This window comes from Hemiscyllium ocellatum, chromosome 15, assembly GCF_020745735.1.
Source record: "Hemiscyllium ocellatum isolate sHemOce1 chromosome 15, sHemOce1.pat.X.cur, whole genome shotgun sequence".
NCBI classification, from domain to species: domain Eukaryota; kingdom Metazoa; phylum Chordata; class Chondrichthyes; order Orectolobiformes; family Hemiscylliidae; genus Hemiscyllium; species Hemiscyllium ocellatum.
The window spans coordinates 16,196,005-16,340,183 of NC_083415.1; the positions used below are offsets into that span (position 1 = coordinate 16,196,005).

Here is a 144,179-nt window from a genome sequence, read left to right on the forward strand (position 1 = left end):
CTACCTAGTTCAACATTATCTCAGCCTTTTTTGAGTTAAGTCCAGCTTGCCTGCCTCAGTCTAGTTTGATGGCATTATCCAGTGTGGCTTCCTCATTTGGACGGACTTGTTCTCTCAGTCAAACTACACCCCTAACAATGTAATTTGGATGAAGAAACAATTTGGGTATGAAGGAGCTATGTTCCTGAAGAAATTTGTATTCACTGGAACTTGGAGGAAGAATGTCTCCCCCACCAAGGACACACCTCATGTATACTGCTAGTCAATTTCTATTTATGGTCAAAGGTAAACCAGCAGGGTGTTAATACTAGGGGATTCAGTGATGGTGATATCATTGATTGTCAAGCGACAATGGTTAGATTGTTGCTTTGCTGAGATTGTCATGACCTTGCATTTGTGTGGTTTGAATATTATTTTCAATTTCTCTAGATATTGTCCAGATCCTGTAGCACTTAGGCATGGACTGCTTTAAATTGTTTAATTACACATCCATTCATTCCCTCCTCCAGAGGATTGTCTTTTAGTTCTTTTTATGGTTAAACTAAACTTGAAGATACAATGATCACTTTTCCCTGAACGTTCTCCCAACTGACACTTGACCTATTTGGCCACCTCATTCTCTAAACCAGTTCTGGAAATGCCCACTTCAAATGAGGTCAGATACATATTAATAAATAAAATTCTCTCAGACACACTCTTACCCTCCATGTCCTTGATAATATCTGTTCTAATTCATTAGGATAATGGAAAGTCCCTCTATTATAACTGCTGAATGGATTGTGTATCTCTGTTTATAACTTGATGTAAACCTGCTCCTTGATCACTTTCCCTTCAGCTGTTCCCATTGTGTATTTTCTGGTCGCTTGTTAAAGTGACACTTGTTCAAATGTGAGTCTAAACAGTCTAGCATACCATTTGTCTTCAGTGAATGCATCACATCTGAGCTTAATTCTGATTCCACATGACATTCAAGATTATTGACTTTCAATATTATTGGGTTCGATCAGAAACAGGAGCTAATTTTCACTTCCCTACCTTAAAGGTAATGATACCAACTGTAAAGTTTTAATTACCACCCAATCTGCAGATTGAATCTAGTCCCTTTGTGGTTTGCATACCACATCTAGGCATTGCGTAATCTGTTGAACCATTGGGGAAGTTTAGATTAATAGCCCCATCCCATGGTGCAAAGATCCATGATTGACCATAGTTTCAGAGTAATAGAAGCAGGAGTAGGCTATTTAGCCCATTATGTCTGCTCTGCCATTCATTAAAACCATGGCTGATCTACCCATTGTCTCAGCTCCTCCTACATGCATTATCCCCATTACCCTTAATTCCCCTGACATGCAAAAACCCATCTAACTGTGCCTTGAATATATTTAATGAAGCTATCTCTACTGCTTCCCTGGGCAGAGAGTTTCATAGAATCACTACTCTCTGAGGAAAGCAGTTCTTTCTCATCTTTGTCCTAAATCTACTCCCTCTAATCATGAGGCCATGTCCCCTAGTCCTGGTCTCGCCCACCAGTGGAAATAACTTGCCTGCCTCTATCTTATCTATCCCTTTCATCATGTTTTATGTTTCTATAAGATCCCCTCTCATTGTTCTAAATTCTGTCGAGTACAGTCCCAGGTGGGTCAACCTCTCTCCATACAGTAACTCCCTCATCTCCGGAATCAACTTGGCGAAGCTCCTCTGCATCACCTCCAAAACCAGATTACTGTTCCTCCAGTAAGGAGACCAGAACTGAGCACAATAGTCCAGGTGTGGCCTCACCTACACCTTGTACAATTGCAGCAGAAACTCCCTGCTCTTAAGTTCAATCCCTCTGGCAATGAAAGCCAATATTCTGTTTGCCTTCCTGATTACCTGCAAATCAACAAGGGAAAACACAATGTTGCTGGATCTCTACTATAATTATTTTATAGCAACACATCACATCAAGTACAGTGCTGCCTCCCAAGCTGCCCAGCTGCAGTTATACCCAAAGAAGGGGGCAGATGTAAGTGATAGTGTCCTTAAACAGGTGAAGATATCTTTGAAACTACTTTTCAGTCATTCCTCCGTAGCTGCTCCACCTTCATTACACCCTCTCTCAGTGCACTGCTTGATGGCACTGAAGACTCTAGATCCCCTTTTCAGGCATAGTTACTACCCTCTGAACCTCATCTCTCTGGAACTGGTGGTGCTTGGCATCCCTTCCTCTCTTTCTCCTCCTCCTTCCTAATGGCAGCAATACTATTACCACTGCTGGATTAAGTTGATTGCAGAATGTACTGAGCAGTGAAGATGTTTCAGGAATGTGATGCTGTTTTCTATTTGAGATCTGACCCAGTGTAGCCACCCTTTAGGCCATTGTCAAGCTGGCTGTATTGGGGAAAGCCTGCCCTCCAGCCACCTCTGAATGGCGAGACGCACCTTCTGTGAGATGATTTCCTCTCCCGTATTCTGCCAGATCTCTTAATCTTTGCATTGCTTTCCAAGCCTTTATAAATTGATCAATCTGACTCAAAGTGTTCTTCATTATTGTCTGCCCTATGACCTTTCAAGCCACAGACTGCGTAATGATTCCAACCCTCATGGCCTTAACGTTTAGATCTACGGGTCAATGAAAGCTCCTGTATGGCTGCAAGAGGATTAAACCTTGGGTAACCATCAGCATTATTATCTTGCACAGTTCTCAGAAAGGCAACATATCTTTAATATAGCTAGATGATGTCATAATATGTGACACTCTTGTTTAAAGGATCCTCTGTCCATTCAGTCAGTGAACTGACATGCACACAGTTAAACTGAGTCAGTCAACTCTGCATATAATGTAATACCAACATAACTGGGTGACGTGCCCACACTATAGACATCAATAAGAATGAAAGTCCCTGTGTTGTAGTTTGTTGATGCTAATCTAGAAGAAACCACATCACATCAATCACTGCTGGTGATTGTTAGGTCCTATTCTTCTCAGAGTTTAATGAATCACAAAACAGAGTTGGGATGTCAGTATTAGGAGCTAACAGAGCTTATTCTGCTGTGAGTATTTCCCTTCCGTGCTAAGGCTTCGACTGAGGTCTTGCACAATATCAGTTTCTGTTTTAATTCCCGAAGTTAGGTATAAACAAGTATAAACATATCTCAGCTCACACCTGCTGCTGATTTTTAAAATTCATTTGCAGGATGAGTGCGTCACTGGCTAAGCCAGTGACATTTAAATGTCAGCCACATTGCTGTGGGTCTTGTGGTCATGTGTAGGCCAGACCAGGTAAGGATGGGAGTTTCCTTCAATTCAAGATATTAGTGAACCAGGTGGGCTTTTCCTGAAACTCAACAATGAATTCATGGTCATTATTAAACTCTTAAATCCAGATACTTTTCGAAGTTGTATTGAAATGTTTTAAACTAATCCAGCATGGAGAATGGGAACCAAAATTGTAGTTCAAGTATGGAAAAGGTTGAGTGTAGGGAGGTCCAAAATCACATTTCACGGATGCAAGATGGCACCGGCAAGGAAGAAGTTGGTTTGAAGTGTGTCTACTTCAACGCCAGGAGCATCCAGAATTAGGTGGGTGGACTTGCAGCATGGGTTGGTACCTGGGACTTCGATGTTATGACCATTTCAGAAACATAGATAGAGCAGGGACAGGAATGGTTTTTGAAAGCTCCAGGATTTAGATGTTTCAGTAAGAACAGAGAAGATGGTAAAAGAGGGGGAAGTGTGGCATTGTTGGTCAAGGACAGTATTACGGTTGCAGAAAGGATGTTTGAGGACTCGTGAACTAAGGTTGTATGGGTTGAGGTTAGAAACAGGAAAGGAGAGGTCACCCTGTTGGGAGTTTTCTATAAGCCTCTGAATAGTTCCAGAGATGTAGAGGAAAGGATAGCAAAGATGATTCTTGATAGGAGTGAGAGAGACAGGGTAGTTGTCATGGGGGACTTCAACATTCCAGATATTGACTGGGAACACTATAGTACGAGTACTATAGATGGGCCAGTTTTCGTCCAGTGTGTGTAGGAGGGCTTCCTGACACAGTATGTAGACAGGCCAACAAGGGGCAAAGCCACAATAGACTTGGTACTAGGTAATGAGCCTGGTCAGGTGTTAGAATTGGAAGTAGGTGAGCACTTTGGTGATAGTGATCACAATTCTGTTATGTTTACTTTAGTGATAGAAAGGGATAGGTGTATACCACTGAGCAAGAGTTACAGCCCGGGGAAAGGCAATTATGATGCGATTAGGCAAGATTTAGGAAGCATAGGGTGGGGAAGAAAACTGCAGGGGATGGGCACATTAGAAATATGGAGCTTATTCAAGGAAAAGGTCCTTAGTGTCCTAGATAAGTATGTACCTGTCAGGCGGGGAGGAAACTGTAGAGCGTGGGACACGTGGTTTACGCAGGAAGTGGAACCTCTGGTCCAGAGGAAGAAGAAGGCTTATGTTAGGATGAGGTGTGAAGGCTCAGTTAGGGAGCTTGAGAGTTACGAGGTAGCCAGGAAAGACCTAAAGAGAGAGCTCAGAAGAGCCAGGAGAAGACATGAGAAGTTGTTGGCAGATGGGCTCAGTGTAAACCCTAAGGCTTTCTATAGGTATTTAAGGAATAAAAGAATAACAACTAAGAGTAAGATTAGTGCCAATCAAGGATAGTATTGGGAAGTTGTGTGTGGACTCAGAGGAGATGGGGAAGCACTTAATGAATATTTTTCGACAGTATTCACTCGAGAAAACGACAATGTTGTTGAGGAGAATACTGAGATACAGGCTACTAGACTAAGTGGGATTGAGGTTCACAAGGAAGTGGTATTAGAAATCCTGCAGAGTGTGAAAATAGATAAGTCCCCTGGGCTGGATGGGATTTATCCTAGGATCCTCTGGGAAGCCAGGGAGGAGATTGCCGAGCTTTTGACATTGAACTTTAAATGATCATTGTCTACAGGAATAGGGCCAGAAGACTGAAGGATAGCAAATGTGATTCCCCTGTTCAAGAAAGGGAGTAGAGACAACCCTGGTAATTATAGACCAGTGAGCCTTACTTTAGTTGTTGTTAAAGTGTTGGAAAAGGTGATTAGAGATAGGATTTAGAATCATCTCGAAACGAATAATTTGATTAGGGATAGTCAGCAAGGTTTTGTGAAGGGTAGGTCGTGCCTCACAAACCTTATTGAGTTCTTTGAGAAGGTGACCAAGCAGGTAGATGAGAGTAAATCAGTTGATGTGGTGTATATGGATTTCAGCAAAGAGTTCGATAAGGTTAACCCAGTGTAGGCTATTGTACAAAATGCGGAGGAATAGGATTGTGGGAGATATAGCAGTTTGGATCAGTAATTGGCTTGCTGAAAGAAGACAGAGGGTGGTGGTTGTTGGGAAATGTTCATCCTGGAATCCAGTTACTAGTGGTGTACTGCAAGGGTTGGTGTTGAGTTCACTGCTATTGGTCATTTTTATAAGTGACCTGGATGAGGGCATAGAAGGGAGGGTTAGTAAATTTGCAGATGACACTAAGGTCGGTGGAGTTGTGGATAGTGACGAAGGATGTTGTAGGTTACAGAGAGACATAGGTAAGCTCCAGTGCTATGCTGAGAGGTGGCAAATGGAGTTTAATGCGGACAAGTGTGAGGTGATTCAGTTTGGTTGGAGTAACCGGAATGCAAAGTAATAAGATTTTTGGTAGTGTAGATGAGCAGAGAGATCTCAGTGTCCAGGTACACAGATCCTTGAAAGTTGCCACCCAGGTTGACAGGGTTGTTAAGAAGGCATACACTGTTTTAGCTTTTATTAGTAGAGGGATCGAGTTCCGGAACCATGAGGTTATGCTACAGCTGTACAAAACTCTGGTGTGGCCACACTTGGAGTATTGTGTACAGTTCTGGTCACCACGTTGTAAGAAGGTATGGAAGCTTTGGAAAGGGTGCAGACGAGATTTACTAGGAAGTTGCCTGGTATAGAGGGAAGGTCTTCCAATAAAAGGCTGAGGGACTTGATGGTGGTTTCGTTGGAGAGAAGAAGGTTGAGAAGTGACATAATAGAGACATATAAGATAATCAGAGGGTTAGATAGGGTTGACAGGGAGAGCCTTTTTCCAGGTATGGTGACGGTGAGCACGAGGGCTTTAAATTGAGGGGTGATAGATATAGGACAGATGTCAGAGGTAGTTTCTTTAACCAGAGAATAGCAAGGGTATAGAATGCTTTGCCTGCAACGGTAGCAGATTTGCCAACTCTAAGTGTATTTAAATTGTCATTGGACGAGCATATGGATGTATATGGAATAGTGTAGGTTAGATGGGCTTCGGTTTGGTATGACTGGTCGGTGCAACATCGAGGGCTGAAGGGCATTACTGGGCTGTAATGTTCTGTGTTCTATGAAATACCACCATTTGCCGTAGCAGGATTCAAGCCCAGGTCCCCAGAACATTATTTGGGTCCCTGGATGGACAGTTCAATGATAAAACCATGAGGCCATTGCTTCCCACTCATGCAAATTTGTAGTGCACATTATGGGACAGCACAGTGGCTCAGTGATTAGCAATGTTGCCTCACAGCACCAGGAACCACAGTTCAATTCCAGTCTTCAGTGACTGTGTGGAATTTGCACATTCAACAAACTTCAGAAATCTGGAGAAGTAAACAAGACAAAATTCCAAAAAATGAAACCAGACAGATCCAAAACACCAGGCATCTATGGATTATGCAAAATTCACAAACCAGGAGGCCCTCTCAGACCCATAGTCTCACTACCTGGAACACCAACATACAGATTAGCAAAGGAACTACTCCAAAGACTGAAACACTCAGTAGAAGACTCACGCCACTCCATTCACTCCAACCAAGAATTCTTGAACAGTAAACACACCAAGATAGAAGAGAATGAAATAATGGTTTCCTTTGACATAACAGCCATGTTTATATCCATCAACATCAACCGGGCCAAGGAAACACTGACTGCACTATTCGAAGAAACAAAGACAAAGACACCAAAAATGACCAACTTCATCAGCAAGGACAACATCATTAATCTAGTGGATCTATGCCTTACCTTCAATAACAAACCTACAGTCAAACCCACAGAACACACATGGCTTCTCCGATATCAGGGAATTTAGCAGATGCAGAAATGTGAACAAACAGCTCTGCCAACCATTCAACCCAAACTTTGGGTCCGCTATGTAGATGACCCCTTTTTCATCCCTAAGCAAAACAAATTGAACAAAACCTTCAAGACCATCAATAATACCCTTTCTGCCATAAATTCACAAAAGAGGAGGAAAACAATACCATACTGCCATTCCTAGATGTCACAGAAGAGCAAACAGTCAATGGTGTCCACAGGAAAACAACACATACAGACCAAATACAGAACAACAGAAGCAATCATCCACATCCAGCATCCACAAACGAAGCAGCATTAGAACATTATTTCAACAAGCCTCCACACACACTGCAGCACAGAGGAACTACGAAGAGCAGAGGAAAATCACCGATACAGCATATTCAAAAACAACAAGTACCCAATGAATACAGCCTGCCGATTTCTCAGCAACAAACCCAAACAAGCAGACAAAACACAACCAGAAACCCAGTCACTTTCCCCTCTAATAAGCACTACATTGGACAAACAAGCAGAAAACTAGCCACCAGGATACATGAACATTAACTCACCACAAAAAGGCAGGACCATTATCACTCGTATCCTTACTTACAGATAAGGAAGGACACCACTTTGAGACAACACATCTGTCTTTGGACTAGCCAAACAGCGACAAACATGAGAATTCCCATAAGCACGGCATTTCAATGTGAACTCTATGAACAAACACATCAATTTGGACTCCATTTACCATGCTCTGAGAAAAAGAACAGGAAATTACATCACCAACACAGGTCATTACATCACCAACCCAAGGAAACCTAAACACATAAATAGAAAGTGGGACATAACACCTGCGCTTCACCAGAGGCTTAATGATGATGTTACCTAGCATGGTGATGAAACGTCTGAAAACAAACCTTCCAGCTCAGCGAGCAAACTTAAATCCAGACTACTTCAACCAGAGCTACAAATTTTGTCCAAACTCATTTGCACATTTTCCCCATGCCTGTGTGGGGATTCCTCCGGGTGATTCAGTTTCCTGCCATTTCCAATGAAATGCAGGATAGGTGGATTGGTCATGTTAAATAGGCCATTGTGTCCAGGGATGTCCATGATGACTATAAAGATAGCGTGGGTCTATGTGGGATGTTCTTTGGAGGGTGGGTGTGGACTTGAAGTGCCAAACGGCATGTTTCTACACTGTAGGGATTCTCTGTGAGGCCTTCTTTTGAGACATGATTCAGGAGTTGGTGGTTGTAAATTTTCCATCTGATTTTGTTACCCACTCCCCTCCCCTCCCCTCTACAGTACACTTCTCCAGTGCACCAATGTAATGGCCTTCTTCTTTCTACTGGCATCCACTCTGTCTTTCTTCAATCCGCCCCCCACCCCGGTTCATTAGCCATCTCTCTTGATATTTCTCCTTTTCTCCCTGATCTCATTCTCATCCAGATCCCATGCCCAACCTGATTCAATTCTCTGTCGCGACCCAGCACACCAATGCCCCTTTGTGTTCCCCAACCTGAATATGGAGTCTCCCTTGTCCTTCTTGTCCCTTGTGTTGTGATACTCCTATTTCTTCCTTCCATTCCCCAGGATCCTTCCAGTGTCCTGACAACCATGCCTTTTAAATTCTACTCCCTAGTGTTCTTTTCTACCTAGTTCAACATTATCTCAGCCTTTTTTGAGTTAAGTCCAGCTTGCCTGCCTCAGTCTAGTTTGATGGCATTATCCAGTGTGGCTTCCTCATTTGGACGGATTTGTTCTCTCAGTCAAACTACACCCCTAACAATGTAATTTGGATGAAGAAACAATTTGGGTACGAAGGAGCTATGTTCCTGAAGAAATTTGTATTCACTGGAACTTGGAGGAAGAATGTCTCCCCCACCAAGGACACACCTCATGTATACTGCTAGTCAATTTCTATTTATGGTCAAAGGTAAACCAGCAGGGTGTTAATACTAGGGGATTCAGTGATGGTGATATCATTGATTGTCAAGTGACAATGGTTAGATTGTTGCTTTGCTGAGATTGTCATGACCTTGCATTTGTGTGGTTTGAATATTATTTTCAATTTCTCTAGATATTGTCCAGATCCTGTAGCATTTAGGCATGGACTGCTTTAAATTGTTTAATTACACATCCATTCATTCCCTCCTCCAGAGGATTGTCTTTTAGTTCTTTTTATGGTTAAACTAAACTTGAAGATACAATGATCACTTTTCCCTGAACATTCTCCCAACTGACACTTGACCTATTTGGCCACCTCATTCTCTAAACCAGTTCTGGAAATGCCCACTTCGAATGAGGTCAGATACATATTACTAAATAAAATACTCTCAAACACACTCTTACTCTCCATGTCCTTTACAATATCTCTATTCTAATTCATTAGGATAATGGAAAGTCCCTCTATTATATGGATTGTGTATCTCTGTTTATAACTTGCTGTAAACCTGCTCCTTGATCACTTTCCCTTCAGCTGTTCCCAATGTGTATTTTCTGTTCGCTTGTTAAAGTGGCACTTGTTCAAATGTGAGTCTAAACAGTCTAGCATACCATTTGTTTTCAGTGAATGCATCACACCTGAGCTTGATTCTGATTCCACATGTCATTCAAGATTATTGACTTTCAATATTATTGGGTTCGATCAGAAACAGGAGCTAATTTTCACTTCCCTACCTTAAAGGTAATGATGCCAACTGTAAAGTTTTAATTACCACCCAATCTGCAGATTGAATCTAGTCCCTTTGTGGTTTGCATACCACATCTAGGCATTGCGTAATCTGTTGAATGATTGGGGAAGTTTAGATTAATAGCCCTAACCCATGGTGCAAAGATCCATGATTGACCAACACGAGGAATTCGGATTAAGGAATGGGCATCATGCCAGATCACTGACAAGCTGTTGTGATGAAACCCATTGTTGAATGGCAGGCTTTCTTCACAGTGAGAATAGTCTTTGCTCAACAGGTTCTACACAGGTTGCAGTGCAGCCAACCTCCACTGGTGTGGCCTTAGCACAAAATGCTTTATGCACTTTGAGGAGAAATACCAATTATGAGATGATATGGAATTTCTTCTCTCAGACGGTTGAGGGTCTTTGGAACTCCTTGCCGCAGAGACCTGTGGAGTCAGAATCCTTCTGCATATTTAAGGCTGAGATAGATAAATTCTTAATAAGTCTGGGAATCAGGGGTGAATGGAAAATGCAAGAAAAGTGGATATGAGGAATGTCAGATTCTCCACGGTCCTATTCAATGGTAGAATTAGCTTAAGGGGCTGAATAACCTATTCCTGTTCCTTATAGGCTTAATGCTCCGTATTAACAAGTAGTGACTTCAGGAATTTGCAATTGCTAAATAATAATAAAGGGTATTAATTGAAAGAAGCACATTACTCATTCTAATTTGCAATGATGCAAAGTTTTTTTAATTTGTGTTAACATCAGGGGAATCATGTCAGAGTACAAGAAGATATAGGTGGGTATTGACTGTTAACCATAGATGACTTTAACAGCTCTTTGCATGTTGCATTTTGAAGTATTCTGCTTTCAGTTTCTGTACTTAATATCAGTGGTGATCACGAGTAAACCCTGAAAAACAGACAGAAAAATATTTACGTTACAGTTAAGTAAACATTGGCACAATCTGTAGAAGGACATGCTGAATGCATATTGTAGACATGAAGGGTTCAGTTATAGTTTCATAGTATTAGAAGCAGGAGTAGGCCATTTGGCCCATTGAGTCTGCTTTGCCATTCATTAAAATCATGGCTGATCTACCCATTGTCTCAGCTCCTCCTACATGCATTATCCCCATTAACCTTAATTCCCCTAACATGCAAAAACCCATCTAACTGTGTCTTGAATATATTTAATGAAGCTATCTCTACTGCTTCCCTGGGCAGAGAGTTCCATAGAATCACTACTCTCTGAGGAAAGCAGTTCCTTCTCATCTTTGTCCTAAATCTACTCCCCCTAATCATGAGGCCATGTCCCCTAGTCCTGGTCTCACCCACCAGTGGAAATTACTTGCCTGCCTCTATCTTATCTATCCCTTTCATCATTTTTCATGTTTCTATAAGATCCCCTCTCATTGTTCTAAATTCTGGCGAGTACAGTCCCAGGTGGATCAACCTCTCTCCTACAGTAACTCCCTCATCTCCGGAATCAAGTTGGCGAAACTCCTCTGCATCACCTCCAAAGCCAGATTATTGTTCTCAAGTAAGGAGACCAGAACTGTGCACAATACTCCAGGTGTGGCCTCACCAACACCTTGTACAATTGCAACAGAAACTCCCTGCTCTTAAGTTCAATCCCTCTGGCAATGAAAGCCAATATTCTGTTTGCCTTCCTGATTACCTGCAAATCAACTTATAGCGATTCATGTACAGGCTCTGAGGTGACAGATGATCTATTTTACCCCTCATTCTCCTCCACCAACTTTTAAATCCAGGCAGAGAAAGGAAAACACAATGTTGCTGGATCTCTACTATAATTATTTTATAGCAACACATCACATCAAGTACAGTGCTGCCTCCCAAGCTGCCCAGCTGCAGGTCTACCCGAAGAAGGGGGCAGATGTAGGTGATAGTGTCCTTGGACGGGTGAAGATATCTCTGACACTACTTTTCAATCATTCCCCCTTAGCTGCTCCACCTTCATTACACCCTCTCTCAGTGCACTGCTTGATAGCTCTGAAGACCCTAGATCTCCTCTTCAGGCAAAGTTACTACCCTCTGAACATCATCTCTCTGGAACTGGTGGTACTGGGCATCCCTTCCTCTCTTTCTCCTCCTCCTCCCTAATAACAGCAATACTATTACTACTGCTGGATTAAGTTGATTGCCTAATGTACTGAGCACTGAATTGTTGGTCGGTTAGCTCAGCTGGTTAGAGCGTGGTGCTAGTAATGCCAAGGTTGTGGGTTCAATCCCTACATTGGGCCAGCCTGTGAAATTTGCTGGGGGCACCATGATGGCTCAGTGGTTAGCCTCACAGAACCAGGGTCCCAGGTTCGATTCCAGCCTTGGACGACTGTCTGTGTGGAGTTTGCTCATTCTCCCCGTGTCTGAGTGGGTTTACTCCGGGTGCCCCAGTTTCCTCCCACAGTGTAAAGATGAGCAGGCCAGGTTAATTGGACATGTTAAATTGCCCATCGTGTTAGGTGAGTGAGAGGGAAATGGGTCTGGGTGGGTTACTCTTCAGAGGGTTGGTGTGGACTGTTTGGGGCGGAGGGCCTGTGTCCACACTTAGGAAATCTAATCTAAAAAAAAGACATTTCAGGAATGTGATGTTGTTTTCTATTTGAGATCTGACCCAGCCTAGCCACCCTTTAGGCCATTGTCAAGCTGGCTGGATTGGGGAATGCCTGCCCTCCAGCCACCTCTGAATGGTGAGATGCATCTTCTGTGAGATGATTTCCTCTCCCCTATTCTGGCAGATCCCTGTATTCTTAATCTTCGCATTGCATTCCAAGCATTTACAAATTGACCAATCTGACACAAGGTGTCCTTCATTATCCTCTACCTTATGACCTTTCAAGCCACACACTGCGTAATGGTTCCAACCCTCATGGCCTTCATTTTTGGATCTATGGGTCTTTGAAAGCTCCTGTATGGCTGCAAGAGGATTAAACCTCAGGTAACCATCAGCACTATTATCTTGCACAGTTCTCAGAAAGGCAACATATCTTTAATATAGCTAGATGATGTCACAATATGTGACACTCTTGTTTAAAGGATTCTCTGTCCATTCAGTCAGTGAACCAACATGCACACAGTTAAACTGAGTCAGTCAACTCTGCATATAATGTAATACCAACATAACTGGGTGAAGTGCCAACACTATAGACTTCAATAAGAACGGAAGTTCCTCTGTAGTAGTTTGCTGATGCTAATGTAGAAGAAACCACATCACATCAAGGTGATTGTTAGGTCCTATTCTTCTCAGAGTTTAATGAATCACAAAACAGAGTTGGGATGTCAGTTTTAGGAGCTAACAGAGCTTATTCTGCTGTGAGTATTTCCCTTCCGTGCTAAGGCTTCGACTGAGGTCTTGCACAATATCAGTTTCTGTTTTAATTCCCGAAGTTAGGTATAAACAAGTATAAACATATCTCAGCTCACACCTGCTGCTGATTTTAAAAATTCATTCACAGGATTTGGAGATGCCGGTGTTGGACAGGGGTGTACAAAGCTAAATATCACACCACACCAGGTTATAGTCCAACAGGTTCAATTGGAAGCACATGAGCTTTCGTAGCGCCGCTCCTTCATCAGGTGATTGTGATGAGAGCGTCACTGGCTAGGCCAGCATTTAGTGCCTGTCCCTAATTGCCCAGAGGGCTTTTAAGTGTTAGCCAGATTGCTGTGGGTCTAGGGTCATGTGTATTCCAGACCAGGTAAGGATGGCAGTTTCCTTCAATTAACGATATTAGTGAACCAGACGGGCTTTTCCCGAAAATCAACAATTAATTCATGGTCATTATTAGACTCTTAAATCCAGATACTTTTAAAAATTGTAATGAAATACCACCATCTGCCGTGGTAGGATTCAAGCCCGGGTCCCCAGAACATTATTTGGGTCCCTGGATGGACAGTCCAATGATAATATCACGAGGCCATTGCTTCCCACTCGTGCAAATTTATAGTGCACATTATGGGGCAGCACAGTGGCTCAGTGATTAGCAGTACTGCCCCACAGCACCAGGAACCTGAGTTCAATTCCAGCCTTCGGTGACTGTGTGGAGTTTGCACATTCAAAAAATGTCAGGAATCTGGAGAATTAAACAAGACAAATGTCTAAAAAATCAGACAGATCGAAAACACCACACATCTACTGATTACGCGAAATTCACAAAGCAGGAGGCCCCCTCAGACCCATAGTCTCACTACCTGGAACACCAACATACAGATTAGCGAAGGAACTACACCAAAGACTGAAACACTTAGTAGAATACTCACGCCACTCCATTCACTCAACCAAGAATTCTTGAACACTAAAGACACCAAGGTAGAGGAGGATGAAATAATGGATGGATGAATTAAAAAAAGACACATACACCAAACACCACCAACTTCATCAGAAAGGGCAACATCATCAAGCTCGTGGATCTATGCCTTATTTTAAATAACAAAACCTATAGACAAACCAACGGAACACCCATGGGATCTCCAATATCAGGGATCTTAGCAGATGCAGAAACCTGAACAAACAGCTCTTCCAAACATTCAACCCAAACTTTGGGTCCGCTATATGGAAACCCTAGTCACTCTCTGCGACATCAAAGACATCTTGGAAATGACTGCCAGGCTATTCAAACCTCTTAGTATCATGGTAGCCCACAAACAGGCAGAAAACTAGCCACCAGGACACATGAACATTAACTTGCCACAAAAAGGCATGATCCATTATCATTCGTATCCTTACGTACAGATAAGGAAGGACTCCACTTTGGGACAACACATCCATCCTAGTACAAGCCAAACAGAGACACACATGAGAATTCCCAGAAGCATGGCATTTCAATGCAAACTCCATGAACAATCACATCAATTTGGACCCCATCTATCACCATCTGAGAAAAAGAACAGGAAATTATATCACCAACAGAGGTCATTACATCACCAATCCAAGGAAACCTAAGCAAATAAATTGAAAGTGGGACATAACACCATCGCTTCACCGAAGGCTCACTGAGGAAATGTTCAAGATCATTAATAATATCCTTACTGGAATAAAATTCACAAAAGAGGAGGAAAACAATACCATACTGCCAAACCTAGATGTCACAGAGAACAAACAGTCAATAGCGTCTGCAGGAAAACAACACATACAGACCAAATACTGAACTACAGAAACAATCATCCACATCCAGCATCCACAAACGAAGCTGCATTAGAACATTATTTCAACAAGCCTCCAATCACTGCAGCACAGAGGAACAATGCTGAGCAGAGGAAAATCATCTATACAGCATATTCAAAAAGAACAGGTACCCAATGAATTCAGCCTGCCGATTTCTCAGCAACAAACCCAAACAAGCAGACAAAACACATCCAGAAACCCTCGTCAAAGACCTCTTGGAAATGACTGCCAGACTACTCAGACCTATTGGTATCATGGTAGCCCACAAACTCACCAACACACTAAAACAGCTGCTAATGAACTTAAAAGACCCAATACTGACAACAAGTAAAACAAACGTCATTTACAAAATACCTTGCAAGAACTCTAACAAGCACTACATTGGACAAACAGGCAGAAAACTAGCCATCAGGATACATGAACATTAACTCGCCACAAAAAGACATGACCCATTATCATTTGTATCCTTACATACAGATAAGGAAGGACTTCACTTTGGGACAACACATCCATTCTAGGACAATGCGAACTCTTAACAAACACATCAATTTGAACACCATCTACCATGCTCTGAGAAAAAGAACAGGAAATTATATCACCAACACAGATCATTACATCACCAACCCAAGGAAACCTAAACACATAGATAGAAAGTGGGACATAACACCTGCGCTTCACCAGAGGCTCACTGATGATGTTACCTAGCATGGTGATGAAATGTCTGAAAACAAACCTTCCAGCTCAGTGAGCAAACTTAAATCCAGACTTCAACATGAGCTACAAATCTTCTCCAAACTCATTTGCACATTTTCCCCATGTCTATGTGGGGTTTCCTCCGGGTGCTTCAGTTTCCTGACATTTCCAAAGTAATTCAGGTTAGGTGGTCTGGCCATGCTAAATTGCCCATAGTGTCCATGGATGTCCATGGTAACTATAGAGATAGGATGGATCTGTGTGGGATGTTCTTTGGAGGGTGGGTGTGGACTTGATGGGCCAAATGGCCTGTTTCCACACTGTAGGGATTCTCTGTGAGGCCTTCTTTTGCAAGATGATTCAGGAGTTGGTGGTTGTAAATTTTCCATCTGATTTTGTTACCCACTCCCCTCCCCTCCCCTCTACAGTACACTTCTCCAGTGCACCAATGTAATGGCCGTCTTCTTTCTACTGGCATCCACTCTGTCTTTCTTCAATCCGCCCCCCACCCCGGTTCATTAGCCATCTCTCTTGATATTTTTCCTTTTCTCTCTGATCCCATTCTCATCCAGATCCCATGCCCAACCTTTTTCAATTCTCTGTCGCACCCCAACACACCTATACCCCATTGTGTTCCCCAACCTGAATATGTAGCCTCCCTTGTCCTCCTTGTCCCTTGTTTTGTGATACTTCTATTTCTTTCTCTGTTCCTCAGGATCCTTCCAGTGTCCTGACAACCATGCCTTTTAAATTCTACTCCCTAGTGTTCTTTTCTACCTAGTTCAACATTATCTCAGCCTTTTGAACCAAAGCCTTTTTTGAGTTAAGTCCTGCTTGCTTGCCTCAGTCTAGTTTGATGGCATAATCCCGTGTGGCTTCCTCATTTGGATGGATTTGTTTACCCAGTCAAACCTTACCCTAACAATATAATTTGCACAAAGAAACAATTTGGTTATGAAGGAGCTATGTTCCTGAAAAAAATTGTATTCACTGGAGCTTGGAGGATAACTGTCTACCCCACCAAGGACACACCTCATATATGCTGCTAAATTTGTGCACATCTATTTCCTATTTTTGCCATTTTAACAAGATTGTACCCATGAACCGAATTCCAGCATGCTGAGGTGTTAATGACTGTACATGACTAACAAATGCAATAGAGATTCCCACCAAGGATGCGAAAGCCAACCTTCCTAAATGTTTCTGGGAACTTTAATTCTAAAACTTTGACTTGTCATCAAGAAACTAAATTTTTGATTTCCACCAGATTACATGCTCCACCACCCATCCAACTTCTAAAGATTCTGGTATGTCCTGAAGGATTTTGGTCTATGATTCTAAAACTACAATGGAAATGTTTACAAGTATGAGGAACTATTACATTTCACTAATTTTCTCATCCCATCTGCGGCTGTTGATGTAGCAGACAGCACCATCCTCCTCCAGTAAGTCTTCAATTAGATCGGTGGAACTGCACTGAGTTGGTCCAATTCAATCCAGAGAGTTGCTTGCACTTTTACACTTCCAGTTTTCAGGGAACTATCATTAACTTACTTCTATTTCTCACCTATTTCCTGCCTCTTTGCTGCATTATCTAAAAACACATCAGCTTCAACATCTATGCCAATGATGCTCAGTTCTACCTTATCACCATTTTGGACTTTTCAACTATCTCTGATATGTCAAACTCTTCTTTAACATCCAAGATTGGAACTGCAAGAATTTTCTTTCCTCTTTAAAGATGTTGCCTTGATATCTTTGATCAAACCTTTGGTCATCTTTCCCAATTTCTACTTCTCTGGGTTAGTGTAAAACCTCTGCTTTTCTTTGCTAGTATCACTTTTATTAAGTGCCTTGGAAGTTTGTATTCCATTAAATACGCTGTTTTGGTTGTTACAAAATCTCAAGTGATGACGAAATGATATCACTCGCTGTTGATTTTGAAAAAAGCACCCACAAAAATTTCTTGACCTCTGGATTTTATCTATCCCAGCAAAAATTGATTCTGGGGGCAATTAGGCTATGTTCAGCACCAAGCAACAGTGATGTCAGCAATTTGGCTAATCAACCAATGATACTGAAAAGTTCTCACAGACAGCAAGTCAGGAAGTAAAAGGTAATGACAGTTTTTTACTTCTTATTTGTAGAAGATGCTGAGTAATGACAATCAGAAAATGCAACTGAATTTAAGATAAATGTCAAGCAACATTTTATAAATATTTTTATATTAAAATCCATGACATTTTTATCACAGCGGAAATATTCAAACTTCCATAAATCCAAAACTAATTTTTCAGTGACAAAGAGTACATTTCTAAGTAATTTTGTTTTAATACAGTTAAAAATGAGGTTACACCTTATTTAACAGGATGTAATGTAGGAGGACTTTACAACTGGACCAATAGTGTAAAATGGAAGTTAATTTTACTTGTGTCAACTTGAATAAATGAGAACTAAGAACAATCAGCAGCTTCTCTTCCTTCAGAGTACCATAAATAGAAATCTATTACCTGCTCAGTTTTAAGAACTGGATTCTTCAGCGATACTTTGCCCATGGTTGGTATGGTGAATCCCTTTTTCAGTAGTGCTTGAAAACATTTAGAATAAGAAACAAGTGGAAGAAATATATTTTATATGTTTAGATAACATTTTAATGATAAAATTAGTTATGCTTTTCAAACTGATCATATTTTTTATTTAAGTAGTTCATTGTCTCTGCAGTCTTTTGGGCACAGGAGCCATAGTCATCATTAATTATGTAGTTTAGGAAAATTTCAAGATGGTGATGGTACAATGTATTTTAAACTACTGTTGAATTTCCTCCTGTGTTGCTCACTGGAACCTGAGATTAGACCATAGTTAAATTTGTGGTAATTGGTGATGAAACCAACTTGAGAGGATACTCCCCTTTAAGTGGAAGTGTGGGGGAGGCAAATAATCTTCCATCAAGAGTGAAGGACAGAACCTATGAATGAAGGGAGATGGGCTTTGAATGGGTAAACAGTTTGATTCTGGGTAGGGACTCCTGCTTTTCCACGCCTTGGTTAGCCCAGAAATGATTTGATTTGATTTATTATTGTCACACGTCCTGAGATACAGCAAAAGATAGAGTCATAGAGGTATACAGCACAGAATCAGACCCTTCAGTCCAACTTGTCCATGCTGACCAGATATCCCAAATTATTTTCAGCACATGGCGCATATTCCTCCAAACCCTTCCTATTCATACGCCCAGCCAGATGCCTTGTAAATGTTGTAATTGTACCAGCCTCCATCACTTCATCTTGCAGCCTCCAATCAATATGACCAGTTCCTTTCATAAAAGCAAAGGACTGCGGATGCTGGAGGTCAGAAATAAAAACAGAACATGCTGGAGAAACTCAGCAGGCCTAGCAGCATCTGTGGAGAGAGAAACGGAGTCAACATTTTGAGTCCAAATGATTCTTGCTTGGTTTCAAAAACTCATTTTCGATTTGAAATGCTAAATTTGTTTCCATCTCTCCAGATACTGCCAGGCCTGCTGAAATTCTCCAGCACCCTGAGAATCTATTTCAACCATTTTCTCTCCTTGGATTAAAATGAACCAGATAAGAGTTATCAGATAGTGTGCCAGTAGGTTCCAAAATTATTATTTTATCTGCTATCAGGCAAATCATATCTTACATCAGTACATCAGGGTAATAGGACAGGATGCAGAATATTGTGTTACAGCTTCAGTGAAGTGCAGAGGAAGATCAACTCTAATATATGAGAGGTCCATTCATAAATCTGGTGGGGAAGAAGCTATTCTTCAATCTATTGATACATGCTTTCAAACTTTTATATCTTCTGCCTGATGGAAGAGGATGGAAAAGAGTATAAGATCATTCTGGGACTTCAATGCCTTGGCATTTGTGTTACTGTGGGTTTGAGTGCCTGTTCTATGTTGTGATGTTGCAGCAATTAAACTGGACTTTTGGAGAAACAGAAACATATACCATGTAGAGTATAACTTAGGGAAGGAGGGGTACTTGAATGTGTTGGCTGCTTTCTCAAGGCAGCAGGAAGTGAGGAGGTAGGGGATGGGTTTAAGGCTCTTTAAAACAATTTACATTTCAGCCACCATAACCCATTCCATTTGATCTCATTGTGAGGACAAACAATATTACTACAGCAAAGAACTGACACTTTTTATCCAAAAGTTTGAATATATGCATTATATACAATTTTAAATGTATTAGATCAACATTATAATCAAAATAGGATTAGTAGTCACTTATTAACTGATTATACTGTGAAAGTCACAATAAAATATACATCATAGGATCTTGGGGAATGAAACAATCCTATGTCAATACTTTAGATGCAATCCAAAACAGCTAAAGCAGTTTGCAAATTGTTGAAGGATGCCTGAAGGTTTGAATGAGAACACTAACATAATCTACCCAGTTCCTTAAGATGCTGTACAACATGACATGATGGTGCTTTAGTGGCTCTGTATTTATCAAGTCTCTAATATCAGCCAGGTTCCATTTTCTGAGAATGGGGTGTATTGAGACAAGAAAGGAGGAGATGCTAACCTTGACTTTTGCAATTGAATTAACTGATCTTGGAGGCATTAGTTTTGAAAACTAATCACTCCATATATCCACCCTTGCTTCACACATTGGATGTATACAGGGGGGAAGGTGGGGGAGGGGGTGGGGGGGGGGGGGTGGGCGGGTTGTGGAAGGAAGCAGCCAAATAACAGCAGAGACACTGAACTACTTGAGTAACTAATATGATCAGTAATGTGACATTGTGACTGGGCCAACGCAGTTTAAATGAGATAGTGTAATTATCTTTAGCAAGACCTACCATTTATCTTCGGAATCACCATCTTCTGTAATCCCAAATTCAGCATCATTTCCATTGCCGTTGTCTTTGATATGATAAAAGTGCTTTTTAGTGAAAATCAATTTAACTTAACATATTGTCTAAATTTCTTAAGCTCAAGAGCATATTAACACAGCTCTAAAGTGTACAATGAAAACTTTACTTTGCACCAATTACATTATAATATGAAAAGGTAACAAGTGATAATTAATACTGCAATTTAAAATATCTAAGGATATGACAAAAGACTTACTGGGATGGGTCCCACTTTAGATTCTTCCTCAGCTAGGTCCACCCTGATTAAACAATAGAAAGCTGTATTCATTTATTCAGTTTTACACGGAGAAGTTACACAAGTCATAAACATGGATGAATTGCAATGACATTATTAAATTCATAATAGATCATTCTGGGACTTCAATGCCTTGGTGTTTGTGTTACTGTGTGTTTGAGTGCCTGTTCTATCTTGTGATATTCCAGTAATTAAACTGGACTTTTGGAGAAAAAGAAACATATACCATGTAGAACTCATTCATTCCTTCAAGAAGGCCTTTTCTATAACTACTGTGACAGCATCCTAGAGCTGGGTTACAGTTTCCTTCAGGGATTGCTAAGCAAATTAAGGAAAGGTTGGAGAGTACAGGCAGTAAGTGTGGTGTCTGACAATCATGATATTGAAGCCTCAGTGTTAGGATCTGTGTGGTCACAATTCTATCTCCATAACACGCACAAGCTGTATCACACATTCCCAGCTAACATGAGTATAGTAGCATAGAGGCTTAGCTACTGGACAAGCACTCTAGAAGGACTGGATTTATGGTAGGTGATCACATCAACTACTTCAGAGAATACCCAGTTTGATATCTTCCATTGCTACAAGTGATTAATTAGCAGCAGTTGTAGAAAAGAAGCCCATTTTTGGAATCATGCTGCCTTCCATTGTGTTGTGTCCTACCATCTTTATGAAAAGTGAGTAACATTAGAAACATTTCTAACAACTCAAACTTGAGGCAACAACAAAAGAAATATAAACCACTCCTACCTATAACGCCAAGATTTGGTAAGTCCCTTATTCTTGCATCTTGCAAAGTGACCAACCATCCTACCTTCGTAGAATGTCTACAGTATGGAAACAGGCCACTTGGCTCATTGAGTCCACACTGACCCCTCCTCCCCCAAAGAGCAGTTCACCCAAACCCACCTATCCTATAACTCTCCATTTCCCATGTCTACTCCACCTAGCCTGCACACAATGGGCAACTTAGCATGGCCAATCCACCTAACCTGCACATTGTTGGACTGTAGGAAGAAACTGAAGCACCCAGAGGAAACCCGTGCAGACTCAGGAAGAATGTGCAAACTCCTCTCAGACTGTCACCTAAGGTTGGAATCGAACCTGGGACCCTGGTGCTGTGAGGCAGCAGTGCTAACCACTGTGTCACCACAACTTGGCCCTATAAGATTCTTCTTCATATTCTTGGTAAAAATCTTGGAATGCTCTACCTTTAATGCTGTGGCAATACCTTCACTTTATGGAAGGTGGCATTTCAATGTAATAGCTCCCCACCATCTTTTCAAGAACAATCAGGAATATCGAATAATTGCTAGCATTGCCCAAATTCCAAGAATGAATTAAAAGGTAATAAATGTTCCAGTTTATTTCTTTAAACAATTTATAGTCAACAAATAAGTTTTGTGGAGAATTTCTCTTATGATTCAAAGTAACAACATAAGAGTTTAATTAACATCAGCTCTGATTCACCATTCTCTCAGTAAAAACCACACATATATAGGATGTGAGAATTTTGTTCATATTCGTAAGTAGAAATGCGGCTTATTTTGAAAACACACTTGTCTATAAAGTTTTATACACAGTAAATATGTTGTACCACTCAGAGATAGTGAAGCCATGTATTACTTGAAGCATTGCTGCTTGTCAATTGTCATTAGTATTTTCTGCATGGTATTAATGTTTGTGGCTCCGATAGTAAAGGTTGAGTCTACTTATAGAGAAAGAAAATATTTCATCGGTTTAATTCTTACCTGTTCAAAAACACTGTCCCACTCACTTTCATGTCTGAAATGAATATCTGCCCAAGCACACTGGCTGTCTGTGATCAATACATAATTTATTGTAACATGCGGCTTCTGTTCACAGTAAAAACAATGAGAATTCCCCTAGTTTTACTTTCAAAGGCATTTTTTTTACTGCACTAGATTTTGGATGACCTCTATGAAAAAAAAACTTTTAATATTTAAAGTTTTATAATATCTAACATTATTCCTGGACAAATTAAAATGAGATCTGGTTTGATAGACCATAATTTGGTTTTTTTTGGTTATAATGAGATTGCCTTTCACTGAAACACAAACACACAATGCTGCTGATTTAGGCTTATCAATAAAACAGAAGTTTATCACACAGAATAAATTATGATAAACTAGAATAAACCAAACTACTTACATAGAACACAAATTTTAAAATTTGAAACCTGCAGTACAATAATCTCACGAATCCCAAAAACTCTTCTTATCATACTCACACCAGAGAATTCCTTTCTCTTTCACACTGTTGATCTTATCTTAACTGTGGCCTCAATCTTGAGAACTCGATAGCCTCTTCCTTGATTCATCAATTAACCAAGCTTGTTTTCACACTGTAACATAACTCTTCAGAGTTTTAACCACACTTCTGCTACGGAACTTTGAAACTAAACTCCTCACTGAGGTAACCTCTTTCTTAACAGTCCTTCGGTATTCCTCCTTGTCAAAGCAATTGCTTTTCACATCCAACTTCAGCCAAAACTTCTGCATCTGACCCCAAACTGAAACTAAAAATCTTTTTCTTCCAAGCTATGGGTGTTTCCCATAAACAATTAAAACTTTAATGTATTATGCTGTTTACCTTGTTCACTCATTAACTCTCAATATTAACAAATTTCCATTAACCTCCCTGAACTCACTCCCTCCCAGACTTTATTTTTAAATAAAGAAATCACCATGGTTTACCATCTCCATCATGACAGACCTACCTAGAAGTCATCAAACCTCTTCAGACACACAGAAAATCAAGATATCAGTAGTAATTTATTCCATGTACTAGTAGTAATAGTAGTATTTTAAAATTTGTAAGAAAAACAAAACAAATTACTAAATTATATGCAAATCACATCTTAGATCACAAAAGTATAGGCCAAACTTTACTGAATATCATTGATTTTGCAAATATTTCTTTTGTAGAGTAAATATCATTGATAAAGTTCTATTTATTAATATTGAAGGCTCAATCTCTCGTATCATGACTTGATTTAAAATAGAAACCCACAACTTAGAGTATCACACTCTGTCCAGTAATGGAACAGATGGAAGCAAAGTTGAAGTTGAATTAAAATGTGTAGAATGGTTGTTTGCAGTTGCAGTGCTGGATTTAAGTTCAGACAAGTTTACACTTGTACTGCTAAATGATATCAAAAAGTGTATTGTTAATGAGTTGGGACATTTTTCAATAATTCTGCAATCAAATCTGTATCAGCTTTGTTACTAACTTGACAATTCTATTTTATGAGGTTACAAGCATGCTTTTATCTGCTGCCCAGTTTGCATGGCTTCCAATGGCAGAAAAAGTAATTGCAAACACCATCTTTGGCACTGGTGGGTATTGGGAGGTGTAAGAGGGTAATGAGGGGAGCAATGTGAACATTTTGTAATTTACTGTTTCTTCTATAAATCCATGCTGCATATCAGAGAGAGGAAACATTAGTTAATCTACATTGTAGAAAGAAGTTTGAATGGAGTTAGCTAATTTGTTTGTAATGGTGCAATGGATTTCTTCTGGTATTTCACCAGACTTTAGCAATACCATAAAAACATTTCAACTCAGTTATTGTAATTAAAGAGTGATGGAATGGTTACAACACAAAATAAATCTGGTTGGCTTGTTATATCTACACTGACTCTCTGTGCTCCTTAGAGATCCAGCAAAGACTCAGTGGGCCAAATGGCCTTCAATACTGTGATTTCTTTTTTATTTATTCATGGGACATGCACATCACTGTCTGCCTAGCATTTAACATCCATCTCTAGTTGCCCTTGAACCATTCCATGAATCATCCCTCATAACTTTTAAATGAATCATTTTGAAACATCTGGTAATATTATGCAAGTCATTAAACATAGAAAATGAAGTCAGAGTTGAAAAGTGAAAAATGTTAAAGAGACCTCAAGGAAGTTCCTTGGGAATTATTCCGTTTTTCCAAGTTACCATGTCCATTAATGTTTCTGCTATGCGTGCATCACAAATATGTCCCCCCAAGTAAGTTTCAACAGATCTCAGTAACAAAACATGGATCAACAGAACATCTTCAAAGCAGAAAGTCAACCTAAGGTTCTTCACAAAACCAAAAGAAAAAATAGGGGAGACCAGGAAACATGTAAAACTTGATCAAAGAAATGAATTTTAAGAAAAATATGCAAGGGAGGAAGTAGAGTAGTGAGGTTGGAGAGCTTTAAGAAGGGAATTCTGAAGTGTAGCCCTTAGGTGAAAGATTGATACTTTGATGAGGTTTTAAGCACAGAGATTTTCAAAGCCCCATTTGCCTATGTGTCAGTTTCAGGACCATTTCAAAGACTTGTGCGACTTGCCAATGACTTATTGGTTCTGTACCTAATGGATACAAGGAGAATACAAATGAAGGATGCAAGGAGAACATGGAAATGGAGTAAGGATGGAGGGGGGATGTGGGTGTAAAGAAGATGTCAGAGGGCACTGAGGAGGTATTGAGAATATGAGGAGGCATGTAGGTAATATGAAGAAATCAGAGAATAGAGTGGGCATGACGTGCATTGAGGGATCACAGGGTGGTTGAGGGATGGTGAGAATGAGCAAGGTAGGTTGCCCAACCACCCTGAAATTAACTGGGCTGATGTGCCAATAAACAGAGATGGCCTTTCCAACCAGCCTGATCTACTGCATGCATATACATCCATTAATGCCCTGGGCCTGCCCTGTTTGTACCTCGCCTACCCACATCTCATGAAGATGAAAATATTTTGGGAATGGGCAGAGGTGATGGGGTTGGAACTATGATGTTGGGAAAATGGCACGACACCGAATTTCTGATGCTGAGGTGAAGATCCAACTCCATGAATTTGGGAACTCCTCAACTTCTTCTGAGATGACATAAAAGAAAAGGGTAAAGAGGCAATTACTGGTAGAAAAAAGCAGCCTGAGGTTAGCTTTGTTATCTAGGATAACAAAGTGTGTGTGTTTGGAGAAACGTAAGGCTATTCGCTTGAAACAATAGAGCAGTCAGTTCTGGACTAAAATTATTTTGGCAGTTGAAATAAAAGAAGATCTTTTAATTTAAACATTAAATCCCAAAACTACAAGAAAACTAAAATACATTGGCCATGTATTTCAAAGGAGGTCCAAATCAGAAATGTAAGACACACATGGACCTCCATGAAAAATATGCTATCACTCTACTTGTACCTTCAGCCTTAGCCTCTTCTCTGCCATTTACTGTTCTTTTAATGGAGAATTTAACTGCAAACAAGAATACTTACAACACCCAGCACAAATAGTTCTGCTAAGGACTTGTTTGGAAGGATTGCGAATACTTCTGCCGCAGTAAATGCATCAGCAGTGAGCTTTCCTGGAACAAGCCTTACAACTGGTTGCTTTGAAGCACTCATCACAATTTTCATCAACATATTGGGGTACTGTGCTGCAACCTGGAAGAAGGCAAATCATTTCATGATGGGTTAACAAGAAAAAGTTGTTGAAATATCCATTTATCCAGCATCTCAAAAGAAAACATGAAAGAACAACAAGGCATTTTCTTCCTTTTTATATATTTTTCAGACAATTTGAACTGTCTGCATATCAAGGCTACAGTATTGTACTTTTGTGTAAAATATACAGATCTGTTTGTCTAAAATAATGAATTATTAGTAATGGTCTCTTTTTCTATCAGTGATTGATCTATTAGAATAATATAGCCATAAAATATATACAGTTAACGATATTATTGTCTTTGAAATGATTTCTGTTATGCATATCTATGGAAAAGCAAATCATATCTAAGCTACAACAATTTATTAAAACAGTCAATAAGTCAACCTCAAGGATTTAACCTTGCTCCTTCCAAAGCAGGAAAGAAAGAAGGTAAGATTTACCTAGAATCGTATAGTTCTCAACGTTATTCCAAAGTGTGTCACAAATTAAATACAATCATTGCTGCTAAGTGGGTGGACATTGAAGCATCCAGCAGTATCAGATTTTACGTGATGAAATAGCAGTGCATAATGACTGATCACATGTGCCCACAGTGAAAGGATGGCCATGAATTGGATGAACCTACTTTGTTTATGTGAGGCCAATGAGCTGCAGATTATTAAATGAGTGTCCAATGCAGATCACTGGCTTAATGAGGCAGGGGAAGTTGAGGGCTTCCTAATCATGAAGAGTGGAAGTCCAACCAGTGTCAGTCGTCCAGATAATTTTTGCAGGGCTTGGTGGAGCAATCCATCCATCCTTTAACATTATTTCCAAATTTATCTTGACTCAGCTTTGGCTCCCATAGAACTGGGCATGTTCAAACCTAAAATATCCATCAACGTTCTCTTGATACCGTATCAGCTCAAGTGACAGATTTGAAAATTGGACACAGCAAGTTCCCACTATTAACCAGGAAATGAAATTAACCATGTACTAGATTAATGTGTCACTTCATCAAGTCTTACACTAGATTCCTTTTTTTATTCATTTGTGGGCATTGTTGGCAGGTCAGCACTTATTGCCTGTGCCTAGTTGCCTTTGAGAAGGTGGTAGTGAGCTGCCTTCTTGAACCACTGCAGTCCACATGCAGTAAGCTGACCCACAATGCCCTTAGGGAGGGAATGAATGGCCAGTTAATTTATTTTGGGTGGTATTAGTTGAGGTTATAATGCTGGCCAGAACACCTTGCTCTTGAACACCTTGAGGAGAATTCCTTAATGACCACTTAAGCCATCGTCAAGAGCCACAGTCCCAGCCAAATGATTGTACCTCAACTGATACCATATTCCCCCACCAAATTATATTATTTAATTTTAAGTTGGATCAAGTCACTTAATATCTGACTTATGTGCAAGACTGACATAAAGTCAGCCAAGCTGCCACCATCGTTTTGAAAGGTTATTGATATTTAATGCTCATTTATAGCAATCTTTACAAAGTTATTTTTCTGAAATCCTGACGGGTTGTTTTCTGGCAAAGCTAAGTGTAATTCAATGGATTTCAGATTAACAGTGAATGACAGATGTTCCAAATTTCACAAAAATATAATTTAATATAAAATATTTTAGGGTCTGTACACCAATGAAAATACTATGTTGCAAACCCGAACATGGAGAAAGACATTTAAAAGCAACCATGCTTATGTTTATTTTGGTAGGTTGCCAAACTTTGTCCATTTTTTAGGTTTAAAAGAGGTATATGGGACAAAATTGAAAGAATTAACTTGAAAAAAAATGGGAAAATGTTTGGAGTGCGTAAGTAATTAGACAACACAATATTGAATATATTTAGTTGATAAAAATATTCCTACATGGAAAAACTGTTAATATATGGTGAAAGCACCTGAATCGGGTGATACCAATCCAAATATCTCACATTACTGGAAATCAAAATGATAATTAATACCTTAGGCATCAAAGGTTTCAGGATGGATGTGTTGAGTCGAATTGGGATGTCCTTTGGAATCTGAAATAAGATGAAAAAATATAAGACCCAGATGAAGTATGGCTAGTGCCTGAGAATTGATGAGGAAATCTTGCTGCTATGCAAATGAGTTGAGATTCTTACCCCAACAGTTTCCAAACAGCTAATATGATGGATGAAATGCCATGTTAACAATAAGTGAATGGCAAATGAAACGACTCAGCATCAAGGTATTCTTGTATGTTATTCACATGTAGTAGATTAATGTGTCACTTCAAGTCTTACACTAGATTCTTTTTTTTATTCATTTGTGGGCATTGTTGGCAGGTCAGCACTTATTGCCTGTGCGTAGTTGCCTTTGAGAAGGTGGTAGTGAGCTGTCTTCTTGAACCACTGCAGTCCACATACAGTAAGCTGACCCACAATGCCCTTAGGGAGGGAATTCTAGGATTTTAACCTAGCATCACTGAAGGAACGACAATATATTTCCAAATCAGGATGGTGAGAGTGGCTTGGCAGGGAACTTACAGGTGGTGTTCCCATGTATCTGCTGCCCTTGTCCTTCTAGATTTAAAGTGGTTGTGGGTTTGGAAGGTGCTATCTAAAGATCCTTGGTGAAATTCTGCAGAGTATTTTACAGATAGTACACACTGCTGCTACTGAGTGTCAAAGGAGGAGAGAATGGATGCTTATCGGTGCGGTGTCAATCTAGTGGACTGCTTTGTCCTTGATAGTGTGAAACATTTTGAGTTTTGTTTGAGCTGCACTCATCCAGGCAAATGGGGAGTATTCCATCACATTCCTGACTTACGTCTAGTAGATGACGAGCAGGATTGGGGTGTCAGGAGGTAAGTTATTCACCGCAGTATTCCGAGCCTCTGACCTGATGTTGTCAGTCCTATGTTATGTGGCAAATCCAGATGAGTTTCTGCTGAATGGTAACCCCACGTATGTTGATAGTAGGGGAATCAGTGTTGGTAATATGGTTGAATGTCAAGGACAGTGTTTCTCGTGTCTCTAATTGGAGATGGTCATTGCCTGGCATTTGTGTGGTGTGAATGTTACTTGCCACTTGTCAGCCCAAGGCCCCAAACACACTTTCCAGGTGAAGCAGCAATTTACCTGTACTTCACTCAAACTAGTCTATTGCATTTGCTGCTCACAATGTGGTTTCCTGTACATGATGAAAAAGAAGCGCAGACTGAGTGACTGCTTCACAGACTGGTCTACATATTCTGCCTACAAAAAAAGACCCTGAGCTTCCAGTTTCTGGCCACTTCAGCATACCACCATGTTCCCTGGCCAACATCTGTCTCTAGCGAAGTTCAGCACAAGCTGGAACAATAAGCACCTAATTTCCTGCTTGAGGACCCTGCAGCCAGTGCACTGAAAAAACAGCAGATAATTCCAACTAACAGCTTTGTCAAGAATTGGCAAATTGCATCAAAAAGTGGTCAGCACAGCTCAATTATCAGGACAAGGTGAGGAACAGTATCTTCTACTTCCTCATGCGTGGGGGGGCAGGATTGATATTAGTCACTGTCAGTTTCATTTCTAATCACTGTGCTTTAAAAGAAGAACTCACTTACCATATCATCTGTGATGTTGAAATGCAAGGCTCCAGCTGAAAAATATGCAAATCCTCCCGAGTTAACAAAGTACTCTGACAGACCAAGGGCCAGCATGTGATCGGTGGTATTTGGAAGCTTAAATGATTGTGCAGTAAATGGGGACTCCACATGGTCTTGAACGTCATATAATTCACCCTAAAGGACATCACAGAAGATCCCCAGTAATATCAGAACTGATTGATCATGAACTCAATAACAGAAGTCAGCAGGATAGCAGGGACCAAATAACTGAATCCACAAAGATGGTGGTGGTTGTAACTTTACACGCAAAATATTTTACAAGCTAACATAGAGTGATTTCATATTATTCAATGTAATTTATAGAAATACATATTGATATTTTGCTGGACAGGTGGCTGTACTAACTCAATAAAAAATACCAGCAGGGTTCACAAAGAGGCTGTTGCATACATATCCTGTGGCAAGGGAGAAATTGAGAACATTCATGTGTGTTTTGGAAAATCACATATAGAGGAAGTTCACCACACATTTTCTAAGCTTTAGGTGCAGTTGAATTAACTACAGCATATACAGGAACCTGACAGTTTTGTGAATAGCTAGTTTCAGCAGAAGTCAACCACAGAAATCATACTCATGAGGAGATTTTATGAGTTTAGTTTTCATGTTAAGTTAGCTTAGAGATGAGGGCGAAGGGTAAGTGGGTGAAATAAATGGATTGGGACTTGGAGAGAAGGATGAAAACAATAAAGTTACGTGGGCCTGTAACAGATCAAAGAGAAGTTGGGTTGAAAGGGAAGTGGAAGAAGATGGAGAGAGGGCAAGGATGGAAGACAAAGTGGAGGAGGGGGAGTGAAGATGATTAAGATGAGGGGTGGAAGAGATAGAATGGAAGAAAGGAGATGGGGGTCACTAATACAACAGCTTAATATTCCTCATTCATGGAGAACAGCCATCTTGCACTATTTAGAACCAATAGTCACAAGATGGATGGAGAGACATTCTGCAGGACAGAGATTTTCTGCTATTTTTGGAATGAGAGAATATTTTCCGAAATAACTGATGTGTTAAACTTTAAGTAGGGCTGCTTGTTTCCATTTTATTTGCATGTTGACAACTGCTCAAAGAAGAAGATTAAACAGTATGTAAAGGAGAATTTGATTTTGGACAGGTTAAGCCTCTGGAGTTAACTTAATTAAAGCAATTTAGATGATTTAAAAGTTTGACAGAAAGGCACATTGTAAAATAAACACCATTATGTTTGGAAATGTAAGTTCTGGGGAACTGAAGCAGAGACAGGAAAATGACTTCTTGCTCAATGAATCACGGTTTTACTGTTTAGACTTCTATCACAAGTGGCAGCCTACCTTAATGGGAAGAACAATGGAGTTACTTGTAACTTCTGGTTCTCCAACTAAAGAATAGTCAAGTTCCACATACTTATCCAACTGCCGTGAAACTGAGAAACAAAATAGTATAAATGTAAAACCTATGGAGGTACAGTAATCTGCACACAATCTGCTGATCATCCTTTGAATGTACTCACTATTCAGCCTCTGGATGAAGGTTTCGAGCTTTCCAATTGTATTTCCAAACTCAGAGCATAGCTGCAAATAAATTCAACAAGTCGTCAGGATCATAAGGAGAAAAATGCATGGATAAATTAATTGACATTCCTTCTGGCATTACTTTTCAAAATAACTTTAGATTATCACTTGCAGCTTTCAAATTTTATGTCATCTCACTCTGCAATGGTTTTCTTGTTTAAAAGAAAGTGTGGAAGAAGAAAACTATCAATGTCCTTGAGCCCAAATATAAGTTTGAGTTCCTCTTCTCTTAGCATCTCTTCACAACTCAATAATCTGAGCAATATTTGCGAATGCCCACTTCCATCATAGAAAACCATGTTTGTGCTCACTGTATTTTGTCCCATACCCACATTCTGTTCACCTTCCACCTCTGAGCTTATTGATCTACATTGACTCCTGATCTACCAAAGTGACAATCTTAAAATTGTTGTGTTCAAATCCCTGTGCTCTCATTTCTTCCCTATTCGTGTAACCTCCTAAAGCTCCACAACATTCCAAAATCTTACATTCCTTCAAATCTGTCCTCCATCCCCTATTTTATTCTGGATGCCATGTCTTTATCCCTTGGTTGTGCAATTACTTTCAAAGCTTCTTCTCCTCTCCATTTCTCTAATTCTTTAAAAGCAAGATTTAGCAGTTACCTATCTGACTGAACATTTCATCACCTATATATTCTTGGCTTCCTTGGTAATTGGCAATGTGTGTCTAAGTATATTCCTTGGGATATTCTAATACACTAGATACATAATATAAAAATAAGTTTCTGTTGCCAACATGATTTTCGACATGTAGTTGTATAACGTGATGGTTATGTTTCTGTGCAATTGTGCATTATAGAAAAAAATGTGCTTTAGGTACAGTGCTTAAAATGTTGGTGACGTAATTGTGTTACAGCCAGCATACATTTTAGAAGTTCGCACTTTAGAACCAGTGTCCCGAATTTGTCAATCATGTTACAGAGAATCTGTGTTAACCAAATGCGTGTTACAGCAGAACAACCTATATTTAAGTTCAGAAAACTATGGGGAGCAATCCAACATTTGTTGCTCATTCTTAATTGTCCTTGAGAAGGTGTTGGTGAGTTGCTTTCTTGAATCAGCTCATGTGCTGGAGATGAACCCCCAATGATGCTAGGGAGTGAATTCCAGGATTTTGATCCAGTGACAGTGAAAGAACAGTGATTTATATGCAGGTCTGAATGGTACAAGGCTGGGAGGAAAACTTGCAGATGGTGATGTATCTGTTGCCCTTGTTCATCCAGATAAAAGTGGTGTGTGTTTGAAATGTGCTATCTAAAGATCTTTGGTGAATTTCTGTAGTACCACTACTAGGTGTAATGTTGGAGGGAGTTGATGTTTGCAGATATGGTATCAATTAAGTGGGCTGTTTTGTATGGATGGTGTCAAGCTTCTTGATAAATACTCTTGAGTGTTGTTGGAGCTGCGTTCATCTAAACAAGTGGACAGTATTCCGTCACACTTCTGACTTGAGCCTTGTTGATAGGCAGAATTTGGGGAGTCAAGAGGTGATGTTTGGTAGGATTCCTCACCTCTGATCTGCTCTTTTAGCCAAAGTAATTATATGATTAGTCCAGTTCAGTTTCTGGTCAATGGTAGCCACCAGGATATTGACAGTGGGGGATTCAGTGATGGTAATGGCATTGATTATCAAGGGACGATGATTAGATTCTCTCCTGTGGGAGACTGTCATTGCCTGGCACTTATGTGGTGTGAATATTATTTGCCACTTATTAGTCCAAATGTGAATATTGTTCAATTCTTGTTGCTTTTGGCCATGAACTGCTTCAGAATCTGAGGAGTTGTGAATGGCATTGAATATTATGCAGTCATCAGCCAACGTCCCCATTTTTGATCTTATGATGAGGGAAGGTCATTGCTGAAGCAATTGAAGATGATTGGGCATAAGATGCTACCCTGTGGAGATGTCCTTGAGCTGAGATCAACCACAATTGTCTTTCTTTGTTTTAGGTATGACTCCAACCAGCAGAAAGCTTCCTTCCTCATTTCCATTCACTCCAGTTTTTTCTGGGGTTCCTTGATATAACACTTGGTTAACTGCTGCCCTGTTGTCAAGGGGAGTTATTGTCACCTCTTTCTCCATGTTTGGTTATCTGGTGGATGAGGGGCCATACCATGAGATTGCAGTCAGAACTTTATCCTTCTAGGGCCATTTATGTTTAATTCAGTCATTTCCAATAGGTTTCTATCTTTTCATAAATATAGTGACACAGTCAGGTGTTATAGTTTGTACATGATTATGCAAACATTTTAAAGACTGCAAATATTACTTTCTTAAACTTTATCTGTAACAAATCTGTCCAAGTGCCATCAGTAACAACTACCGTGATGTAGTCTCTGAGGTGCTTTGTGGTTTTCTAGGTGTTCACCTATGCAAGAAATGCTATAAAGATTGGGTTTTTTATTTTGTCAGGTTTCTTGAATATTTTTTTAAAGCGCTAATTATTTACACAGCTACAATATCACTGTGCTTACCCATGTTACTTTATGTCATATACACATAGCTCACTGATTTTGTGCAATGGAGTGAATACAGAGAGTGACTGAAGGTGAGATGGATATCCTTACAACTATCTTAAAGGTGCAGTCTTCTGTGGTCTGAAATTTATCCTATAAAACCAACTGTGATCAAATCTCCATATTCAGACTTTTCTTGTGATTAAGTTTTCCTAGGAATGAAAATTCAGATGCTATGCCTTTCTATGCTTACTAGGTATTATTTTCCTCTGTATTAAATTAGCTTGTGGCAATTATGTCTTTTCCTGCTTCCTTTGGAGTAATGGCATGCACAGTGGTCTTTATTATCCTCAAAGCATCTCTCTGCTACACAAGAAATATTTCATTAAATTTTGAAAACTACTAAAATCCTCTGTCTTACTTCCCTCAACGCTGTCATTTTGACCTTCCTTTGCTGTCACTTGTTCTGAATTGAAGTGGCTGAAGTTTTTATCAGGTTTGCTCATGCAGTCTGATTATTTCTAAGCCTTTACTAGATTTTTCTAAGCTTCCTAGAAGATTTCTCACCTCAACTTCTATCTGGCTCACCAGCTCGCATCTGGAATCAAGAGTGTTTGTACAGACAACAGCTTTGCAATGTTGCTTGCATTCTTCTGTTGTCGGTTGTCTTACTCTGTGTAACTCCACCTTTCCTGCTGCTGTGCCCTGGAGTTGTTAAGCTTTCTAGCACCATTCCCTTCAGCCTAGTTTTGACCTTTATGAAAGCAGGTTTTGTGGTTTTTTTTTCTGGATCTTACTGTTACTAGTTACCTCCTATCTATCCCTTATACTATGACATTGCTGTCTGCCTGCAGCGATGTGTGGCAGATGGGGGATATCCAATCCTTTCATCTAGCTTGTAGAGACCTTAGGACTCTAATAAATTTAACAATAAAATGTTTATTGAGTTACTGCATTGTATACAAGTACTTGCACATCTCTTCACTGTCTCTCTTTCTGTCTACTTTCTTTCCAATGGACTGTGACATCATCATAGAGGTCTTGCTTATTTTGCTGTCTCAGCTCTCAATTCCATCAGACCCATATACAACAGAATGTATACAGAAAATGTATATACACTTGCATTTTCTTCTGAATGTCATTTCCAGTTTCTACAATTATTACTCAGATTGCACAGTTTGAATTGCACTACTTTTTATCTTTACACCCTACATCCTTCCTTCTGATCATCAATTGCCAAAGCAGGGGAGCTGAACTGAATCATTCGAGTTGGCTTGAGGAGACAGGAAATTTCAGTGAGACAAGAAATTCCAGTGAGGCAAGAACAAGGAGGTGAATTGGTCTTCACTGGTACATTCTATGCAGTTCTTATAGATCATAAAACAATCTGTTCTATGCTGCACCCAAATTCCTTTTCCATTGACTTTATTGCAAAAGATCATCAAGTATGCTCTAAAATGGGCTACTAATTCCCAAGGTAGTTTCTCTTATTTTTACTGAGGACTATCTACCTATCTACCAATCATTCATTCATTCACGTGAATAGATCTCAATCCCCTTCTTATAGGTTGTCTGTAGGAATTATCGGTGATTAGTTTTCTTCCGGTGATTCCATAGGTTTCATTTCTACTATTCAGATCTCATCCACCAGAGTGACACCTAATGATCTGTGGGCTACCACTAGATAATGGTCATTTGAAAAGCAGTTGGCTTGTTGTAAAAATCCCTGATACACTAATGTCCTATGAAATCTGGTTAAATGCGACTCTAGAAGGGTGGCAACTGCCAAGGACTTTAGGTCAACAAATACTGTCGCGCCAATGCCATGATGTAGGAACAAATTAAAAAGGTCTGCATTATCAACATTTGCCTCACTAATATTTGCCTTGTGCTCCTTATTCAAGCCCACTCATATCTATATTGCTAACAGATTTGTAATATCAATCATTTCCAAGTATTTAAACTCAGATAATATGAAAACCTCTGGCCTTAATGAACCCCTACACTAGTGCAATTATATCCATCTCTTTGTTGCACACATAACTTTATGAATAATTATTACTTTTTCATGAATTTTACAAGAATATTTAGCTTTACAGTTGATTATGGCATTGAACCTAGAGAGAAAATAAAATGTCAGCTTACCTTCTGAGGAGCAATTTCTTTGATTTTATTTTTCATTTGAGATAGGAACATGTCGTAAAACCAGCTTTTAAAAAGATAAAACACTGTCAGAATCTTTTTTCACTCCTAATCCATTACTTGCTTCTAAAAGTGATTAACATTGGAACCATATTTTTGATTTCTTTACTATGGAGTAGAATCCCTACAAAGTGGAAATAGGCCATTTGACACAACAATCCCACACGGACTCTCCGAAGAGCACACCACCCAGACTCACCTTCCTTCCCTATCCCTGTAACCTTGCACTTCCCATGGCCAATCCACCTAATCTACACATCCCTGAACATTATGGGCAATTTAGCAGTGGCAATCCACCTAACCTGCACATCTTTGAACTGTGAGAGGAAACCAGAACAAACCCAGGGAGAATGTGCAAATTCCACACAGACAGTCACCCAAGGCTAGAATTACACCCAGTTCCCTGGTGCTGTGAGGTAGCAGTGCTAATCACTGAGCCACCATGCTCAGTAGTTATTAAACTGGTTTTAAAATTACTAATTTTTCCTTCATCACCCTTTAAACATTTGCCTATGGTATCTGAACATCACTGGCAAGATTAGCATTTGTCACCCGTTCTATGATTTGGAGATGCCGCTGTTGGACGGGGGCGTACAAAGTTAAAAATCATACATCACCAGGTTATAGTCCAACAAGTTTAACTGGAAACACTAGCTTTCAGAGCGTTGCTCCTTCATCAGGTGGTTGTGGAGTATACAATTGTAAGGCACAGAATTTTGGTGTTGTGTGATTTTTAACTTTGTTCACCCATTCTATGTTGCATTGAGAAGGCGGGGAGCTGCCTTCTTGAACCACTGCAGTCTATGAGGTGTAGATTCATACACAGTGCTGTAGGAAGGGAGTTCTAAGATTTTTACCAAATGACAGTAAAAGAATTGGTGATATATTTTCACGTCAGATTGGTATGTGGTTTGGAGGAGATCTTGTAGGTGGTGTTACTCCAGTACATCTTCTGCTCTCGTCCTAGTGGGACATTTGAAATGTGCTGTCAGATGAACCATCTTGAGTTGCTGCAGAGCATCCTGTAGCTGGTACACACTGATTAGATTAGACTTACAGTGTGGAAACAGGCCCTTCGGCCCAACAAGTCCACACCGACCCGCCGAAGCGCAACCCACCCATACCCCTACATTTACCCCTTACCTAACACTATGGGCAATTTTAGCTTGGCCAATTCACCTGACCCGCACATCTTTGGACTGTGGGAGGAAACCGGAGCACCCGGAGGAAACCCACGCAGACACGGGGAGAACGTGCAAACTCCACACAGTCAGTCGCCTGAGTCGGGAATTGAACCCGGGTCTACAGGCGCTGTGAGGCAGCAGTGCTAACCACTGTGCCACCGTGCCGCCCACTGTGCATCACTGGAGGGAGTGAATGTGAAAGGTAGTGGATGGTATGCCAATCTAGCGCGTTGTTTTGACCTGGATGGTGAAAAGCTTCTTGATTTTTTGATGGGGCATCCAAGCAAGTGAAGCATTTTCCATCATGCCCCTGACATGTGCCTTGTTGATGGTAGACAGCCACTGGGGAAGCTAGGCGTGGAGTTATTGGCCTCAGAATTCACAGCACTCAGATCATCACCCAGCATTGCTGTTTAGGCAAACAAAAAGGTGTGACCGGAGATAACTTAGCTGACTTCAGCCAAGGTAAGCAGCAGTGGCTTTATAATTGTCAACTTGTTACTGGACTAGGAGCAATGGAAGGGAAAGAAAGTGCATATAGTTGATGTTGAATAAAACTGATCTCCGTTATTTGGGTGAGGTCCTATTGGAGGGCTGCCTGTGACTGTAGGACCAAGTAACAATGTAAGTCAACACATTCAGGACAGAAAAGCAGCTTAACTATTTTTCCACATTTATGAATTGGAAATGCCAGTGTTGGAGTGGGGTGCACAAAATTAAAAATCACATGACACCAGGTTATAATCCAATAGGTTTATTTGGAAGTACTAGCCTTCAGAGCATTGCTCCTTTATCAGATGGTTGTCTGATGAAGAAGCTTGATGAAGGAGCAGTGCTCTGAAGGCTAGTGCTTTCAAATAAACTTGTTGGACTATAACATAGTGTTGTGTGATTTTTAACTTTCCACATTTAGCTATCTTGCTTCCCAAATGCTCTGAATTACATTCTCTAAACAACAGAATATTCATGTGCCCATTAAATAAGCTACCTGATTTTTCTTCCATTACTTAGAAGAGGTTTATAATGTAGAATCAATTGACAAACACATTTGCTGTTCCCATAGAAAGTGCAAAGTACCCTCCTTACTATGAAGAAACCTGAAGCGCTTGTCAATGTGAAACCAGTTTTGTATGAAAATTTATGTGATGTCAGTTCTGACGATGAGTGATACAAGACTTGAAGCACTGACTTTATTTCTCTCCACTGATGCTATCAGACCTGTGACCCACTAACGAAGAGCAAAACTCTACCTCATCTTAGGAAATAAGGCAGGGCAAGTGACTGAGGTGTTAGTGGGAGAGCACTTTGGGTGACCGTAATTCTGTTCATTTTAAAATAGTTATGGAAAAAGATAGGCCTGGTCTAAAGTGAAAGTTAAAGTTCTAAAGTGAAGCAACACCAATTTTGTTGGTATCAGACAGGAACTTTCATTGGGAGAAGCTATTTGCTGGGAAAGGGACAGCTGGCAAGTGGGAGGCTTTCAAAAGCAAGATAACGAGAGTTCAGGGCCAGCATGTTCCTGTTAGCGTGAAGGGTAAGACTGGCATGAGTAGGGAACACCGAATAACTACAGATTCCTAATGAAGAGCTTATGCTCGAAACGTCAACTCTCCTGCTCCTTGGATGCTGCCTGACTGGCTGGGCTTTTGCAGAGCTACAATTTTTGACTCTGATCTTCAGCATCTGCAGTCCTCACTTTCTCCTACAGGTATTGAGGCACTGGTCAAGAAAACGGAGGATGCATAGACAGCTGAAATCAAGTGAATCCCTTGAGAACCATAGGGAGTAAATGAGTACACATAACAGGAAATCAGGAGTGCAAAAAGGGGACATATGATAACTTTGGTCGATAGGGTAAAGGAACATCCAAAGAGATTCTACAAGTATGTTAAGGACAAAGAGTAGCGAGGGAGAGAAAAGGGCTCCCAAAAGATTAAAGAGGCCATCTATGTGTGGAACCACAGGAGATGGTTGAGATCCTAAACAAATATTTTGCATCAGTACTTACTGTGGAGAAAGACATGGAAGCTCGGGAACTCAGGAAAGTAGTCAAGTCTTGAAAAAAGTCCACATTACAGAGGAGGAGGTGCTGGAGGTCATAAAATGCATAAAGTTAGGTAAACCCCCAGGACCTGATCAAGTGTATCCCAGGACACTGTGGGATGCTAAGGAAGAAAGTGTGGGGCCCCAAGCAAAGATACTTGTATCATGAGAGCTATGGGATGAGCTGTCAGAAGATAGGAGGGTGGCTAATGTTGTGCCTTTATTTAAGAATGGCTGCAAGGAAAAGCCATGGAACTACAGTCCAATGAGTCTAATGTCAATGTTGGGTAAGCTGTTGGAGGGGATTCTGACAGACAGGATCTACATGAACTTAGAAAGGCAAGGGCTGATTATAGATAGTCAGCATGTCTTTGTGAGTGGGAAATCATGTCTCAATAACTTGATTGAGGTTTATGAAGAGGTGACCAAGAAGGTAGATGACAGAGCAGTAGATGTCGTCTACAAGGACTTTAGCAAGACCTTTGTCAAAATTCTGCATGGTAGACTGGTTAGTAGAGTTAGATCACATGGGATCCAGGGAGAGCTAGCCAATTGGCTTGACAGTAAGGAACAGAGAGTGGTAGTGGAGGGTTGTTGTTCAGACTGGAGGCCTGTGACCAATGGTGTGCCTGAAGGATTGCTACTTGGTCCACTGTTGTTCATCATTTATCTACGTGGTCTAGATGAGAAGATAGGAGGCATGATTAGTAGGTTTGCGAATGACACCAAATATGGCAGTATAGTGGACAGTGAAAAAGGTTATGTAAGAGTACAATGTGATCTTGATCAACTGGGCTCGTGGACCGAAAAGTAACAAATGGAGTTTAATTTAGATCGGTGCAAGGTATTGCATTTTAGTATGACAAACCAGGGCAGAACTTACACAGTTAATGGTAAGGCCCTGGGAGTGTTGTTGAACAGAGACACCTAGGGGTGCAGAGACATTGTTCCTTGAAAGTGGCATCACAGGTAGATAAGGTGGTGAAGAAAGTGTTTGGCATGCTTGCCTTTATCACTCAGACAACATTGAACACAGGCATTGGGATGTTATATTGTGGCTATACATGACGTTGGTAAGGCCACATTTGGAGTACTGCGTACAATTCTGGTTGCCCTGCTAAAGGATATTATTAAACAGGAAGGAGTGCAAAAAAGTTTTAGAAAGATTTTACCAAGACCAAAAGGTCTGAGTTATAAGGAAAGGCTGGATATAGAGGAGTGATTATATAGAGGTTTATAAAATAATGTGGTGCATTGGTAAGGTGAATAGCCAAGGTCTTTTTTTCAGGGTGGGGGAGTCCAAAATTAGAGGATATAGGTTTAAGTGAGAGGAGAAATATTTAAAAGGGACCTGGAGGGCAACATTTTCACACAAAGCGTGGTGTGTATATGAATGGGCTCCAGAGGAAGTGATGAGGGAAGGAACAATTACAACATTTAAAAGACATTTAGACAGTACATAGAGGGAAAGGTTTAGAGGGAATTGAGCCAAACACAGGAAAATGGATATAGTTCAGTTTAGAAAACCTGGTCAGCATAGACAAGTTGGGCTGAAGGGCCTGTTTCTGTGCTGTATGACTCTTTGGTTCTCCAGCAATTTCTATGTTTGATGTGATAGATATCTCACAATTCTTATTCTTGGGTGCCCTACCTTGTATATTTCACAGTATGCATTTCCTGGATGTTTTGCATTGCATGTACTTTCCATTTTGTTCAATAGACCTACCTGCCCCCTCCGTGAAGCTGAAGGTCGAAATTGTTTAAACTTGCGTCACAGTCATTGTAACTCAGTGCTGGTCGAGGCCCATCCTGTGAAACCTTGACAATGAATGCAGCTGAGAGATCTTTGATGTTCAGTTCGAAGGTTCCACCATCGTTTCTATTGAAGGGTAATGCACATATAACAATTGCTTATACATTTGCCCCAGATGAATTATTTGACCCCATTTGTGCCATTGTTCTTCATCTAAACTGTTCCTTGTGGCCCAAACAAAGCATCCACACAGAGTAAATCTGGCAAAGAGACAGATGAATATCTCACAAAATGGTCAATATTGTGTGGCTGGTGACAGTGTCTGCCCCAAGCATGAAACTAAATAATTCTTCGATCGCTCAAGTGAACTTTGATCCCCTCAAGCTCTTTCTAAAGCTTACCAGTTTGCCAGTTTATCCAGTCAAAAGCTTTCTCATAATTTATAATGCAGCACATTTCCGGCTCGTATTCTACCCTTTCTCTGTTTAGCATTTTCATCACTGGTCCAGTCTCCTTACCCCACAGCCCATTTAATGGATCCTTATGGTTTCCAATTTAGCAAGTCAGCAAAGAATGCATTCACCAAAACATAAAGAATTGCTTAGCATAGGAAGGAACAAGATATGAATGATCAAGATGAGCATCTTATTGTCTGGATCTGAAATGTGAACTCTTCAAAGAAAATAAGGATTGAAGATTGTGGATTGTGGTTCTGGAGAAGGATGGAGCAGGTCAGTTGGAGAAACCATGAGAGAAATCAAGAAATTCTCAGAGTCCAGAGAAGGGAAGATCATCAGAAGGTGGCAAGGTTGGATTGACCATATTCTAAGGCATGAGACCTTGCTGAAAATGATGATTAAAGCATGATTGGAGGGAAATAAACCAAGAGGGAGAAAGACAATGCTGATATTAAACAATTTGCAACATGTGCTTGAGAGAGGACAGATGGGGCCTTGTCTTAAAGACTTATTCGAAAGGTGGCTGGTTCCCTGAAGTACAATAACCTCTCGCAACTCAGACTGAATGTCAACCTAGATGCTGTGCTCTTGAAGCGACATCCTGTTAATTCCGAGGTAGGCGTGGTACCACTGTGCCACAGCTGACATGTCACACAATTATATAATTCTTTCGTAGATGGAATTGTCAAGTTTGATAATATTCCCTAAAATGGTAACCCCTAAAATTTTGTTGTATTATAGTTATGGAATTGTTTAAATATTATTTGATAAAATGGATGTACAGAAGTACACAGCAGGAAATGTTTTTGATTGGGAATTATGGGAGCAAATCTACAGCACAAATAAGAATTTGTTCATGTGCAGGGCAGCTCCAAGGTTATCATGCTGCTGTTATTGAACAACAGTATGCAGACTTTGCTTGCATCCGCACAGCATTGAAGAACAAGCTTCAAGCTAACATCAACATCTTCACTAAGACGGTATGAGAGCAGGGGGGCATTTGCTAAACTTCTTTGTCAACTGGACCCTGCCTCACCACACCGCACCACCCCCAGATATGAAAATCCATGATAACGTTTAGACAATGAGGACCACTTTCCAAACCTTGGGAACTTACTGACAACAACGGGAGATATTGGCAACAAGGTTCAACATTACTTTCAAAGTGACAGTGCAGCCTTTGGCCACCTGAGGAAGGGAGTGTTTGAAGACTTCACGCCCCGCACCAAGCTCAAAGTCTACAGAGTTTACAGTGATACTCACCTTTTATTGCTCAGAGATGTGTAATATGTACAGCCAGCCCCTTGAACGCCTGGAGTGATGGCACTGGAGCTGCCTCGGCGGACCCTGCAAATCCATTGTCAGGATGGACATGCTGAAGCCAGTATTTCCATAAAGGCCAACATTCCCAGCATCGATGCAAGATCAGACTCAATCAGTTCTGCTGGGCAGGCTGCATTGCCTAACCATAAGACTCCTGAAATAAGCTTTATACTTGGAGCTTCATCACAGCAACGGAGGGAGCAGAGGGTTTTCAAGTCCTTTATTAAGGATGAAATTGCAGCATACTTGGAAGTGCATCATAAAATAGGGCTGAGTCAGCATGGTTTTGACAAGGGGAGGTCATGCTCCAAGACCATTCAAAGTGGACAGGAATCCCCGTTCGGGATCTGTACACCATGAGTCTCATCGTCAACTGTAATATGAAGTCAAGCATTGACAGAGAAAGGGGTGCATGGCCTCCCACCCTTACATTCCTCAACCACTATCTGCCTCACTTGGGACAGAGAGTGCATGTTATGCGTGTATTCCTCAGGTACATGAGAACTGAGTCTCAGTGAGGAAACAGGTCAAGCTAAGGCCACGAACAACTGCGTGTGAAGAAGATGGAGTTAGTGTATGTAGCAACCCCAACATGCTAATTTTTCATACATTTCTCAGTCAGAGAGGTTGCTATCGTTTTGTATTTTGATTGAATATCTTCTACCATGCTTAGCATTTGAAGCTGGGCTTTTGATATTTAACAGAACATTACACATTAACATCTTCATCAGGCTATAAAGGAACACGAAATAAAAACCTACATCAGCCCAAATGTCACATGCCATTGTCCACCGATGTCAATGTAGACATTATCCATTGAAAATTTCACTCTAGAATTGGAGATGAATCCTATGTTGGAACTCGGCAATCCGAAACTTTTAATGTACATCCTGCAAATACAAACGAGCATTAGCTTTCCACCTTGTTGTAGTGATTGGAATGAGATTGGCCAAGTGGCCCCCATAGAATACAAAACAAAAACAGAAATTGCTGGAAAAGCTCAGCAGGTCTGGTAGCATTTGTGGAGCGAAATCAGAGTTAACATTTCAGGTCGAGTGACCCTTCATCAGAACTGGATCTGAGGGCAAGGTTATGGACCAAATGTGGGAAGATGGAATTACTCTAGAATGTTGTAACTCATCCAACATAGACAGAATGGGTTGTAAATTTTCTGATACTATAGTCACTTTGCCACTTTCAAAAGGAATTGAAGCTCAGCAGTCTGTAATACAGTAAGAGCCATTGATACAAAATAAAAACTACGTTTCCCTCTTGTCATACTTACCCTGTGATACGATAGTCTATCCACCCGAGTAGGTCGATCGTCCCACTTAAATCTGGTGGTTGAAATCCTTTAATCTTCTTCTCAGCAACAGTGACAGCAATTTGCTTGGCTAGTCATATTGAAGCAGGCGCACAATAAATAAAACACAGCAAACATTATAAATTAAATTTCTTGGTATCTGCCAGATATTCAAATAAACCCTTTGACCAGCATCATAAAGTTGTTTGGTAAGGTGAGAATGAGCACAGACATCACATCTATAAGATCAGCCGGAAGGCATTCAATGATATTTGTAGTGATCAGAAACTTGACCAGAAATTGTAAGTCTGCACATTTTTAATTTAATTCATGGCTGTTGGCATCACTAGGTAAGTCAGTGTTTATTATTGATCTCTACTTACTCTTGAGAAGTTGGTGAGTTGCTTCATGGAACTACTGCAGTCCATGTGGTGTAGATATATCCACAGAAAGCTCTTGGGAAGGGTATTTAATATTTTGATACAATGACAGTGACAGAACAGTGGTTAAGCTTCATGATAGGAATATATAGATATTAAGAATAATATAAACTTTCTCAATATACTCAGGGGTAACATCAGATTGTATTTTTAAATGCATTGAATTTCATTCTTAATATTTACCAACTATATGAATCATTTTAATCTGTGAAAAGCTTCAATCATTTTCTTCAGAATCACTATATATCGATGAAACTATGACTTTAAGAGGTGTATTTTGTCCTTTTATGAAAAGAGGTTGAAACAAGGTGAGAATGGTCTGTTCCAAGCCCAGTAAAATAAACAGCTTGCGAGGCCTTAAAAGTTGGAACAATAGAAGTAACATGACGGATCAAGCTCCCACAGAACTAGGAGTTTAGTTTAGCTTTCAGTAGCTTTTGGAGTTCTGAAGCTGCTACATATCTCTCTGCTGCAGAAAAATGCTTGAGATCTCTCTCTCTCTCTCTCTCTGAATTTTCTCTGAATGTTCTTTCCTCCTGGACTGGAGAGTTGCATGTGAGACAATCTATTTTTCTGAATTTGCCTTTGCCAAGGATATGTTTTTAGGATGGTACTATCTTGGAACAGCTAATCAGTAGTAATTAACATATATATTATCTTGTTAAATATTTAGAGTTACAGTAAGATTTTAAAAAAAATTCTTGTTTTGTCTGTATTTTAACTGGTGTTTAAGAACAAAATGTGTTTTGCTTCAAGCCTGGTAATTTGATCAATCGAATTGCATTCACAACACAATGCCTCACACTTACCTTTTAAAATATGAAATGTTGGGGTCTAGGCTATCTTCATAATATATTTTGAGAGAGTTTGGTAACCTGTTTGTTCTTACAGAAAACAAATAATATTTTAGGTAACAGGATATTTCCAAGTTTTAATGAACAACTTTCCTTTCATACAAAAATCCTAACAAGAGTGGGAACAACTTTGTTCTTGTGGAATTAAGGCAAAATTAGTTTGTGAAAAGGATAATATTTCATACTTTGCTATTACATGAGCAGAACTTCTAAATGGGCCAGATTTTGTGATATAAATAACGAGGTTGTCAATGCATTATTATTAGAGTACAAATAAGATAGCAACTTCTTATAACTACACTTGCTCAGTTAGATGTGAAAATCAGCAAGTCTCCAAGATTTCCTGTTTTTTTCCAGAAGCTGGAATACCATAGGGTTCAGGGGAACTCAATTTCTTGAACTTATATGAATGACTTGGATGAAGGAATCAAAGGTATAGTAGCTAAGTTTGCTGTTGACACAAAAATAGATAGCTAAGTAAGTTGTGAGTAGGACAGAGGGTTATATTTTGGTTAAATCAATCAGCAAAGAACTGGCAAATGGACTATAATGTAGCAAAATATAGAATTGTGCATTTTGGCATGAACAATAAAAAAGATGCATGTAATCTGAATGGTAAGAAATTGCATGAGACAATTTGGGATGACTTTATTTTGGACAATGTTGAAGATACAACTAGTTGGCAAGCAGACAAATTGCCCATTGAGAAACCTGATTAATTCACTTGAGAAAGATAAGTGTCCAGGATGCAAATAAATGTCAAAAGCATTTATTAGAATGTCCATAAAATTCACGAGTTTATAATGGGACACAACAGCCTCCCAACAGAATTAAAATATTTATAAAGATTGTTCAGAGCTAGATTTGGCTGTGTCCAAAGCACTGGTTTAACTTTCACTGGGGTATTGCATTCAGTTCTGGAAACCACAATTCAGGAATGAAAATGGTTGTGGTTGTTGGAGGACATCTTTGCAGAATAGTGACCTACACCCAACCATTTTGAACTACTTCATCTACAATCTTCCCCCAGTCTTAAGGTCAGAGGTAGGGATGTTCACTGTTAATAAAATAATGTTCAACAGCATTTTTAACTCCTCAGATACTGAAGCAGTTTATGTTCAGCAAGACCGGAAAACATTCAGACTTGGGTTGATAAGAGGCAATGACATTCGAAACACTTATGTCAGTTTATTATTATCTTCAACTAACAAAGAATCCAACCATCATCTCATGACATTCAATTACATTATCATCACTGAACTCCATTTAACATGCTCAAAATTCACTCCCTCTCCCACCAATACACACTGGCAGCAGTATTTGTCACCTACAAAATGCACTGGAACGCTCATCAAGCATTCTTAGACAGCCAAACCCACAATTCGACTAAGCACAGAGGTTACATGGATAAACCACCAACTTCACATTCCTCATTGAGCCACACACCAGATACATGGGAACACCACAATCTCCAAGTTCCTCACCATCAACACACACACACACACACACACCCTAGGAATACTGCGGCAAGTAACTCACTTCCTGACTCCCGAAAGCATGTCCACTATCAACAAGGCCTAGAGGAAGAACGCCTCATCTTCAGCCTTGGGAGTCTCCAACCACATGGTATCAATGTGGATTTCACCAGTTTCCCCATTTCATCTCCCCCCCACCTTATCCCAGTCCCAACCTCCCAACTCGGCACCGCCTTCTTTAACGGTCCTACCTGCCCATCTTCCTTCCCACCTATCTGCTCCACCTTCCTCTCTCACCTATTACTTTCACCCCCACCTTCATCTATCTATCTAGTTCCCAGCTAACTTCCCCCAGCACCCCACCGCCCTTCCATTTATCTCTCTACCCCCTTGGCCACGAGCCTCATTCCTGATGAAGGACTTATGCCCGACACATTGATTCTCCTGCTCCTTGGATGTTTTCTGACCGGCTTTGCTTTTCCAGCACTATACTCTTTGACACCATCTACAAGGCACAAGTCAGAGTGTGATAGAATACTCCCCACATGCCTGGATGCGGGCAATCCCCAAGAACACTCAAGGAGCTTGACACCATCCAAGACAAAGCAGCTCACTTGATTGTGTTATGACATAGAGGTAAACCCCTCTAATTAAACCAAACACCCAGAAAAGCTCACTACACTTCATAATCTGTTAAAATATGAAAACGAGAGCTCCCAAATTCCACTATTTAAAGAAAATAACATCAATTTATTTTCACTCTAAAAGTGAATATTAAACAACTATTTACAACTATAAGCCCTCCTTTCTCTCAACTGCTTATTACCTGTCTCCAACTCTCAAACAGTATGCTGTACCAGTAAGACACTTAATAAAATTACATCAGCTTAATTTCAAAACCACACAGCCACTGTTGTCTTCTGTGACTTCACTCTTCTGGCTGCTGAATTCCCTGGGTCATTTTCTTTCTTTTTACTGTGAATATGTTTCATATGAAAAGGTACCTTTAATAGAGACTGTTTCCTAATTTCTTGGAGAGCAAGATGTTAGATGGGCAATTAACTCTCCAGTTTCTCTCTCTATGGCAGTTACTCTCTGATCAATTTTCAAAATGTCTGAATTTTAAAGCCCCCCACCATTGATTGATTTCATTGGTTCGATGTTGGCAAAACAATGAATTCAAACTCAATTGGGTTTTAGTATCCTGGGGCATAATTTCAACTGATTGGTTAATTTGAATTATTGTCAAAACAGCAACCAAAATTCAGGTATCCACTTCAGAGCACAATCTGGGACTGTCATCTAGTTATATATACTGGTGCTTGATATCTCTCAGTTCAGAGCAGCATTTTCTCTCTCTCTTAAAGGTACGGTACATGCCCTCAACTTCATAACAATTAGCACCATATCCCCGAGCATTCACTCCCCCAACCACTGATGTTCAGTAGCAGCAACTGTATACTATCTACAAGATGCACTGCAGAAATTCACTAAAGGTCCTCAGACAGCACCTTCCAAACACATGACCATTTCCATCCAGACAGACAAGGCCATCAGATATATGGGAATACCACCACCTTCAAGTTCCCCTCCAAGCCACTCACTATCCTGAATTGCTAATAAATCAGCATTCCTTCACTATCGCTGGGTCAAACTCCTGGAATTCCCTCCCTAATGGCATTGTGGGTCAACCTACAACAGGTGGACTACAGCAGTTCAAGATGGCAGCTCACCACCACCTTCAAAAGGACAACTAGGGATGGGCAATAAATGCTGGCCCTGCCAGCGGCAACTACATCCCACAAAATGAATAAATTTTAAAAACTATACTACGTTTCCTTCTTTGTCACTGGATCAAAATCATAGAGCTATCTTCCTAATAGTGTTGTAAGCATGCTTACATGATTGCACCAATCATGAAAGTGGCTCACTTCTCCAGGATAATTTGGGTTCGGCAATAAATGACAGCGAAGTCAGCAATGCCCATGTCCCATGAATAAATAATTCTGAAATGTATGTGAAGGCATTAGAGAGTGTGCGTAAACGATTACAAGATTGTTTCCAAGATGAGAAGCTTCAGTTAACTGGACAGATTGGAGAAGCTGGGTCTGTCCTCCATAGAAATGAAAAGATTAAGCGGAAAATTGATAGATGTGTTCAAAATCACAAACAGGTTGGATGTGGGAAATGGAGAAAAACTTTGTGGAAGGGTCCAGAACCAGAGGATATTTAAGGTGATTTCAAACTATTTATAAGAACATGAGGAAACACTTTTAACACAGTGACTGTTCATGTCAAGAAAGCACTGCATGAGAGTGTGGTGGAAGCAGATTCAAATGAAGCCTTCAAAAGAGAATTGAGTCATATGTCTGAAGGAAAATATTGTTCAGGACCACAGGCTGCATGTGTGGGAGTAGGGCTACATGAGCTGCTCTTGCAGAGACTTGACCTAAACACAAGAGGCTGAATAGTCTCTTTCTGTGCTACAATCATTCTATGATTCTATTGTCACAGCTCACATTAGCAATCCACAGCAGCCATAACTTAACAGACTCGTTGTGAAAGTACCTATCCAATTTTCTGAGCCAGATCCACTACACAGGAGCATAAAAAAACTGCCCACTCCCTTGATTGGAGTTTGAAAATGATGCAACAAACTTATTGTAAATACTAACTCAGTTCAGCATCCTCAGTTTATCCTCCCTTTGTGACTTATTCATTTTCTTACCTGATCTTACTGAAACATTGCATCAATTGCATTATTCAAGACTTGTAATAGATGAGTCACAACACTTTGCCAGTTTATAATGTCAGAATTCTGTTTTGACTTGACGTGAAATTATACATTGAGAATTTTCAATGAAAGCATTCAAAGCATACGCACCATATTCCAAAGCCTTCTGTGTGATTTTACTTTGAATTCCTGGATTAAGTCCAGACTTCCCAATGGCAGTTCCAATCAGGACAAGAGTAATGCAGGCTGACAAGTTCATTTTGCAGATGAGCATTTAATTTAATCACGATATTGCTGCAAAATAAAACATTAAGTAACAAAATTTCCTGTTACTTTGTAAAATGTTATTTGAGGTTTGCCACCATTTACGCATAGATCAGTAATGACAACAAATGTTAACGATGACATGGTCAAAATAAATTCTGCTTCTTAATGTCCAATTCTGGTAGTCTCAAAATCATCTATAATGATTGTTAAATGGCATTGTTTCTTGCCTAATTAGATACCTATGGTTTGCAGGATTTGTTGTTGATTCAAATTGTTGCACTAAGAATAATATGACTTCCAAATTAAACTAATAAAAAGTCAACTTTAGGGCAAATATGCTTTCCAAAATGAAATCCTGCAACACGTAGCATAAATTTCAAAGATAATAAACTTGTCAGGATTTATATTATGTACAAAAATTACACACAAACAGCTCTCTTGCTAACTTGTATAAATTGTCATTCAAAATAAATATATTACAGTCATGAAACTAAGGACTGTATGACTTTTTAAAACACAATCAGCTTACCTTCTCTACAGTGAAATTATCTGCATGGTTCAAGTGCAACTGATTGCGGATGTGAGAAAAATGTGTATTTTTGATGTATCTTTAATTTCATTTCTACAGAAACGGGAAGAAGTGTTCAGCCAACGACAAGATATCTTTGGGTTAGGGGTTAACTTTGCTATACTTAACTCAAATGTCCAAAACAGGAATTTTGATTAGTTTCAGATCTTGATCCTTTCAGGATAAACCTTGCTGGTTTATCTGGTTTTCTTGGGCAATAACAGGGCCTGGATTTTAGGCATGACCCCTATGGGCAGTGGTGAGCAATGAATACAGGCAAACTAGGGTCATAGAGTCATAGAGATGTACAGCATGGAAACAGACAAAGGACAGTGGCTCCATGACTAGCATTGGTGCCTCACAGCATCAGAGACTCAGGTTTGTTGCCAGCTTCAGGCGACTGTCAAATGTAGAATTTGCAGATTTTCTCTGTGTCTGTATTTCCTCATGGCGCTCCGGTTTCCTCCCACATTCCAAAGATGTGCGGTTTAGGTGAATTAGCCATGATAAAATTGTCCATAATGTCCAGGGATGTGCAGGGTGAGTGGATTAGCTATGGGAAAATGAAGGGTTACAGATATGGGGTAAGTCTGAGTGGGATGCTCTTCAGACGGGCAGATTAGAGTCAATGGGCTGAATGGCCTGCTTCCACACTATAGGAATTCTATGATACAAGAGAAACAACCCAGTGTATTCTTTTTGCAATTAATCTGAATATAAATATGATACCTTCATTCATCTGTTCTTCAAAATGTAGCGCTGAAGAAAGCACAGCAGGTCAGGCAGCATCCGAGGAGCAGGACAGTTGACATTTCAGGCAGGACTCTTCACTTTTTCTTTCCTAAGGAATGAAAATGTTAGAAATGTCACTAAAAACAGCATACTTGCAATGTTTATTTATGTTTATATTTCAGTTTTTAAGAGTTCCTGTTTCTTCCATGTTCAGAAGCAAATAGAAAAACTGAACCCTTTTTTGACATGTTTCTAAGAATGTTATGGTGCAGTGCACAAAATCATATAAGCAATTTACCAAATTTGCTGGACAAATGATGTAGAATTATAGAAAAGTGGAGTAGACAGCACCATTCAGCTCATTGTATCTATGCCAGTGAAAAAAAACCACCCTCTCTAGCTCCTGTTCTATAAGTTGTATATTACTTCCAAAGCAAATCCAAGCTCTTTAAGTGCAATGAGTATTTCTACCTTTACCATCCTTTTAGATAATGAACTCCAGATCCCTAACACTTTCTGGGTAAAAACATTCCATCTCAATTCCCACTGTTAGTCTTATTATCACTTCATTGATTATTGATTAGATTTATAGAGTTATGCAGCAAGGAAATAGACACTTTGGTCCAACTCATCCATATTGATCAAGTTTCCCAAACTAACTAGTGCCACTTGGCTCCTTTTGGCCTATACCCTCTAAATCTTTTCTATTCACGTACCTGTTTGCCTTCAGCATAGCTTACCCATTCTCTCCTAGCCTTAGCCCTCGATATCACTTACTCAGTTTCTCTTCTATTCTAGCCTACCATCAACAATCCTTTTATGCATGGACCCTCTTCATATTCCCCCCTCTCTCTCGTCCCCACCTCCACGTTATCCATTCACTGGACACCCCGCCCCCACCCCACCTCTGTCTTCTGCAGAGATACCACTTTTTCCCAGCTGCTATCAGTTCTGATGAAGAGTCATAGATGTGAAACATTAAATCTGTTTTCTTCCCCACACATGCTGCTGCTCAACCCTACTGAGCTGCTCCAACAATTTCTACTTTTGTTCCAGATTCACACTGCCTGGTTATTGTTTCCGTTTGGAAGTGAATCCTTCCTGTCAACTTTATCAAGGCACCTCTTAATTTATACATATAATTACATTCCTGTTCAGCCTCCTTTGTTGTTAACACAACCCCATACTGTCCAATATTTTATTATAATTCTCCATTCCTGAAGCAAGTTTGTACTCTGCCTGATGTGACCACATCCTTCCTGTCACACAATGGCTAGAACTGTACAAAGTACTTTAACTGTTGTCTGACTAGTGTATTATACAATTCTGGCATAATCTCCCTGGTTTTATCATCAATGATAATGCAAATCAATGAAATGGCATGTCTTCCTAACTGCCTTTTCTGCCATTTTCAAGGCTGTGGCCATGCATGCTCGTGTATTCCATTACTTCCCTTAGTTTCCTACTATTTATTGTGTATTTCTCTGCTACATTTGACCTCCCCATGACTTCACATTCTTCTGGATTGAATCTTATTTCTTACTTTCTTCAATCTGACTGGTCTTTGCTATCTTCTGCAGTCTAGATTAGGCCCTTTGGCCCAAACAGTCCACACCGACTCTCTGAAGAGTAACTCACCCAGACCCATTTCTCTCTGACTAATGCACCTAACACAATGGGCAATTTAGCATGGCCAATTCACTTGACCTGCACATCTTTGGACTGTGGGAGGAGACCGGAGCACCCAAAGGAAACCCACGCAGACATGGGGAGAACGTGCAAACTCCACACAGACAGTTGCCAGAGGTTTGAGTTGAACCTAGGACCCTGGTGCTGTGAGGCACTGATATTTCTATATAATCTTGTCAAGTCTCTACATTCACACTGAAATTAGTGAAATATATCCATATCATGAAAAGCAAAAGGCTTACTCCCAAACCTTGTGGAACCTCCATGAATAGTCTTGCTGTTATGGTTCTCATTGGGGGAAAGGACTACAGATCTACATACAATGATCAACATTTCTCTTTTTTAAAAAATCCTTTCATGGGATGTGGTATTGTTGAAAAGGCTGGCATATATTTCCCATCCCAATTTATTTTGAACTGAGCGACTTGCCAAGTTGTTTCAGAAGGAAGTTAAGAGTCATCCACATTGCTGAAGTTCTGGAATCACATATAAAGCATGTAAGGTTGGCAGATTCTCTTCACTAAAGTCATTAGTGAACAGAAGGATTTCATGACAACCATTGATAGTTTCACGGTCACTGTCACAAATTCAAGTTTTTAATTCAATATTTGTTAAATTCTGCCAGCTGTCTTTTGAACCAGTGTCCCCAGCAAATTAATCAGAGCCTCTGATTTGCTAATCCAGTGACATTAGCATTACACATTCTCTACTCCCTATGTCTCCCAGAGGCTGGGTAATCCTCTCCGTTCATGATCTTGTGAGTATTGCCAATTGAAAGCTTCACCAATCTGAGCAGTGTGTTAGACTCTAGCCTGTGGAACAGAGGAAATTAAAGACCCAGATCCCCTAGCTGTTGACTACCACTGCAATCTTCATCCAGGCTTCCTTGCTAACAGGAGGGTCTCCCGTTGCCATCCGAAGATAAAAGGATCTCCCCGGGCAACTTGGAAAAGGATTTTCAAGAAGGCATCACTAAAATTTACAGCCCCCATATTTTCCCTCAGAAATGTTGCTGTTTCATGCCCCCATTCTATTCTTAGATTGACTTCTCAGCAAAGAATGTGGAGGAGGAGTAGAGGGTACGTGGTCATGCTCTGGGAACAGGGGGATTATGGTCATGTTCTGGAGGCAAGGGATACTTGCTGTGACTGCTGTAAAGATCTGTAAGTGTTAAGGAGGCATATTACCATCTACTAAGGTCTGAAGAGATGCCTGAAACTGAATGGCATAAGGTACATGTGATTGATAGACTAATTAGGAGTTAATTGGGTTGAATTAGTTCTATAAAAATGGATAGTAATTAGTGAGGTGAGAGATTTATTGAGTGGATTGAGTGGTTGCATAAATATGGAGAGTAATCAATGGGATATACAGTTAATGGAATGTGGTTAGTTGAAATAAAGCTCTCACCACAAGTGGGGACTGCATTCTGGTCTAACTGACATTTAAAGATGGTGCCACCTCCTGACTTTCAGTCAGCTGCCACAGAATGGCATACTGTTATCTTGCAATTACATTATTGAATAGGGACTGTGCTACCATCATTTTAATTGGCTAGTGATTGTAGTTTTGTATTTGGTTAAATATGTCACTCCTGACTGACAATATCATCTATTTCCCAATCTGTTGCCAGAACCCCTGTTAGGGAATTAAATTCTGCATCAACACCACCTTCTATGAAAAGAACTGCAATATTTCCATACTTTTGTACATGTTAGAATGGACACTGACAGGATTTTAAAATGGTAGGCATGACTCAATTACAGGATTTCTGGCTACATTCTCATCTTGTTGATTTCTTAATGGCAGGGGACATGGGTGTGAATCATGAGCTCACGTGGACACTAATGCTACTCTTGCCTGCTCTAACCCCCATATTTTCTTGAAGGCAGGCCCATTTTGGTATGGGATGTTAATTAATGGCATCCTAGAGAAGCCTTGAAGCACCTTCTTACAAATACGTTTGGAAGGTATTGAGAACTTTATATCACAATCAAATGGTGTGCGTGCGAATGCTTTCTTAGCTGTTGACTGTCATTGAGGATGTGCATCTTTTGTAGTCATAATCACGGTTGTTAATTATGCCTAATCCAGTCTGTTTGGTTGACAGATTTATTGAATATCCAGGTTGGTCTTAAGGCCTTCCTTCACTGTCAGACATTCAGTTTGCATGTAAAAGTTGAACAAGTTACACTTCTCACAATACTTGTGCACTCCAGCAGCTCAGTATGCCTTCAAGGATTCACCACATTCAGTGAATACTGGCTTGCGGCAAGAAAAGTTTGAACTCAGCAAATATCTCTTCCCATTTGATGTAGGGTGATGGAACACCAAAATTGAACACAGACAAACTTCTCAGTTTTACTCAGTACGTGATCAGATGTACGGTACGCTTAATAACATGGTTAATTGCATCATCAAACCATTTCTGTTTAAAGTGATGTACACTGCAGCCATGCTTTGAACAGGAATTGTTTGTGGCACGGATATCTGTTGAAGCAGTAGAATGGCAAAGGTGAATCAAATTGAAAAATTAATTGTGTACTACAGGCCAAGCACAGAACAGAGCATCATATAAAATAATAACCTTATTACCAATCTGTTTAGTCTTGGTTCCAGTGATATGTGGGACTTCAAATTACCCTCACACTCTCTTCCTTTTATGCCTCATGTATAAAATGTAGCATTTTTGTGCTAGCATTTATCATAACTGTTTGATATTACAAAGATTGCTCTTTTGTTCACATCACTTGATTAGCTTTCCACTCAAGAGTCACGACATTTAGCCATACATTCTAGAAAAAGAGCACATTTTTCCCAAGTTAACCTGGTGTGTGCAATCAAAGCAGGAAGTGGAGTTTTGAGATTCAGACATTTATGAAATAGTGTGGTTACAAACATGTTCAACAAGAATGTGTTTATATTTCATAATCCATTGAAGAATGTGCAACCTTGGTTGCAGCAAAACTATACAACAGGACATTAAAACAGAGATATCTAATATTGCTGGTAGCTGTTTGGGTAGTTTTTAATCTTAATTTCAAAACCATCACAGCTAAAATGCTGACATGAATCTAACCTTTACAGTACTTACGACATTAGCTGTAATCTTAATAGGCACAAGGTATTTCAGAAAAACACTAGTTAAAAAATAATCTTGAACAGCAACCACAAAAAACAGAAGTCAGCCTAGCATAAAAACAGACTTCCAATAATTTCAGTTCTACTTTTACTTCAATAAGAATTGTTTGCAAATATACTGATGATAAGCTTTTCTGTTCCCCAAATTGAGGCCCCTTCTTTAATTGTTAATTTAAAACATTACACATTGTTCATATTTTTCACAGAATAGGAATGTTAAAGTGATCTATGCTCTCCAAATCAGCATCACATCTTGTGCCATTCTCCTGCCTTCTCCTGTCATTCTGCACATTGTTCTTTTTCAAAGAAGAAAACTTTTGAATGCCTCCAGTATACTCTCTTGCAGTGAATTCCAAACCCTCATGATTTGTTGCTTGAAAACAAAAGTGTTGTCACATCATCTTTTGCTTCTTTTACTAATTCGTTTAAATCTCTGCCCTCTCATTTTTGATCATTTCACAAGTGAGAATAATTTCTCCTTATTTACCCTTTCCAAATTTCTCACAAGTTTGAGTACTTCTAATCTGGTTCTCCAATCTCTCTCTGTAACTGATGTTCCTCAAACTTGTAAACCTCTTCTTTTTTTCACATCCTTCCTAAAGTGCAACACCTTGAAGTGAATGCAGTACTTCTGCTGAGGACAGGTTGGTGTCTTTTGAGTTCCACATAAACTTCTTACTTCTTGCAGTCATACCCCTATTAATAAATTCCAGGATACTGCATGCTTTATAAACTGCTCTCTCAACATGCTGGTGTAATTCATGCTGCTCTGACTAAATTCTTGCCTTGCTTCTTTGTAGTCAGATGCTGCCAGCCTGAGTTTCTCCACCACTTCCTGTTTTCGTTTTCCCAGCATCTGCAGTTCCTTATTTTAGTTTATTATATCAGCCTGACTTAACTGGTCCACAGATTCTTTAACTCTGTGCTCCAGTAAATCGTAAAACATAATTTTACTTTCCAAGTCAAGAACATTTAATAAGATTAAAGCCCCAACAACTCCATGACTCTCACTACATGCTCCTCCAATTGCCTGATGTACTATATACTTTGTCCAACAATGTGATTACTGCGAGGCAATTGATAACTAACTTGCAAAGTATTTTCTACCCTCATGGCCTGAGAACCTGATTTTCCAGATTAGTATCCTTCTGCTACCTTCATTTCATTTTTTTTAATGATCAGTGCTCGTACATCTTCTTTCCCACTTTTGTTATCTATTCTACAAATGTCAAATCTGGGAATATGTAGGTTGCAACATTGGACATGAAACTACATCTCAATTATGAAAACATTAAACTTTTATTTCTTTTTCTGCCATTAACTAATTTATGACCTCTTCATGTATCCAGATGCAGTAGCTTTAACATTATTTCTGAAAATGTGTTGCTGGAAAAGCGCAGCAGGTCAGGCAGCATCCAAGGAACAGGAAATTCGACAGGGATTTCCTGTTCCTTGGATGCTGCCTGACCTGCTGCACTTTTCCAGCAACACATTTTCAGCTCTGATCTCCAGCATCTGCAGACCTCACTTTCTCCTTTAACATTATTTTACGATTTTCCCTGCTGTAGCCCTGTTCAGAAAAGCCAGTTAAAGAAATGGTGGGAGCATAAGACTTCAGATCAGGGGTAGACCAATGTGCCCCTCTAATCTGCCCCATTACTCATATTACAACTGATCTGATTGGCCACAAGTCCACTCTCCCATCTGTCCCCCACAAGCCTCGATGGGAAAAATATCCCAAACAATTTGCCCTGGTCTTCATCTTAAAAGCATGCATGATGTCTCAGTGGTTAGCACTGCTGCTTCACAGTGCCAGGGGCCAAAGTTCGATGCCAGTCTCAGGTGACTGTCTGTGTGGAGTTTGCACATTCTCCCCCTGTCTGCGTGGGTTTCCTCCCACAATCGAAAGATGTGCAGGTTACGTGAATTGGTCATGCTAAATTGTCCATTGGGTTCAGGGATGTGTAGGCTAGGTGAATTAGTGAGGGGTAAATAAAAGGTAGGGGAATGGGTCTGGTGGTTACTCTTAGGAGGGTTAGTGTAGACTTGTTGGGCCGAAGGGTCTGTTTCCACAATGTAGAGATTCTACTTCTGAAAAAAAAACCTCCGCCTTTCAGAAAAAAAAGAACCATCATACTGAAAAGATGGCCTTTTTTTTTCTATTCTTCAACCACATTACCAATGACAGACATAGGACTTTAATCTGAGTTCATATTAACTTCTTCCCACATACATAATATTGAATAGATATTGATCTCATCTATACTTTATCAGTTAAATCCGTGGTAACACATTTCCTATTACATTCTTACGACCTGGAACATGTACGATTTGTGAATTAAAAGTCTGTAACAGAAGACTGCAACAAAATAACATTATATTCTTGCCATTAAAGTGCTCCTAGAATGTAAGAGGATTGTGATCAGTGTACACAACAATCTCCAACACATTGGTCGTGACATAAACATTAAAATGTTGGAAGTCCAGTGTCAAACTCAATAGTTCTTTTTCGATCGTATTTTCTCTGGTGGGTGTTGAAAAGTAATCAACTGGCAGTTCAACTCCATCATCATCTTCCTGTAGCAGTACAGCTCCAACTCCTATCTCACTCATATTGATGGCAACTTTGAAGGGTTTCAAAAGGTTTGGTGTAGCTAAAACTGGTGCTGTAGTTAATATTGCTTTTAAATTGTCAAATGCCTCCTGGCATTGTTCGATCCACCGAAAGTTTGTTCTTCAGAAAACCTGTTAATGGTGCCATTACACTGCTGTTGGTTGAAACAAACTTCCAATAGAATACGTTTAGTCCCAAAAGAAGTACCTCTTTCTTCAAGGTTGATGGTGGAAATTCCTCAATGGCTTTCAGTCTTGTGTTCCTTGGGGGTCAAGCCTTCCATGACCCATGTCCCAAGAACGTCACCTCTGCTTTTGCAAATTCAGTTTTGTTTGCTTATTACCAGTTTTGCTTCTCTGAATTGGTCACAGAACTGTACCATGTGATCATCCCAGGACTCACTAAAGATCACTACATCGTCTAAATAGACTGCAGAGTTTGTTAACCCAGCCACAACTCTGTTCATGAGTCTTTGGAATGTGGCTGGTGCATTCTTCATTTCAAAGGGCATCACTTTGAATTGATACAGACCATGTGGGGTTACAAACAGAAATTTCTTTCACCTCCGCTGATAAAGGTACCCGCCAGTAACCTGCAGTAAATCCAACTTAGCGATGTAACTGACCTTTCCTACTTTCTTGATACAGTTCTCCAATCTCAACATTGGGTATGAATTAGACTTTGTTACTGCGGTGACCTTCCGAGAATCCATGCAAAATCGTTGAGTCCCATCAGGTTTGGGAACTAAGACTATCGGCAAACTCCACTTGCAATGACTTGGGTGGTGCGATGGCTCAGTGATTAGCACTGCTACCTCATAGCACCAAGGTCCCAGGTTCAATTCCAGCCTCGGGCAACTGTGTTGAGTTTGCACGTTTTCCCCAGTGTCTGCATGGGTTTCCTCCCACAGTCCAAAGATGTGCAGGTCAGGTGGATTAGCTATGCTAAATTGCCCATAGTATTAGGTGCATTAGCCGGAGGGAAATAGATGTGGGTGGGTTACTCTTTGGAGGGTTGGTGTGGACTGGTTGGGCCGAAGGGCCTGTTTCCACACTGTAGGGAATCTAATCTAATATCTTCATTGAGCATGGCCTCCACTTCCTTTTGGACCTGTCTGCTTTGAAAGGATTAAGCTGATAGGGGTGTTGTTTTGTTGGAACAGCATTCCCTATGTCTACCTCATACAAATAGCATTAGTTCTCCCCATCTTATTCCTACATATGTCCTCGTACTGCTGTAACAAACCTTTCAACTGGGTTCTTTCCTCCCAAGACAAATATTTTACTAACCTACCTCACTCAAGGATTTCTTCATCGTTTAACATATTTTGAGGCACATTAAATTCCACACCTGGATTTGATTCATGTGGAGCAATAACTAACACTCATTTCTCCAGTTCTTTCAGATAATATATATCCTCTGCCTCCTTTTCAGAGTACAAATCAACATATATATCTTTTATTGTCTTGTCTTTCTGTTGCAAGTCCCTTAGCTTTTCAGGACTAAACACTTCTGTCTGATCCTCTGTTTGTTTAGATTTTTCCTGCACCACTACATCAAAGAGTGTCCAGTAATTGAACCTCAACTCCTTCATCTTTCTCTAGTTTTTGCTTTGTGCTGTGACTTATGATAGTGGTCTAGGAAAACACCAGGATATTTTTCTTTTAACTCCTCAATTTCCTGGTCTTCCTTGGGCTTCTTGACAACAAGGGGTGTCAATCCCACCCTGGACACTGCTAAATCATTCCCAAGAACAAACTGGATTCCTAGAAATGACATTGTCTATCACTCCCACTGTTACTTCCCTAGTCTTGAGTTGGTGCCCCAACCTGATCTTACATAAAGGAACACTAAATTTCTGTCTACCTGTCCCACAAATGACCACGCTCTTGGGTAACAGGTCAGAAAGAGTAAAAATCTATTAGAGACTGGTTAGATCCTGTATCTCTCAATTATAACTTCTTGCCCTTCTCCCCCCGTTGTTTTTCAGTAAACTTTACCCACAGAGGCGAATTCTTTAGAGAGATCAGGCACTAACTTCCTATCCAGTCCCTGCCTAGGCTGTGCACTCTCCTCCACTTTTCTTGGAGTTTCCTTTACTTCTCTCGGTAATGCCACTGGCTTGGCTTCTTTTACCACATCTTTTCCCACAGCTCCTTTCTTGAATGACCAGCACTGCGCCTTTAAGAGTCCCACTTTGCCACAGTGGAAACACCTGAGGTCTTTCACCTCCTTTCCACCCTCTTGGGCTGCTTTTTTAACCTGTGGTAAAGACTTACCATTGTTCTCTACTCTTTGTTTCATAGTGTCAGATCTCCCCTTCTCCTAATTTCTATCCCTCACAGGATGGAATTCTTGCCGGAAGCTTGTCTTCTGCATCAAGATGTATCCATCTGCTAACTCTGTTGCTCTTATTTTCTGAATGTTCTGTTCATCCACGTGAATTCTGATCATCTGTGGAAGTGAGTTTTACTCCTCCAAAAAGAATAATCTCTCCTCGAGCCTCGTATGTCTTACCTATTTTTAAGGCCCGCATCCATCTATCAAACTGACTATGTTAATACTTTTGAACTCAACATATGTCTGACTGGTTCCTTCTTTATGTTTCTGAAGTGCTACCTATCCACTTCTAATACCAATTCATAATCACTTAACATAGCCTATTTGACCTCATCATCATCATCATCTCTTGACCCTCATCTGACAGTGCAGCAAATACCTCACTGGCTCTGCCTACCAGTTTAGTCTAAACTAGCATTACTCAGACCACTCCATCTGCCTAGTCAATTTTCAAATGAAATAATGATTTCAACACCTTTCTCATCAAAATATGGCAGTTTTAACATTTTGTATTTATCACTACCTTCTCTTTTAATTTCCATCCTATTAACTTGATGTTGCTGATTAAGTCGCAACTTCTCAAGTTCAAATTCTCTTTGCTCACCTCAAAACCTTCCATTTTTCCTCTCTCTCCCCCTTTATCTTCTAACTCCATTTTCCTCAATTGTAATTTAAATTTTTCTAACTCTTCTGTACTTGTCTGTTTCTCTGACATGCTTAAGCAATTCAATTACAATTTTAGCTTTACTTTTGCCCTCGGTTAAACCAAATGCTAACCTAGTTGCTAATTCTAAAGAACGTCTTTTTCTCTCCTTCTAAAATTTTCTTGGCAAAATTTGGAAATCATCTTCAAAAGCGAAAATCTCTTTAGCAATTTTAAGAGCTATTTCGCTCACATTTAACCAAAATTAAACAAATTGTCTCACCTACATTTTATTTAAAGATCTAGGACACTAACCTGCAAGTGTTTAAATTTACTGGTCTTTTTTGTACCCAACTCTATTCAAAATTTGTCCAAACCTCAGACTGGATCTGTCTAAACGTGTTCAAATCACAGACTTGAGCCCCCAAACTGTTACGACACAGGGCAAACCTTTCTGATAAATTAAACCAAACACACAGAAAAGCGCACCTTGTCTTGTAATCTGTTAAATTATGTGACAAAGAACTACCATGTCCCACAATTTGAAAAATTAAATGATTTATTCTTTAACTCCAAGAAATAAAAAAAACATTAACCAACTATCTACACTGTAAGCCTTTGTCTGATTGATTTATCTACTACCCACTACATAATATACTGATCCAATAACACTCCCAATTAAGTTTTACAAAATAAATCAAATTTCAAAACCAGCTAGGTGTCACTTTTTCCTTGGTATCTTCCTGCCTTCTTTTCTTTGGTCTTCTGCTGCACAGGTTTCATATGAAAAGGTACCTTTCAGAGAGCAGCCTGCAGGCAATTTAATTTTTAGAGAGGGGGGTCTGCAGACAGTATGGTGCTCTTTGCCACTCTGGCTAACTGTTCAAAATGTCCGATTTTTATATCCTAAAAACATTGGATCATCTCATTGGTTTGGTGTTGTCAAAACATTAAAATTCAAATTTGATTGGATTCTAGTATCTTGCGGCAGAATTTAAACTGAATGGCCAAACTCAATTTTGTTGTCTACCATGGCAACTCAGCTCCAGCTGTTTGTTTCACAGCCACATCACATCTTTTACATTTTTCAGCATACTGTGCGCTTGTTAAGTCCTTGCCAGCTTTTACTCTCAAAGTTAGAGTACACACCTACAACTCAATAACAGTATTCTATTACGCTTAAAGTGTTTTAAGAACTATTTATTCAATTATACATTTACTATTTTATTATATATTTTGTCAACCTTGTCACCAATTGCTGTACGATGAACCTTAGAAACAGAATAAACATTAGTCACGTACCACGTATTCACCAAATAACTAGTTTCAGAATAAGTCAGTTCCTAAGGGCAAAGTAGTTTAGGAAATGCGAAAGCAAAAGAACTCCTCTTCCTTCGCAACTCTAAATTTTCTCTTACTCTGGTAATCTATTGTAAATTACATTAAATTTGCAAGTTCTATGCGCTCCTTAAAAAAAAACCCATTACCTCCTTTAATGAGAATCCAGTTTTAGCTTAATTAAGTCCAACATCTCCATTGGAGATCCTGTCAGAAGCTTAGTAACTAACAGAATTTAAAATGTAGAGTTCAGATAAATACCAACTACAAAGTCAGACTGGTATGAAGTAAGAACTTGCCTACCCAATAATAGATTAATTTCGCATCAAATTTTACTTTCCCCCGACAATGGTCTGTTCTATAAATTTGCCTACAAAATTACATTCTAGTTTCAAAAAACTTGATTCTGCTTTTAGGAGTTATCACCAGTGTCAGGCATTACATAATGCATGGTACAGAAACAATTCAGCCCAAGCAGTTCGTGCTAAATTGTGCTCTCCTCAAGCCTCTAAGTTTATCACTGTAATCTCATCCCTTCACCTGTGATATGCCTGTCTAGCTTCACTTTAAAAGCATTTATAATATTCACTTCAACCACTCGCTGAAGTATTGAGTTCCACATTCTCACCACTCTTAATAAAACTTGGTACACACCATAAAAAATATAATTAGTCAGAAAGAGTAGGCCGGATGGTCAGTCACAGAACACGCTCATTTGGGCTAGCTTAACCTTAAGCACCAAGATATTAAATAACTGATCGTTGCAGCATTTCTCACATCTGTAAATTAGATCTACAGAAGCTTCAATAAAAGGTCAATTGGAGTTAAGAGGAGATTATAGTTTGAGAGAAATTTTCTTTCTCCACCAGGGGTGCAAGATGACAGCAGAGAGTCATTTAGACCAGAAGGATGTCGAAGTGCTCTGAAAGAACAGTTCTTGATTTAGGCAAGACAGACAGAGGGACTATATAGAGACATTAGAAAAGTCAAGAAAAACTTGCATTGACGAGTGCGCACCTTCCTCCACACTTCACAAGTACAGTTAATCTAGCAAATTTGAAGTCATCATGCTTGTAATATATGGTAATTCAGCAACCAATATTATGCTTATAGCAAATGTCATAAACCCCAAATAATATAAAATAGCTAATCTGGGCTGAGACATACATACTGATCAGGAAAACCTGCTGCTTTTTGAAGACTACCAGGGTTACCTTACATGTGTGCGAACCCAGAGACAAAAGTGTAACCATTGAGCAAAGGTTTTGACTTGTTAAGTGAAGGATGAGTTTGTTGAAGGCCCTGGATACTCTATTCTGCAGACTACCCCTTCTGACCACAACCTCCTCAAGCATTTCGCAGTGATTTCAACAGTGATTGGTGTGTATGGATGCTGGTTTGCTTACATTTCAGAGCTGTTACTCCAAGGAGCACATGAAAAAAAATGAGGGAGGATCCAGAAGGGTTGCAGAAAGTGGAGCAGAGTCTACACAACCTGCAGGAAAGGATGCTGAAGGCACAGGAGTATTGATCGGTCAAGGTGGAAGAAGTCAATTTGTGAGCAGAAGGTGCAGGGTGAGATCAATGCAAAGCAGGAAGCACTGCAATTATAGGAGCTGTGAGAAGGACTGGGGAACAAGCAGAATTGGTAAAAAAAAATGCAGGGGAAAGAGCTGGAACACGTAGAGATTGCACCAAAGAAAACGGTATGGTATTGGTGTCACATGGAGTTGATCCTCAACTGAAATGAGTCAGAAATGACTGCAGCTGACTCATTAGGTGCAAGTGCAGTATAATACTTTATAAAGAAATGCGTCCAACACACTGATTTGGACCTCAGCTCCTATTCTCTCAGAAAAAGAACCGGAAATGACATCACCAACCCAAAGAAAGCCGAACGCGTAAACAGAAAGCAGGACATAACACCAGTGCTCCACAGGAGGCTCACAGATGACGTTACTTAGGAAAGTGACGAAACATCTGAACGCGAATTTTCCACTTCAGCCAGCAAACGCACATCCAGAACCTCAACCCGAGTACAAACTTTTTCAAACTCGCTAATTTCAATTTCTTCTCAATCATACAGCGCTAGATGCAAAATGCCTGGCCCTCGGTGAAAGAAAATGACAAACAAAAATTTGAAAACTTTCTTTAATCGCCAAATACATATGCAACACTGTTACAATGATTCATCTCTCATTGACAGAACAATGTTACATTTCTTCCATGCCAATACTTTGATATTGTAATACCAAGCATCTGACATTTTAAATCACAACAGATTTTTAACTCATTGTCAGGATCAGAAGTTTAAAAAGATGAATGCATTGGTTATCTCTGTCTCTTGTGTGGTGAAAGAATGTATAAGTCCTAACTTTGCAATTCTCAATAATACTCCTAGTGCAGGAGCACAACGATGATACTTTCTTCAAATCATCTTGCAGTACATTTCCAATCCCAAGTATACGTTATTGTCCATAACTAATAGTTTTCCTGTTTTCAGGTGTCATCTTTGTTGAATTATTCAGTGTTGTATGACAGATTGGGGTACCCTTTAAACTCTGAGAACTGGCAGATGTTATCTGAAAATTTAAGCACAAGTAGTGAATTAAATATCCATGAAATGTATTTATTTTATGAAAAACATGATTGCAAGCAATTTATAATAGTTTACATGAATGCAATTTTTTTTTGAAGTGATAGAAAGTTTAGAAAAATATATTGTAACCATATGAACCTGAGCTGCTCTAAAGCACCTCCTAGGTGACAGTGCAGCTAGAATCTTAGAGCAGGCTGGGTCAAAGGCTGCCATTCATTTTTACTAAAGAACTTCAGAAATAAAAAAAGTCAACCCTAGGGTTTTCGCTGCTTGCTGAGAATTATTTCAATCATCCATTATTAAAGTCCGAGTCAGATAATTTGTCCTAACTCATGAGAACAGTGAGAAACTCCTCCTAATCTATACACAGCCTTTGAAAGTTAACCACACCATCCTGCTCCAAAGCATTTTATTTTACTGTCCAACTGGTTGGGGCTGCCCTCATCTGATTTCATTCTTATTCATTTGGACATTGTCAAAGCAAGCACCTGTGATGGTTTCAGTTTCCATTCCTGCAACTTATCCACCGCAGTGCCCCATGGATCTATCATTCCTCATTACTAGTTCAAGCTTACATGTTGCCCCAGTGATGCTCGAGGTCAATAGCACTGAACTGCACAGCCGTTTTAAAATTTCCATTAAGAATAGGGTTATAGCAGTGTCTGCCCTTGCATAGCACTGTGCCAGTCCTTTATTACTACACTGATAGCTGCAGCATAGGATACATAAATTTGTTGCTGTAACCAGTTTAATACAGATACACAATAGTATATTTTTTAAGGTAAGAGTTTCTGGTCTCCAATTAAAATGCAAAACTTCTCTTTTAAAAAAAATCACCATTGTTTAAAAAGTTTCTTCCTAAGCAGTCAGAGAATTAGTCAACAGTACTTACGTAATGTTTTCCATTGTAGTTTAGTGAAGGGAGATACACAGACTGCTTAATTATGATCTTGAAGCAGCAATCTGTGACTCACAAAATCCATTATTATACAAGTCACACTTGATATTCACATATTGAATTCTGCATGAAATGGGACCATTTCAAATGTGCATTACACATCAGAAGCATTCCTAAAAAAACACCTTAATTATTCACTTACTTGCACTAATATATAGTCTCCAGGTTTAATAGAAGCAAGCATTCCAGATGACCAGTCACAAGATATCTCCACGCTGGGAAAATTTACTTTAATATTACCATCACTTCTTCCACACAATTCCATCTTGGATCGCTTACTGGTCTGGGAATGTAAAACAAAAAGGAAATAACTGGTCATGGGTTTTTGTATGGAGTTTTTAAAACTATGACAAAAAGGGTTGCAGGCATAAGATACCAGTCCTACATTATGGATTACACTTGCAATAAGTGCATGTTACATTTTTTACATCAAGTTAACGTAGTCCTTCATTCTCTAATTGTACATTCAGGGGAACCCTCCCATCTCATTAAATATGGAGGTGAAAAGCAAAAAAAATCAGAATGGCCCAAAGCCTAGGGAAAACATGTGGAATAAAATACTACAATTGAGTTGATTTTTGTGGTAAGGATTAAACAATATGCTCTCAGTGTATATTTGTAAATGCCAGATATTTACAGCAGGAAGAAACATCAAAGTCAGTATTTTTAGTTTGTCATTTGCTAAAAATTTAGTGGTGTTTCAATTTTGAATATTTCACTATATCAACCTTTGAATAAAGCTGTGCTATCCCTCCACAACTACCCCCACCCCAATTGTTAATTGAGAACAATAATCCTGTTTGTAACTTTATGACAAATAGCAGGAACTTCAAACCAATGTGCAAGCCATTGTGGAGTATGTTGACTGGAAAATTCTGACACCAGCTGGAGAGTAATTTACTGGGATGTGTATTGTCTAAAATGACAGATTGTTGGAATCTACACTACCTCTTTGAAAAACAGCATCATTTGAAGTCTGGCAAAATAAAGCTAAACAGAGCTCGGACTGTGGGAGGCGGTAGAAGCAGACATGGGGGAAGAAAATGGTGGTGGGAGTGGCAGCATGCCGGAGATTCGGGGCACATTAACATTCCTACTGACTTAGAGAACCTTGCTCCTGAGCAGGTGTCAGAGAACAGCCCCTAATAAATCAGAACAAAAGCAAGGTAAGTTTACATATTGATGTGTGTCTGTGGGTTATTAGCTAATTTTACTTTTACCCACGTCCAGCAGTGAATTTTAAAAAAGTGTGGGTTCTCTTGAAATAAATGAAAAATAATTTCATTTAGAATTACTGAATTTAAAAAAAAATTAAAGTGAGTTTGTATTGTGGACGAGTTCCCCAGGGTCAGTATTAGTACATAGAAATGATCTGGATCTCGGAGACCTGGGAGCAAATTCAAAGTTTGCAGGCAATACAAAACTTGGAAACACTGAAAAATATGCAAAGAATAGTACAGAACCTCAACTGGACACTGACAAGTTGGTGGCGTGAGTGGATAGGTGATAGATGAAGTTCTATGCCAGGATTCCGAGATGATACATTTTGGTACAAAGAACATGAAAACACAACACAAAACAAAAGGTCTATTCTAAAGGGTGACCACATGCAGAATTGGCAGGGTAGGTCAAAAGAGCAGTTAATAAAGCATACAATACTCTTCAGGAGAGTGTAAAAGAGATTTACTAGAATGATGTTGTGCATTGCTGGAATCAATGAGGAGGATATATTAGTGAAGGTGGAATTGTTTTCCTCAGTCACGAGAGGATAAGAGAAGATCTGATAGGAGTTTTCAAAATCAAGAATCATGGATGGATCAGATAACGAAAAAGTGCTCCCAGTTGTAAAAGGATCAAGAACCAAGCACAGATTTAAAGTATTTCATTAAATAATAGGGAAAAGGTAGGAGATTGGCACCAGTAAATGGTCATTGAGCCAGTGCAGACATGATTGGTCAAATGGTCTGCTGTAGCACAGTAACAATTCTGTGATTGTGTTCAAATTATATGTTATAAACAAATATTACACTAGTAGATCAATTTATTTAAATAACCACGGCTTTGCTGGGTTCATTGGTCTAGCTGTAAGTTCTTCTGACTGGCAAATTAGGACGAGGATGTTTCAATTCATTAATAATTCCCAATTGTTAGTTCAGAGACTAGTTTCTGCACTTTACGATTCACAAGTTTCCTATTCTCCAGGTCAGATTTTGCCTCTTGTAGGAATGGTGTTTAAACAAGTGAATAAAATCTGATAAGCAAAACATACACATAATTATGATGATATTACCAGCAACTTTCGAATGGCTGTTTGAGTAGTGTACTAGAGATAATCTTCCTCAGGTTATTGTGCTATCGGGCACCACAGGCACTGGTTTTACAACCTGTACACTATTAGTGGATCTCTCCTGTATTGCTCAACATAAGTCTGAAGACATACAGTTTAATGAGAAATAAAGCATGAAGTAATACAATTAATTATTAACCCAACATATTATTCTTTTGCGACAGTGCAGAAATGAGAATGAACAAAGGCAGAAATTTTAGGTACCACACTTCTTGGAGAGGATGAACATATGGGACAGTGCAGCAGAGACTCACTAGAATGATTCCCGCACAAAATTAGTGACTTAAACCACAACGACCTGAATTGGTTTTCTGCCGAGGAATTATGTAATTTATAGGAGTTTTATAATCTGTAGCGAAATGCAAATGCTTCTCGGCCTGTTCAAATGAGTGGAATTATTAGACTAAAGTGGATAGAAACATTAGTAAGCCCTTGTTTTCATTTAATTACAAACAAAAATGTAGAAAAACATATTGGTACCAAAGTTACCTCAGCATTTCAGCACCTTTAGGAAGTCAGAATTATACATAAGGAAGCAGACCCTTCAGTCCAACTCATCTATGGCCGAACATTCATCTTAAATTAATCTAGCCCCATTTGCCATCTTTAGCCTATATCCCTCCAAACGTTTCCTATTCATACACTCATCCAGATGTCTTTTAAATGTTTTAACTGTCCCAGCCTTGACCAGTTCCTCTGACAGTTCATTCCAAACATTTACCACTCTCTCTATGAAAAGGTTGTCCCTGATGTCCTTTTAAATCTTAGCCCTCGGACCTTAAACCTATGCCCTCAAGTTTTGGACTCCCCTACCCTGGGGAGAAAAATTTGACCATTCACCATACCCACACCCCTCATGACTTTAAGGTCATCCCTCAGCCTCTGACGGTCCAGGGAAAATAGCCCCAACCAATTCAGCCTCTCCCTATAGCTCAAAATCTCCAACACCTGCAACATTCTTGTAAATCTTTACTGAACCCTTTCAGGTTTCACAACATCGTTCCTATAGCAGGGAGGCTAGAATTGAAAGAGGTTTACAAAATTATGAAGGGTCTGGATAGGATAAATAGGCAAAGTATTTTCCTTGGAGTCAGAGTCCAAAACTAAAGGGCATAGGTTTAGGGTGAGAGCGGAAAGATATAAGAGAGACCTAAGGGGCAACGTTTTCATGTATATGTATGGAATGAGCTGCCAGAGGAAGTGGCGGAGGCTGGTACAATTGCAACATTTAAGAGGCATTTGGATGGGTGTATGAATAGGAAGGGTTTGGAGGGATATGGGCTGGGTGCTGGCAGGTGGGACTAGATTGGGTTGTGATATCTGGTCGGCATGGACGGTTGGACCGAAGGATCAGTGTCCATGCTGTACATCTCTAGGACTCTATGAACACAGTATTCCAAAACAATTCCTAACAATGTCCTGTACAGCTGCAACATGATATCCCAACTCCAATATTCAATGCACTGACCAATGAAGTCGAGTGTATCAAACACCTTCTTCATCAAATAAAGGCCAAGAGAACTGCAGATGCTGTAAACCAGAAACAAAAACAAATTGTTGGGAAAGCCCAGCAAATCTGGCAGCACCTGTGGAGAGAAATCAGGGCTAACGTTTTGGGTCGAGTGCCCCTTCCTCAGCACCAGTTCCAAGGCAGGGTCACTCAACCTGAAAAGTTTGTCATTCATGTTACATTTGTGCATACATGGAAAAACCTGACATAACCAATTAGTACTGGCCAAAGACTTCATAGTTGACCCTGATCTCATTGTGGATCTTTGGACAACACATATCTTGATCTGGACTACATTACTATTTCAGTATTTATTGATTAAATTTGTCACAAGACAAATTTGCACTTTAAATATCCTTAATATTAATTCTACATACCCCTTCCACTAACACGAGTTGCTGACTTCCAACAAGATCAGAGTTGTGTTTTGCTGCCTCCTCACGGAACACAGTGATGAGTTCTTCCAAACGACGTTGTTTCACAATTGCAGGAACGCTGTCCTGAAGTTTATGGTAAGAGTGTGTCTTCTAGAAAAGATCAATATTACAAAGGTATTTTATTTCAGACTTTTGTGCCTGATCTCTGTCAGTAGAGAGGATCCATGCTTAGTAGGTTTACAATAAGATAGAAAATGCAGCAAATTATACATCACACTAACCACTTTTCAAAGTATAGCACTTTGTTTGGGTGTAAATTTGACAAGACAAGGGAATGGAAATGGATCTTTGTGAAGCATAAAAATAACTGCTATTTAAAGCTTGTTCTCGTTTGGCTTAACAATCAACTTGAATTGTAAATTCAGAAAATTAACCTCTGTGATTGTCTGGGAAATTTAAGCTGTCTCTTCCAACTGGTTTAATCAATAAGTGCCAGAGTATGGGAGCATGATGTGCTCAGGAATGATTTGAGATAAAAGAATGAGCAACTTCAGGCATTTTAAACAGCTGCCAGTTTTGGCAACCTGGTTTTGAAATAGGGTACAGTTAGCAAACAATCCAAAAGTTGTAGAAACTGCACATCTCTAAGTCACCTATTTTTTGTTAATTGCTTAAACTAAAGCAAAAGTAAATAAGCAGCTTTCAAATGAAAAGAATGATAGCAATGGGGCTATGAGATCACAAAATATAATGGTCTGCTTTATCCATCTCTTTCAAATATACCTTGAAGACTGAATCCTGTGCAACTCACCTTTCTCATGCTATAAGCAAAAAGATATCCAATGTTATACCTCACTTCCCTAAGAAGTGAAATGGTCTGTAGATGATCATCCTCAGTCTCTCCACAAAATCCAGCAATGATGTCACTACTTAAGCTTATACCTAGTTTCAGAAAGACAATTATAGAAAAATGTACATGACATTAACACAGTAACACTTAACCTGTTATAATAAATTTTAAAAAGTTAACAGCCTCAGAAATTGAATAGTACTGCATTTGTGGGTGGCCTGAGAAGTGCAACATTATATGGACAACTGAGTTCATAGGATTAGACCCAACACCGACACAAGACATAACTGCAGCCCATCACCACTCAATGCAGAGTCCTACTCCACAAATTCTATGAAATTTTCCTCTGGCACCACAGTTGTTTGACACTCAGCCCCTCCCACAGCAAGTTTATTGCCTCTCAATCACTTCCCTAACATTCAGCATGAACTGGTCACATTCCTTTGGCAATTTTAATCTCTCCTTTTGCTGGTGAATGGCTTAGTTTAAAGGTATCCCCCAAAGTCATTGAATTTCTTGTTTTATCCGAGCCACTGTCTGACAGTCCTAAACCCCGACATTTCCTACTAGCTCCTTATAATATTCATTGGATGAGTGGTCCTTATCTCAGATCCCCTGTTTGCATCATCTGAAGTTATTAATTACAATTACAGTTCTGCTCATATTCCAAGAGCAAATTTTAAAACATGACAATTATTTTTCATGGTTAGGTAATTAAGCTATTAAGCATTTAGAATATTTTACATTAAAATGTCCATTGTTTGACACGTGACCTCAATAATTCTTTGTATCTGAGAGCAACCAATAAACAAAAATAATGACCGTTTCAGGGATCATAAATTCAACTATCAACTTGAGCACAAAACTAGTGTACTCTAACTAACCTTCAGAATACAAAGTCTACATGTGACCATCAGAAAAACGTGTGTACCCTATGGATCTGCAGTCACATAAAATTAAATCAGTTTTCCACTGACAAACAACCTCCAAATTACTTTATCATACAGAAAATTAGGAAGGTAATGTTACCTGGGATGATCCTGCGTATGTGTTCAACAAGTTCCAAATAAGCTTCTCTTGTATATCTGCAATGAAAACAAGACAAATAAGGAAAAAAGACTACCAAAAAGACTAACATTTAACACATTTAATATTTGGAACTTCAGAAGAATACAAATCCACAAATCAGCACAACAAAGAATGTGACTGCAGGTCTGATCAAATATTCAGGTGGAAATTAATTGTCACCCCTGTAGCGAGGTAAGTGGTAGGGTGATCGTGGATTGATTTAATTGGGTGGAAAGATGCTTATGGGGATTTTATCACCTTCCTACCTCCAACCTGATCAAGTTAAAGAATTGCAAAAGGATCTGTGAACTTTTCCATCCAGCTCCAATATCATTGCTGCTGGTACTAATCCAATAGCAGGCAGAAGGTTACCCATACAAGGTACACAAGCAAACATGTGCAGGAATTTGTGGAACTCGTTCAAAATCATGCTGTACCTGATCAAGCGACACAGCATTGGGATGGGGGTGCAGGTTGGTGAAAGCCAACCACCACCTTTGCTGACAATCCCTTGCTCATGAACTCCAACTAGCAAGGTCCCTTCGGCCGTCACTTATCTGTGGCCTGGGATCGAGCAATCACATGAAGTCCCGGGTGAGAGCTTTACCAGCAACAGCACAATCTCATGGTGGTCTACAGCTCTTGGCAGGTAGGATTTACATCCCAGGGTCTTGATTCTTGGGAAAGTCAGCCTTTATGCCACTTAGCTTTCCACATCATGGCAGAGACGTATTTTGACTGTTAAACCAACGTTCAACATTCCAAGCTTGTACAAGAAGAGGCTTTTCAAGATGGAAAAAGATTAAGTTGGAGGAGTTGTTATGTAACTGAATGCAACAGGAGCTATAATAATAAAGGCAAGAGAAACAGAGGATACAAGCTAGTTGGTATACTTGAAGGTGATGGTCAATCACCTTCTTGGAGTGTTGTAGATCGTAAGAATTCCGAAATGCTGTTGTTAGGCAGGGACTTGGAACTATTAGCTACACGAGCAGAATTAGTCCAGTCGACCCATCAATTTTATTCTGCAATTCAATCATGGCTAATCTGTTTCTAAGCCCCATTCTCCTGCTTTGTCCTCACAACTGTCGATCCCTTTACTAATCAAGAACCTACCTATCTCTGTCTTAAATACACTCAATAGCCTTCTGCAGCAATAAGATCCGTTGATTAACCACCCTCTGGCTGAAAAAAATCATGACTTCAGTCCTAAAGGGTAGTTCCTTTAGAGCTCTGAAGACAATTAAGGAATAAGCTCTGAAGCAAGTGCTCTTAGGTGCTCGTGCCTCTGACTAATGGATACATTATTAACGGATACATGGCGGCACGGTGGCTCTGTGGTTAGCACTGCAGCCTCAGCACTAGCGTCCCAGGTTCGATTTCAGCCTTGGGTAACTGTGCAAATTCCACACAGACATTCTCCTCGTGTCTGCCTGGGTTTCCTCCGGGTGCTCCGGTTTCCTCCCACAGTCCAAAAATGTGCAGGTCAGGTGAATTGGCCATGCTAAATTGCTCGTAGTGTTAGGTGCATTAGTCAGAGGGAAATGGGACTGGGTGGGTTACTCTTCGGAGGGTCGGTGTGGACTTGTTGGGCCGAAGGGCTTATTTTCACGCTGTAGGGAATCTAATCTAATCTCGCCACATCTCAGGCCTCTCCATATTCTGTAAATTTCAATGATATCCTCCTTCATTCTTCTAACTAAATACAGATCCAGAGTTCTCAACTGGTCATGTGAGCAACTCTTCATCCCTGGGATCATTCTTCTGGATCTCCTCTGGACCCCTTCCAAGGTCAGCACTAGATATGGGGTCCAAAACCCCACACAATATTCCAAATGCAGTCTGACCAGCCTCAGCAATACATCACTGCTCTTGTATTCCAGCCCTCTTGGAATGAATACAAACATTATATTTGTTTTCCAAAGCACCAACTGAACCTACATGTTTAGATTAAAAGAATCCTGAAACAGAAGTCCCTTTGTGCTTCAGATTTCTGAAGCCTTTCCCAGTTTAGAAAATAGTCTAATTTTCCTACCGAAGTACATAACCTTACACTTATCCACATTATATTCCATCTGTTAGTTCTTTGTCCACTCTCAATCTTCCCACGTTCTCCTACAGCCTTTCCAATTGCTCAACACTACCTGCCCCTCCATTTACCAACTTTTGTGTCATCTGCAAACTTAGCAACAATGCCCTCAATTCCTTCGTCCAGATCATTATTGCATAACACGAATAGTTGTGGTCCCAACACTGATCCCTGTGAAACTCCATTAGTCACTGGCTGCCATCCTGAAAAACAGTTTTTTATTGCCAGTCTTGGCATTCTGTCAGTTATCTCAATCCTCTATCCACACCATTAGCTTGCCCCAAACACCACAGGCTTTTATCTTATTTTGCAGCCTCTTTTGTGGCACCTTGTCAAAGGCCTTCTGGACTTCCAGAATTTCGATCCAATGACACTGAATGAACGTTGATAAATTTCCAGGTTAGAAAGGCTTGTGACTTAGAGACGGTGGCATTCCCTTACCTCTGCTACTCTTGTTCCCAATGGTAGAGGTGCATGGTTTGGGATGTTATTAGAAAAGCCTTTGCAAGTTGCTGCAGTGCATTTTCCAGATGGTAATGACTGTAATTACAGTGTGCCAATGAAGGAAGAGATGAATGATGGTGGATCTCTAATAAGTGTGTTTTGTCCTAAATGCTGTTGAATTTTGCATATCCAGGCAGGTAGGGAGTATTTCATCATGCTTGTGGCTTGTGCCTGCAAATGACGAAAAGATATAGGGGAGGCAGGAGTGAAGGTAGCTATCACAGAATTTCCAATCTCTGACCTGCTACTATAACCGTTACATTATGTGGCTGGTCCTGTTAAGTCTTTGGTCAATGCTGATACCCAAAATGCTGCTAGTGGAGGATGCTAATCGTTATTCAATATCAGAAGTTTCAGACATGCAGAGAACTGGTTTTAATCCATGATACAGTTACTGATCTAAAAAACCCACCCCAAAACTGTAATAATCTCCATTATTGAGTATAAACATCAGGACCCACTACTTGAGCTGAATGGCCTGATTCACTGAAGTAAATTCTCTGTAACTACCCAGTCTATAACAGTTTCTTTCTGTACCATAATGATTTTGAACATAAATTCTGAGCAGAAAATACTTTACCCTCGTCTCATAGCTTTAAGGACAGCAGTGCTTCCGCTCTGCGCAGGCAAATGGATATGTTTGCAGATGTTGGCTCTTTCCTGGATAAGACACAAAACCTGTGAAGGTGAAAATGGAGGAGAGAGAAAAAAAAATCACTATTTTCACATTAGTACACTCTCAACATTGAACCAAAGGAAGAAAAGTAAAGATTTTAAATGAATAGTTATCCAGCTAGATAGCAACAGTACATTTGTAGAATTCATTCCATAAATGGCATAATGTTGCACAGATTACATTTTGTTAATTACGAGAAAATGTAATCAAAATGTGAAGAGTAATTAAACTAAAATATAAACATAATGCAATCACATTCTCCCAGCTTTTAACAGCCTGTCAAATACTGCAATAGAGGGAATTTTGTAGAAATGGGTTAGAGTTAGGGTTAATATTTCAGAATCTGTTGGATGTTCTCAAATGAATGCATCAATCTTAGAATTTTTAAAAGTACAATTTCTTCTTGGATTTCTTCCCCTTTGCACCAAAGCACATGCCTCCCATAGAGATTTGAGCATGTGCATCCATTTCAAAATGGATTCTCTGAAGAACATTAAATTGCTGACACGCTGCCAAAATGTATTTATGCAGGACTGCATATAGGACCAGTATAGCAGAGAAACTTTATTACAGCCATTTGAACAGAAGAGAACGGACACCATTTTACCTCATCTGGGAAATCCTTGGGGTGAGGAGATGTGAAACGGATTCTCATCTCAGGGTCGATTCTCGAGACCTGATCCAGTAAGTCAGCAAAACGTAAGCCTCTAAGTTTATTCTTGTATATGGTAGTAAATCCACGGCTCAGCTGTGTAGGTTCCTTCATATGAAGTGAAACCTCTGATGTATCACAGTAACTGTTCACATTCTGTCCTAGTAACATAACCTCCTTCACTCCCTGAAATCAGAGGCAAAACTCCATTGAAGACAACACGGAATAACATCCAGCATATACCAATTACTGAGAATTCTATCTTCCTTTTTCACACCGATTTTCACCCAATCCTAGAATGACTCCGTTAAGTCCCAGTGAATGATCTCCTCTCTGAGAGATTAGGTCAATCTTCCATGTTAAAATTAGTTACTCAGAGTCAGAACATGCAAGGTCAATGAAAATTCTGCCAATGCCAAACAAAGAATTCGTTGTGCACACACCTAGGACTGAATGGCGGCAGCCGGTGGGTAAAAATAATTTAATGTTTGTACCAATCCAATTTTGTTTCTTGCTATCATTTAACTGAAATTTAAATCACACTCTAATCTTTCCAACTCTAAGCAGAATTTTAGCAGGATTATAGAAAAGCAACTGGTCTTAGCTAATTAAAGCAGCAAAACCTGGTTTCTCCTTAACTGGGACAGACAGGCCATTCATGTGAGAAACAAATGAAACTAGTCAACATATTGCAAGTTACTTTGGAATGCTGGAACAAAGAGATAGCTGGAAAATCTCAGGTCTGGCAGCACATGTGGAGAGAAAGCAGAATTAATATTTTGGGTCCAATGACCCTTCTTCAGAACTGAATAGAGTGCTGGAGTTAGATGGTTAATGAAGTGCAGTTTACAACAGGCAGGACAAAGGAAGAAGTTCTGCAGTATCAGAGTAAGGAATTGGGCACTATATTAAGAAAGAGAAACTCAAAAGTTCATAATCTCTGGATGCAAATGCAAATCAGATTAGCGAGATGAGCAAGTGTCTCAAAAATTGCTGTGGGGGAAATCGGTTCCGGTTCTTATGACACTGGGCAGCTTTGTGGGGAAAATGAGAACTGCTGGGACAATCTCCACCTGAACTGTTCTGGAACTGGCATTCTTATAAGCAACACAAGTTGGGGAGTAGAGAGGATTTTAAACTGAAAAGTGAGAGCAAGGCATCAAATCTGGCAAGCTGTGGTGAATCATAAAGTAGGGGTAAGGAAATATAAGAAGGTAAGAAACCACACTGCGACAGGAAGGAATACAGAGTACTAAAGTAAAAGTTAAAGTTGATCAGCAAATAAGGCTAGAGATTATATGAGAAAGGATAAAACTAAAGATTTTTTCTTGTAACTTTGAAACAAAATAAATGAATTAAGATTGCAAACTGAAATAAGTACGATTTGGTAGCCATTGCAAAGATGTAGTTGCAGGATGATGGATTGATATTTGAATATCAAAAGTTATTGGAATATTGATAATTACCTGATCTGAAAGCATTTTGACTTCTTTTAAAATTGAAGAAATTGGTCTGCTTCGTTCCCGTCCACGGGTAAAAGGAACAATGCAATAGCTACACATGTTGTTGCATCCACGCATGACAGAGCTACAGCAAGAGAAATAGTTTCTTTCAGTCAGACTTTCTTCAGCATTAGCCAAAATAATTCAGGCCTGGCAACTGTTCGTGGAGAACAGCAACAATAGTGACACGTTGATGTAACAACATACCGTACTGCTGAATATTTAACTGAATGAAAAACACAAGCATCAAAAAATAATTCTCCACAACCATTTGACAAAGTAGAGAGACACAGAACTCACTACAGAGATTAACAACATTCCAAAAGGTAGACACTCTTATTAGGGAATGATAAATAAATCACATGAAGACGCTCTTCCAGAAGTCCTCGTGTATACCTGAAAAAGCAATATTGTCAGAAAGCTGGGACAGGACAAAAATAAATTTTAAACTGTGGAAAGGGTCTACAGAGGAACCTTGATTATCCAAATGACACAAGTGGGGAGTATTCCATTCGGATAATCGAATGCAGGATAACACAGTTTAGCCAAGCATTGCAACCCTGCGATCTTGTACGGATAATCCAAAATTCGGATAATCGAATGCTAGGTAATCGAGGTTCCTTTGTATTCTGAAGCAGTAGGGCAGAAACAGCGGAAATGGTCAGTTCAACTCATAGGCAGATCTAGAAAAACAATAACTTTACAGCAGAGCAATTAAAATGTTAGATATATTCCTCAGTTAACTGACACTAATTACATGCTTGCACACGGTGTACAAGTTGTAGAAAGTGAAGAGGCACCATGTAGTTCATGTAAACATATGATGGACAATTACAAGGACCAAACTGTGGCAGATGAAGGCTGACTGAATATGGCAACATGGATTGGAAATGCATACCAAGGATATTTGTTCCAAATGACAACTACTGAAGGCTTGTATGCATTGGCTCATCTGCACTCAGCCCACTTTCCAGCACTTGATCCAAAGCCTTGGATGTTCTCATCCATATACTTTTTAAAGATGGAGTGTCCTCCTGGTTCAATCACCTCCCTAGGCAGATTCTCACCACCCTCTGGACAAAAAGATTTAACCCTTAAAACCCCTCTAAACCTCTTGCCCTTGACCTTAAAATTTCTCCATTATTGACTCTTCAGCTTAGGGGAGCAGCTGCATCCTGGCCAAGCTGCTCAGCCAGGTCCCCACCCAGCTTTCGCTGCTGTAAAGAAAACAAACCCAGCCAATCCAGTCTTGCTTCATAGCAAAAATTCTCCAAACAGGCAATATCCTGATGAATTTCCTTTGCAATCACATCCTTCCAACAGAATGGCAATTGGAACTGCACACTGAACCCAAGCTACCTCGTTACCAAAGTTTTGTACACCTCCAACGTAACATTCCTGCTTTTACAATCTATTCTAAAACTAATAAAGGTGAATTCCCTGCATGCCTTAACCACCCTATTAACTAACTCCCATCAGGGTTCTGTGGACAAGCACCCCAAGATCCTTTTGTTCCTTTGAGATGCCATTTACTGAGTACTCCCTTATCTTGTTACTTCTTCCAAAGAGCATCACCTTACTTTTCAGGGTTAAATTTCTTCTGTCACTTTTGACCAACCTTTCTATATCTGCTAGATACCCAAGACCTTCTGCCTCACTATTAACCACTTGGCCAGCCTTTGCGTTATCACACCCCTACGTTCTTACCTATAATGTTACACATATATCATGAACAGTAAAGGAATCCAGCACATCTCCGTGGTACACCACAGACACCAGCCTCCAGACACACAAATATTCTAATACCACCACTCTGTCTACCACCATTACGCCAACTTTGGATCCATCTTGCCAAATTACCCTGGACTCTACGTGCTTTTACCTCCTGCGTAAGGCCTCGTCAATGGCACTACCCTCTTCTACACACCTGATCACCTCCAATGTAATCAAATTGGTCAGGCGTGACTTCCATTTGCCAAAGCAATGCTAACTATTTGTGACCAAACCTTGCCTTTCCAACTGAGCTACCAACTAACCCATCATTGACACTATTGGGATCAGTTCTGCACCTGCAATTTCAAAAGATGGAAAATTCACAAACCTTTTTGTTCCAAAGTGAAATTCCTGAATTCAACATGCATTTGCTGATACTGTGCTTTCTCTGCAAATCCCCAAGGCCTTTGTTTGCTTCTTAACAGATTGTATAGAAATGAGTACAGGTTGAGGTCTACAAACAACATATCCTTCAATTGACAGATTACACTCCCAGCCCAAACTGTAAGTTAGTAAATAGATATTACACTTACACAAATGCAGACTTTGTCATGGTATTGACTTGAACTGGCATGACATCTGCATAGGTTTCATCCAATGACAATAAAACATTCACAGCCTTTTGGCCTGCTTCAGCCACTGTTAGGAGTCTCGGAAGATCACGGTAGGAATCTGGTCCAGCAATTACATCAACAAGTTTCTCCTTTTCCAGGATCTCCTCTTTAAGTCTCTCAGCCATGCATCCTATCATTATAATGCAGAAAAAAAATCACTACATTTCAGTTAATAAACTTCCAGTTTATAAAGAATTTAAAACTGAGTTATTTACATTGACCTGAGCTTTTCAATGATATCATCTTCATCAGAATGACTTTAAACAAGCAGGGAAACAGATTATTTAACAATGCAAACTTATCACATATTTTAACAGTCTAGCATATTCCAATTCACCTACAGCAAACATTTCCATTAAAATGCTTTAAAGTTAAAGGATGTTGGACAGAACTATTAAATTCTGTTTTCATATTAGTGCCACTATTTGATCACTTGTAAACATCAATATCCAATTTAAAAATCTTTAAGAGTTTAAAATATTGAATCATCAGTAGACTTTGCCTTATTCAAATCAAGTACAGCATTAACCTTATAGATTAGATTAAATTAGACTTACAGTGTGGAAACAGGCCCTTCGGCCCAACAAGTCCACACCGACCCGCCGAAGCGCAACCCACCCATACCCCTACATTTACCCCTTACCTAACACTACGGGCAATTTAGCTTGGCCAATTCACCTGACCCGCACATCTTTGGACAGTGGGAGGAAACCGGAGCACCCGGAGGAAACCCACGCAGACACGGGGAGAACGTGCAAACTCCACACAGTCAGTCGCCTGAGTCGGGAATTGAACCCGGGTCTACAGGCGCTGTGAGGCAGCAGTGCTAACCACTGTGCCACAGTGCCGCCCACAAAGGGCGGCACGGTGGCACAGTTAAGGGCGGCACGGTGGCACAGTGGTTAGCACTGCTGCCTCACAGCGCCTGTAGACCCGGGTTCAATTCCCGACTCAGGCGACTGACTGTGTGGAGTTTGCACGTTCTCCCCGTGTCTGCGTGGGTTTCCTCCGGGTGCTCCGGTTTCCTCCTACAGTCACAAAGATGTGCGGGTCAGGTGAATTGGCCAAGCTAAATTGCCCGTAGTGTTAGGTAAGGGGTAAATGTAGGGGTATGGGTGGGTTGCGCTTCGGCGGGTCGGTGTGGACTTGTTGGGCCGAAGGGCCTGTTTCCACACTGTAAGTCTAATCTAATCTTATAGGACCCTGAGAAAATGCTGTACACTGTAGTCACAATAATCAGTGGGTGGGGGGAGGAACGCCTGAAATGGGACGAAGGACAGCCCAGCAGTTGGGGTAAGAGGGTCAATAAGAAGAGCGCAGGGGCTGAGAAGCCCTGTCTCCCTTATATGCCGCTCCTACCTTCTGGACCTTCTTTGTCGCCCATCTCCCTGATTCTTTCCTAGATCCCAATCGCCCTGGCCCTTCCTCTTCTTGGTCCTCCTCATCCCTTCGCACCTCCCACCCTCTCAGTCCTGAGCACCTCTCTCCCCCACCCATCCACCCGAAATGTGCACATGCACAGTTTGAAGCAGTGCATAATGTGCATGTGTAGCTGTCAGCAAATGCAGCCAATAAATTAAGACCATGAGATACAACAGCAAATGTAGGCCATTCAGCCCATCAAATCTGCTCTGTTATTCAATAAGACCATGGCTAAGTTGATAATTAGGAGAAAGTGAGGACTGCAGATGCTGGGGATCAGAGCTGAAAAATGTGTTGCTGGAAAAGCACAACAGGTCAGGCAGCATCATTCCTGAAGAAGGGCTTATGCCCGAAACGTCAATTCTCCTGCTCCTTTGATGCTACCTGACCTGCTGCGCTTTTCCAGCAACACATTTTTCAGCTCTGAGTTGATAATTGACAACTCCACTGATTCCTTTACTAATTAAAACAGGTTTTACTAAAAACAATACATAAAAGTATTACTGATTAAAAATGTGACACTCAAACCACAGCTTTTCATCACCGATGTAAAGAACTCACCACCCCCACTCCTCTATTCTTCCATTCAAAGTGCATAACCTCACAAACTCCGATATTACATTCCTATCTGCCAACCTTTTGTCCATTCACATAACTTGTCCGAAAATCTCTTTCTAATAGTGTCACAGAATCATACAATCTACAGTGTGGAAGCAGGCCATTCAGTCCATCTATACCGACCCTTGAAGAGCATCCCACACAGATCAAACTCACTACCCTATTCTTGTAATTCTGCATTTCCCATGCCAGTCCATCCAGCTTGCAAATCCCTTGGCACTACAGGCAATTTCGTATCGTCAATCCACCTAACCTGCACATCTTTGGACTATGGGAGGAAACTGGAATATGCAAACAAAACTCACAAAGACAGGGTGAATGTACAAACTCCACACAGATATATTTGCCAGAGGATGGAGTCAAACCCAGGTCCTTGGCACTGTGGCAGGACGCAGCAGTGCTGACTACTGTGTAGCCCTGTATCATCCTCACCACTTGGCTTCCCTTCTTTTTATGTGTCATCCACAAACTTGTGAATAATACATTCACTTTTCTCATTAAGACATTTATATATTGCAAATAATGGTGCTTCGGCACGGATTTATATGGCATTCCACTAGTTAAAGGATGGCATCCTGAAAGTGAACGCCCTTAATCTCAGGTGTCTATTAGTTAGCCTAATCCTCAAACCATGCTTAAATACTACTGCACTACCATGGACTTTTACTTTATTAAGAACTAGTCTTATGGCTGATAGCTTTATCAAACTAATTTTGGAAATCCAAATATATGGCATGTAATGGTTTGTCTTCATTTATCGTGCTTGATATCTCTCCAAGGATCTACAGTAACTTTGTCAGGCATGATATACTCGTCATGAGGTTATATTGATTCTGCTTGATTATATTATGCATTCTACATTCTTTAGAATAGACTTCGATTTTCCCAATGACAGATGTTAAAACATCTGGCTTAGTTACATTAAGCTTCCTTCATTTTTGACAGGCACATTACATTGGCAGTTGTTCAATCATCTGACTTTTTCCAGAATCGAAAATATCTTGGGCAATTACCACTCATGCATCCATTTTTTTTGTAACCACTTCCATTAATATCCCAGGAAGCAAGCTATCGGGATAGCACTGACCTTGAGTTTCTCCAGCGATAGCTCCTGTATTTATTTCCTCCTCTTATTTTGCTCCTTGATTATTTAGGATTGTTTGGAACGTTATTATTATTTTCTAATATGCCACCTGATGTAAAATATTTATTCAGTGCCTTGGCCACTTCCTGTTTTCCCATTATTTCCCAGATGCTCTTTCACAACTTCAGCATCTCAACTTCCTTTTGTACATTTAAATAAACTCATACTGGTTTGACATTACTTGCTAGTTTATCATCTAAGTTTACATTCTCACTTTTTTTTTGCAGTTTTGTTTCTTTTAAAGCCTTTCCTAATCTTCTGTCCTACTACCAATCTTTATCACCGTTCTATTCTTCCAATGAGATACTAACCTCAACTTCCTTGGTTAACCATACTTGGTATATCCCCTTCTGAGAATCCTTCTTCCTCACTCTTGAAAATATGGACTATGAGGATTACGATAGCAAATGCCTAATTTGTCCACCAATGTTCCCTGACTGCCTTTCCTCCTAATCCCCTTGAACCCATTCTGCCTCCATTTTTTTGTAATTACCCTTTAAGTTTATCAAAATTGCTTCTGACTCTCAAACTGAACACTAAATTCTACTTGGTCACTATTTCCTCAGGGATTTGTTCAGAGATCATTTATTAAACATGCTTTATTATACATTACATGATCCGAACCATCCTAACCCCTGGTTGGATCTGCCATGTGTTATTCTGGAAATCTGCCCAAAAATATTTTATGTATGTTTTCCTCGTGACCACACCTGCCAACTTGATGTTCCTTATCTACATGAAGATAAAGTCAACAAAATTAATGTACTACCTTTTTCACATGCCTTCATTATCTCCTGATTTATTTTTGTCCTACAGTACAGTTACTGTTATTAAATATTTCCAGTGTCCTCTCCTTCGTTATTTCTTATCACCACCCATATGATTCTACATCATCGGGTCTATGACTATTTCTTGCTATCGTATTCATCCCATCTGCCATATCCTTTCAAGAAATCACACACATGGATATTCCCAGGTTTGATCTTCTTGTTACCGTTTCTCTAAAATGGCAATAAGATCGCTACTTGTGCCATTGACTGACTTAGTTACAAATGACACATGCATTTATATAGTTTCAGTAATTTTGCTTTTTCTTTCCACTTTGATCCTATTCATTGCTTCATAAAAATTGGCACACCCTGCCTTTCCGAGCTCACTCTGGGTATCATTACCTAAATAGCCGTCCTACAATGCTGTCAGGCCTATATGCTTTGTAAGCCAATTTATAGCCAATCCAGAACCCCGCCCCATCTATTCAGTTTTGCTCTACGGCCCTAGTTAGGAAAGTGATCCTTGGCACAGATCACATGAGGTGCATCGCACAAGAGGTGTTCCCTTCGAACCAGTTGTTGATGCGGGTGCCTCATGGATTGCAAAGCATTCTATCGCAACGGACGGACGAATTTTCCTTTTGCCAAATTGAACTTGTAATAAATTTCACTGAGACAGCTCTGAATCTTTTTAAATATCCAAAACATAAACAATCTAAAAACATGGACAAAAGCCAAATGAAAGATAAAGGTTACAAATATTAGCAGACCACTGAAACTTGGTGTCCCAAATTGTTGAGGTAATAAAAACAGAAGGGTCTTTTGTCACATTTGTAAATTGACCTTAAGCTTGGGGATAAGCAAGGAGCTACATGTATTCTGGCATGAATGTCCACTGGCTAAAGGATTCAAATGGGTCATTAATGCAGGCCCTAAAAATAGGGTACATCAACAAATGATCAGGGTCAGAGGCCAGTCCTCGTCAGGTGGCACAGCTCATCAAGGAACCATGTTCTTCAGAAGCAAGATAGACTCTCTCTTCTGGTCTAAGACCAAGGGAAAGTTCCCAAATACTTCAGCTGGAGAGCAGGATGCTGCCTTAACAACTTTAATAAGATTAACACACACATTGAGCTCACCCTTTGGTTTCAGTGAACTCTCCTCGACTGTTGCAGGTTGTGTAACTTACCTAATTAATAAAGTATTGTACCTGCTGCATCTGAAACTAAAACTATCTGATAACTGTCTATAAATCATTAAATGCACGTGTTAGTTAACTGTGGGCCCTGAATCCATAAGGATGATTATAATAATCAGCTGAGTAATGGCAAACATAGGCTTATATCAGAATTATGATGTACATGTTAAATATATCCATCCATTAATCCATATTCAAATAGCATCACTGGGTCATTATATCTTCAGTATATCTACCTTTTGATTCTTTTTGAAGTGCAATGTTTTTATTCCACTTTGATACTCAAGTTACTGAGTATTGGTTGAGGAAAAGCTAGCCATTTTCGAAAACAACGAGCTCCATACAACTACAATCACCAGGACTGATGTGTTTCAACTTGTTGACTGATGACATTCAAACTAGTAAAAATCAGTTAGATGGATTCCCTCTGTGGTTAGCCATATATCTGCATCAAAAACATTAGTTTAGCTAACATACCTAAAATTCCTATTTTAAGTGGAACTTGAGATTTTGTTCGCTTGGATTTCAGGGACGCAAGCTGCTTCAGCCTGTTCCAGATCGTTTGCTCTGCCTTCTCCCTGCAATTAAAAGTTTTTTTTTCCTTATACACTCACAGCTTACATTTACTTATGATATACTGTAACTTGTAGCTCCCCAGGTTTGTCTTAATGTGATACTCCTTCCTCACCCAATAATTTGGTAGCAGCTAATAGGTGTTGCTGACGTCTTTTTGGCTGGATAATATAAAATTCATTCTACACAAAGTGGCAGCACACCTCACCTCCACTTCAAGATCAATGGTGAGAGGTCTGATTTACAACTGATCTCTGACAGCAACTGGTGACTGAACATTTACACCACAACTTAAGTGAATGAAATTAAATTGACCAAATTGCAAAAAACACACAAGAATACAGATTAAAATAAATTTTGTAAGATACAGAGAAAAAGAATACCTGATTGAACATGTTACTAGCAAGATCACATCGGCCTGCATCAAAATAAAGATAAGTCAGATTTGTTCTCAAATGGTCATTACATCAAAAATGCACTGAAATCTAAATGCATACTCAAGTGTATTTTACTAAATCAGAGATAACATAGTATTGGAACAAAATGCTGAAACAATGAGATAATGAACAGAATTAACTGAAATAGAATATACACCAATACACCACAGAACTAAAGATGTGGCTGCATTCCTGCAGTTGTCTGTTTTTAACTAGTTTTTTCATATAAAGTGGAGTAGAAAGTCACACTTCAAAAATATTAATTCCAAACTGCTAGGATATCCAATGATTCTGTATGTAAACATCACAGTATTGGATTGTATAACATCACACAATATTATTGAGCAATCTACATGACAAATTGCAATACGAGAGCCATTTGTTCCATTTCTGTCTCAAGTTTTTTTTTACCCTTGTTGCCATTAAACAAAATTTAACTACTGGAGGGTTTTCACATATTCGATAGTCAAAAAAATTATAACCCGAATATTGAGAAATCCTGATTTACATTGTCAAATTAAAAGAAAAACACAAATAACATGCCAATAATTGATGGCAGGGAAGGTACAGCAGGTCAGGTCCTAGAAACAATTATCACAGAAGAGGTAGTGTTGCCAAGCTAATGGGGCTATGGGGGGGACAGGTCTTCTGGCCCTGATGGAATGCATCCCAGAATACAAAAGGAAGTGGTGGGGGAAACAGCAAACGTACACGTGGTAAGTTACCAAAGTTCTCTGGACTCTGGAGTGGCTCCAGCAGATTGGAAAACAGCAGTGTGACACCAACGTTTTAAAAAAAAGACAAGAGGCAGGCAACGATAAGCCTGTTAGTTTAACTTCTGCAGTGGGGGAAAATGCTTGAATATATCATCAAGGATGAAATAGCAAGACATCTGAACAGCAAGTATTCCATCAGGCAGATGCAGCATGGGTTCATGAAAGAGGTTCAACTAATTTACTGGAACAAGCAAGGTGGACAACTGGGAACTGGTGGATGTGGTATACTAGGTTTCCACAAGGCATTTGACACAGTGTCACACAAAAGGCTGCTGCGTAACATAAATGCTTTAGCATAGATCGAGGATTGGTTAATTAACAGAAAGCAAAGATTGAGGATAAATGGGTGTTTTTCTAGTTTGAGATCAGTGGCTAGCAGTGGACTTCAGGGATCAGTGTTGGATCGGCATTGTTTACAATTTACATAGATGATTTGGGGACCAAGTGTAGTGTGTCAAAGTTTGTAGATGACACTTAAGTCGAGTAGTGTGCAAAGTGTGCAGAGGACACAAAGTTGGCAGAGGGATACAGGCTGATTGAGGGGAGAAAGTGAGGTCTGCAGATGCTGGAGATCAGAGCTGAAAATGTGTTGCTGGAAAAGCACAGCAGGTCAGGCAGTATCCAAGGAACAGGAGATTCGACGTTTTGGGCATAAGCCCTTCTTCAGGAATGAGGAAAGTGTGTCCAGCAGGCTAAGATAAAAGGTAGGGAGGAGGGACTTGGGGGAGGAGCGTTGGAGATGTGATAGGTGGAAGGAGGTCAAGGTGAGGGCGATAGGCCAGAGTGGGGTGGGGGCGGAGAGGTCAGGAAGAAGATTGCAGGTTAGGAAGGCGGTGCTGAGTTCGAGGGATTTGACTGAGACAAGGTGGGGGGAGGGAAATGAGGAAACTGGAGAAATCGGAGTTCATCCCTTGTGGTTGGAGGGTTCCTAGGCGGAAGATGAGGTGCTCTTCCTCCAACCGTCGTGTTTTATGGTCTGGCGATGGAGGAGTCCAAGGACCTGCATGTCCTTGGTGGAGTGGGAGGGGGAGTTGAAGTGTTGAGCCACGGGGTGGTTGGGTTGGTTGGTCCGGGTGTCCCAGAGGTGTTCTCTGAAGTGTTCCGCAAGTAGGCGGCCTCTCTCCCCAATATAGAGAAGGCCACATCGGGTGCAGTGGATGCAATAGATGATGTGTGTGGAGGTGCAGGTGAATTTGTGGCGGATATGGAAGGATCCCTTGGGGCCTTGGAGAGAAGTAAGGGAGGAGGTGCAGGCGCATGTTTTGCATTTCTTGGGGTTGCAGGGGAAGGTGCCAGGAGTGGAAGTTGGGTTGGTGGGGGGTGTGGACCTGACGAGGGAGTCACGGAGGGAGTGGTCTTTTCGGAACGCTAATAGGGGAGGGTGGGGGGGGGAATATATCCCTGGTGGTGGGGTCCGTTTGGAGGTGGCGGAAATGACAGCGGATGATATGCTGTATATGGAGGTTGGTGGGGTGTTAGGTGAGAACCAGTGGGGTTCTGTCCTGGTGGCGGTTGGAGGGTCGGGGCTCAAGGGCGGAGGAGCGGGAAGTGGAGGAGATGCGGTGGAGGGTATCGTCGATCACGTCTAGGAGGAAACTGCGGTCCTTGAAGAAGGAGGCCATCTGGGCTGTACAGTATTGGAACTGGTCCTCCTGGGAGCAGATGTGGCGGAGACGAAGGAATTGGGAATATGGGATGGCGTTTTTACAGGGGGCAGGGTGGGAGGAGGTGTAGTCTAGGTAGCTGTGGGAGTCAGTTTATAGTAAATATAGGCTGATTGAGGGGCCAAGGGTCTGGCAGATGGAGTACAATTTTGGTAAATGCCAGGTCACCCATTTTGGTAGGAATAACTGCAAAATATTCTATTATTTAAATGATGAAAAATTGCAGCATGCTGCTGTGCAGAGGAACCTGGGTTTCCTTGTGCATGAGTCTCAAAATGTCAGTTCATATGTGCAATTGATAATTAAGGCAGCAAATGGAATATTGTTCTTCATTGTTTTTAAACTCCATACTTTTAGCAGAGGGGTTATGCTGTAGCTGTATAGGGTGTTGATCTGGAGTACTGTGTACCGTTTTGGTCTCCTTACTCGAAAAAAGACGTACTGGCACTGGAAGTGAGTGAACCTCCTCTTCAAAAGTTGATTCCGGAGTTGAGAGGGTTAGCTTATGAGAGATGGAGTAGAACGTGACTATACCCACTGGAACTTAGAACAATGGGGGTGGGGTTGAGGTATCTTATAGAAGCATGTAAAACTTTGAAGGGTATAGATAAAATAGAATCACAGAGATTGTTTCACTGGCAGGCAAAACTAGAACTCGGGGGCATAGCCTCAAAATAAGGACTGAATTGAGGAGGAATTTCTTTATCCAAAGGATTATGAATCTGTGGAATTGCCTGCCCAGTGCAGCTGAGGTTACATATAGAGTCAGAATGAATGGAACCCCAGGTTATAGTCCAACAGGTTTATTTGAAATCACAAGCTTTCAGAGCGTTGCTCCTTTGTCAGGTGAAGTCACTTCACCTGAAGGAGCAGTGCTCAGAAAGCTTGTGATTTCAAATAAACCTGTTGGACTATAACCTGGGTGCACAAAGTCAGAAGTCAAATGACACCCAGTTCTACAGCGGCAACTCCACTTTATTATTGAATTGATAGTTTTGAACACTAAAGGAATTAAGGGTTATGGTGAACAGTCAGGTTAAGTGGAGCTAAGTCCACAAAAAGATCAGCTCTAACCTTCTTGAATGCAGAGCAGCGTCTAGGGACCAGATGTCTTACTCTTGCTCCTATTTTTACGTTCTTATAACTGAGCCCTCTGGACAGATAAAGTCCAAGAACCGAATAGAAATCTTGCTGCATGAATATTTCAGCTGTTAACGTTTTTTTTAAAAGAAATAACTCAAACTATAGTTCTCAGTGTCTACAAGTAACGCAGTACTCTGACACCTAACATTTCCAAGCAGTATCTGCACATTTAATAGACCTCTGTTCTTCATCAAAGATCTTTTACTCCAGTAGTATCCTGATCCTTTCAGCCGTTAAATTTTAATAGAGCTGATGAAATTAAGGTGAATACTTCGGATGCTACTACATTGTTCCAAAATTGTTAAAATTGCACCCTCGTTAGCATGTCAATTGCTCAGGCACCTTGACTGTTTTATGAAAACCGCTAACTACCAAGTAAATTAAACCAAGCTTTTTTCAAATTGCAGCTGTGTCACTAGATTCCAAAAAAACTGAGAAATTCAACTGTGATGCTTCTTCAGATCCGCAGTTTAAATGTCTAGTCATTGACAGGCACCCATGGAGAATGGGAAACAAGGGGGTTATTCTCTTTCTTGCTTTAATATTTTTAATACAACACAGTATGGCTACAATTTTGAAAAGCATGAATTTGCCATATCTATTGTCAATTTATTATGTAGTAAGCATATCAAACACAAATCAACAATAATTATACTGATATAATTTACCTCTGCACAGCTACTACTTTTCACATAACCATTTTTCTGGAGGATAGACCAAGCAATTTCTGTGTCATTAACGTTCATTTGACACCCATAGGTTTCAAAATACACTAAAAATGACAAACATTGAAACAAATCAAATACTAGAAATGAGAATCAAGACAAGTTGTGGGTACTGGTAAATTAAATGCAGCAACACTCGGCAAATGAACATTCTTACAATCCAATTTTGTTTTCTATCGATTGAAAGTTTTACTAAAAAGAATCGTATACAAATCTATGTTATCAAGTAACGTGGTTTTTTTAAAATAACAGATGCATGCCAGTTATTTCAGAAAAACTGAATACAATAAATCATCAACAACTTCAGCATCTATTTTATACATAGTATGAATATGTTGCAGTTGTATAAGACTCTGGTGAGGCCTCATCTGGAGTATTGTGTGCAGTTTTGGTCGCCATACTATAGGAAGGATGTGGAAGCTTTAGAACGAGTGCAGAGGAGGTTTACCAGGATGTTGCCTGGAATGGTAGGAAGATCGTATGAGGAAAGGCTGAGGCACTTGGGGCTGTTCTCATTGGAGAAGAGAAGGTTTAGGGGAGATCTGATAGAAGTGTATAAGATGATTAGGGGTTTAGATAGGGTAGATACTAAGAACCTTTTACCGCTAATGGAGTCAGGTGTTACTAGGGGACATAGCTTTAAATTAAGGGGTGGTAGGTATAGGACAGATGTTAGGGGTAGTTTCTTCACACAGCGGGTTGTGAGTTCATGGAATGCCCTGCCCGTATCAGTGGTGAACTCTCCTTCTTTATGTTCATTTAAGCGGGCATTGGATAGGCATTTGGAAGTTATTGGGCTAGTATAGGTTAGGTAGGACTCGGTCGGCGCAACATCGAGGGCCGAAGGGCCTGTACTGCGCTGTATCCTTCTATGTTCTATGTTCTATAATGCCAGTGTTATAATGTAGTCAATTTCATTACTATCATTTGTATGATTATCAATTTATGACATTTCATTTTTTGCCAGGAACAGCTTTTTTCCTCCAGGGTTATACATAAGAAAATGCAGTGTTGAAATGTCACAATTTTACTTTTATTGTAAACAAGGCTATGTTACACTGTATGTACAATATGTTACCCAATACTGTGGAAACTCGATTATCTGAATGTGATGGGCGGGCAATATTTTGGTTGAGAATCAATTATTTGGAAAATCGATTAAATGCCTTTCCTCTGGGGCATGGAGTTTTTGAAGTCTGCTCCCTATTCAGGAGACTACAGCAGCGCGCAAGACCCCGTCCCCAACACTGCACCCCTCTTGTCCTTCCCCACCCCCAACCATCCAACGCTTCCCCCAGCACAAAGCGCACCAGTCCCCACCACCTGACCCGGTCCAACTCCACCCCCACTCCTAACCCCACCTCTCACCCCCAGTATGCGATCGCCCGCCCCCAACACAGCTCCCTCATCACCATCCATCCATCCGCGGCCCCTCTCTTGGGCAGCTGGATTGTACACCAATAAGACTGCGGCTGTTACCTTTGTGGGGTAAGTCTCCAAATAGCGCCCACACAGACATAGCCACAGACACACACACAGAACTTTTTACTGCAATTTTTTGACAGGTTCCACGTTTGTCCTGTACAGGACAGTATTGGAGAGATTATTCCTGGGAAGGGGTATTGGGGGGGCTGGTTTAGGTTACACCCTTCTATAGAACTCCAGGGAAAGTGTGGAGAGAGAGAGGGCAGGAGGTTAGTCATTCAGAGATGGTACCTCTTTAATCACTGTAAACAAAAGATGTGATCACTGCTGGAAACATGTCTTTGATATAACGTTTCTATAGGGACCTCGAGATTTCCTTCAGATAATCGGTATTTGGGTAATCGGTATTCGGATAATCGAGTTTCCTCTGTGTACTGTCTATCACTGATGGCACGGTTTTAGGTAGTTTCGTCACTTAGAAATTTGAAAACCAAATTGGCCAAAATAACCAGAAACAGTTGATTTCCTTCTCCCTCACTTGAAACTCTTTCGCCAAGAGTATAACCAATGTTTTCACGTCAGAAATAAGACATTAATTGTGTGAACATAATGAAATGATGGTGGACTTTTCAACTTCTACCCAAATTAGGTATTGACTATTTGTATGCAGGATTAACTCCATTTATGAAAAAGGTGCAAGCTGCAGGCAAAAACTAGACTCACCAACCATACACACAAAACACAAGTGATTGGAAGCATTAATCTGAAAGCACACTGCCATTTAAAAGACATACAACTGTATGAGGCAATAAAACTATTCAGAATTATGCAAGGCTTCTATACAAAAACTCCAGCCTTGTGAATCCTCAAAACCAACTGTTTTCACAAGAAATCAGAAGGCAAGAATCATAGCGTCATATAATGGTAGCAACAAAGGAGGCCACTCAGCCCACCAATCTTTCTCAGCTCCCTACAAGAGCAAACCTATAGTTCCATGCTCTTATTTCCTCCTAGTCCTGCAAGTCAAATCCACATCCACACAATGAAATTCTGCAACACTCCGTCTATCTGACAGCTAACAAATGGACATGAGGCAGTTTGTAGTGAGGTGGTTAGATAAGTCTGCATAGTAACATTACCAGATAAAGTGCACAATTTGTGTTAGAATGATACTAAATAATCAGTCATAACATAAGTTGACTCTGCACAGTACTGATCGCTTTAAAGTTGAAGGTGGTTAAGAGGCAGTTCAAAGGTGGTTCAGTAGACTATAATACAAGTTGGAATGGACAGAAATCTTGAGAAAAAGTTGAACATGCCAGGCTAGTATCTACCAAAGTTTAGAGTAAAAAGGCAACTTGATTAAGTATACAACATACTGAATGGTCTTGACAGAGTAGATGTGAAGAGAATGTTTCCTCTTAACAGAATGTAGAATGAAGTGATACGGTTTAAAAATCAGGAGTCGCTCATTTAAAATGGATTGGAGATGTTCTTTTGTCAAAGGTCATGAGTCTTGGAACTCTCTTCCTGAAATGACTGTGTAATCAGAATCCACATACCTATTAAACAGTGCAGTTGCTGATCATTTAGCTCACATCTGCTCTGTTTTTCAATATCACAGCTGATCTGGAAATCCTCAGCTCCATTTTCCTGCCTTTTCCCTGTACCTACTCGATTAAAAATCTCTCAACCTTCAGAATACTTAACAACCTATCCTTCAAAGCTATTGCTGTGAATAATTTCAGATTTATTCTGTTCCAAAAGAAATTTCTTACCCATCTTGAATGCACAATCCCATATTCTAAGATTATGCTCTTTGATCCAAGACTACCCCAAAAGGGGAAAGCACCTTTCCACATCTACACTATCAAGTTCCCAAAGAACCTTACATGTTTAAGGTCACCTCTAATTCTTCTAAACTGCAATGAGTACAGGCTAAACAATGCATCCTCTCTTCTAAAGACAGTCCCTTCAAACCCAGAAGCCACATTCTCTGGACTGTCTCCAGTACCAGTCTTTGAATACTTTTAAAGGTGTGACAGATAGATTCCTGTCTGTTGAGCAAGGTGATAAAACTTTAGTCAGGGTGGGCAGAATGCAGGTTTAAAGTTACAATTACATCAGTCACAATCTTCCTAAATGGCCCAAGGGGCTGAATGGCCTATTCCTGCTCCTAAACAGTATCCTCAGATACAGTTCAGTTTGCAGCAGCACATCCCTCCAAGTGTCAACATGTCTATTTATCAAAATACCTAAATTTAAATCACAGGAGCTTCACCAACTGCTCAAATACTGTGCCTTGTTGTCAGACATTAACGTGCACAAGGAGAGCCTTAGGAAACCTGCAGCCTTGGATTTTTTTGAGGCTCCGGCGTTTGCTAACGGAGAAATCGGATTGAAGCACAGCAGCGAGATGGCCAGGTGGACCCACCTCTCCGGCCGCTGCAGGAGACCCCGGGCCCGCTCAGGTAGGGCGGCGGACCCTCCAGCTGCTCGCCCGGCCCGCTCCCCACATCATCCTGGGGCACCGTCCGCAGAAACTCCCTCAGAGTCGGCACACCCGCCAGTCTCGCAGCGCTGGGAGGCTGCACCGGCCCGTCCTGCCGGTGCCTGACCACGGTGGCGGCCCCCAGCTGCCCATGAGCCCGGGGGACGGTCGACGCTAAGAGACCCCGGACCGCCCTGAACCTCCTCATGATGACCGGCGGCGGCAGCGTCAGTGCGCAGGCCAGGAAAAAGCAACATCGCGAGGGTCGGCAACCGGCGAGATTTCAACGGCAGCATCCGTGCCGCATGCGCAGAAGCAATTTGAGGGCGGTGCGCCACCATCTTTGTACAGGAGCAGTGAGGCATACCTGTGTTAAAGACAATGGTTAAAATCACACAACACCAGGTTATAGTCCAACAGGTTTATTTGGAAGTACAAGATTTCGGAGTACTGCTCCTTCGTCAGGTAGCTAGTGGGGCAGGAACATAGGACACTGAATTTATAGGAAAAGATCAAAGATTCGATCTATTGAACATACCTAGATTGCTGTTAAGTCCTTAATCATTAGAATGGGTTGCAGGTTTCAATTCATTAATATGTAAATTGCAGGACATCTTTCAAGTCACATTCCCGAGATTACAAGGTTTTGTAAAAAAAACAGGTGACAGTTCAGACAATGCATTAAAGGTGTGAGTTTAGAGTCTGTCTGTATCCCAACCTTGAGTCAGACTGGTTCTATTTCCAAAATAGGAATTTATACAATGTCACATGGACTGAATGCTGACTGATTGTGTGCTTTTTGAACGAAACGGAATGTATCTGCAAATACAAGTATGCAAATGCAAATTCGCCCCACGGACTTATGTGTGTGACAGAGTATATGCCTGTGAGATGATGTGCATGTGTGTGAGTGTGGGGGGTGTATGTGTGTGTGTGTCTGAGAGTATGTGTATGGCAGATCTTGGCGAGGTCCTTACTCTCACCGATAATGTTTTATAGGCAACGAAGAACATGGTGTAGTTTCTCTGTTCCAGGGAAATACTGGACAACAAATGGTACCCTATCGGTTGCATCCTGTGTCTGTCTCCTGAGGAGGTCATCATGGTTTCTTGCTGTGGTATGTCTGAACCTGAGATCGATGAGTTGAGCATTGTATCCTGTTCTTATGAGGGCATCCTGCAGCACCTTCAGGTGTCCGTCGCATTCCTACTCATCTTAATAGATCCTGTATATGCATTGGGCTTTGCTGTTTTAATATGTTTACGTTGAAAGCTAGTGCAGCATTGGGAGGTTACCTGTGGTTTGTAGTAGAGTGAGGTACTGAGGTGCCTGTCCTTGATGGAGTTGTGTGTGTCCAAGAATGAGACAGATACTAAAGAGTATTGCAGAATTGTATTTGCAGATAATTCCATTTTGTTCAAAAAGCACACAATCTGCAGGCAGTCAATGCAGGCAGTCAATCCATGTGACATTATATAAATTCCTACTTTGGAAATAGAACCAATCTGAGTCAAGATTGGAATACATGCAGACTTTAGCCTCTCACCTCTAATGCATTGTCTGAGCTGAGATGTCACCTTTTTCTATAAAAACTTAAGTTATTATAAAATCATAGAATCCCCGCAGTGTGGAAACAGGCCATTCAGCCCAACAAGTCCACACTGACCATCCAAAGAGTATCCCACCTAGACCCATTTCTCTACCCTATTACTCTACATTTCCCATGACTAATGCACCTAACCTACACACCCCTTAAAACTATGGGCAATTTTAGCATGGTCAATTCACCTAACCTGTACATCTTTGAACTATGGGAGGAAATTCATGCAGAGATGGGCAGAATGTGCAAACTCTACACAGACAGGCATCTGAGGCTGGAATAATCTCAGGAATGTGACTTGAAAGAAATTCTGGGATTTACATATTAATGAGTCGAAACCTGCAACCCATTCTGAAAGATGAAAGATTTAACAGCAATTCAGGTTTGTATCAGTTGCATGACACTATGATTTTATGCTATAAATTCTGTGTCTTATGATCCTGCCCCTTTAGCTTCCTGAAGAAGGAGCAGGGCTCCAAAAGTTAGTACTTCCAAATAAACCTGTTAGACTATAACCTGGTGTTGTGTGAGTTTTAACTTGAAAGAAAATGGGCAACCTGTCGCCATCTTTGTAAGTTATCTGAACCCTCACATACGTTAAGCCTTTAACTCAATTCCTGCACCTGTAGCTTTTTTTGTCTCAAACTAAGTTTGTACCACTGCAAAGTCTCTTCAAAGGATGCCCATTTTGAAGAAGATCTAACCCTCCCTCAGAAGTGTATTCAGTTATTCCCTTTCTCACTGCCACCGTGCCATGTCACCTTGCTCCCACCCCTAGTCCTGAAGAGATACAAACAAAACGTTGACTTCTCCACCTCCTGATGCAATCTAGCTTGCTGTGTTATTCCAGCCTCCTGCTTGTCTACCTTTGATTCCAGCATCTGCAGGTTTTTTTTTTGTCTCTGTTCTCAAACAGTTCATAAAATCAAATAAAGTTGGTTCAAAATGGTTGGAGAAATAATTTCACGTGATAGCTCAAAGTAGAAATGGCTTGAAGTTTACCTCAGGTGATACAAAGCTTGGAAATTTATTGAAAGCTATAGAGTAGGTTAGTTTAAAAAAAGCATAAAAATACAAAGTTTTCAAACCAAACTGGTATTATTCCAAAAAGTGATGCTTGGATACATTTATGTAAGAAACATACAGGATAACAAAGTGCAAAATAACTTGATGGTGAGAAATTGGGCTTATTGGCATCCACTGTTTAAACACTTCATCTGCCATTAAAGCTTCAAAGTGGCATTTACACACAATGCATACACAATGGTGTGTGACTTATACTGGGTAATTCAATAAATAAACAAATAGATACCATTGTATAGCAGAGTAGCAGCAAATGTCCACCAGAAATAAGATGAACAGGTCTTGGCATTGAAATGCATCTCATGCTATCTGTTTATTTGTTAATTGTTTCAAGTTGTGGCATCTACAGGGAATTTACTGTGGCAACTGGTAAAGGTAATATTGGAATCTTCAAAGTTTCTGCACATAGATGCTTCTAATCATTCATGGCTGCACTCTCTGAATGGCAGTACCTTAGGGGGAAAAAAAGTCGTGATGTGCAGAATGAACAGAGGAAATACAGATCAGGACAAAGCGCTGTCAGATGAGGGTGAAGAAGGTACCTCAGCAAGAGGCCATTTCTCCCCAAAGATACTGACGGAAAAGTTCTCCTACTTGAATCACTGCAAGAAACCTGAACCACAATCCACATTTATCCCATCTATGAAGAGTTATGGTTGTGGGACTGGTGTGTTCAGAGTCTGTCAGTAAGAAACCTTGGGGTGTGGGTTCATAATTCCTTAAAAGTGGTGTTGCGGGTAGACAGGATCGTGAAGAAGACATTTGGCACACTTGCCTTGATTGGTCAGAGCACTGAGTATAGGAGTTGGGAGATCATGTTGCAGCTGGACAGGCCACTTTTGGAATACTGTATTCAATTCTGGTCTCCCTGCTATAGGAAAAATGGAGTGAATTTTGAAAGGGTCCAGAAAAGATTTACAAAGGTGTTGCCAGGTTTTAAGCTATAGGGAGAGGCTGAATAGGCTGGGGCTATTTTCCAAAGATTTTCAGAGGCTGAGAGGTTTGAATTGATTTGATTTATTGTAGTCATGTGTGCCTAAAAGTTTTGTTAACGAACAGTACAGGCAGAGGCCCTCTAAGCAAGGGCATTCACAGCATAGGTTTAAGGTGAGAGGGAAAAGATTCAAAAGGGATCTAAAGGGCAACATTTTCATGCAGAGGGTGGTGTGTGTATGGAGTGAGCTCCTGGAGGACGTAGTGGAGGCTGGTACAATTCATCATTGAAAAGGCATCTCGATGCGTACATGATTAGGAAGAGTTTAGGTGACATGGGCTAAATGCTGCCAAATGGGACTAGATTAATTTAGGATAGCTGTCAGCATGGACAAGTTGGACTGAAGGGTCTGTTGCCATGCTGTACAACTTTATACCTCTATGACTCTAGGTTACCCAGTTTGCTCGCATGGGGGATTGAGGAATGCCGAGCTGTCCCTACCCAAATCTCTCCAATTACCTTTATTTATATTTCCTCAATGTAATTAAATTGCCACAAAGCATATGGGATAATGCGTTGATGGGGAGAATAACAACACATATGAACAGATGTACTAAGACGACAACTGAATCTCAACATTACACAACAGGATCTGGACCAGATGGGCCAATGGGCTGAGAAGTGGCAGATGGAGTTTAATTCAGATAAATGTGAGGTGCTGCATTTTGGGAAAGCAAATCTTAGCAGGACTTATACACTTAATGGTAAGGTCCTAGGGAGTGTTGCTGAACAAAAAGACTTTGGATTGCAGGTTCATAGCTCCTTGAAAGTGGAATCGCAGGTAGATTGGATAGTGAAGAAGGCGTTTGGTATGCTTTCCTTTATTGGTCAGAGTATTGAATACAGGAATTGGGAGGTCATGTTGCAGCTGTACATGACAGTGGTTAGGCCACTGTTGGAATATTGCGTGCAATTCTGGTCTTCTTCCTATCAGAAAAATGTTATGAAACTTGAAATAGTTCAGAAAAGATGTATAAGGATGTTGCCAGGGTTGGAGGATCTGAGCTACAGGGAGAGGCTGAACAGGCTGGGGCTGTTTTCCCTGGAGCATCAGAGGGCATGAATAGAGTAAATAGACCAAGTCTTTTCCCTGGGGTCATGGAGTCCAGAACTAGAGGGCATAGTTTTAGGGTGAGAGGGGAAAGATATAAAAGAGACCTAAGAGGCAACTTTATCGTGCAGAGGGTGGTACGTGTATGGAATGAGCTGCCAGAGGATGTGGTGGAGGCTGGTACAATTGCAACATTTAAGAGGCATTTGGATGGGTATATGAATAGGAAGTGTTTGGAGGGATATGGGAAGGGTGCTGGCAGGTGGGACTAGTTTGGGTTGGGATATCTGGTCGACATGGACGGGTTGGATTGAAGGATCTGTTTCCATGCTGTACATCTGTATGACTCTACGAATCTATTTTCGGGAGCTGCAGTGTCCAGCAGTAAAAGAAACATGCACACAGGTCAACAAGATATTACATTCAATTTACTGAATCAATTGAAGTAACCAAATATTACCCAACTATTTGTATCCTTTATGTAATTTCAGAAAATGGAACTATTTTTTGCATGGACATATTTTATAGTTAAACTTTTCCTTGGTAATTACAGTAAAATACTACAAAGCAGTAAATTGTCTACATGTAAAGCATTACATAGTGCATGGAAAAATTGCTTCAGGCAAACACCAATGAGAGAAAGATTTGTATAATAAATTTCTTCCCGGATGTTTCAGTTTTTGATCACTGCATCCTTGGTGTGCAATTCTTTGACATTCAAGTGTAGGTGAAATCAGTGGCAACCAGTAGGAAATTCTAAAGAATATAAACAAAGGAAAACCTGAGCAATTACCGGGAACAATAGACGTTATGTTTACTTTTATTACAATCTATTTTATTCTCAATTGAAATGTCTGGCAGTTATTGCAAACAATAACACAATTTCCCAATATTAGTGGAGATAAATGCATGAGGTTTTAGCTTTCTTCGGGTGACACATATTGCTACCCGTCACATTCTACTACATTACCACTCTGAAATGTAGCTATTTTTATGAAAAAGTACATATAAGAATCATTGATAACTTTCTTGGTCTTGCTTGTTCTGTAAAAGCAATTATATAAAAAGAGGAAACAAATAGTGTGCAGGGATGTGCACGCTAATCGGTTAGCTGTGCTAACTGAGTGGTTATGGGGATAGGGTGGGTTTCGGTGGGATGCCATTTAGAAGGTCAGCATAGACTCAATGGACTGAATGACCTTTATCTGCACGAGGGATTCTATGAGTCTATAAATCAAGGTGGACAAAGAATATAAAGATCCAAAGAAGTGTAGATGCTGGAAATCAGAAACTTAACCAGAAATTGCTGGAAAATTTCAGCAGGTCTGGCAGCAGCTGTGGAGAGAAATCAGAGTTAACATTTCAGGTTGAATGACCCTTCCTCAGAACAGCTGTACACAGCTACAATAGAACAGCTGTTGTGGCTCTGGACAAAGGTAAGTAGGAAATATTTATTTGCAATTGCAAGGGATTACACATGTAGAAGAAGGCAAATTAATTATTATTATGCGTATAGTAACACAGAACTTAGAAAATTATAAAATAATTATGTAGAGTCATCGTGGATTTATGAAATGAAAATTATATTTGGAAATCTGTTCGAGTTCATTGCAAGTAATAAAATGGTAAATTGGGTTTGAATGCATGTAGTGTATTTGGATTTACAAAAAAAAATGATAAGTTTCTGCAAAAGACATTATTACATAAAGTTAGGACTCTGAGGATTCAGGATACTATATTAAGCACTGTCTGAAAATTGATTAATGAACAGAAAGTAAGAATGTACAGGTAGTTCCAATTGTCAGGCTGTAGCTAGTGGGAGAGACCTATTGAGGATAATAAAAGTAACAGCAGATAGAGGTGAATATAACCCAAACAATGAGACAGACCAAAGTAAAGGAGGCAGAAGCTAAAGCATCAGTTATCAATGAAAATTAATAAGTTATCAAAATAGAAAAAAACAGGGCAGAGTGTTTCCAGAACCCAACAACAATTATACGCAGATCAGCAGTTAGCAAAGAAACCAAACCAGCAAATATTAAAGAGCAGATACATTTCTTGGGCCAAAGAGGCAGATTTAGAGGTCAGAGGAGAGCAGTCTAAGAGAGCATTGAAGGAGTTCAGTGTCATCTAGAGCATTTACAGCAACTTAAACACCTCATTAATATTACATACGAACTCTATGGTGCCTGTCTAATGAAGTTCAGTAGCCGCCCCTCCCGGGCTCTGCTTGTCACTGGTTCCTTACCCACTTGGGTGTTTTTCCTGGTGCTGGAATATTAATAAAATTATTTACACACCTGGTGTCTTGCACCTACCCAGACACAACATGGGTGCTGGGGAAAATAAGTACTACTGCTATATAGCAGTTAGTGTAGGGGGATATGATAAACAAATACATAACTAGAAGATTGGAACCTCCTCAGCTATAGACTCATAGAGTCATAGAGATGTACAGCATGGAAACAGACCCTTCGGTCCAACCGTCCATGCTGACCAGGTATCGCAACCCAATTGAGTCCCACCTGTTGGCACCTGGCCCATATCCCTCCAAACCCTTCCTATTCATATGCCCATCCAAATGCCTTTTAAATGTTGTAATTATCCCAGCCTTCTCCACTTCCTCTGGCTTGAGGACTGACTCCGAGCTGGCTGGCCACAGACAGTGTACTGTGGAGGAAGTAGCTTGATTTGGACAGAGACAGAGGTACTGACTCTTTTTAAAAAAAAAATGAAACCAGGTAGCTCGCTGCTACTGGGACTGTGCAATGTTTCCCCTGTGATACCATATTTAAATCTCAACTGTGCACCACTTTAATCCTGTCAGCCAGGAATTGGTCTTCAATCTCTGCTTCTTGTCCATTTTTGGAAAGAACATTTCCCGCAAAAGGAAGCTGACACACCTGGCTTGGCAAAACAGACTGGAGGTAGTGCTGGTGGTAAAGAAGAGGTTTATCCTCTTTACTTGGTTTGGCAAAGGAGATCATGGTACCAGAACCAGCCATCCTGGAACCAGATGGCACCTCAGGTCAATGCTGTTTTCTGCATCAAAAAATGCCAACAGTACCAGAGGAAGGTTGCAATCTGCAAGGGGAAGTCCCATCATCTTTTCTTTGCTACTTTGTACTCACACTGATTCTGCCACCAACAAAGCTAAGTGTCTATAACTTGTACCAATACATGCAGCACCTCCTCTGCTTGACTCTCACCTACTTCAACATTCTAAACTACTACTCCTTCCTGTCTTACTCACTCACTAAGGACAGCTCAGCACCTTTGCTGCTCCTGCATCATCATTAACCATTCTGAGGCTGCATGATGGCTCAGCGGTTAGCACTGCTGCCTTATAGCACCAGGGCCGTAGGTTCAATTCCACCTTCAGGTGACTGTCAGTGTTGAGTGTGCAGGGTTGGTGGATTGACCATGTTGAATTGTTTGTAATGTCCAGGGAGGTGCATGATAGGTGGGAAATGCAGAGCTACTGGGATAGGGTGGGGGAATGGGTCTGGGTGCGATGCTCTTTGGAGGGTCGGTACAGACTTGATGGGCCAAATGGCCTCTTTCGGAATTATAGGGACTGAATGATACTTTCATGTCACTCAGTCCCTCCTTTGATTTAATCGTAGATACATAGGACCAACGCAGAGAGACATGCAGCTGATATTTGACTCCTTATAAGAAGATCCTGGAGCTGGCTTGAGAAGATAGAAACTGCTCATGTGGGGACACTGAAATCTCCCTGTCGAGGGAACTCAGAAGGTTTAATGGTACCTTGCTGGGTTCCTTTCCTATTACCACCACTGGTAACTTTTACTAATCAGCTCAAGCTTCTACCCCTGTTGTGGAAGTAATGGCTTCTCTTCTCTGCTACGGACACTAATAGCAGCCACACATGTACTACTGTGAAGAGGCCAGACCGTCCGGCCATCAGCTCCTCCTCCACCTCTGAGGAAGAAGCCATCGATCCCTCAAAAGATGCACTAGGAAAGCTTCCTCCTGCACCCTCCAGCAGTTCAGAGGCTGTCTCTTCAATGGGTTCTCGAGCTGGATCAGACTCGGGAGCACAGTCTTATGAGCACATCACTAGCATACTTCTGCAGCTGGTTGAGAAAGAAACACACCAGGACTCTGACACTGAGAACTGTCAGAGACCAGGCAGTGCTCAGGTCCAGGCAGAAGATGTGTAGGTCAATTATAGACAGAATCAGAGATTACACCATTATGTACATTTTTATTATTAGAAAGATAATCACAGTATAGGACCCAGTAAATGGCCTTGAAACTTGAAGGAATCCACCAATTTGTCAGTGCTGTGTAAGAGTCACGCTGGACTTGAAATATTAACTTTGTATTTTTCTCATCAGGTACTGCCAGATCTGTTGAGTTGGTCTAACACATACTATGTTATCATAATATTGTACTGGCTCCAGTATGTACACATCTGACTGTCTCCATGTACACATCTGGTTGCCATCTGCTGTGGTAGGTCCATCAGAACACTCAGTAACTGCTGGAAGTGCACACGGCTATGCATTCCATTGCTTTAGCCGCTGAGGCCTAACATCAGCACAATGCAAGAGGGAGCCGAGGGATCCAGATCTTACTCCAGAAGGCCCTTCTTCACAAGGAGACAGGATGATGCTAGCAGTTACCCTGACAGAGAAGGAACGGCACAGGCCTCTCCCACTCCCCCAGCAGCTCCTACACAGGGCAGTCCAGCCGTGCCAGGGTGCTCCACCTCCAATTTGTCTATCATCTCCAACTCTGTAGAAATTGCAGCCAAGATGAATGAACCTGAATCTGGGCATGCGTCTCTCAGAATGACTGGGTCCTCTTGTCACTAATATCACTGGGGTTATTTCTCCAAATCTTATTGGCCAAAAGAGTTTCCTGCAGGGCAAGCTACCTACATCTCAGCTTTAGATTACTTACAGTGTGGAAACAGGCCCTTCGGCCCAACAAGTCCACACCGACCTGCCGAAGCGCAACCCACCCATCCCCCTACATTTACCCCTTACCTAACACTACGGGCAATTTAGCATGGGCAATTCACCTGACCTGCACATCTTTGGACTGTGGGAGGAAACCAGAGCACCCGGAGGAAACCCACGCAGACACGGGGAGAACGTGCAAACTCCACACAGTCAGTCGCCTGAGTTAGGAATTGAACCCCGGTCTCAGGCGCTGTGAGACAGCAATGCTAACCACTGTGCCACTGTGCCCTCCAATGTGCTATGGGCCCTCCGATGTAAAAGTAATGCTGTGAGGGCCCCAGAGTTAGCATAGGTGGCACATATTATCATTATAGTGAGGAAATTAGAAAGCCACAAAGGGATCAGTTCCATGTTATACTTCTCTTTCAAGGCAGACTGGGGACTCAAGGGTTATACATTCCACTACCAAAGAGACGCACTGCAGTATCAATTGCATGCCTGTCCTCTTACAGAATAGACAGAACATCTTAGTAGGGAGGAGGAGGCTGACTGAATCTTAGAGAAGGAATCCATTGGAGCCACACATGTAGATTCCTCTGCAGCCTCATGCAAAGGTATTTATCCTCCTCAGACAAGATTGATAGCCTTGGCCACAACCCTGTTAAACTGCCTCCTGCTCCCAATATCTTGCTTCCCCTCCATATTGGCATTGGCATATGAATCCCGCGTTGAGAACAGGCAAAATCCTTCTGTTTGAATATCTTCCCATTAACACATGATCATGAAGAATTCAATAATCGTTCCCTGTAATCCATGAACTTGTTATCACAGGACATCAACATTCACAGGGCCTTGTAAAATTATAATTGCCCATCTTAAACAATATAACAACAATCAACCATGTGACTTATAGATCTTTTGTATTAATACTATAAAAATACTGCCTTTACGTGGAGCAGAGATTCGTGGAGAAGTGTCACCACAAGTAAACGCACGGCTACTTTTGGGGACATTAAGAATCTCTCGCCAGCTGTCCTATAATAAAGCATCTACTGTTGTACTGAAACTTGTGTCGGCTGGCTTATTCGAACAAAATAACATTAATATTTGGTGCCGTGACTCGGACCTCAAGCTCTCACTCGGCTGAGTAAGTGACACAAAAGTCTGAATTGAACAGAACAGAGAGTGGTAAGGGCACCCCAAGGTATTCTATCCCAGACTGCTCCTTGTTATCAGCCAGACGATCTGTCCCTCGCCCAGTGGAACTGGTACCTTGAAGAGGTCAAATGAACCACCTGGACCCAGCTTGTAAGGTAGGAAAGTTTTGTCTGATTGCTTTGAATTGCCTCGGGGTGACATTGGCTACTCTATATTGTTCCTGTAGGAAAAAGGTTGGTACTGGGGACTCTGGTCAGGGAAGTGTTCATCACTACCTGAGGGATTCAGTTTAGGGAGTTGCCTCTTTCGGATATAGCTGGTGGAAATTAATATATAATAAGGAAAGATGGTAGGCTCAGTAACCTTTTCACCTCGCAGTGTTGATATGGCTATTGGAAATTGTTTATAGCGGAACTTGAGTCATAAGATAAAGTGGAACAGTCCCTCTACGTTGTTGGGAAAGGGGATAATCTGTAAGGAAATATCTGATTGAAAAACAATGGAGCTATGAGGGAGGAGCTGGCCAAAGTTCAATGGTGCAATACCCTAGCAGGGATGGCAGTGGAGCAACAATGGCAGGTATTTCTGGGTATAATGCAGAAGATGCAGGATCAGTTCATTTCAAAAAGGAAGAAAGATCCTAAGAGGAGGCAGGGGTGGCCGTGGGTGACGAGGGTGGTTAAGAAACGTATAAAGTCAAAAGAGGAAAAGTATAACATAGCAACGCTGCGTGGGAAAACGGGGGATTGGGAAGCTTTTTAAAGAACAACGGAGGATAACTAAGAAGGAAATACGCAGAGAAAAAATGAGGTACAAGGGTAAACTGGCCAAAAATATAAAGGAGGATAGCAAAAGCTTTTTTTATGTATGTGAAAGGAAAAATAAAGGTTAATACTAAAATTGGGCCCTTGAAGACAGAAACAGGTGAATATATTATGGGGAACAAAGAAATGGCAGAAGAATTGAATTGGTGCTTCAGATCTGTGTTCACTGGGGAAGACACAAGCAATCTCCCAGAAGTAACAGTGGCTGAAGGCCCTGAACTGAAGGGAATTTATATTTGCCAGGAAATGGTGTTGGAAGTCCCCGGAACCTGATAGTCTCCATCCCAGGGTACTGGAGGAAGTGGCTCTAGAAATCGTGGATGCATTGGTGATCATTTTCCAATGTTCTATAGATTCAGGATCAGTTCCTGCGGATTGGAGGGTGGCTAATGTTGTACCACTTTTTAAGAAAGGAGGGAGAGAGAAAGCAGGGAATTATAGACCAGTTAGTCTGACCTCAGTGGTGGGAAAGATGCTGGAGTCAATTCTAAAGGATGAAATTACAACACATCTGGATAGCTGTAACAGGATAGGTCAGAGTCAGCATGGATTTATGAAGGGGAAATCATGCTTGACTAATCTTCTGGAATTTTTTGAGGATGTAACTCTGAAGATGAATAAGGGAGATCCAGTGGATGTAGTGTACCTGGACTTTCAGAAAGCCTTTGATAAAGTCCCACATAGGAGGTTAGTGAACAACATTAGGGTGAATGGTATTGGTGGCAAAATACTGACTTGGATTGAAAATTGGTTGGCTGACAGGAAACAAAGAGTAGTGACAAATGGCTCCCTTTCGGAAGGGCAGGCGGTGACCAGTGGGGTACCACAGGGATCAGTGCTGGGACCGCAGCTTTTTACAATACACATTAATGATATAGCTGATGGTATTAAAAGTAATATTAGCAAATTTGCTGATGATACAAAGCTGGGTGCCAAGATGAAATGTGAGAAGGATGTTAGGAGGTTACAGGGTGACCTGGACAGGCTAGGTGAGTGGACAGATGCATGGCAGATGCAGTTTAATGTGGATAAATGTGTGGTTATCCACTTTGGTGGCAAGAACAGGAAGGCAGATTACTACTTAAATGGAGTCAAGTTAGGTAAAGGGGCAGTACAACGAGATCTAGGTGTTCTTCTACATCAGTCAATGAAAGCAAGCATGCAGGTACAGCAGGCAGTAAAGAAAGCTAATAGCATGCTGGCCTTCATGACAAGAGGAATTAAGGAAAGAAGCAAAGAGGTTCTGCAGTTTTGGTCTCCAAATTTGAGGAAAGACATTCTGGCTATTGAGGGAGTGCAGCATAGGTTCACGAGGTCAATTCCTGGAATGGCAGGGCTATCTTACGTTGAAAGATTGGAGTGACTGGGCTTGTATACCCTTGAGGTAAAAACAATGACTGCAGATGCTGGAAACCAGATTCTGGATTAGTGGTGCTGGAAGAGCACAGCAGTTCAGGCAGCATCCAAGGAGCAGTAAAATCGACGTTTCGGGCAAAAGCCCTTCATCAGGAATAAAGGCAGAGAGCCTGAAGGCTGGAGAGATAAGCTAGAGGAGGGTGGGTGTGGGGAGAAAGTAGCATAGAGTACAATAGGTGAGTGGGGGAGGGGATGAAGGTGATAGGTCAGGGAGGAGGGTGGAGTGGATAGGTGGAAAAGAAGATAGGCAGGTAGGACAAGTCATGGCGACAGTGCTGAGCTGGAAGTTTGGCACTAGGGTGACTTAGGGGAAGGGGAAATAAGGAAACTGTTGAAGTCCACATTGATGTGCTGGGGTTGAAGTGTTCCGAGGCGGAAGATGAGGTTTTCTTCCTCCAGGCGTCTTGTGGTGAGGGAGCGGCCGGTGAAGAAGGCCCAGGATCTCCATGTTCTCAGCAGAGTGGGAGGGTCACAGGGCAGTGTGGTTGATTGGTGCGGGTGTCCCGGAGATGTTCCCTAAAGCACTCTGCTAGGAGGCGTCCAGTCTCCCCAATGTAGAGGAGACCGCATTGGTGCAACGGATACAATAAATGATTTTGGTGGATGTGCAGGTAAAACTTTGATGGATGTGGAAGGCTCCTTTAGGGCCTTGGATAGAGGTGAGGGAGGAGATGTGGGCACAGGTTTTGCAATGCCTGCGGTGGCAGAGGAAGGTGCCAGGATGGGAGGGTGGGTTGTAGGGGGGCGTGGACCTGACCAGGTAGTCACGGAGGGAACGGTCTTTGCAAAAGGTGGAAAGGGGTGGGGAGGGAAATATATCCCTGGTGGTGGGGTCTTTTTGGAGGTGGCGGAAATGTCGGCGGATGATTTGGTTTATGCGAAGGTTGGTAGGGCGGAAGGTGAGCACCAGGGGCGTTCTGTCCTTGTTACGGTTGGAGGGGTGGGGTCTGAGGGCGGAGGTGCGGGATGTGGACAAGATGCGTTGGAGGGCATCTTTAACCTCGTGGGAAGGGAAATTGCGGTCTTGAAATAAGAAGGCCATCTGGTGTGTTCTGTGGTGGAACTGGTCCTCCTGGGAGCAGCTACGGTGGAGGTGGAGGAATTAGGAATACGGGATGGCATTTTTGTCAGGTCCACGCGCCCCTACAACCCACCCTCCCATCCTGGCACCTTCCCCTGCCACCGCAGGAACTGTAAAAACTGTGCCCACACCTCCTCCCTCACCCCATCCAAGGCCTAAAGGAGCCTTCCACATCCATCAAAGTTTTACCTGCACATCCACCAATATCATTTATTGTATCCATTGCTCCAGATGCAGTCTCCTCAACATAGAGGAGACTGGATGCCTCCTAGCAGAGCGCTTTAGGGAACATCTCCGGGACACCTGCACCAATCAACCACACAGCCCTGTGACCCAGCATTTCAACTCCCCTTCCCACTCTACTTAGAACATGGAGGTCCTGGCCTCCTTCACTGCCGCTCCCTCACCACCAGACGCCTGGAGGAAGAATGCCTCACCTTCCGCCTCGGAACACTCCAACCCCAGGGCATCAATGTGGACTTCAACAGCTTCCTCATTTCCCCTTCCCCCACCTCACTCCAGTTCCAAACTTCCAGCTCAGCACTGTCCCCATGACTTGTTCTACCTGCCTAGCTCCTTTGCCACATATCCATTCCACCCTCCTCCCTGGCCTATCACTTTCATCCCCTCCCCCACTCACCTATTGCACTCTATGCTACTTTCTCCCTGCCCCCACCCTCCTCTAGCTTATCTCTCCACCCTTCAGGCTCTCTGCCTTTATTCCTGATGAAGGGCTTTTGCCCGAAACGTCGATTTTACTGCTCCTCGGATGCTGCCTGAACTGTTGTGCTCTTCAAGCACCACTAATCCAGAATCTTGTATACCCTTGAGTTTAGAAGGCTAAGAGGGGATCGGATTGAGACGTATAAGATTATTAAAGGATTGGACACTCTGAAGGCAGGAAACATGTTTCTGCTGATGGGTGAATCCCAAACCAGAGGAGACAATTTAAAAATAAGGGGTCGACCATTTAGGACAGAATTGAGGAGAAACTTCTTCACCCAGAGAGTGGTGGGTGTGTGGAATGCTCTGCCCCAGAGGGCAGTGGAGGCCAAGCCTCTGGATACTTTCAAGAAAGAGTTGGATAGAGCTCTTAAGGATAGTGGAATCAAGGGTTATGGGCTTAAGGCAGGAACAGGATACTGATTGAGGATGATCAGCCATGATCATAATGAATGGTGGTGCTGGCTCGAAGGGCAGAATGGCCTACTCCTGCACTTATTGTCTATTGATTAGGAAAATGGTTATAAGGGTTGTAGGCCCCTCTGAGAGATTGGTCATTTTGGTAAATTGTTATATACAAATTAAAGGATATCCAGTTTGAAGTTTTGGCTGATTGTGATGTTATGTGTGGCGAAAGCTTTCATTTGAATGGTGAATTGATTCCAAAACTACAACTTACCCCTTTTAATTGCGATCGCATGAAAACAATTGATCAGGGTGCTAGTGTTTAGTCCTGCCTGTGTGGGTTTTGTGTTGTTGTTTGTTCTTTGTTTTTTGTTTGTTTGCTTACAGAAAGCTGGGCTGAACTCTAAAATGCCAGAGAAAGGTTGTCCCCAGGACAAGTAAGTCTTGTCTCACTGAGAAGGGTGGCCAAGTGTCGTTCTGCCATCTCACGGAAAATATAGAAGTGCCCCGTTGTGTGAGTAAAGTGGGGACAGAGGAAATATCGAGGGTGTGGGAGGAGATTGTGGAGTAAGATTCATGTGATCCAATGCCTGGATGCCTTTGGGAAGGTAGCTGGGGGGCATCAGTCCCCTAAAATTAAAGACATTGTAGACAGCATCCCAAGGGCTCTTTCTGGAGGCTCCCACCATCCCGTCACCCTGCTCTCCCAAAGTTACCGTCAGTGCTGAGCAATCTGACCCTCGGCTGGATGAGGTCGCTAATTTGGTTGCTCCTGGCCATGCAGGGGCAGGCTGTTACAATTCTCAATACTGGGCTACAAGTTACATATGTCAGTACTCAACAGGATCCTAGTGTCCGGGTGGAAAGTGATGGTGATTTGTGAAGCTTATCTGCTCATTTCTTAACAAAAAACTGTAAATCTGACATTGAGGAAAATCACCTCAGACTTTAACATTTGTTCATTAAGTGGAGGAATTACAGTAAACTTTAGATCGTTTAATTAAAAAATTGTAAAACAAGAGTATAAAAGTGGATCTGGATATACCAAACCAATGATATTGTTCTCAGAAAATTGGTTGAATTGAAACTTCGTTTCAGACCGGCTTACCGCCACCTAATGTTAAGACTGCTGCATCTCCTTTGTCAGTATGGAGTGCCATTTGTAGCTTTATTCTATATCAATTTCTCTTCCTCACTGAGAATTGAAGTGTCAGTTCAAAATTATCTCGCAAAAAAAAACACTCGAGAGTAGTAATATCTGGATTGCTCCTGGTGCCACGGGTTAGTGAGGGCAGGAATAGGAAGATAGAGCAGATGAGTGCATGGCTGAGAAGCTTGTGTATGGGAGAAGGATTCACATTTTTGGATCATTGGAATCTCTTTCGGGTTAGATATGAAGGATGGTTTGCACCTAAATTGGAAGGGGACTAATATACTGGCAGGGAAATTTGCTGAAGCTGCTCGGGAGGATTTAAACTAGTAAGGTGGGGGATGGGACCCAGGGAGGTAGTGAGGAAAGAGATCAATCTGAGACCGATACAGTTGAGAACAAAAGTGAGTCAAGCAGTTAGGGCAGGCAGGGACAAAGCAGAGAACAAGGTGGGACTGATAAATTAAACTGCATTTATTTCAATGCAAGGGAAGGCAGATGAACTCAGGGCATGGTTAGGAACATGGGGCTGGGATATCATAGCAATTACAGAAACATGGCTCAGGGATGGGCAGGACTGGCAGCTTAATGTTTCAGGATACAAATGCTACAGGAAGGATAGAAAGGGAGGCAAGAGAGGAGGGGGAGTGGTGTTTTTGATAAGGGATAGCATTACAGCTGTGCTGAGGGATGATATTCCTGGAAATACATCCAGGGAAGTTATTTGAGTGGAACTGAGAAATAAGAAAGGGATGATCACCTTATTGTATTATAGACCTCCTAATAGTCAGGGGGAAATTGAGAAACACATTTGTAAGGAGATCTCAGCTATCTGTAAGAATAATAGGGTGATTATGGTAGCGGATTTTAACTTTCCAAACCATAGACTGGGATTGCCATAGTGTTAAGGGTTTAGATGGAGAGGAATTTGTTAAGTGTGGACAAGAAAATTTTCTGATTCAGTATGTGGAGGTACCTACTAGAGAACGTGCAAAGCTTGATCTACTCTTGGGAAATAAGGCAAGGAAGGTGACTGACGTGACAGTGGGAGAGCACTTTGGGGCCAGCGACCATAATTCTATTAGATTTAAAATAGTGATGGAAAATGATAGACCAGATCTAAAAGTTGAAGTTCTAAATTGAAGGAAGGCCAATTTTGATGGTATTAGGCAAAAAGTTTTGAAAGCTGATTGGGGACAGATATTCACAGGTTAAGGTATGGCTGGAAAATGGGAAGCCTTCAGAAATGAGATAACGAGAGTACAGAGGCAGTATATTCCTGTTAAGGTGAAAGGAAGGGCTGGTAGGTATAGGGAATTCTGGATCACTAGAGAAATTGAGGGTCTTGTTAAGAAAAAGAAGGAAGCATATGTAAGGTATAGACAGGATAGATCGAGTGAATCCTTGGAAGAGTATAAAGGAAGTAGGAGTATACTTAAGAGGGAAATCAGGAGGGCAAAAGAGGACATGAGATAGGGGTTTGGCAAGTAGAATTAAGGAGAATCCAAAGGGTCTTTACAAATATATTAATGACAAAAGGGTAACAAGGGAGAGAATAGGGCCCCTCAAAGATCAGCAAAGCGGCCTTTGTGTGGAGCCGCAGAAAATGGGGGAGATATTAAATGAGTATTTTCCGTCTGTATTTACTGTGGAAAAGGATATGGAAGATATAGGTTGTAGGGAAATAGGTGGTGACATCTTGCAAAATGTCCAGGTTTCAGAGGAGGAAGTGCTGGATGTCTTGAAAAGGTTAAAAGTGGATAAATCCCCAGGACCTGATCAGATGTGCCTGAGAACTCTGTGGAAAGCTAGGGAAATGATTGATGGGCCTCTTGCTGAGATATTTGTATCACTGATAGTCACAGGTGAGGTGGCGGAAGACTGGAGGTTGGCTAACATGGTGTCACTCTTTAAGAAAGGTGGTAAAGACAAGCCAGGGAACTATAGACCGGTGAGCCTGACGTTGGTGGTGGGCAAGGTGAGGGACAGGATGTACATGTAGTACATGTATTTGAAAAGGCAAGGACTGATTAGAGATAGTCAACATGGCTTTGTGCATGGGAATTCATGTCTCACAAACTTGATTGAGTTTTTTGGAGAAGTAACAAAGAGGATTAATGAGGGCAGAGCAGTAGATGTGATCTATATGGATTTCAGTAAAGCATTCAACTAGGTTCCCCATGGGAGACTGATTAGCAAGGTTAAATCTCACGGAATACAGGAAGAACTAGCCATTTGGATACAGAACTGGCTCAGAAGTAGAAGACAGAGGGTGGTGGTGGAGGGTAGTTTTTCAGACTGGAGGCCTGTGACCAGTGAAGTGCCACAAGGATCAATGCTGGGCCCTCTACTTTTTGTCATTTACATAAATGATTTGGATGCGAGCATAAGAGGTACAATTAGTATGTTTGCAGATGATACCAAAATTGAGGTGTCATGGACAGCAAAGAGGGTTACCTCAGATTACAACAGGATCTGGACCAGATGGGCCAATGGGCTGAGAAGTGGCAGATGAAGTTTAATTCAGATTAGTACAAGGTGCTGCATTTTGGGAAAGTAAATCTTAGCAGGACTTATACACTTAATGGTAAGGTCCTAGGAAGTGTTGCTGAACAAAGAGATCTTGGAGTGCAGGTTCAAAGCTCCTTGAGAGTGGAGTTGCAGAGAGGACAGTGAGGAAGGTGTTTGGTATTCCTTCCTTTATTGGTCAGAGTATTGAGTACAGGAGTTGGGAGGTCATATTGTGGCTATGCAGAACAGTGGTTAGGCCACTGTTGGAATATTACGTGCAATTCTGGTCTCCTTCCTATGGGAAATTTGTTGTGAAACTTGAAAGGGTTCAGAAAAGATTTACAAGGATGTTGCCAGGGTTGGAGAATCTGAGTTACAGGGAGAGGCTGAACAGGCTGTGGCTGTTTTCCCTGGAGCGTCAGATAGAGGTTTACAAAATTCTGAGGGGCTTGGATAGGATAAATAGACAAAGTCTTTTCCCTGTGGTTGGGGAGTCCAGAACTAGAGGGCATAGGTTTAGGGTGAATGGGGAAAGATATAAAAGAGACCTAAGGGCAACCTTTTCACACAGAGGGTGGTACATGTGTGGAATGAGCTGCCAGAAGAAGTGGTGGAGGCTGGTACAATTGCAACTTTTAAGAGACATTTTGATGAGTATATTAGATTAGATTAGACTTACAGTGTGGAAACAGGCCCTTCGGCCCAACAAGTCCACACCGACCCGCCGAAGCACAACCCACCGTTTACCCCTACCTAACACTACGGGCAATTTAGCATGGGCAATTCACCTGACCCGCACATCTTTGGACTGTGGGAGGAAACTGGAGCACCCGGAGGAAACCCACGTAGACACGGGGAGAACGTGCAAACTCCACACTGTCAGTCGCCTGAGTCGGGAATATGAATAGGAAGGGTTTGGAGGGATATGGCCGGATGCCGGCAGGTGGGAATAGATTCAGTTGGAATATCTGGTCGGCATGGATGGGTTGGACCAAAAGTTTTGTTTCCATACTGTACATCTCTATGACTCTATGTCTCTATGACTCTGTGTAACAAAGCTAAAGATATTGTTGTAAATGTGTGTGTCTTTGGGTTAGTCATTATTTGTTCATATGAAGCATCTTGACAAGACTTTTATTAATGCTACTGCAGTCATTTAACAGCCAAGAACATTATAAATAGCATTGACGGATTAGAACTGCTTGAAGAAAAAAACAAATTGGGGAGTTAAATTGAAAGGCTAGACCAGGTAATTATAATGGATTTCTGAGTTGGAAACTGCGCACATTCCACATTGTAGCAGTGGATTTTGATTAAATGAATTTCCAGTTTATATTGAAGACTATTAACAAAACTCCTACTCAATAGGAAAAAACTTGTGATTTGGTGAGTGGGATATGCATGTAATTGAACAATCCTGCGACAATTTCATATATACAACAATATGCAGATTTGAATCATTTCTGTGACTTTGAAATCTGTTTGTTCATTCTTATTACTTCACAGTGCAATGACTAGTCACTTTTTCAGTTTCTATCTCTCATTAAGTATACCTATTACTCAATATTTGAAAACAATTTGTATTATCCTGAACTGCATTGTCATAGTTAATTAATTAATTAATTGGCAAGGCTTTATGCCTTTCCATATTGTCAGTGATCAGTGTCATTCATTACCTCATGGTTACTTTAAAGCTTGGCTGCATTGATTAATGTTCAATTGGTGATAAAAGTTATGGCAAGATGGGGAACCGTTAAGGTAGCATAGTAAGTGAGGAACCATTAAGGGAAAGTGAGACTTTGTGTTCCTCCTGCAAAGCAATGGCACTGAAACAAGAGGTGGAAGAACCTTCTCTGAGGTAGCCACTTTTATTTTTACTCGATAAGTTGCCAGGAATAGGACAAATCTAATTGATGGATTCTTTACATTACTATTTCTGGACAGTATGGAGTACTTCTCTTAGATGTTGAAATTGGATGTTAATGATGTGTTTAAAAGGAAGGGAACAGGAGAAATAGCATAAAGAAGCTAAAGCTGAATAAGATAAACAAGAGGGGCTAAAGCAACAAAGCTGTAGAGAGAACCTCAGCACTTCTCGGGTTGCCAAGCTCAGGTCTGGCATACCAACCCTGTTTGAGGAGGGAGGGAATGATACCGAGGTATGGGGGAATAGGGATGTTACCCTAGTGCACCGGTGCCTCCCGGTGAACCGCCTCTGACTCCGTCCCCACCGCTGTACCTGAGTCCCGAGAAAACCTGTATTGCTGATTGAGTTAGGATGTGCTCCAGGAAACCAGCGGCACTCTGTTAACTTTGTCCTGGAGTTCACCATCTCCATGTCACCACCCCCCCCCAAAAAAAACACTATGCTCCCCATAAGACAGCTACTGAACGCAAGGTAGATGAGGAAGATAAGCCACTAATTATCAGGGTCCATGTCCCCTGGAAACCCCAAGAGATAATTGTGATAATGAATCAGGCTCTGGGTCGCCAAAGATAAACCTGCCCAATTTGCCCAATACATCCAGTGCACAATTCAAATGGACAATGCAACATCCCAGGATCTGTTTTCCCTCTTTTGTACGATCTTGTCACCAGAAGAAGTTACTAAGTGGCAGGAACAAGTAGGCGAGAGTGATGGAAAGGGACCAGTCCACACTTACGATGATTTAAATGACAGATTCAAAGAGGACACCTCGAGTGTTGCAGACATGGTACACACATATAACATGGACTGGTCTGAGAACACCAGGGCGCAGATGAGGAGAGCCCTTATTTATTACTGGGATGGCCAGAATGGCCCCAAGTTGCGCTCTAAAGGTCACACAAAATCTGAGTTTGTTCAGCTGCCCCATGATCACAACACACCTTCAGCCAGTACTAATGAATTTCATTCGGACTGAAATACCACAGACCTGCCACTTGAACATGCGGACTTCACTCTTTATGTGGATGGCAACTCCTTTATTTCACCTACAGGTCAGCGATGCTCCGGATTGTGATTACTACGGATTCTGAAGTGGTTGAACGTGCAGGCTTTGAGACTCCATTGTCAGCACAGAAGGCTGAATTGTTTGCCCTCACTCAGGCTTGCATCCTGGTGGAAGAGAGTTCGGCCAATATTTATACAGACTCGCGCTATGCTTTCGGCATTGCCCACAACTAAGATGCCATATGGGAGCATAGGGGATTTTAAACCTCCATGGAGCAACCCATTAGTAACGCTGTTTTTTCTGCATAATCTTTTGCAGGCCTCACAGTTACCATCCAGCCTAGTGGTAATCAAATGGTCAGCTCATACTGGTGACGCCGACAGAATCTCCAAGGGCAATGTGCAAGTAGATGCTGCTGCCAAGCAGGCAGCCCTACACCCCACTCTATGCTTCCATTGGGCTTACAGTAACACCTCATTACAAAAAGTATGAGGCCAGGTATGCCAGACCTGGGTGAGATATATCATTTATAGGGGGGTGCCCCTGCAGAGGATCACAGATGGTGAGCACCCTTGATGTTCATACCAAACTGGGGGATAGGTCTGTGCTTCTTCTTTGCTTTTACCAATTTTGGTGGATTATGTACATAACTGTACACACCTCGGCAAGGAGGGAATGGTCAGCACTTTGCTACAAACCTGGTGGCACCCTGATTCCCAAAACAATGGCTGAGAAAAGAGCCAAAGCATGCTTGATCCACAAAAAGACAAATGCTGGAAAAGGGATGTCTTGCGATTCTGGGACTACCTCCTTGTCTGGTGGGCCTTTCAATTGTCTACAACTAGATTTCATAGAATTACCCAGGGTACAATGTTATAAGTATTGTTTGGTAATAATAGATGTCTTCAGTGGATGGATTGACAATCCCAACAAGGGACAACATGACTGCAACAGTGGTAAAAATATTGTTGAGGGAAATAATTCCCTGCTATGGACTCCCAGATACAATAAGGCCAGACAATGGGCCACACTTTGTAGCTAAATTTAACCAGGGGATCTACAGGGAACTGGTAATAAAACAACAATTCCACTGTACCCGCCAATCAAAAGTGGCTGGAGTGATGGAATGATCAAATGGCACCCTAAACATTAGCTGGCAAAGCTAAAACAGGAAACAGGTTGGTTAAATTGGTTGGTTGAACCAGAAGTTGGTTGAAGGTCCTACCGTTAGCTCTGTTCCACATGAGGGTTACCTGGTCTGTCTCCTGCTGAGGTGGTTTACAGGAAGCCCATGAGGACCCCATGGGGACCTGGGATAGTCCAAAACGCCCTCCCCAAGAAACTGGATATGAAAACACTGGGGGAGGAGGTGAGGGCGTACCTTCAGGGGCTAACCAAATCTCTCCAAAGTTTGCTTTTGCAAGTATGTTAGGCTTACCGAGAGAGTGGCGATCTGCCTGATTGTGATTACCCCACTGCCGAGCCGGGGACTTCATCCTGATTAAGGACTGGGAATGAAAGAAGCTGGGACCAAGATGGAGAGGACCTTTTCAGGTGCTGCTGACCACCCCACAGCTGTGAAAGTACAAGGGCAGCCCTGGTCGATACACAGAACCGACTGCAAAAGAATCAGCGTGGAAGCCGACACCAACTAAGGACAAAGATGTTTTCCATACTTGTGACTTTGATGACTTTGGGAAATGGGGTCTTGGGAACAGATGGATTTCAAACTGCCACCCGTACCTATAATCTCTGTTTGCACCTGACCTACCAGACAGCCCGAGTAACAAGGAAAGACACCGGCTGCTGGATATGTGCCCACATGCCACCCCACTCGGTGGGGGAAGTACCTTTGTGGCCCGTACCTTTTCACTGGTGTGAAGTGGCTGAATGGCTACTGCACCAAAGCCTTTCCAGTGATCTTGCTAACACCAATGACGCATGGGAATGGTAGTCGGCAGGGTATAACCTGACCTTATTCAGGGATTGGTATCAACCTAATTACAACCAATCACATAGACCTCCCTCCCTTGTCGTTCTCAATAACACCATTGACTACACCATTTGTTTCACGCGGGAAGGGAAACCCTCTAAAGGTACTTATGTGGGGACAAGCAAGTGCTGTTTTGCTATTCCCCTGGTCGAACCTATTCAGAATTTAATAGAAAATAGCTACTTTGGACTTGATTGGTCTGCTGTCCCAAACAGAACATCAGGCTGCCTCTGGAATAACCCTGCTCCCAGGTTGTTGGGGGGTTTGAGGGGGGCGGTGAATCGCAGTTTCCACCTTAACAGCTTACAGTGGCGCATATTTTATTTGTAGCTTGAAAGCCTACCCCTGACTTCCCTCCGATTGGAGGGCGTTGTGTTACATGGCATATGTTGTACTCCACATTCGTGTTTTGGACAACTTACAATCACCCCCAAGACCCAGAAGGTCCCTCACTGGGTCCCTCACCCGGGTGGGAATGTCCTCTCCTCCAACAGGAATCGATTCACATGCCCAAGAATTTGTTAAGCTCAGGACCATTTGGGAAAGGGTTGCCAATGATACAACTAGTGCCTTAACTGAAATTAACGCAGAACTCCTGCCAGTTAGGACTGTGGCACTCCAGAATTGTCTGGCACTGGACTTCCTGTCAGCTAAGGAGGCTGGTACCTGTGCTGTTGTTGGGACAGAGTGCTGCACCTACATCCCTGACGAGTCCACTAACATCACTGAACTCTCTGAACACATTACACAGGAAATCCAGACTCTCCAAACTATTGACAATGGGTTTAGCGATGGCATGGAGGGGTGGCCACGAGGGGGCATTCTTGGAGGACTGAGAGGCCCACTGGTACATATTGGAATCACAATACTAATTGTAATCGCCTGCATTCTAGTGCTCTGGTGCTTATGGCCACTGTTGTCTGAGTGTTTTTGTTACAGGTTCGGAGGCAACCTGGTTGATCACCGAATGATCAATAGAGGGAATGAGGAATTTAGAAAGATGCAAAGGGATCAGTGTCATGTTTTACTTCTCTTTCAAGGCAGACTGGGGACTCAAGGGTTAAACATTCCACAACCAAAGAGACTCACTGCAGTATCAACTGCATGTCTGTCCTCTTACAGAATAGACAGAACATCTCTGTAAGGAGGAAGGTGACTGAATCCTAGAGAAGGAATCCACTGGAATCACACATGTGGATTCCTCTGCAGCCTCAGGCAAAGGTATTTATCCTCCTCAGACAAGATTGATAGCCTTGGCCACAACCCTTTTAAACTGCCTCCTGCTCCCATTATCTTGCTTCCCCTCCACATTAGCATAGGTATGTGAATCCCGCATTGAGAACAGGCAAAACCCTTCTGTTTGAATATCTTCCCATCAACACATGATCATGAAGAATTCAATAATCGGTCCCTGTAATCCATTGACTTGTTATCACAGGACATCAACACTCACTGGGCCTGGTGAAATTATAATTGTCATTACATTGTTTAAGATGGGCAATTAACCATATGGCTTACAGACCTTTTGTTTTATTCCTATAAAAAGTACTGCTTTCGCGTGTAGAGCAGAGATTTGTGGAGAAATGTCACTTCAAGTAGATGCATGACTACCTTTGGGGACATTGAGAATCTCTCGCCGGCTGTCCGATAATAAAGCATCTACTGTTGTACTGAAACTTGTGTTGTTCGAATTTGTGGAACAAAATATACACCAACAATAGAATAATAGAATCCTTACAGTGTGGAAACAGGCCCTTCGGTCCAACAAGTCCACGCTCTGAAGAGTAACCCACCCAGACCTATTCCCCTATCCTATTATCCTATATTTATCCCTGACTAATTCACCTAACCTGCACATCTTTGGATTGTGGGAGGAAACTGGAGCACTCAGAGGAAACCCATGCAGACACGGGGAGAATGTGCAAACTCCACAAACAACAAACAGTCGTCCGAGGCTGGAATTAAACCCGGGTCCATGGCGCTGTGGGGCAGCAGTGCTAACCACTGAGCCACCGTAATGATAATAAAAATCTTTACATCAGTAAATATATATATTTTTAATGTCAACTCTATCAGCTTTTCCATGCTCCCTACATTCCCATTCAACCCTTCATTTGATGTTTAAAAGCCCCAAACTTTTCCTGAAGCTCTTGGCTCACTGCATTGTCCTGCCTACTATTGTGAGCCACTGAATCCTGAAGCCAGGATTCAGTTGACCAATGAAACAGTCCTGCTGTAGCCACCCATGCCCTCCTTTGCAGTGTAAGATTCCACCTTCTATATTTGGAGTTGCCACCCTTCACTGTCATTAAGTCCTCTGTGTCACAACACAATGTTTCCTGATCCAGAGTTGAGTTCCTTTCCCCACTTACTGATATACCACATGGACTAAACACCTCCCCCAACGCGTGATGCTTACTGCTCCATCTACAGGACTTACCTTGGTCCACTCTCAACATTGATGTTTGACAACAGTCTTTATTAAGCATAGTGCAACCCTGGCATGTTGTTTCCACAGACCACCCATTGCCATATCTGTAATCCCTGAACCAGGTGGACTTGACCTGTAAGACAGATCATGGCCCAATCCCTGAACCGTAAGGACCACACAGGTCTCTGCATCCTTGTTGCACCAAATGCCTGACTGACTATGACCAATCCCGGGACTGAGTTCACTGACTGTGATCCCCCTTTATTCCACTAAGAACTTTTCTCTTTGACTTTCAGGCATGACCATTTGGTTGAAGCACACACGCAATAAACTTACTGCATGAACTGCTGACACATGCTGTCGGTGTGACATTGAAGTACCGCTTAACAATATGTCCAACCTCTTGATTGTTCGGTGCTAGCAATCATGAGATGCTGCTTCCTTTTCTGTCCGTGCCAAAAGGTAAGTCAAGCCAGAGATACCGTGCACATCCAAATAAGCGCAAAGTGAAAGACTACTAAGAAAGTAAACTAAATGCCGTAAAATGCGATTGTGTATCACTGCATGCAGAGTGATCTAGCAGGAACATTGCAATATATGGTGTCTATGAGCTCCACAGTGCAATGGTGAAATGCTGAGTGATATTATACCACAGACTCTCACACACAAAGTGGCTGTAAGGCTGTAAGTATGGAACACAAGGCATTCACATGACCTTTGACCTCAGTGATCTCTCATTGTAGTTCCAAGTCTTGGCTCCACTCATGCTTGTAAGGGTTGGTGCTTCCCAAACATCTCAAAGATAAACAATGCCACACCAATATGACTTCTATTTTCCTTATAATGTATGACATGGTAGCCACTTAACCAGGTCCTATAGCTAAAATAACAGTTGCTCCAACATTGGTCATGATACTGTAGTGAAATGGTATTTTGCCAGTGCCAACTTTTATAGATTAAAACTGGAGATTGTCACTACCCGTGGAGCACGTAATGAGATTTTGTTGAAAAAACATTGAGATGGAGGCTTGATGAAGTAGGTGGTGACCTCCATCCATTAGATAACTGTTCTGATTTTCAAGTTGGGAATTGGTGCTATCCAGCTTCTTAGCAGTGTTTGGGAGAATCAGAAACTACCCATGAATGTGGTGAAATTAGCTGACAGTGGGATGCAAATATATGTAAGTAAGGTAATTGGTACTCAATAGCAAGATTTAGTACCTCCAATTTAAATATTAAAGGGAATATCCGAATTTTCTTTCTCATCATCAAGAATCAGATTTCTTCAATCTTACTGTATTTTCCCCAATTTCCCACAATTGCCCATGCCACTGAAAGGTTGGGAAAATTTTGCCCAATGTTACTGACAATGTGCAAAGGTGACTTTTATTGACTGGGGAGTTGGAATAATAAGGAGAGGCTGGATAGACTGTGAGTCTTTTCACTGGCGTCTTGGAGGTTGAGGGATGACCTTTCAGAGGTTTGTAAAATCATAAGGGGCATAGATAAGGTGAATAACAATATCTTTTCCCTAGGGTGGATGAGTTTAAAACTAGGGCATATTTTAAAGGTGAAAGGAGAAAGATTTAAAGGAACCCGAGAGGTGACATTTTCACACATAGGGTGTTTCATATGTGGAATGAACTGCCAGATGAAGTGATAGATGTAGCTGCAACATTCAAAAGACATTTGGACAATTGGAAAGATTTAAGGGGATATGGGTCAAATGCAGGCAAGTTGGATTAGTTTAGTTTGGGAAACATGGTTGGCATAGACAAGTTGGACTGAAGGGTCTGTTTTCCATGCTGTATGACTCTATGACTGAGAAGCCTCAAGTATCTAAATGTTTGATGTTTGAAAGAAGAATGACTGAATATGAAATACGCACACAGAATTGGAGACTGTATTTCATGGCACATTAATAAACAGAGCATGACAGAGAGGGTACCCCAGATACAGTTTAAGCTTGACTCCCTCCAACTTTACCTTACAACTTCAGATGTATTCTATCTGCTTTGTTGATTCCTGATATGCAATGATATTATGTTGAGTACCCTTTATTATACCTTATTTTGGTGCATTTGTATATGTACATTTTGGTAGAACCTTATTTTTATGTGTTTACAATATATCTATATATAAAATTAAAATATCATACAGTTGGTTCTGCTAAAATGTGATAGTTCCATTCTCATGCAACCCCATGTTAAAAGAAAATCACATAATTGCATCACCATTTAAACTAATGGAGCTGGAACCGCATTATAAGCAATACATCCTTTAAAAGTTCGCACTTTAGAAAGTGTCTCCAATTCGTCAATCGTGTTATAGCGAATTCGCGTTAATGAAATGCCCATTATAGCAGAATGACCTGTACTGTACATTTTTTTGTAATGGCAGGAGGTTGTTCCTCAACAAATGACTCTATAGCTAAATAACGTTACCTTGTGAGGTTGTACAATAAGGTTCGACAGTGTGAAGTGGTCGATTAAAGGAAGTGGGTATCCATTATCCAGGGCAGCTGCATAAGATAACAGTTTTCATGTCAGTTTAAATGTATTATGGACATAATTCAGAAATTAACAGTTGGCCTTTACTGGTCATCTATTGTTAACAAACAGGAATACAGTAACATTTAGAACAAACTGATTGTTGAATGTGTTTAACATATGGCTGCTTTATTATCGTTGTCATGTTCTAGACTATATGGGCATTACTGACATGGAATATCCCTAATTCTATTAGTTTGTTAAATTGTTCATTGTGGGTCCAATAAACATTTTTGTAAAGATTTTCTGTCGATTTGGAGCACCTTCTTTTGATCCTATTAATTTTTTTCTTTCATGTATGTTCCCATTTTAAATCTAATGATTTCAGTTTAATGTACAGTTATGGAATTTTTTGTATACATTAAACATTCATACGCAAAACAACAATTACATGATCGATACACACGAATAGCTTTTTAAGAAGGTTATTTTTGTTTTGTTGTCAATATGATGAGAAAGTCAGTTAGTTTCCCATCTTGTTTCCCAATCTGTTTCCCATTTTGTCATACTGTATCAGAAAAAGGTACGCAGGTTAGTTGCAGAATAAAGTGTCTCATACTTGGCTCTGGGTTGTTTGGGTCATGGTGGGAAATGTGAGGAATTTTGAAAAGTGAATTGAAAAACAGAATGGTCTGCTCGAAAAGGTGTTAGAAGCACCTTCAATAGTAACCTTCATGGGACTAGGTGTAGACAACTCATTGCCTCAAGCACGTTCTGCCATTCGGTGACATAATTGTTGATTTTTATCTTAACTCCAATTATACAACTTCTCTTTTAATTATTTTGGCTAGTAAAATAAATATTAATCTTAGGGAGGAGAAAGTGAGGACTGCAGATGCTGGAGACCAGAGTTGAAAAATGTGGTGCTGGAAAAATGCAGCAGGCCTGGCAGCATCCGAGGAGCAGGAGAATCGACATTTTGGGCATAAGCCCTTCTTCAGGAACTCCTGAAGAAGGGCTTATGCCCAAAACGTCGATTCTCCTGCTCTTTGGATGCTACCTGGCCTGCTGTGGTTTTCTAGCACCACATTTTTCAACATTAATCTCAGGGAGCCAAAAATTGAACTAGCATCTCTTCCTTTTTGTGGGAGAGGGTTTTATATTTTTATCAGCCTTTCCATGAAGAGGTTTTCTGACCATCTCTCAAATTGCTTAAAGGTCTTTTTGTGGACGTCCCATATCAGGCAAAAATGTTCCTCCAATAACAGGAGTAGATCATTCAGTTCCTCAAGCCTGTTTTTAACTTGCAATGTGATTTTATTTGATCTTTGACCTTAGACGAACACGATGTCATCAAAAGGTCACAGCAAAATGCATGTCTTAATCCATTTCTGATTATTTTTCTACTGATGATGTTTAGGTTCTCATAAGTCTTTATGGAAATTGATGTTAATTTAACATTTTCCTAGCAATACAGGGAGCAGAAGTACATTTTCCAACTTTTGTAATACTGGACAGGACCATCTCTCTGGTCTTGTAGCAACATCTCTACCTCTGGGCCAGAAGCTCTGGGAACAAGTCCTACCTCAGGTCTTGATGGCCATGGAAGGTATGTCATATCATAACAAAACAGGTTGACAATGAATCCATAAATCCTTCTGATATGTCCAAAGCAAGTATTACAGTGGAAGGGTTTCCTGGTGCAGCATGATTTGTATAATGGAGCACAAAAGCCTCGCATATTAACACCTACATTCCTTTTAAACCCTCTTGTACAACATAGTCCAATACCAGTCGCCAGAAATCTGAGACTGACTCCTCTTTTTCTCTGAGGTTTGTCTACAATCTTATACCTACACCTTCTCCCTCATCAATGCTGTCCTCTATTAATTCCTTGTGCTTTCAGCCTTCCTGAACCATAATGGGTTGAAATTTCTTCTTCAATTCTCAGTACATTTTCTAAGTGTTTGTGACTGGAACTGCTTTATTGGCCTCAAAATAATTTAGAAGATAAATCTGTCATTTCTCCTTATACCTTATTGAAACATAGAGAGTAATTTTGTGAGTATGTGTTAGCAGCGAGGAGCCATACCATCTGAAAGTTATTATAGTTTATTACATTTTCATTTTCCAAAGGTAAATAATGTTTATTTCTTTCACCATATTTTTGCTCTCTCCTCTCCTAACAGCATTGATTGTCTGCAGAACTTCAGGCAACTTGAACATCATTAAAATGTCAACCTAGTCTGTCAAGCAAAGTGTTACTAGATTGTGATCAGAAATGGAATATGGAACTAAATTCATTTTTGTTTCTTTAACTCCTACGGTTCCTCTTTCTGCAATCAGCTACTGCAGAAAATATCATAGAATCAATCTGTGAATTTCCTGTTGTCCTGTTGTTCATGACTTGGCAACTCCTTCAAAAACTCATTTTTCTACGTTGGAAACTGGTGTCATTTTTAATACAATAAAACTCAATTATTGGTCATTATTTGTCATAGGTTAAAATAAGACTTGCTTTGTTTTCCCAGTTAACACTTACCATTAATACGTGGTAAAATGACAATAGAGACCAGGAAATCAATTGCAGTTTGCAGACAGTCTACCTGTGAGAATAAAGTACATTATACAGTGAAAAGAGTTATATTCAACCATGTATAAAATATGCTCATTAGCTCTGAATAATTTCTTAACTGTTTGTGAGTATGCCAAGGAAGAAACTTTATTAAGTACTATTCTGGAATGAAAAACATAATTTAATGTATTGAAGGCTTTGCTGATTATAGCTCTAATGATTCCAGACAAAGAAAAACATATTCCATGACTTAGAGATGCCGATGTTGGACTAAGGTGTACAAAGTTAAAAATCACATAACACCAGGTTATAGTCCAACAGGTTTAATTGGAGGGTCTAGCTTTCGGAGCACCTCTCCTTCATTAGGTGGTTGTGGAGGACACAATTGTAAGGCACAGAATTTATAGCAAAAGTTTACAGTGTGATGTAACTGAAATTATACATTGAAAAATACCTTGATTGTCTGTTGAGTCTCTCATCTGTTAGAATGTCCATGATAGCTTCACTTCTTTCATATGTAAATCACAAGATTTTTTTAAAAAAAGGTAACATTTTCAGGTTAACTGTAACCATTGGTATCAGCCCAGATAAGATGTTAAAATGTTGAAGGTGCTAGCCCCACGTGTTCCCTGTCTGTGTCATAATATTTAGACTGAATCTAATCAAAAAAGTGGGTTAACAGAGTCTTACACGTGAATCCATGTAAGATTCTGTTAACTCACTTTTTAGATTAGAATCAGTCTAAGCATTATGGCACAGACAGGGAACACAGGGGGCTAACACCTTCAACATTTTAACATCTTATCTGGGCTGACACCAATTGTTACAGTTAACCTGAGAATGTTACTTTTTTATATAAAAAAGTCTTGTGATTTACATATGAAAGATGTGAAGCTATCATGGACATCCTAACAGATGAGAGACTCAACAGACAATCAAGGTATTTTTCAATGTATAATTTCAGTTACATCACACTGTAAACTTTTGCTATAAATTCTGTGCCTTACAATTGTGTCCTCCACAACCACCTGACGAAGGAGAGGTGCTCCGAAAGCTAGTGCTTCCAATTAAACCTGTTGGACTATAACCAGGTGTTGTGTGATTTTTTAAAACTATGTTCCATGACCTAAGTAAGAGAAAGACATGGAGAAGAAGATTTTTGCGAATAGCTAAATTTCACATTCTGAAAGATCATTATCATTTTATTCTTCAGTTCATTACAATTCTCCAATTTTGTAGTTCTTCATTGAAAGGAATTAGGAAATGAAAGTTCCATCTCAGTAAAGCAGCACAATAGTTAGTTATGTGAAAGTGACTGTATTTATGAAAGTGGAGTGAAAGAAATGAAAGGTTTTCTCCATCACAGGCAGAAATAATGGAGAAAAATTTATCTAGTTTTTAAGTCTAGATGTCAGTGCAATTGACCAGCCTCATGCAAATGATCAGAGACTTTTCAATACTAATGAGGCATGCTTAACATCACTTCTTCCTTGTTTTCAACAATCACTGTAATCAAATAAGATGCTAGCCAGAAAACTGACCATGGCCCTAAAATGGAATTTTATCAGGTTGGGTAAAATTATTCAAATTACAATTATTTTCTTAAGTTGTCAGAAATTTATTAACACATTTTAAAATGTTGTGACATAAATAAATATAGTTTACTAAGATGTTGATGTATGCAAACCAATGAAACTATTAAACAGTTTAGTATAGTTTTTTTTAAAAGATCTTCTTTAGTTATTTTATACAAGTTTACTCATGGGTGGAAAGTTGGACACAGTTACCAAGATGCTTCTCTTAATTGATAAGCTCGTATCTTCAGCTGTATTACTCAGTCCAAATCAACTTACCAATTTCAAATACATCAAATAAGTTATTTTGGTGGAGAGAAACAGGTACACTCTATTAATGTTAATCAATTTTGCTGGGCCGTGGAAAATTTTAGCTTATTTTATTTGTTCATGGCATATGAACATGGCTGGCTAGACTGGCATTTATTGCCCACCCTTTATTGTTCTCAAGATGCTTTGAATTTTTGAGCAAACCTAAACTATAACCTAAGCAGTTCAAACAGCTAAAGTTTGATAGCAATTTTCTAATCCTTCAATCACATTTAAATTGGAAATAAGGAAGTCAGAAAATTTCACATGCACTCACTGAATTTTTCCTAAAGGAAACATGATTTCCCAAAATTCAATTACATGTCTTAAAGTAAAATATCAATTCAGTAGAATGAAAATATCCCTTTTTTGTTTTAATTACTGGGATGTACCTCAAAACTTTTCTGCCTCTGTAACCCTAACTGTGGCTTAAAAATTGTTATGACCCTCAGTGAATAGGGGGAAGCTGTTAGAGAGGGAACACATTTGTTATAAACTTAGTCAGAGTACCATTGCTGCCTCAGAACACATGACCCCAAACTTTTAGTTTATGATTTTAGTTGGGGGTCTCAACACCCACTTTGGGAATCTCTGCATTATATCTTACTTTGACATATCTTTATAATAAAATCACAATAGTTCCTGACAATGGATGTGGAATGCGTTTTGTATTAAAAAGTCCCATTTTCATTACACCAACCCTGACAACATTGTGAGAGTTAAGTGAAAACTTTACTTTCTGCATGCATTACAAAAGCCTTCCATAAAATATTTTCTTCCATGTTGAAGCTCACATCTTAATGTATTTGAGATTTAAGATAGCTAATATTTTCCTTTGTCTTTATATGAGGTAACTGTTCCTTTGATATCTTTTGTTTCATTTACAAAAATTAATAACCATTATCCTTTAAATTACACAAATTTATCTCCTTCTTTTCTGAAATCTTTTGATGTTTCTGGTTTTCTCAATGATCTACAACATTTCCATGCTGTTATTAAAGTTGGTCTGGCTTAATTCCATATTTATCTTTTTATTTTCTTAAATCATTCCCCTATCTTATTCTGCAATTCCTTACTTAGGAAACAAACATAATCTGTTTCTAACTTATCAAACCCTTTCATATTAGAATAATTGTAATATATTTCCTGAACTTCTTGAATAATGTTAACCTTTTTGAAACAAGTGGATCAGAAATTGACATGATACAATGCATGCTTTCTTACCAAAGCCAAACACAGTTCTAATATTACATCTTTCAATTTGCAAGTAATACTTATTCCTATACAGACGAATTTTCTTTTGACTGCCTTGCACCTGGGAACATTGAGCTGATGATGTTAGTGATGTGTTTACGATTATTTCAAGATCTTTTGGACTATTGCATGCAATTCTGATCTCCCTTCTATAGGAAGGATGTTGTGAAACTTGAAAGGATTCAGAAAAAATTTACAAGGATGTTTACAGGATTGGAGGGCTTGAGTTATAGGGAGAGGCTGAATAGGCTGGTGCTGTTTTCCCTGGAGCATCAGAGGCTCAGGGGTGACTTTATAGAGGTTTATAAAACCATTAAGGGCATGGATAGGATAAATAGACAAGGTCTTTTCCCTGGGGTGGGGGAGTCCAAAATAGTGGGCATTGGTTGAGGGTGAGGGGGAAAGATTTAAAAGGGACCTAATGGTCAACTTTTTCATGCAGAAAGTGATGCCTATATGGAATGATGTGCCAGAGGATGTGGTGGAGGTTGGTACAATTGTAACATTTAAAAGGCATCTGGATGGGTATATTAATAGGAAGGGTTTGGAGGGATATGGGCTAAGTGCTGGAAAATGGGACTAGATTAATTTAGCATATCTGGTCGGCATGGATGAGTTGGACAAAGGGTCTGATCTGTGCTGTACATCTCTATGTCTCTAGGAATCTATCTCTCCTGGTCTGATTTCTCTACCTTGTTCAAAGCCAATGTGTAGTGGCATATTTCACTCAATTTCATTACTTTTTCTATCTGCTTGGAAATACACTTTCTACACAGGTAGTTCAGCAAAATTTTCTTTCTCCCTGCTTGAACAGAAATTGTGCACTGGGTATTTTTATAGCACCATAATGAATTTCCCAGATTTTGGGTTCAGTTTTTTAAAGTTGTTTGGCAAAGGCTGAATGGGATTATAACCTGAGGGAATCGATGTTGATGTTTGAAATTCTTGCAACTGAAAATAATTTTTGGAAACTACTTACTTGAAATGGACCAATGTTTGACTTCTTTAGAGACAATTGTATCCTAAAGAGGAACAATAGATATTCATTAGTGCTACCCAATGTTGCATTTGGTATTAATTAGTTGTCTCATAACTATTTTTAGTCAGATAATCAAATCATTTGAAGTGGAAAGGGACTGAGATATATTCTTTATGTATTGTCAAATCACAATGAGTCAAAATTGCAAAAAACAAAACTTTGGTTGAGTTGAAGTTATCAGGAGCAGAACAGGAAATCCAATAAAAGGGTGGCCATGATAAATGGGAAGTTACGATTGGTAATTCCAGAGCAGCAAAATTCATGCAAACTTGAAAAGTGATTATGCCAACCAGTTGGAATTAGTTCACTCTATAGCACAAAACGATGGGCAAACCATTATTCAACATATAGATCTCCCTGAAACCATGCAACTATGGACAAACATATAAGAAAGGTAAAGGAGCTGTTGGTTGGAGGGAAAGTGAGGTTGATGCAGCAAGGGGAGAACTGTGGTGCAAATCAAAAAGTGGATATCATTAAGGAGTGGAAAATTCCACCATTTTGAAGCACAAGGCAAAAATCATGGAATGGTTTGACAAGCGGGCATTCTCTCCAGCAGATGAGAACGGTTTGCTATCCCGATGTTGAAGAAGCTTTGCTAATGTGGTTCAAGGCAACTGAAGTGGAGAACATTCCCATCTCCAGTTCGATCCTCCAGGGTGTTACCTTGACAAAGAGACTGGGCCACAAGAAGTTCACTTTCATCAATAGATCGCAGGACTGATTCAAGATGAGGCATATCTGCAGCTCCTTTATGGTATGTGGTGAGGGTGTGGCAGTTGTGACAACAATGGAAGATGATAGACTTCAAAACAGTCCTACTACATCCTGAATATGTATGTGTCAAAGGACATCTTTAACACGGGGGATGAACTATTTAAATATTTTTACCAGAGCACTCACTAATGTTTAAAGGCTGCAGAGCAGTTGAGGAATGGGTCATTGCTAACATTGATGCCACTAAAAAGCTTACACTTCTTGTGATAGAAAAGTCGAAGAAGCACTTTGCTTTGCAAATGTCAAGCCACCAGTCATGCTGTATGAGGCTGATGAAACAGCCAAGATGATCTTCAGCATTTTTGAGGCAAAGATCAAGAAAGTGGACAAAGTGCATCAGCGTTAAGAAAAAGAAGATTATCATTATTACAGACAACAGCCCCATGCACCTGAACATCATTGGCCTTAAGATGACGTTCCTGTCACTCAACACCATTGCCAAGCTCCAGCCAATCAATCAGAAGGTGATCAGCAGCCTGAGAAAAGCAGCCATGTTCATGATGGAAGATGCAAGCCACAAGCACCAACAGTACCCACTACACGGAGTTCAAACAGGTTACAACTGCACAAAAAGCTGAGGTTATAGAGGAGTGGAAAAAGGCTGAACAGTCCAATGACAAGGTTCTTTTTGCTCACCTGCAGGAGGCAAGCAGAGAAATTCCTGCATAGCCAAACATGGAAACTTATGTCAAAATAGGTGACGCTGTGCACTGTACAACATAATTAGTGGGAGGCATGGTGGCACAGTGGTTAGCACTGCTGTCTCACAGCGCCTGAGACCCGGGTTCAATTCCCGACTCAGGCGACTGACTGTGTGGAGTTTGCACGTTCTCCCCGTGTCTGCGTGGGTTTCCTCCGGGTGCTCTGGTTTCCTCCCACAGTCCAAAGATGTGTGGGTCAGGTGAATTGGCCATGCTAAATTGCCCGTAGTGTTAGGTAAGGGGTAAATGTAGGGGTATGGGTGGGTTGCGCTTCGGCGGGTCGGTGTGGACTTGTTGGGCCGAAGGGCCTGTTTCCACACTGTAAGTAATCTAAAAAAAAAATTGGCAGACATAGCAATCATAGGTGTAATACATTCTTCCACTGATGAGCAGGAAGACTCGGATGAATGCCTGCCCACTTACCCACCTATTTCCCTAGCTGAAATCACAAAGAATTGCAGAGATGTTCTGGGATTTCAGCATGAAAATACAGAAATAATGCTTGACTGCATTGGCAGATTGTGTGGTACCCTCCAAAGTCAGCATCAAACTATTGGAAAAGATCTCTGAATTTTCCAGAGCTGAGAGCCAATATTTTTCCAAGCCCATTATTGGTCAAGTTGAGATCATTGTGATGTGTGAATAACTTGAAAAAAAACATCACCTTTAATGCCTCACTGTTTTCATTTGATATATTTTGGCCAAAAGCTCAAACCTCTACTTAATAAAAATTTCTGGACAGACCTCCCCACCCCACCGATTCAACTTACTGTGACCTTATTATGTTTAATTAGAGGCATAAAACACTCCAGTTTAGTGTCTGTCAAAGGTGGTCTTTTAAAAAACATTATGGCTTAACTGTTGAAAACTTTGACCCTTCACATTATGTGGTAAGTGTCCAACACAGATTACCCTTGAGGAAGTGACAGTAGCATGCCTTCTCAAACCACAGCAGTTCATGTTGTGAACTATGTGTGCCTGTACAGAATGTATTTAACCCTGTAACAATGAGGGAGCTGATCTGTATTTCCAAATTAAAATGGCATGTGATTTGGAGGGGGAAGTTGAAAGCAGTGGCACTTCCATGATATTGCTGACTTCCTTTTTCTAGATGAAAGAGATAGGGTTTCTATCACAGGTTTGGTAGGTATTGTATTTTGTGGAGGGTGGGGTGGGAGTCAAGATCTAAGATGGTGGATGGGAATGCAGATCAAGTGGGCTGCTTTGTCCCTAATAATGGTGAACTTCTAGAATGTTGTTGAGCTGCACTTATCCAGACAAATGCAGAGCGTTCCTTACACTTCTGACATATGCTTTGTTGACTGAGAAGAACTCTGGGGAATTAGAGACGGTTCATTTGCCACAGAATATCCAGCCACAGTATTTACAGCATGTGGCTACTCCAGTTATGCTTCTCGTTTATGGTGACCCTAGAATTTTGATAGTTTTTTACTAAGAATGTGGGCATCATTGGCAACACCAGCACTTGTTGCCCATCGTTGTTTAATCTAATTTATGATCTGCTGTAATCCACAGTGTTATTAGGAATAGAGGTTCAGATTTTCGACCTAGTGACTATACAGGATGTTATGATAGCTGTGCCATTCAATGTGAAATGAATATGCTTAGACTTTCTCTGGCGAATGGAACTAACAAAGTTTAATCATGAATGAGCATTGGCTTTTCTTTACTAATAATAGAGGTTGTTAAAACCATTAATCTACCTAATTTAATTCCTTTACTTAGGATGTGTAGTGATTTTGCACAACTGAGATAGAAACTTTTAGATAGAAGTTAAAAATCAACTGCTTTGCTGTGGGTCCAGAGTCATATGTTGCCTAGAAGGATGGTAGATTTTCTTCCTGACAACCCATTAGTGAACCAGATGGGTTTTATGACAATTGACATTTGATTACAATTGATTACATGGTTGCTATTAGACTGTCTTTTAATTCTAGAGTTCTATTACTAAATTCAAGTTTTACCATCTGCTACAATGGGATTTGAACCCATATCCCCAGAACATGAGCCTGAGATTTGGGATTATTTGTCCAGTAAAATTACTACTATGCCTCTGTCTCATTCACCTCTGGGTCACCCTTCCACTGCAGCCCTTCCTCGGTTAATCTGGTGTCAAAAGCCTCATTCCATGTGTCCCAAAGAAGAGACATTTTGGTTTCACTCTGTTTCTCTCTCCACAGAAGCTGCCAATCCTACTGAGCTTTTCCATCACTTTTTATCTTTATCCCTCACTTCATGCTTTTGTTATTTCTAGGTAAGTGTGAGTTCATCTAAAATTCAACTTCCCATGACTTAATATGCACTACGCTCCATTCACCATTTGACCTTGCTCACAGGTCCACATCGACTCCCCACCCATAATTCTCATTCTTGTTTTCATATCCCTCCACGATCTATTCCCTTCCTATCTCCATTTGTTCTCCACACAAACCCTACTTCCTCTGTGCTCCATCAAATCTGGATTCTTGTGCATCTGATTTTAATAGCACTGCCATTGAAGGTTATATCATTAACTGTCTAAGCTGTGAGTTCTCTAATTCACTCCTTAAACCTCTTCATCTCCATGTCCCTCTTTGTCTTTAAGATCCTTATCTTATCTCCTTTCTCCCAATGGGGCTTGGTGCCAAATTTTACTCAGTAATCCTCTTGTGAAGCACCTCTGAACATGATGGTTATTATTGCTGTTATCATTTGTAATATTAATCTGGACACTGAGCATGAGAGAAAAATACAAAACTTCAGTTTATTCAAGTTCTCAGGCAAATCTTGACAGACACAACTTTGATATAAAATTATTAAGCTAAAACTGCCAGTAAATTTCTGGCAAACAATTTAAAAGACACTATTTTTATTTTCTATTGTTCTGTTTTACTCATACACTAATTGGCTCAGGAAACAATATGACCATCAAAAAGAGTTGGAAACAATTGAATTTATAGTCATAGTCATAGAGATATACAGCATGGAAACAGACCCTTCGGTCCAACTTGTCCATGCCGACCAGACATCCCAACCCAATCTAGTCCCACCCGCCAGCACCTGGCCCAAATCCCTCCAAACCCCTCCTAATCATATACCCATCCAAATGCCTCTTTAATGTTGCAATTGGACCAGACTCCACCACTTCCTCTGGCAGCTCATTCCACAGTTAAGGGGAAAATATTTCTTGAATTTATCTTCATCAATCTATTTGGTGTAAATGCATCTGTTTGCTTTGTATGACTGATCACCACAGAGTGAAGCTCCAACTTCACACTGAAAACATTTTGCATAATGGTGTGTAGCACTGCCACCATGCAGTGTAGGATGTGTTCAAAACATAATGACTCAAAATCAGGCATTTAGCAAATGTGGTGGAACTTCAATGACAGCAGTAGATTTGCATACTTTAATCTGTAACCTCATGACATAGTATAGGCCTCATGCTACTATTGCCATCAAGTGAGGAGGTCAATGCTGATTTAATGCAGAGTGGAGGAGGCCATGTCAATGTAGCACGAGGCATCCCAAAACACAACGTGCCAACTTGGTAAAGTTACAACGCAAGACTACTTACATGCCAAACATTAGAAGCAACATGTAAGAGATAGAGCTAAGTGATTCCCTTAATCAACGGATCAGATCTAAGCTCTGCCGCCCTGCCACATCCAGTCCCGAATGGTAGCGAACAATTAAACAACTTACAGAGAGGGAGGAAGCACTCCAAATATCCCCATCATCATTAGTGGGGGTGATCAACATATCAGTGCAAAGCTAAGGCTGAAGAATTTGTAACCATGTCCAGCCAGAAGTGTTGAGTAGATGATCCAACTTGACCTCATCTGGAGGCCCCTGTAGCGCAGAAGTCAATCTTCAATCAATTTGATTAATTTCACATGATATCAAGAATTAGATCAACACATTGAATACAGCAAAGGCTATAGACCTTGACAACATTCAACAGCAAAGCACCGAGCCAAACTATTCCAGTACAATTACAATACTGGCATCTACCCAACAATGTGGAAAATTGCCCAGCTGTGTCCTAATCAAAAAAAGACGGTCAAATATAATCCTCCCAATACTGACCTATCAGTCCATGTGTGTTCCTCAGCAAAGTAACTGAAGGGGTCATCATTAGTTCCATAAAATGGCATTTACAAAGGATTAACTTGCCTGCGGACAATCTGAATTCTGTCAGGGTCTTTCCTCTCCTGACCACTTGATTCAATCATGCTGCACTCCAGCGGTGAGGTGAGAGTGGCTGGCCTTGACATTAAGACAGCATTTGATGAGGATGTCATTAATCCCCCACTATCAATGCCCGAGAATTTACCACTGACTAGAAACTGAACTGGACCTGCCATCATCATATTGTGTTTACAATTGTGAGTCAGAGGTTAGGAAATATTTGGTAAATAATTCAAGTCCTGTGAGGCCAATGCCTATTCACCATCTAAAAGGTATAAACCAGGAATTTGATGTAATACTCTCGGCTTGCTTGGAATAGTGCATCTCCAACAATGCTCAAGAAGCTCAACATAATCCAGGACAAAGCAGCCCACTTGATAGGCATCCTGTCCAGCATCGAGGAGAAAGTGAGGACTGCAGATGCTGGAGATCAGAGCTGAAAATGTGTTGCTGGAAAAGCGCAGCAGGTCAGGCAGCATCCAAAGAGCAGGAGAATCGACGTTTCGGGCATGAGCCCTTCTTCAGGAATGAAGAAGGGCTCATGCCCGAAATGTCGAAACTTCTGCACTTTGGATGCTGCCTGATCTGGTGCGCTTTTCCAGCAACACATCCTGTCCAGCATCTCCAACCTTCACTTCCTTCATCGCTGAAATGCAGTGAAAAGGTTATTTATCAACAAGATGCAAAGCAGTAATCCACCAATACTCCTTGAACAGCACCTTCCAAACCTACAACTCTACCATCTAGAAGGAACAGAGCAGCAGATACATGGCAACACTTCCACCTGCAAGTTCCTCTCCAAGCCACTCACCATCCTGACTTGGAAACATTTCATTATTCTTGCAGTATTGCTGGATCAAACTTCTAGAACATCCTTACTAACAACACTGTGGGTGTTGGAATGACTGCAACAGTTCTAGAAGAGAGCTCACCACCATAATCTCAAGTAGGGATGGGCAATAAATTCTGGTTTACCCATTAACATCCACATCCCATGAAGGAATATTTTAAAAATGTGGAGGTACACAGCCTTGATGGTGCTGAGGTATCGGGTTGAGAGGTGTAGCTGATGACTGGCCAATAGAGTTTGTAGCAGCAACTGAAGACAATTTTCCTCATTTTTAATTGGAAGCAATTTCAGTTCTTCCTGCATGCATTGTTGAGCAAGTAATGCAGTGAAATCAGAGACAGCGAATGAGTCCATTTTAAAGAGAGCTGAAGGATCACAAACTTCAAAATTAGAATACCCATCGAACACAGATTGAGAACTGTTGAACAGCACAAGTAATTAAACTTACTTTATTAATAACTTCTCTCAATTATTTTACTATCATATTACACATGTTACCTATCCAATGTTAGTTGTCCAGTAATCTTGTCATCTTTTATACCTATTGTGGTTGTGATCTGTGCATTCTGTGAATGGAAATATTCAATTGTCAGATTCCAACAATACTTGTAAATTTAATTAGATTTACAAGTTATGTCAAGTCAAAAACTCACCAGTTTTATACTAAAGAGTGCAATAAGTGTTGAATTTGGTAAGATAGCAAAAGCAAAGACGTCTCCAGATGCTGTGAGGATGATTTTGCCATTCAAGAATGTCACAACCGGTGCAGAATCGCTTACAAGGTGAAGCTTCATCTTCATAATTGGATACATTTTTTTCACCTGGAATGATTAAACGTAAATATTAGAATCACAGAATCGCTACCATGTGGAAGTAGGCCATTCAGCCCATCCATCCCTCCAAAGGGCATCCCACAAGAACCCTCTCCACCCCACCCTAACTCTGTAACCCTTAATTTCCCTTGGCTAACCCACCTAGCCTACACATGCCTGGACACTACAGGGCAATTTAGCATGACCAGTCCATCTAACCTACACATCTTTGGTCTGTGAGGGGAAAGAGGAGCACCCGATCAAAACCTACGAAGACACAGGAGAATGTGCAAACTCCACACATTCACCTGAGGATGGAATTAAACTCAGGTGCCTGATGCTATGAGGTAGCAGTGCTAACCACGGAGCTACCGTGCTGCCCCAAATTGTGAATATATGACCCATCAAATTGTGATGTGCAATATCTTCCAAAAATAACAATTTAAGAAACATCTCTTGAAAATTTGACAACTTTAAGAAAGGCTGTAAGAAGAAGCCTGGGAACTTTAGATCAGTGAGCCTGACATCTGGGTAAGTTGATGTTGGCAATTCTAAAAGATAGGATTTATATGCATTTGAGTAAAAAATGAGGTCTGCAGATGCTGGAGATCACAGCTGCAAATGTGTTGCTGGTCAAAGCACAGCAGGTTAGGCAGCATCTCAGGAATAGAGAATTCGACGTTTCGAGCATAAGCCCTTCATCAGGAATCTCGAAACGTCGAATTCTCTATTCCTGAGATGCTGCCTAACCTGCTGTGCTTTGACCAGCAACACATTTGCAGTTTATATGCATTTGGCAAGGCAAGAAATGATTAGGGATAGTCAGCATGGTTTTGTGCAGGGGAAATCATGTCTCGCAAACTTGATTGAGTTTTTTGAGGAAATAACCAAAAAGATTGATGAAGGCAGAGCGGTAGATTTTGTTTATTTGGACTTTAGTAAAGCCTTTGATAAAAATTCGCATGGCATACTAATTAGTAAAGTTAGATCACATGGGATTCAGGGGTGAGCTAGCCAAAATTGGCTTGATGGTAGGAGACAGAGGGTGGTGGTGGAGGTCGTTTGTCGGAGTGGAGGCCTATGACCATCTGTGTTCCACAGAGATCAGTTTTGTTTGTCTTTTATACAAATGATTTGGATGAGAATGTAGGAGGCAGAGTTAATACGTTTGCAGAGCACACCAAAATTGATGGTACAATTTGCAGTGAAGAAGATTATCTAAGATCACAAGGTGGTCTTGGTCAATTAGGTCAATGGGCTGAGGCGTGGCAGATGGAGTTTAATTTGGATAAATGCAAGTAAAACATTTTGGTAAAACAAACAAGGGCAGGACTTATACAATTGATGATAGGCCCTGGGTAGTCTTCTAGAACATAGACCTAGGGCTTCAGTAACATAATTCTTTGATAGGGTGATAGCATGGTTATGAAGATATTTAGGATACTTGCCTTCATTGCTCAGATCTTTGCGTACAGGAGTTGAGATGGCATGGTGAGTTTGTATAGGATGTTGGTGAGGCTCTTTTGGAGTACTAAGTGCATTTCTGGTTGCCCTGCTATAGGAAATATATTATTAAACTTGAGAGGGTTCAGAAAAGATTTATCAGGATGTTGTCAGGAATGATGGGTATGATTTATAAGGAGATTTTTGCAAGGTTTGTGAAGGCTTGTAGCTCAGGTTGAGGTTTAGGGTGTAGGCTTGCTCGCTGAGCTGTAGGTTTGATATCCAGATGTTTCATTACCTGGCTAGATAACATCATCAGTAGCGACCTCCAAGTGAAGCGAAGCTGTTGTCTCCTGCTTTCTATTAATATGTTTGTCCTGGATGGGGTTCCTGGGGTTTGTGGTGATGTCATTTCCTGTTCGTTTTCTGAGGGGTTGATAGATGGCATCTAGATCTATGTGTTTGTTTATGGCGTTGTGGTTGGTGTGCCAGGCCTCTAGGAATTCTCTGGCATGTCTTTGCTTAGCCTGTCCCAGGACAGATGTGTTGTCCCAATCAAAATGGTGGGTTTTTTTTCATCCGTGTGTAGGGCTACGAGAGAGAGAGGGTCGTGTCTTTTTGTGGCTAGCTGGTGTTCATGTATCCTGGTGGCTAACTTTTTTCCTGTTTGTCCTACGTTGTATTTGTGGCAGTCCTTGCATGCAATTTTGTGGATGACGTTGGTTTTGTCCATGGGTTGTACTGGGTCTTTTAAGTTTGTTAGTTTTTGTTTGAGAGTGTTGGTAGGTTTGTGTGCTGTTAGGATTCTGAGGGGTCTTAGTAGTCTGGCTGTCATTTCTGAAATTTCTTTGATATATGGTAAGGTGGTTAGGGTTTCTGGCTGTGTTTGGTCTGCTTGTCGTGGTTTGTTCTTGAGGAATCTGCGCACTGTATTTTTTGAGTATCCGTTCTTCTTGAATATGTTGTATAAGTGGTTCTCCTCTGTTTTCCGAAGTTTGCCTGTGCTGCAGTGTGTGGTGGCTCGTTGGAATAGTGTTCTGATACAGCTTCGTTTGTGCGTGTTGGGATGGTTGCTGATGTAGTTAAGTATTTAGTCAGTGTTTGTCGGTTTTCTGTATATGCAGGTTTGTAGTTCTCCGTTGTCCGTTCTTTCGACAGTCTCGTCCAGGAATGCGAGTTTGTTGTCGGTTTCTTCTTCCTTGGTGAACTTTATGCCTGTGAGGGTGTTGTTGATGGTGTTAAATGTCTCTTCTATCTTGTTTCGTTTTGTGATGACAAAGGTGTCATCTACGTAGCGGACCCAGATTTTTGGTTTGATGGTTGGTAGTGCTGTTTGTTCTAGTCTTTGCATTACTGCTTCTGATATGAATCCTGATAGCAGAGATCCCATGGGTGTGCCGTTGGTTTGTTTATCGATAATGTTGTTGAAGGTGAAGTGGGTGGTGAGGCACAGGTCCACTAGCTTCATGATGTTTTCGTTGGTAATGTGATTGATGGTGGTTGGGGTGTGTGTGATGGTCTCTTCTAAAAGTGTGGTAAGTGTTTCCTTTGCCAGGTTGATGTTGATGGGGGTGAACAGTGCTGTTACGTCAAATGAGATCATTGCTTCGACTTCCTCTATTTTAGTGTTTTTGATGATTTTTAGGAATTCCTGGGTGGAGTGGATGGACTGCTGTGACTCTTCTACTAGGTATTTCAGTCTTGCGTGTAGTTCTTTGGCCACTCTATAAGTTGGTATTCCGTGTAGTGAGACTATGGGTCTGAGGGGGGCTCCTGGTTTATGGATTTTTGGTAGTCCGTAGAATCGTGGGGTGTTGGTCCCATTGGGTTTTATTTTCTGGAATTCTTGTTTAATGTCCGGAATTGTATAATTTTCTTAGGAGATATGTAATTTTGTTTCCTAGTTGTGGGGTCAGGTCTAACGCCACCTGTTGGTAGGTATTTGTGTCTGCGAGTAGTGCATTGGCTTTCTCTATGTAGTCCCTTCTGTTCAGGATGACTGTGAGCCGACCTTTGTCTGCAGATAATATAACAATGTTTTTGTCTTTTTTTGAGGTTTTCTAGGGCTTTCTTTTCTTGTGTGTTCAGTTTGTTTCCTTCCCTCTTTCAGCTCTATCACCTTACCATATATCAAAGAAATTTCAAAAATGACAGCCAGACTACTAAGACCCCTTGGAATCCTAGTAGCACCCAAACCCACCAATACTCTCAAACAAAAACTAACAAACTTAAAAGACCCAGTACAACCCATGGACAAAACCAACGTCATCTACAAAATTCCATGCAAGGACTGCCACAAACACTACGCAGGAAAAACAGGAAGAAAGTTAGCCACCAGGATACACGAACACCAGCTAGCCACAAAAAGACACGACCCTCTCTCCCTCGTAGCCCTACACACGGATGAAAAAGAAACCCACCATTTTGACTGGGACAACACATCTATCCTGGGACAGGCTAAGCAAAGACATGCCAGAGAATTCCTAGAGGCCTGGCACTCCAACCACAACGCCATAAACAAACACATAAATCTAGATGCCATCTATCAACCCCTCAGAAAACGAACAGGAAATGACATCACCACAAACCCCAGGAACCCCATCCAGGACAAACATATAAATAGAAAGCAGGAGACAACAGCTTCGGTTCACTTGGAGGTCGCCACTGACGATGTTACCTAGCCAGGTAATGAAATGTCTGGATATCAAACCTATAACTCAGCGAGCAAACCTACACCCTAACTTTATAAGGAGAGTTTGAATAGGCTAGGATTTTTTTTTCGCTGGAGTGTAGGAGGTTGAGGGGTGACCTTATAAAGGTTTATAAAATTATGAGGGATAGATAAGGTGAGTGGCAAGTGTCCTTGTCCTGAGGTGGCAGATTTCAAGACCATGGGGCATATTTTTATGGTGTGAAGAAAAAGATTTTAAAAAGACATGAGGGGCAACATTTTTACACAGGGAGTGGTTTGTGTGTGGAATGAACCTCTAGGGGAAGTAGTGGATGCAGGTACAATGTTGAAAAGATATTTGGATAAGAACATGAATCAGAAATATTTGGAGGGATATGACCAAATGCGGGCAGGTAGGATTAAGTTAGTTTGGGATTACAGTCAGCATAGATTGGTTGGATCAAAATGTGGAAATAGGCCCTTCGGCCCAACTGACCCTCAGAAGAGTAAGCCACCCAGACCCACTCCCCTGTATTTACTCCTGAAAATTCACCCAGAACCTACACATCCCTGAACTTTATGGACAATTTAACATGGCCAATCCACCTAACCTGCACATGTTTGGATTGTGGGAGGAAACCACAACATCCTGAGGAAACCCATGCAGATAGGGGGAGAATGTGCAAACTCCACACAGTCAGTCTCCAAGGCTGGAATCAAACCCGGGTCCCTGGCGCTGTGAGGCAGCAGTGCTAACCACTGAGCCACCGTGTCACATGTTTCCATGCTGACTCAATGACTCTATAATCCCTGCATGTAGTTCAGGGCAGTTTGTGAGCAGAACACCAAGTCCTGTAACTGTGAATCTACTGTGCGCAAAGTCTGCAGCTATAGGGTGAATGTTGTCTAAGAATGGGAATTTAATTCAGAATATTATAATGTTATTTTAATTTGTTTTTTTGTCAATTAGAGATAAATACTTCTTATGATAATTTTGGATTTGTGAGATATTTTTTGAAAATTTTACCTTGAGTTGCACTGCAGCAATATTAGAGTCAATCGTAATTTTTGGTTGATTGAATTTGTTGATAACTAGGTCAGACCAGGAGAGGTCACTATTGCTGCATTGATCAAAAAAAAATTATTTCAAAAGTCTAAACTTTGGGACATGCTGGATGAGCAGATTTTTGCTGTGAAAAATGAAAAGCTTATTGTAAAAGAATTAACACTAAGAAACTTCCATTTATTTTGAGTGAATTCATAAGTGCTTTGGCCAAAATAACTTGTTCTTAGCTTTGATCGTTTTGACCGCACATCCATGTTTTTCGATTGACAAATCTACTGAAGTGTGTCTTCATGTGTCGTTGTGGTTTTAGGATCAGATCTGGAGCTGTTCTAATATTTCTCACTAATACTCTCCTTTCCTCCTCCCTTCCCCTTCCTACGTTTCTTAGTTTTCAGGGACCTTTATCATTCATAACAATAATAAAAATGAAAATAACTCAGTCAGGCTGGCAGCATCTTTGAAGTGAGAAACAGAGTTAACATTTTGTGTCTGATATGACTCTTTTTCAGAACTTTGAGCTTAATATCTCAGTTCAAATAGTGAAAGCATCACCATCCACTTTAGCAGAGAGCCAGTGCAAAGTTGTTGTGAAGGATGTTATACTTGTCTGACTTTATTACACAAAACATCATTGAATTATGATTAAGGAATAAGATATTGGGCTAGATTTTCTGAGGGGTGGCAGTCTCACAAACTTAGATTCTTCTCCACCTCTTTATTCCAAAGGATTGTGCATCTCTATGACTCTATGACTATGAAATTGGAGCTCTACATTTTTGAGGGGTGATTCTGCTCAGACCTCCCTAAGAAATGTGGAGCTGTGTATCCATTCTTTCATGGTGCAGAACTATCAGAAGAAGGAGAATCACATTTCCCTTTTCAACACAGTCAGAAACTTAAAAAGCCCGACAGCCATTTTTATAGCTGCTGTGGAATGACAAGATGTGAAGGTGCAGGTGTTGGACTGGGGTGAAGGAAGTTAAAAACTCTGTTGACTGTGTGATTTTTAATGCGCAAAGCCATGTCCATGAGGTAAATGTGGTGTTAGGATGCTGGGGAAGTAGGGGTAGGATGCCAATAAATAGTGTCTGGATCAGTGGTGCTGGAAGAGCACAGCAGTTCAGACAGCATCCAAAGTGCAGCGAAATCGACGTTTCGGGCAAAAGCCCATCATCAGGAATAAAGGCAGTGAGCCTGAAACGTGGAGAGATAAGCTAGAGGAGGGTGGGGGTGGGGAGAAAGTAGCATAGAGTACAATG

At 40.8% G+C, this 144,179-nt stretch overlaps 2 protein-coding genes and 1 non-coding gene across 5 annotated transcripts; 1 reads left to right on the top strand and 2 right to left on the bottom strand.

The window, feature by feature from the left end:
- Positions 1-10,510: 10,510 nt before the first annotated feature.
- On the bottom strand, positions 10,511-50,487 carry LOC132822707 (bactericidal permeability-increasing protein-like). Of its 2 annotated transcripts, XM_060835975.1 has the most exons (17): positions 50,442-50,487; positions 49,796-49,939; positions 45,392-45,466; positions 44,125-44,233; positions 43,601-43,729; positions 41,032-41,184; positions 36,022-36,085; positions 31,339-31,399; positions 31,160-31,251; positions 29,793-29,969; positions 28,186-28,245; positions 26,067-26,234; positions 22,545-22,612; positions 20,755-20,797; positions 20,484-20,547; positions 18,158-18,234; positions 10,511-10,679 (listed from the first exon to the last, which is right to left on the bottom strand). In XM_060835975.1, exons 5-17 carry the CDS (start codon positions 43,726-43,728, stop codon positions 10,638-10,640), a joined length of 1,197 nt encoding a protein of 398 aa, XP_060691958.1. In that variant the 5' UTR covers position 43,729; positions 44,125-44,233; positions 45,392-45,466; positions 49,796-49,939; positions 50,442-50,487; the 3' UTR covers positions 10,511-10,637. The 2 variants fall into 2 exon arrangements, with proteins under 2 accessions (XP_060691958.1, XP_060691957.1); XM_060835974.1 differs by lacking the exon at positions 45,392-45,466.
- Positions 11,960-12,034, top strand: trnat-agu (transfer RNA threonine (anticodon AGU)). The gene has a single exon. It is a non-coding gene; the product is annotated as a tRNA-Thr (tRNA).
- Positions 50,488-65,145: 14,658 nt separating the features above from the next.
- On the bottom strand, positions 65,146-95,106 carry cdk5rap1 (CDK5 regulatory subunit associated protein 1). Of its 2 annotated transcripts, XM_060835976.1 has the most exons (13): positions 94,826-95,106; positions 90,910-91,013; positions 86,605-86,639; positions 86,126-86,226; positions 80,416-80,626; positions 78,074-78,194; positions 76,563-76,793; positions 75,860-75,957; positions 72,648-72,703; positions 71,580-71,710; positions 70,769-70,918; positions 66,677-66,817; positions 65,146-65,559 (listed from the first exon to the last, which is right to left on the bottom strand). In XM_060835976.1, the coding sequence occupies exons 1-13, from the start codon at positions 95,088-95,090 to the stop codon at positions 65,446-65,448; spliced, it is 1,758 nt and encodes a 585-aa protein (XP_060691959.1). In that variant the 5' UTR covers positions 95,091-95,106; the 3' UTR covers positions 65,146-65,445. The 2 variants fall into 2 exon arrangements, with proteins under 2 accessions (XP_060691959.1, XP_060691960.1); XM_060835977.1 differs by lacking the exons at positions 86,126-86,226; positions 86,605-86,639; positions 90,910-91,013 and having other exon boundaries at positions 65,147-65,559.
- Positions 95,107-144,179: the final 49,073 nt, after the last annotated feature.

Coding starts and splice junctions, on each gene's coding strand:
- LOC132822707 (XM_060835974.1), bottom strand. CDS start 49,919: ATGCTCATCTGCAAAATGAACTTGTCAGCCTGCATTACTCTTGTCCTG. Junction 36,086..41,031: donor CAGCTTCACGGAGGGGGCAG/GTAGGTCTATTG, acceptor TCTTTTTAAAAG/CTGGTTTTACGACATGTTCC. Junction 10,680..18,157: donor CAGTTCTTAAAACTGAGCAG/GTAATAGATTTC, acceptor TCTGTTTTTCAG/GGTTTACTCGTGATCACCAC.
- cdk5rap1 (XM_060835976.1), bottom strand. CDS start 95,090: ATGAGGAGGTTCAGGGCGGTCCGGGGTCTCTTAGCGTCGACCGTCCCC. Junction 72,704..75,859: donor CTTAAAGCTATGAGACGAGG/GTAAAGTATTTT, acceptor TTTTCATTGCAG/ATATACAAGAGAAGCTTATT. Junction 71,711..72,647: donor CATACGCAGGATCATCCCAG/GTAACATTACCT, acceptor TTCTGAAACTAG/GTATAAGCTTAAGTAGTGAC.